General features: G+C 44.2%; 2 protein-coding genes across 2 annotated transcripts; one reads left to right on the forward strand and one right to left on the reverse strand.

Moving 5' to 3' along the window:
* The first annotated feature begins 3,130 nt into the window (after positions 1–3,130).
* On the forward strand, positions 3,131–9,004 carry UPK1B (uroplakin 1B). Its single transcript, XM_054385449.1, has 7 exons — positions 3,131–3,199; positions 3,692–3,892; positions 5,398–5,472; positions 6,219–6,329; positions 6,623–6,802; positions 8,191–8,274; positions 8,954–9,004. Exons 1-7 carry the CDS (start codon positions 3,131–3,133, stop codon positions 9,002–9,004), a joined length of 771 nt encoding a protein of 256 aa, XP_054241424.1.
* Positions 9,005–21,899: 12,895 nt separating this feature from the next.
* ARHGAP31 (Rho GTPase activating protein 31) lies at positions 21,900–88,193 on the reverse strand. Its single transcript, XM_054381519.1, has 12 exons — positions 88,094–88,193; positions 45,036–45,138; positions 43,569–43,713; positions 36,457–36,539; positions 35,725–35,832; positions 33,940–34,085; positions 32,320–32,518; positions 30,509–30,633; positions 28,053–28,112; positions 26,104–26,730; positions 25,459–25,772; positions 21,900–24,561 (listed from the first exon to the last, which is right to left on the reverse strand). The coding sequence occupies exons 1-12, from the start codon at positions 88,191–88,193 to the stop codon at positions 22,096–22,098; spliced, it is 4,476 nt and encodes a 1,491-aa protein (XP_054237494.1). The 3' UTR covers positions 21,900–22,095.
* Between the last annotated feature and the right edge of the window lie 55,986 nt (positions 88,194–144,179).

The raw sequence follows: 144,179 nt of genomic DNA on the forward strand, positions 1-144,179 counted from the left end.
TGAGGGATGTATGGTTTTGTGGCACAATGGGAGCAACAGATACCTTTCCAAAGCTGTTTGGAGCATGGAGTAAAGTCTGTGGTAGTGATAATTGCATACTTTGGACCTAGAGAGGTTATGGCTAAATTTCAGTGTAGACAGGATGTGCTGAGGAATGCCAGGCCCATGCAAGTTCAAGGATGAAATCCCAGAATCCCACCTTCTGTTGTGGAGATTTTGGATAATGGTTGCAACTGAAGCTGGTTTCCTTATGGATTTTCCAGAAGCACCAGGAAACAGTATCTGGCTTCTAAAACTAATCTTGACCAGCCTGCAAAGAAGGCTTTCCTACCTCCAGACAGATTTGTGCCTACAGGCAGGAGGTACCTGTCTTTCTGGGGTTGGGAGAACTGCCTACCCATCACACCCACGGGTGATTGTGAGTCATATCTGCATGCAGCTTGCCTCAGGCAAGTCAGCCAAGGTTTAACTCTGTAGACATGTACCTGTGCCAAGTGCTGTGCAAGGTGCTCCTGCTTAACCCAGCTTACCTTCGGGGGTGAGGAATGGGCAAAAGGGGGAAAGCTTCAGATCTCCTACGGCTTCTTCTCTGGGCTGTGTTGGAGGGTCATCTCTCCAGCTGCTGAAATGTTTTTACAGCCTTGGAGCAACTCACCAGTGTCTCATTCATGATGCTAATATTAGAACCTCTACAACAGAGAAAGGGCCAAACAAGGGGTGAATGAAGCGAGCACTGAGAAACTGACTCCATCGGTGCTGCTCGTTTGGAGGCAGAGGGACGGTTTGTACTAATATGGCAACGTTGTTACACTATTCATCTCTAGGCTTACAGTAGGGCTTTTCCTTGTCTCTTCTCTTTCCTGGTCTCTCCACCTGCCATTCCCACTCTGCAAGCCCATTGGTCTTAGGTAAGGTACTGGCCTTAGGTTGCCTAGCAGCTTGCTAGACTCCAGCTGGTATCTGTGTGGTGGTGACTGTCCAGCTTTCCTCTCAGCTACAGTAGCTTAGGAGATGGGCTTGCCCCAGAAGAAGAGGATTGATTTCTTGGGCTGACATGCCTACAATAATACCTGCTCAAGGAGAGGCAAGAGACAGACAGATACTACCTGCCAGGAGGGAGAAGAGCCAGATTGTGAGGAGACAAGCAGAAGCTGGATGGACAACTTATATACAAGTTGTGAGTGCTGTTATGTTTCAGGGAGGTCTGTAGATGAGAAAGGGAGGGGAAAAGAGGTTCCTGTGATGTTAAGGAAAGGGTTGTGACTGTCAATGATGCTTGGTATGGTCTATCTCGTTAGCTGCATGGCACACTCAGCCCTGCTACCTACATGGCAGACCTGCTTTTCCGTGTAGTAGCCAGAGTTCACGTGCCTGCATTTGATCACAGGAGCTTTCCTTGCTTTTTCAACTGCTCTCTGAATTCTGATGTCTCTTAGCCAGCAAGAATTAAAGCCTTTTCTTAGATCTCTGGAGGCAGCGGTCTCTACAGCTTTCAGATGGCTAACGGACCAGTGGCTGTCTCAAGTTTGTCAGGCTTTGTAGTGTTGTATTGCAGACCATATGTGGTCAAACATTGCTCAGACACAGATCTGATCTGCAAGGCAGTTTTATGTGGCCACTGGGCTCGTTGGCTGATCAACAAGTTTTGTTGGAATAGAGCTTCACATTGACCTCACGAGCTGACCATTTCCAAGTACAGGGCCTTACAGCTTCAGGTATGTTGGGCTGGCCTCCAGCCACCTGGATGAGACTAAAAATTACTTCCTACATTGAAAATAATGGCCATCATCACTCACACTGTCCTAGGAAATTGCTTATGGGCTGTGCTGCTGGTGTAACAGTGAAACCAGTGAAGATCTTTCCATGTTTAACTCTCAAATTACTGCAGAAAGGGTGGCAGGAAATTCTGGGTTTCCCTCTGTCACTGTTGGAAGTCCTGACTATCCTAAAAGTGCAGCTGCTGAGGAGGCAATGTTAAAGGTGGCAAAGTTAAAGAGGTCCCACAATGATCTGTTCCTCAAGAATCTCCCCTTCACTGACAGCTGGACCCGCTCTCATTTTCCAGCAGCTTCTTTGAAGAATCCCAGAGTTACTAATCCCATCAAGAGAAGGCACTAGTACAGGTACTCTGGCAGAAGAGGGGTGTTCAAGCTGTTGTTCCTGTTGTCTGTTTGAGATGGGCATCCTTCAGCCATTCTTTACTGGCTTGTATTTTCTCAACCACCCAGTAAAGGCAGCTGTCTTGGGGTGGGGGATTTTTCCCTCCCAATGCACAGACATGCTTCATCCCTTTGAAAGCAAGTTTCCGTTGATGCTGGGATTGTTTCTCTAAGAGGTCTCACACCTCTGGCTAGTGCCTTTATGCTGTTCCTTCTGGAAGGGCATGAATTTGATGCAGGGTGCCTAGTCCCAGCCTGCAGGATACAACGCTCTCAGGAATTTGGTGGGAATGCTACTTGGCCTGACTCCCATGAGCCAGCTGCAGCCTGAGCTGCTCCCTCTCTCCCTGCCTCCCTCAGACCTGACCAGGAACTGGGGGCCCAGCTTCAGTTCCCAGAATGGGTGGGGGATGGCACTACCCTTAGCAAGGTGCTGCTAGGCCACATGCTGTAGATATATGCATAGGATACAGCTAAAGCATCATGGTTACCAGTATGGCAGTGCTGACCAAAATGAAATAGCCAGTAGGGGGGATAGGACACCCTATGGTAAAGCTGGCTGCTTTGGAAGAGGAATGAGGTGAGAGTGCTGAACTTGTTCCCTGCCCATCTGGGTGTAGCTGGGTGTTTCTAGACAGATGGAAATACAACATCATGAGCTAAGGTTTGCATGGGTGCTGTTGTGGTGATGAAAATCCTATCCAAAAGAGAGCTGGAGACATTAACTGCCCTCAGAGTGGTCCAAATCTTCTGTAGCTCAAGTATCAGGGAGAGATCAAGTTACTAGGTTCACACCTGGGCAAGTTTCTCCTCTGAAACTACTATGAAGCAAGGGGTACAAGGTGTACAGACAGGCAGGGAGGTCCTGTCTATTCTCCTCCTGAGGGATAAAGTCTGTTGAGTGAGGCTTATTTTACTGGTCTAACTGAAGACTGTCTTTTTTTTTTCACAGGTTGCATGAAGAATTAAAGATGGCAAAAAGTGATGATGGCATACACATCTTGCAGGGTCTATTAGTCTTTGGAAATGTGGTCATTGGGGTAAGTGAAGTGGGATAAGTATGGGTGGAGGTTTCTTTCCAGCATGACACTTCTTAAAACAGCAGTTTCTAGTCATGAGATCCCTCTCCACGTGTGAAGTCGATATATAAATAGACCATTAAAGGAGAGCTGTGCTAGCTGATCAGTTGGGTGGGGAGGGGACAGCAAACAGCAGCAGGGGCTGATCCAAAAGACCAACATGAATTCTAGGGGAAGAGCCCTTGCTGCTGACCAACATTTTTTCAGCCACCTACCTCTGTATAGTGATGGGAAAGGTTCTGCTAGTTCTTTCAAGTCTAAGCTGGATGAGCTTTACTTTCAATTCTTCTTTGAAGACACAGTACAAGAGATTGTAGAGTTGGGCAGAGGAGATGAGTATCTCCTGTTTGTCAGGAAGTTGAACAAAAGGAAAGAGGTCTCTGTCTTTCTCTTTTTCTGTCATTTCTTTGAGGAAGCTTGACCTAATGGATTTCCCAAACTTGCACTTCTCAGATGTGTGGCATTGCCCTGACAGCAGAGTGCATCTTCTTTGTGTCCAATCCCCATGGTCTCTACCCTCTCCTGGAAGCCACAGAAAACAAAGACATCTATGCTGCAGCCTGGATTGGCATCTTTGTTGGTTTTGCACTCTTTGCTCTGTCTATCCTTGGTATCATAGGAGTCATTAAGGCCAACAGGACCTTGCTGCTGGTGGTAAGTTTGCCTACCTATTGCTGTCAAACTTAAAATATGATGCTTTATTTTCACTGTTTTCCTTGATAATCATCCACTGATAAAACCAGCTTTTATTAGTGATAAGAAACCAAATGCTCTTGATCATGCCTGTGGTCTCCCAAAAGGTGACTCCTGTGAAGACATATGCATGATATGTTCCTGAGTCAGACTCAGGGAATTAATGGCCATAGCCACAAAGGAGGGTTAAGTTGACTAGCCTGACCCTGACCTTGCCCTGAAGCAATGCAGAAGCACTTATGCAATCAGATGCATCTGGGATGAGGGTTAGATTCTTGTTTCTCCCCACCCCTTACTGCCTTTCAGCTGTCATGTACTATTCAGTTTAGAAGCTGATAAGTGGTGACTCTGTAGGAGGTATTAGTAGGTGTTAGGATAGCAAATATGGGTGCAATTGAGAACATTAGACATCAGCAGGCAGGCAGAAATTACAGGGGTGGGGACAGACAGCTTTGGATAAACCAAGAACAATGTTAAGATGTGACCAAATCTCTGTACAATCTTATTTACTCCTTTAGGTTGGCAGTGGCAAAACATAATTGGTGCTTGTGTTAAGGAAGGGTAGAGCAAAAAACTGGAAGCATCTTTCTCTTGGATTAATGTGGGATGGCAGTGTCTCTGTTTTAAACAAGAGACACGTGGAGATTTGAACTCTTGCGCCAGGGAATTTGTCGGCAAACAGCTGAGGGAAGAGAATTCCCTTAACTCTGAATTTTGGTGTCTTGGCTGAAAAACAGGGCAATGGTATAGAGGATAAGAAAGGCTACAAGGGCAGAAGCTGGGGTAAGGAAACAAATATCCTGAATCCAAGAAGAACATTATAAAATGTGGAACAAGAAATAGAGACACAAGATCTCTGAAGAAAATATGGGAAAAGTTAAAGTGACTGTGGTGAGAAGGGAAGAAAAACAGTGAAATAGACTATGAGAGGGCACCCTCAGGATCTGTTTTCCTGAAGGAAATTTGCTTACAAGGTAGAGGTGCAGAGGAAATCTGAAGATGCAAAAGCAGGAGGATCTGAATGACACCCTAAATTCCACATTCTGTTTCCCAAAAGTATACACTTTCCTGCTTGGAGTGAACAGCTTCTTGCTGAAAAGCTTACAGCTGGCAAGTGGAAGGAGGAGACACAGCACAAGCATATGCTGCCAATGAGATGCAACAACAACCAAAAAAAGGCAAATGCTATTCTAAGACATGGCAGGCAAAGTATTTTCTATAGAGCTAGAGTGGTATTACTGTCATGGTGTTCTGATGAAATCTTATCTGTGAGATGGAGAACAATTCCAGTCATACACCTTCAAGAAAGGAGATTGCAAACTGAAACAAGCACAGGGAAAGGCTACCTGAATGGGGCATGGAAAGCACTGAGACTAGGATAGCCTTCAAAGGATTTCAGGCTCAATCTTGAAAAAAAGTGTTTAACTGTTTCTCCAAGAGCTAACTCTACTGTCCATCTCCCACAGTATATTATTTTGATGCTGATCACTTATGCATTTGAAATGGCTTCCTGCATCACAGCAGCAACTCACCGAGACTTTGTGAGTATTTCTTTCCTCAAGTATTCTTCCAATCATGATGTGAAACACTGCAGTTCTAGGGCACAGTGGTCCTGTTGAGTATAGTAAGTGACCTGTGTGGTGGTACCCGTGTAAACTCAAAAGGACTACTGCAGAGTTAGAATAAGGCCTCATATGAAAGGTCTCCAATGACATTATTTTAATCAAGGAAATAACTTTTTTCCTTTTTGACACAGTTTTGTTATTTGTAACATTTTTAAGTGCTTACAAACTTGTTGTGGATGAAATACCAGTAGGGGTTAGCTAAACTGTCAACACACACAGAAGACAAATATTCAACATTGCCCCAGACAGTGCTTCTAGTGAGGGAAAGATTTTGTGGGTTATTGGAGATACTGGTAGGGAAGGAAATGACTTGTGGTGATTTAGTTCCAAGTAACACATCCAGTGTAACCTATAGCTACTGCACGTCACCTGTGATCCAACATCTGGCAGAGCCCTGCTTAAGAGCTGTGCTCTAGATTTCCTTGAGCACACCATTCAAAGATGGTTTTGCTGCTTTTGCTCCTCACAACCTGCTCTTTATCCTCCTGGGTGTAAAACTGGGGGAGAAGTGGCATTCCTGTTCACCAAAAGGACACTAAAATAAGCAAACAGACCTACCCCAAATAACCCTCTATTTGCTTCACATGGCCACTTATTTACATACTTTCTGCATTCTTCTCTCTGTTTTTGGTTGTTTTTTTTTTTGTTTGTTTTTTCTGTAGCTCACTCCAAATTTCTTCCTGAAGCAAATGCTGGAGCGGTATGAGAAGTCAGGGACAGACAATAACAATGATGAAAGGGTTACAGAAACATGGAATAACCTCATGCTTCAGGTAATAACACAGAAAACTCTCACTAATTGCTAAATGCTCTGCAGCCCTGGAATTTCAAGTCCCCCTTCGGGATGCTCAGTAATGTAGAGGACGGTATCTGCCTTGATCCTTAAAGTCATGCTACGCTCCCTGTTTTGCTTGTTTATCAGATGGTAAACTGTCAAAGGCAAGCACTTCAAAAAATCTCTCCCATAAATCTGTGGTTAAAGCCTAACTAGCCATGTGGAGGGTCTAGCTGTGTGGGGGGCTGTGACCTGACCCCATAAAGACCATTCCCTTCTCCTCTCCCACAGAAGAAGTGCTGTGGGGTGTACGGCCCCTTTGACTGGCAGAACTACACGTCTGCCTTCCGCACCAAGCACAACGACGCCGACTTCCCTTGGCCACGCAATTGCTGTGTCATGAATGCCCAAGGGGCTCCTCTCAACCTTGATGGCTGCAAACTTGGAGTCTCTGGCTACTATAACAACAATGTAAGATCCTCTTCGCTTTAATTAATATTTGTTGGTCAACAGCACCTTGTTGGAAGGGAAGAAAATAATGAATAGCTTTCCTCCTCCAGTGTAAGCTGTAGGTGTTCAAAAGATTTCTGGAGGAGAAACAAAGCCTGGTAGGATCCTGACCATTTAGCCTGGAAAAGAGAAGACAGAGGGGATCTTATAAATGCATATAAATATCTAAAGGGTGGAGGTGATGAGGATGGGGCTGGGCTCTTTTCACTTGTGTGCAGTGAAAGGACAAGATGCAGTGGGTGCAAACTAGAACACAGGAGATTTCACTTGAACTTAAGGATTAACTTCTTTACTTTGAGGGTGCTGGAGAACTGTATCAGGCTGCCCAGAGAGGTTGTGGAGTCTCCTTCTCTGGAGACTTTCAGAACCCATCTGAGTGTGTTCCCGTGCAGCCTGATCTAGGTAAACCTGCAATTCTTCTTTCATTAAACTTCCTCTCCTTGTGATTTTGCACGCTTTCTTTGAGAGCATGGCTGGTTGTCATATCCTTGGCCATCAGCGACTAAGAGCACGGTAAAGAGGATGATTTGTGGGACTGCAGATAAGATCATGAGCAATATCCAGAAGAGAGGGACTTTGAAGGTGGCAGAGCAATGGAAAAGACTGCCCAGAAGTGTTGCAGTGTCTCGTTCTCTGGAGACTTTGAAAACCTGCCTGGATGTGTTTCTGTGTGATTTACTCTAGGTCAGCCTGCTCTGTGAGGGCTGTTGAACTAGATGATCTTCCAAGGTCCCTTCCAACCCCTACCATTCTATGATTCTGTAATAAAGACTCTCATAGTCAAGAGATAACTGTTTAGAAAACTCTCCCAATGCCACCAGAAAGAAATGACTTCTCCAACATGTAGATGGACAGTAGTTAAATCAAACTTAACCCAAACATAAGGGCATGCAATATGAGTGAGCAAGTCAACAGTACACCTCCTCAAGGTAGAACTTCTCAGTAGACTAACTTGGCCTGTTTAAACAAATTGCTGGGTCGTGAGCATTAACTTCTGCACAAACAGGCATTTGTAGAAGGTGTTCAAGTTTCCAAATTTACCTGTAGCTTTTTGATTCTGAAGGTCAACTCTATGTTGGTTATGTTTGGTTATATATGTAGAGTTTGCAAGTGGATGGCACAGGAAGTTGTCCTAGAAGTGTCTGAGATGGGTCTACTTTGTATTTGGAGATAGAAACAGGTAGGCTCTCTGTTAGTTTTCAGTAAGCCATGTAGCCCTGGCTTGTTTTTTTGAGACACTGTGAGCTGCCCAAACAGCAGACCCTCAGTCTCTCTTAGAGGTGGATGAGCTTGTCACCCTGCGGTACAAGCTCAGAGCTGGTGTTGATTCATTCATGTTTGTCTTACAGGGTTGTTATGACGCTATTTCTGGGCCAATGAATGCTCATGCCTGGGGTGTTGCCTGGTTTGGTTTTGCCATCCTCTGCTGGACTGTGAGTATTTAGTATTTGCCTTTATTTCTTCTTCTCTTATCTTGCTATTCCACACCCAGCTGGGAGGGGATGGAAGAAAGGAGTGACACATTTAAAATGTCTGTAGGTTATTGCTATTCATTCATCACCAATCTGCCTACAGCCAGTTCCACTAACAGGGCTACAAGGTCCCCCTCATTCTAGCTGCCACAGGGAAGGAACTAGGTGTCCTTCCTGCCTGCTGTGGCTTGCTGCCATCTCAGCAATACAACAGAATACACACAGCTTGCAGACACTTCTTTTACTTTATATATAACACACACACATATATGTATATATATATATTTTTGAGGGGTATTGGATCATCTACATAGTAATCATGACAGATAATTCAGTTTCTAGTGTGAAGACTTTGCATGAGTGTTTTAAGCACTCAGGGTTCAGCAGCTTTGTGACAGATAATCCTCAGTGAGCAGAGTGTTCCTGTCAAATAGTTAGGGCTGCACATATCTCACATATCTTCTCTCTTCACTGTGAAGCTTCTGTGCAGATAGAAAGCTTTAAGCTTTCTTTGCTTGAACGGACTTTGCTTATCAAGAACTTCTGTTGCTCTATCCTACTAGTGGGACTAAATGTGGCTGGGGGAGAGATGGGGAGAAAAAGTGAAGAGCAGAGAAACTTAGTAGTCTTGTTGTTTCAGTTCTGTGTCCTCCTTGGTACCATGTTCTACTGGAGCAGAATTGATTACTGAAGGCCCAGCATCCTTGGCGCTGTCCTGAAGCACCATGTGAAACTGCATCTGTTCATCTCATGCTCCATCCTTCTTGTACCATGCAGGATTTGAAGCTTTCCCACTACCTCTCCCATACATATTTTTGCCTTTCTAAAAACTTGGCACACAGAGATGGTGACTCCAGAAAAGAATCTTCTTGTTCTTTCTTTGCCCCTTGTTCTGCAGCCTTAGTGCCTCTTGGCTGAGGCACAATCCTTCTTTTGCTGTGCAAGAAGTCCTCTGAGCATAAAATAAGATGTGGTTGGACTTGATGATCTCAAAGGTCTCTTCCAGCCTCCTCAGTTCTGTGATCCAACGTGGTCTGATTTGTTCTGCGGTGACATCAGAAAGGAAAATGTCCATATATGCTTGTTCCAGAAAAATCTCTCTATAAAACTAGGTTGAATGTAAATCTCAATGCTAAAGACTCTGGCAAGGGCTGTGTGAGCAAAATATAACCTCCTGTGACCACTAATGACAGATGCTGTAAGAGAGAACTGCAGACCTCTCTAATACCCTTTATCATTCAGCTTCTGTTCCTAGTCTCTGTCACTCCCTGCCTTAGAATAAGGCAGATTCTCTAAGAGTTTGTGTCAGCAGTAAAGATATGTCACAGATAAAAAGTCTGTTGCTAGTCAAGCCAAATGACAGGTCACCTCACTCCTCAGCAATGTGCTGCCTGTATTCAAGCCTACCTCCTGTCACTGATGAAACCACTGCATGTGCTCCTACCTTCAGAAGTGCCAGTCCAGAAAAAGCTTCACTTGCTACCCAGTGACTCCTTCAAGAAGCTGTTACATACTTCACACAAGATTTCACACATCTGTGGGCTAGAATATGTGCAGAATACAAGGGGTTCTGTACTGTAGTTGGCTTTGAGAAAGTGGCTGTCCCATGCCCCTAGATTACCATACCTCTTGCTTCAGTTATATGCATGTATATGGTCATGTCCCCTGTGTAATTCCCCTTCCACATCCCTGGATCACATAGAACAAAAGGCAAACAACGGCAATGAGTAACTCTTGAAGGAAAATGCAAGCACAGAGTTAATTGAACCAAATCCAGTCCTTGTATCAGTAGCTACAGTTCTCACCCAGTTCAATAGGGGCTGTTTACTTTGGCACAGCCTGAGCTGGTGTCCTTCCTAGTGAACGCTTTAGTTACATGTGTCATGTGAAATATGCTCCTGTATAGAGCATTTTAAAGTGAAGCCTCTTCCTAAGGTGTACTGGTTCAGGCCCTGACACTTGCCAGCTACCCTGATTCTTTGTTTTTGTATATTCACCAAAATATTAATTAAAAAGTAACGGAAATGATTTTTTTTTCTTGTTCCTTTTTTTTTTTTTTTTTTTTTTTTTTTTTTTGTGGGGAAGTGCAGTGCTACAGAAACTCTCTAGCTGAATAGTCCCTTGTTGAGTTCTAGGGGACAGAAAGAGGCAGGCTTAAGGGTGAATACCTTGAGGAAGAAATAGATCCCTGCAACATTGAAGAGGTTTTCTCTACGAGTGTGCCTTCAGAAAGGAAAATCCCCATGGAACAGCCACTCTGCTGGTTCAGTGGGAGGGTGACTGTCTTGGAAACCCTGGAGTCAGCTATTTCTTAAGGAAATTATTCTTCAGCAGGGTTTTTTTGAGACTCAAGGTAGGTATAGAACATGCAGGCCATATATGCCCATGGTCTGGGTTTGCTTTTGAAATGGGGGTGATTCTGGGGCAGGGGAAGCTGTGTGTACATTGCTGAAAGCTACAATAATACCTACATCTGAAGTAATCTACAGAGGATCCCTGCCTGCTGAAGTTAGGCAGCAACGGCCAAGACTGGGTTGTCTGCTGCTTGCCATGAACTGCAAATCCCTGCCAATGGCAACTGCAGAGAAGAGAGAAATGGGGGAGGAAAGACAGTGCAGGCACACAGGTTCTGTCCTTTCTTGGCCAAAGCCTTCCAATAACTCTTCAGTCATGGAATCCTTCATACTGCACTCCTACATGAATGGCTCTTGCTCGAATTCTTCCTGACACTCAGGTAAATCTGCAAATGGCTGAAACAACTGGCTATGGGACTTTGTAGGGACTAGCAAGGCCTTCTCTTTATGGATGTGGCTGGAGATATAGCCTGGAGAAAACTTTAGGAGTACAGAAACAGGTGATTTAAAATATTACTTTCTTCCTTGGGACTTTTTGCTTCAGATCCCAGTCTGAAGGTCTCTTCCTTGCTGCTACATCTAAATGTGATATCATTATAGTACTGTGCTCAATATAGAGAAAATGCTGCAGGATTTTGAGGAGAAATGGAACTGAGTCTACTTTGAATAGAGTACTGCAGTATTAACTGCTCCAACCTGTTGAAACTGATACCACTGACCTATTGCATAAGTGGCAGCTTAAGCCAATTAAGTTTGGTTTCTTCAAATTTGGTTTCTGCTTCTTAATCTTTGCCTTCACATTGCACTGTATGATTCATGTTTTAAAAAAATAAAAGCTGTGATGAACAAAAGATCCAGGAAATGGTGGATCTGTACAGAAGTTCTACGCATGCCACATTGCAACCAGAAAGAGACAGCTAAATCTACCTGAACTGAGGAAGAAGACAAATACTGGACTGATAGCAGAATCATGCTGAGCAGGCCAATGGAAAATCCTGCACAGCTTTTTCTGGTTTTTCAGCTTCTGAAGGCTGATTCCAATCCCTGCAAGTTCCTTACCTGCGATGCCAGGAGAGCGTGAGGAAGGGATGGAGTCTGTAACAGGAATGGTGGTGAACTGGTTTACACGTGAAGAGATCCTGGTCATTCTTAACTGTTTAGATTGCTGCCTAATGGTATGGATGTATGTGGTCTTCAGACAATACACATACATACATGAAAACTGCTGGACTAAGATATCATCAAGAAAAACAATTCTCCAGAGGGAAGCTGTGTGGTTTGTTTGCAGATTTGCTCTGTGTATTTGTCTCTGTAGATGTGAATATTCACAGCTCCCTCCTAGCAAAAAAAAAAAAAAGGAGTGTGTTTCAGTTCTCCCATGGACTTGTCCACTGTATTTTTAGATTATTAATTTATTGTAATATTCCCAACTCTGAGAAATTAGAAACTCACTGAGAAACATTCTTTATTCATGCTTGACAGAGCAGCATGGCCTCCAAGCCAGTAAGAAGCCCAAATCCTCATCTGCCCCCCTCCCATGCACACGCAGATGTAACCTGATGCCTTTCACAGTGTTGAATGTTTGCGGCTGGCAGTACTGAAGGTCTCTGTTCTTTCGGGCAGTGGGGCAATGTGGGATTGCCTTTGTATATTTTATGCCTTGCCCATATTTTTCCAACAGACCTTCCTGCCCCTTCCTCCATTCCCTTCACTTCTTTTGCATGAGTCTTTTTTTTGCACAGGCTCTCCAGGACACATTTCTTCTTACCTTGCTGGTTCATATACAACATACAATGTCTGTGCTTGCATCTGGCTACTCACCTCACTGCAAAAATCAGCAGCCAGGCTATTAGAGGCATTCAGTATCCTCTGACTCAGATGATTTATTCATCAATCCTGCTCACTGTCCTTGCATCCTTGTCTTTCACATTCCTCACAACAGGGACTTGTGCCAAGCAAATGTTTATTAGAGCCAAGTATGTCCTAAAACTAGCTCATAAATGAAGACTCCTTATCCCATCCCTTGGCAGCCTTGCCCTCTTTGGCAACTGGGGAAAGCCTCTGCAACGTGTGGTATGCTGGGAACCTCCTGCAAGAACTCTTCCTGTAATCTCAGGCATCTGTCTTCAGGAGATCCCACTGTGCAGGGATGACTGCTGAGGGTTCATCCTCAACAGCAAAAAAAAAAAAAAGTGAGGGTGTTTCTGACTGTGCCAGCTTGCATGTGAGGTGAAATTCCAGCATAGACAAGGTCATCTGCAGTTCTTGCACACTCACTGCTTGAGATAAACTCTTGGAGAGACCTAAGTGATGAGCAGTGAGCTGCTCTCGCTACTCAGAGACTGTGAGTGAATGCAGGACTGAAAACCTTCCCTCTGTATTTTTTCCAAGGCAACACTCACCTTTAGCAGGGTACTCTGTCTGGCACAAAGGCTGGAGAAGATAAACTCAAGCCACTTCAAATAATCCCTGAAGATAATCAAACTACCCTTTTTTACATCTCTCTTCTGCCTTCACTATCTGATTCTCCATGTTTAAAGCAAATTATCTATCAATAAAAAAAAGTTAATGAAGCAATTTATGAGTACCTTTTTTTTCTTTTTTGATCCTAACTTCTTCCTGAGTCTTAGAAAGGAGGAAGGAAAGAAGTAGCTACCTGACATTTTTGAGCCAGGTTCAGCTCTATGTTATGGCTGGGTTAGGGTTTGTTTTTTTGAGGGGTATTTTGCTTTTTCCTTTTTGAGTTTTACTTGTCTGGAAACTTTCCCTGTTTAATAATCATCATGTGTGTTATTGTCCTTTCTCCAGCTTTGGTTGTTCCCATGTTTCTGTTTTTTTGTGGTTCATTCCTAAGCAGCTACTAAGTTTTCTTTGAAGTAATTTCCTCTCACTGAATTCAGCTATTTCCTGGTCTTTTCAGCTAATGGATTTAAATGATAGAGAGATATCTGTTCCCTGGAACAGATGTACTATGGAAGACAACAGGTTCAGTGTTAAGATGTATCTGGAACTAAAGTACATCACATTATTCCTATGAATTTTCAAGGTTTGCAGAAGATATTTCATCTAACACTCCAGTTTGCAAATGAGATGTGAGAAAATATCTATCCTTTTTTATTATGGAGTGAACCAAGCATTCTCTTTTTAACCCTCATGCTCTAGCTAACTTTTGGGGGCATCAAGATGTGGCTAGGTCTGAGCTTTGCAGCTCCCATTCATTTATGATCATAGAGTCATAGAATGGGCCAGGTTGGAAGGGAACTCCAAAGGTCATCTAGTCCAACCTCCCTGCAGTCAGCAGGGACAACCCCAACTAGACCAGGCTGCCCATGGCCTCATTGAGTCTTACCTTGAATATCTCCAGGGAAGGGGCTTCAATCACCTCCCTGGGCAACCTGTTCCAGTGTTCCACCACCCTCATAGTGAAGAACTTCTTCCTTAGCTCTGAAACTGTTCATTCTTTACCTTTGTGGTGAGACATCTTCTTTGAAAAGTTTATCCTGCTCAGACAGAAAATTAATTCTGCCCTCCTCCATCTTAACCATGATGATTCTGTTCTTCTTCTTGTTGTTGCTTTGTGCCACCTTGGCCTAAACCTCTCCCACTGAGCTAAATTTACAGTCATAGAACTGCTTCAGTTGGAAAAGACCTCCAAGGTCACTGAGTCCTACTGTCAACACCACCATGACCGTTAAACCATGTCCCAAAGTGCCATGTCTACATGTTTTTGAACACCTCCATGGATGGTGACTCCACCAGCTCCCTGGGCAGCCTATTCCAATGCTTGACTATGTACAATTCCTTCCATGCACTGCCTGCTTTCCTTTTTATGCCAGTTGACCTTCAGCTCCATCCAGTGGGATACCAGGTAGACATCTCCCACAGCTGCTGGACTCCTGTGTTGCAAGAAGGATGCATGAGACATTGATATTAAATGCTCTTTGGCACTGGTTTAGATTGTTTCCTGATTAACAACCAATTTGGGGACTTGCTTAACCCTAGTTTTAGGTAAGCTGAAAGTATCCAAGCTGTTATAGCTGGTGCTTCCAATACAACATATACAGATGTTTGTCCTGAGTCAGACTTTCAAACCCATCATAGGGATAGGAAAGCAGACAAAAGGAACTAGCTGAAATTGTGTCCAAGCACTTCCACATGTTTATGCACCCTGGTTTAGGGCACAGAGATGAGTAGAGCATAATTATTTTTTCAGTGTGCCTTTTGCTTAATTTTCACAGCCACGGGAATGCTGGGGGAGCAGTTTGTGATTCTTCTCTTGTCTTATGGCCAAATCATTGCTAGACTCTGTGGCACAAAGAATAGAAAAATACCATTTCTCAAGCACCACTAATAATCAGCTATGGCTAACAACAATTACAGAGGTCAGCAGACATGGTTTTCTCTCCCACTTTGTGTGCCAGTTGCCATGGTAAGCAGGAAGCACAACCCAGGCATTTTCCTAAAGGGAAACTGAAGTCATGAAGGAGGTAGGGAAGAGAGTCAAGCATTGAATTCAGCTGCTGAGTAGTGAAAAAATGTGTTTTATTTAACCTAATGATTCATCTGTTTTTTCTGGGTAGAACAAAGAAAAGGCTGAACTGCAGGTATGCTCACTGAGGCTTCCTAAGAACCCCTCACATTTTTCACTCTACCCAAGGTAGAGTAATGGACAGCTACTAATAATATTCACTTCCGTGCTACTGCTCAGAGATTGGATCAATGAGGGCACTGCAAGCACCCAGAGAACCAGGAACACCTCTAGGGACATGACTCCATCACTTCCCCAGGCAGCCTGTTTCAATGCCTCACAACTCCTTCAGCAAAGAAATTTCCCCTAATATCTAATCTAAACCTCCCTTGGTGCAACATTAGGCCATTTCCCCTCATTCTATCACTCAATACTAGGAAGAGGAGACCGACCCCCTCCTCACTACAACCTCCTTTCAGGGAGTTGTAGAGAGCAGTGAGGTGTCTCCTCAGTTTCCTCTTCTCCAGGCTGAACAATCCCAGTTCCCTCAGCCACTCTTCACAAGACCTGTTCTCCAGACCCCTCCTCAGCTTTGTTTCTCTTCTCTGGATATCTTTCAGAACATCAATATCTTGTAGTGAAGGGTCCAAAACAGAACCCAGGACTGAAGGTGGGTTCTCAGCAGAGCTGAGTACAGGGATAAGATCACTTCCCTACGACTGCTGGTCATACTATTCCTGATACAGGACAGGATTCTGTTAGCCCCCTTGGCCACCTGAGCACACTGCCATCCTCAGATGGCTGTTGACCAGCACCCCAACGTCCTTTTCTGCTGGGCACCTTTCCAGGTACTCTGCCTCAAGCCTGGAGCATTCATGGGGTTGTTTTGACCCAAGTGCAGGCCCCAGCACTTGGCCTTGTTGACTATTGTACAACTGACCTCAACCCATCAATCTAGCTCGTAGAGTTCCCTCCTGCCTTTCTACCTTCAAGATTTGGTATCTTCTGTAAATTTATTGAAGGTGCACTCAATCCCTTCATTCTATCTTGGCTTGCTCTATACAATCACTGGGATAAAAGTATTTCTATATTCTGCTGTGTGTTTCTCGTCATTACCACAGACAAGGCAAAATTTGGCAGATGTGCTAAATGGGAGGACACGGTTGTGCATCACTTAAACTTTATCCTGGAAGAAATAAAAATGGTAAGACAAAAGATTAATTTTATCCTCAAAAATGAGAAAACATTTTAGATAATAGTAATTCTGCAAAGGTTCCCAAACCCTCACTTAATTTTCAGAGCTGCAGAGCAGCTGCAGAATCATAACCTCCAATATGAAAAGTGTGTGATCAGACCCTAATTCTTATTCCCATAGTCAAAACCCAGATAAACATAGCTTAGTGCCCTGGCCACTCACACAGCAACAAAAGAAGGGTTCAAACTTCATATCAGAGGAAGACAAACGCATTTGCACTGCACTTACAAACCAAATCCAGGAAAAAGAAACATTCCAAAGCATCACTATGGCACAGGTCTGTTTTTATAAAAACTCCAGTTTAATCTCATGGCCAAGACCTGGCAAAATGTCACTTTTTTTTTTTTCTGTTGGATTTTTTTCCTTTTTTTTTTTTTTTTTTAAGTAATGAGGCACATAAGTAATAAGGCAAGTCCACACAGAAAACAAAGCTTAACAAAAATAAAATCCAGGACAAATAATCATAACCTGCAGCCAGCGGGATGGGGACAGTCCTTTTCACAGTGTTTGACTTCCAGCCCTTCCCTTAACCTGGCAGCAAATAGTATTTCAAGGGGACCAGTGCCTACAAGAAGAAGTTCTACGATCCGGACTGCTGCACGGAGCCCTCAGGAAGCACTTGCCTCTGCTATCCTTCCTTTCTAGGGCTACTGAAGTCCTGCTCCATCTTCGGTTGAATTCAGTGGCAAAGATTCCTATTCCTTCTTGGAGCAGAATTAGTTATCGCAAAGCTTTTACATTGATTATGAACAAGCAAAAAGTAAATCAAATCAGGATCAGGTACAGCTTCTCCCCCACATCTAGATTTACTTTAGATGTGGAGAGAAGCAAAAGGAACAGCTGCAAAACTTGGGCATGCTTGAAAGGTAATATATACTCAGTAGATTTTTTTTGCATTTTCAAGGATTAGGGAGAAGCTTGTGTTTTGAAGCTAAATCAGTCCTTGCTCTCTGGTCTTCCCCGATCTCATCCCTCCTCTCCCGGGACATGATCCAGCTCAGGAAAGCAGATTCAGACCTTCTGCCCACCGGAGATTAGCCAGAACTCATTAGCTTCTCTTCTATGGGCAAAAAGCCAGTTGATCTTACACCCTTGGTGCTACAAAAGTTGCAGCAGAAAACTGTTCTATGCATCAGCCAAAGTCACACAGATGTGCAGGATTCTGTTTCAGCAATTCCTTAATTTTAATTACATTTCCTTTTTAATATATTTATATAGAATATTCTTATATATATAAATTTAACACAATATTCACCACTACAGGTATTTCAAAATTCATAAAGAAAGAAAAAAGACTTTGATTGCACGACTTGGACTCTGGATAAGGGAAAATGTTGCAGGGCTTTATGGATGCTCTCTAATTCAGACTTTGATTCCTTTTAAGCTCTAAAGGTGAATAAAGAAACTCTTCAGTATTCCTGAAGGGATAGTAATAGGATGGACAGCTCAGATGAAATGTGGTTTACAAGGCAAAATACAATCCTCATTTCTATTTACTCTTCTGCTAAGAACGCAGCTCCACATAAGCTAACATTATCCATGTCCTTCCTTTCCAACAGGGGATTCCCATTTTTGCCAGCCTAGCCATTTTGCTCTGAGTTGCACTTAAGAGGAGCTGCACAACCTCCCTGAACACATTGGGAGTGTAAGTGGCGTTCCAACACTTGTCTCCCATTTTTAAAAGTCCGCATGCAACATGTTGGTGATGTCATATCACGACTGAGACTGGGGTCATTGGCAAATCTGGAAATGGCTTTTACACTCTTTGCAGTTTCAGACAGATTGAAATGTACTGCAGGATCCCTGAAATGATCCCTGAAATGATCACTGCAGAGCTGCAGCTGATGTCACAATCTGTTTGGGAAGGTCTTTTCTGTAACACCAGACTTAGCTCTCCTGTACACAGGTCTACAGATTCTGTGCTGGATTCATCACCTGTAAATCTGATCTGTCACTCTCCACAGCGCTTCACAGAAAAAGACAAACCCAAAACAAGCAAATGCCCCAAAATCCTTTCTTAAAATCTCTGGTCTTGCAGAGTTGGGCTGGAAGGCAGGAGTTTATTATTCACAATGGAACATTGCAAAGCCCTGAACTTCAGAGGAGCTTCCAGTCTCAGGTTCAGCCCCCTACTGAAGTATGTCAGAGGACAACCTAAGGACCCTGAAGCAAGGATGACGTCAGGTCTGATCCTGAATGAGACCTCATAGAGGGCTTAATAAAGGTTGGTCTCAGGAAACTCCAATCACACAGCACCTTTCAATGGTAGATGGTTTCTGTCCTCTGACTCTTTCCAGCTATCAGTCTCTGGTCCTTGAAGTTGACTGCAACTATCAGTATCGACACAGATCCATCATCGAGCATTACAAACTGCAGAAGTCTGAGCTGGGAATCACTGCACCTGTACAATGGTCTCTTTGCAACTAAGCAAGTTCTCTCAGCTCTGCTGGATCTGGGACTTTATCTCAGTGCTCTTGATACAAGCCCATGGAACTGTGGTGATGCGTTTGCATTAAGCCTGTTTGGCTAGGCTCTTGGAAGTTTGATACACCAGCTGAAGGCTAGAGATTAAACTGTAGGTAGAGGTGAGATCAAGCTACAGAATACAGATGTCGTTACAACATCTCTGCATCATTGAACTCCAGGATCTGTTTCCAAATTCTGACATACCCTTAAAAGTACAGTCTGAATGCATATTTCAGTTGAAGCTGATTTTTAATATTAAGTAAAGATTTCTAATAATTTTGTATTGCAGGAGTGTTACCACTTATGCCAAAAGCATTATTGTTTACTGGAACGCTTTTAAGAGTTGTGACAGTGTATTATATACAAATTGCCAGACCTCATTTCTTCTTTGTAGATCAGTTTATATGAGAATAAGAAGAGAAAACAAAAAAGAAAAAAAAAAAGGAAAAAACAAAAGAAAAGGTTTTAAGGTGCCAAGGTTTCATCACATTTACTTTTTCTTTCAACACATTTTCCCATGAGTTTGCTGGCTCCTTTCCAGATGCCCTGGCAGAGAAAACTTCTAGGAACTGAGAGAATATAAATCCCTGTCCAAATTAAACTATTTTGTCAATGCTAAAAAAATCTGGGCATCATTTTCACAACTTTTTCTTTCTCTAAAGCCTTACCACAGTCCCCCACATCACACCTTCCCAAGTCATTTGCCATTGACCTAGCTGTGGTGGTTAAAAGCTTTCCCATGAGGCAGTAAAAAAAGGCTTTTTGGTGCCATGTAAGTGCAGCGCAGATCTGTGCTAATGATGAGGAGCATAGAGGATGGGAAATGCCCTAGTTTTAATGGGAGGATGATGACACAATTGTCACAAAGCAGCGTTTTCTGGACCTGCTGTCCATGGCTTGCCTAGGTAAAGCATAGGCTGACAGCTGTGAGAGAACATGGACCCCATCAAGAACTCCAGGCTCTTGTCTGGTTCTCCCTCAACGAAGCTGACAGCACAGACTGGGCTGTCTGCTCTGTTCCCTCTCAGTGAGGAAGGAGTATAGTGAGGATGATCAAAGACTGCAACTGGTGACTTGGAAAATCCTTCTTGTTTTACCCCACTCCCTTTGGATGTGGTAGGAGAAAATTCTGAAATATGCTGAAGATGCCTCCCTTGCATCTTGTGTGTCCAGAACTTCTCAAATGAACTGTGTCATCTTTCCACTTTGGCAATCAAAGAGTGCAGAGAAAGCACCATATGGGCTCTGGGCTCTGCAGCCACAATGACAGTAATGAAGTGGCACATACAGCACAGACCAGAGGATCATGGGTTGGGTTTGCTAACAATCTGAAAATGACAGTTCTTCAAAACAAAACAAAACAAAACAAAGCAAAAACAATTAAACATACGTCCATTGAGAAATTCTGACTGATGCTTAGTGGCTATCACACTTCCTACAAGATGTTACTTGCTTGAATTATGGACCATAATACCCATCTGCAGGCCTACACGCTCAGACATCTCCATCAATGATGGCCCCTGCAAGCACCATTAAAGGGACAACCTCAGTGCAGGGAGCAACACCTGTGCTCCTGTCTCCTCTAGTTCCTCCTCACTAGTGATACCTAACAGTGACTGGGCAACAACATGGGCTGTACCTGACTTTGCAATTGCATGTGGTCATAGAACAGGCAATTGATGAGTTGGTGCTGAATGTAGAGTTAGAAGCTTTCAAAAAGAAGCTTTGGGTCTATTTCTGTAGCAGATGGTGCTTATATGAACTTATATTTTAACAGCCCCTCACACATAAACACAGAATTTCAGAATGGTAGGGGTTGGGAGGTCGTCTAGTTCAACACCCCTGGTAGAGCAAGATAGCCTAGAGTAAATCACACAAGAACATGTCCAGGTGGGTTTTTAATGCCTTCAGAGATGGAGACTCCACATCATCTCTGGGCAGCCTGTTCTACTGCTCTGCCACCCTCCAAGTCCCCCTCTCCAGATATTGTTCATGATCTGTTCTGCAGTCCCACTATCACCCTCATTACCATACTCTTAATCAATTGGAAAGCAATGAGGGCCAAGAAGATGACAACCAGCCATGTTCTCAAAAAAAAATATAAAATCACAAGGAGAGGAAGTTTAAAAGAAGCAGCACCTGGGGATATGCCACATAGTGGCAATGAAAGACCAAGGGTCAAAGATATGTCAGTCAGGGTGCAAGAGAGCAATAGCCTAAGGACATGCAGATCAGAAGATTCTCTTGCTTTTCTCTGTTGTTGGTAGCATGGAACACAGCTTGAGATAGTTGCAGAGGTGTCATCTGGCGTTAACCAATGGTGAAAAGAGTTGATACTGGCCCTTGTTATGCACACATCTTTGCTTTCATTGATACTGGCCTAAGAAGTCTCTACCACTGGACAGCCAGCTGCACACTCATTCTACAGCCACACAGATCTTTTCTGCCCCAGGAAGGTGTGGCTGAGCACAACAAAACTCATGTGCAGGACTTGGAAGATTAGAAGAACAACTAGGTGTTTCCTGCCCAGTGACTTTTGTTCCAGCTCCTGCACATGCTGGAAAGAGCATATCTTCGACGCAAGGACAAGAGCTGGAGGCAGCAACTTCAGGTCTTATGTTTGTTACTGGAACATCCTTGAATGCCTCACACCTTGTGTGACTTGCTCATGCCAGAATTATCTTCCTCTTCAGGTATCCCCAGCCTCCTGCACTCTTTATTTACACTGCCTAAATCAGAAAATTGAGATGGATATGTGTGGTCCTTCACTGGTGGCTGGGAGGCAATGGAAGGAGATCCCAAACATCTGGACTTACCTCCATAAGCAGACATTGTGCCCCTGCACCTTGGGCTGCAACGCTTTGAAATAGTGTTTCCTCCCAGACCTATTATCTATTTATACCCAGATTTATTTTTCCTTTTTTTTTCCATAGGGAAGATGAGACTTTCACAGGGCTTGTTAACAGTAAACATGAAAAAAATGCAAGTTCCCTGGGACTGGCTTACAAAAAAAAAGGACAAAAAAAAAAAAAAAAGGCAGACAGTGAGGGAGTAAGCAGGGGTGAGAAAGGGAAGGGAAAGCAAAACAAAGAGACTGTGACCCTCCATAACAAAATGCTTTGCAGGAAACTGAAAGGATTTGGGTCCATCTTGCATAAAACAATAGCAAAATGGCAACAGAGTTGGTCTTGAACACTCCCATGCCATCGACCACAGAAAAGGAGTAAAAGGAGCAGTTGCTATTCGATCTGCCTCCCACTTCGTCCATCCAGAATCACAGAGCGCCTCTGAGGCTGGTAAAAGCAGCTGGTAGAAGTCTCCAGTCTCTGACCATTCTTGGGAATGGTCATTTTGTTCCGCAGCGTCACTCCCTCGGGCGTTGTCCGCGAAGTCTCAGACAGATCCCCACAAATGGAACTTGAAGAGGTGGTCTGAGTGGGGCTTCTTATGGGTGATAGCATCACCCTAGAGTCTGCGGAAGAGGAGGGGTGGTCTATAATGGGGAAAGGGGGACTGAAGAGAATCAGACTCTGGGGCCTCCCAGGCCTAGATCTATAGGAAGGCTTGGAGAACCCGGATGGCCTCTCCATCTTTGAGGACTGTGGGTTATCTCCAGCTGTCTCCCCCTCAGAGGTGCGTTTTCGGCGCAGAACTGGGGCATCCAGAGCAGGGTAATGACTGGTCTGAGAAGGCTCCAGTGGAGAGCCAAGGCTGCTGTGCCAAGGACAGACTGAGTCCTTCTGAGCTGGGTCACTGTTTTCTTTCTCTGCCTTGGTTTTCTTCTCTGTCAGCGGGCTCTTGGGGGTCTCCAGGTGACTCCATGCCACCCGCTGTGTCTGCCTGATAGCCTGCTTGGCTTCTGCTTCCTTCTTCTCCACTGATGGAGTGACATTCTGAGCCTGCAGAGGCTGGGGGATCTGGGTGTACTGAATCTTGGGTGGTATCACAGGCACTGCTCTAGCCTGGCACATCTTGATCATAAAGGAGGTCCTAACTGCTGACACACTGACAGGGGCAGAGTTACGACGACCAGTGGTGGCATGGGCCACTGCCAGATAGTCCAAGTCTAGATCCATGTGGGCATTGAAATGGGACCCCCAGGGAACGCCTCTGTGGGCAGCAGGGCAGGCAGTGGGCAGGGATGGGACAGAATCACTGCATTTTACTTCTTTCTGTCCGTACAGGAGGTTCCCAGGGGCAGAGGGCTTAGACAGACTATCAAATGTGAAGAAATCTGGAGCTGGAAGGAGTGAATCCAAGTTGAGGGACGACGGCCTAGTCTTCAGCTTGCGAGGTGTTTCTTCACTTTTATTGCTCGGCTCTGACTCAGTGGCAGAGCACAATGCTTTGGTAACAGTCTCTCCTCCCAGGGCAGTGTCCTGAGATATGGATAACTCCTCCTTGGTATTCTTTGACTGTGAAAAACTTCCTGGACTATTTTTGTACTGTAAAGACAGCTCAGGCTTTGAGCTCCAAGGGTTTTCTTCACTCACATCTGCTTTCTTTTCCTCTGGCTCTGAAAGAGGAATTCTGGAGGGTTTTTCTTTCTCAGCTGGTGCTTCCTCTCTGCTGAGGGGGTACCTCAGCTCCTCAGGTTTCAAAAGTTCTTCTGGAGGATATGTGTCATTCTCATCTTGCTTAGATTTGCACAGACTAGAGGGGGAAATGGGTTGTGTTTTGGGCAGCTCACAAGTCACAGGCAGAATGTCACTGCATGGCTGCTGCTGGTCAGCAGCATCTATGAAAGACAAAGGGATAGTCCATAGACTCATCACTGTGTCTTTACTGTCCAGGGAGAGGCTGCGACTGAAGCGTGGTCTAAGAGAAAGCGAGGTCTCTGCTCTCTGGCTCTGTGGCTGAAACCCCTGTATTATCTTCTCCTGAATGTCCTTAAAGGTGGGGGAGTGGAGTGGACTCGTAACCCACTGGTGATCCTCCCAGGGCTCCACAAGTTCTAAGCTCTGCACATTATCTGTCCATGTATCCTCATCATCCTGGTCACCAGCATCATGGGTTCTGATAACAGCATTGCCCTCCTTCAGCTCCTGGATTCCAGCTCCACTCAGTGCCTTGGAGGAGAATGTATCCCTTTCATCATCACCCATTATCTCAGGCTTTTCCCTCTGAGTTTGGACTCTGGAAAGGCCATCTTTTTCCTGAATCTGGCAAGTCCTATCTCTTTCTCTCCCTGAATCTGGGCATGCTTCTTTGGAACAAGGAAATTCATCGCTTGGGGCGACATCATTAGATTGTGATTGACTATGAAGCTTCCAGTCCAGGGGAGGAGTGAGACATTCACTCCTGCTGTTCACCACTGGGTGGTGGTTCTTTGGTGCAGCTGTACCACTCAGAAGAGGACCTGGTCTGGGTAGGGCTGAAGCACAGCCCTGCTGTGCAACCACATCAGACTGACAGTTATGGAGGCTGTCCTGTCTTTCCATGCTGGTGACACCAAATGAAGGCACCTGAGTTGTTATCTGTGGTGTTTTGCTCACAGATTTCTGCTCCAATAATGCTGGACTCTGCCCTGGGCCAGAAGATGAACTACCTGTTTGTACTGAAGAAGAGGATTCAGAAATTAGGCCCATCCTAGGGACAGCTGTTGGCAAGAGTGAGATCTCTTCTTCAGGTTCTATGATTTTCAGTTCCTGCTGTATCTCTGGCCATAATGGTTCTAGAAGGGCATTTGCAGGGTCCTCCTCAGTCTGAAAAACAGAAGTAATGACCTATGACCTAGCAGCTCACAACATACCAGTAAAACTCTTTTAATTGTCCCCAAGCACCCCTTTTAATATATACAGGCTTCTGGATGCACACACTCATGGGTGCGTGCATAGTGACTGCTACAAGTGCAAGGAAGGAAATACATCTGTTAAAAAGTGTGTTTATGGAGAAGTTCTGAGGTGCAGCCAAAATGAGGTCTGGACAGATGTACTGAAAGAGTGAGGTGAATGAGTAGCTGGAATGCCTCTGCCTGTTTCTCTGCTGTTCCCATTCAGGCTTGCTTGGCCTCACCAGAGGATCTACATTCCCAAAATTGCACATGAACCGGGATGAATAATCTGTCACGGAGCTATGCCAAGAGGCTTTAAATAGCTGCCCAGAGATGAGTATTGCTGTAAGAAACTTGGTGGAAAAGCTCCACTAGAGATACAGAGGAGGCAAAAATAATAATAATTAAAAAAAAAATAGTTTGTAGAGAATGGAAGAAAAAAAGAAAAAAAAAAAAAAAGACTGTTCAGGCTGTCCAGGACAAAGGGGACAGCAAAAGTAGAAGGGGAACTCAGAGACTATGGGTCAAAATGCTCAGACAGCTGAACAGTATCACATCTGGAGAGTCTGAGCAGACACATACTGACGGCAGTTGTACAGTTACATGCAAGGAAGACTGAAATAGGACAGTAGGTAGTTGTGTAAAGATAAAGCACCAGAAGGTCGTGTAGACAGAAGTGAAATCGGTACACGGCCATCTCTTGGCCCTGCTTAGCTTAGGTCACGGGCTGAGTTTTTATGACTATGGACACACAATGAAGCTTTAAACAACCTCCCATTCACCACCACAACATTGACCCCCTTCTTTTATCTCATGCCTTCTTCCTTACCACATCTCCTAAGCGTGACCCTTCTTCTGTCTTAGCTGGCTCAGTCTCCTGCTGGCCACAGCCAGCTCCTGAGGAGATATCTTTCATCTTGAGCTGTCCTTGCTCTGCCTTGTTTGCAGGGAGTGGACCTGTATGAGCATCTGAGGCTGATGTTTTTTCCAAGACAGGACTCTGTTCTGAGGCTTGCTGAGGGCTGCCAGAGTTGCTTGTGGAGCTGCTTTGCCCATTTAAAGTCTCCTGATTTTCTGCTGCTGGCTGTGGACTTTCTAAGGATTCAGGTTTCTTGGCTGACACCAGCTCCTCAGGGTGAGAGCCTGGATCAGAAACACAAATGAGCGGTGTAACAACTTGTCACTGAAAATGTGCTCTGACACCAAGCAGTGCTGTTTCAACCCAATGCCAACTAACAAAGTTAAAGAGCTCCCTTTGGGCACCACAGGAGGTTGCTGGGCGACCACCCACCTCCCCAGTCTCATTACTGCAACAAGCACCAACCTGACCTGCTACTGTCAACACCCACCCTGCTATAGCTTAGCCTCCTTCCTGCTGCAAGAGCAGGCTGGAGCAACCTCCACAGCACTGAGCTGCAGGACACCTTCAGTAGCCTGACAAAAGTTCCACACCCACTCCTTAACACACTTTTACCTCTGGGTGTTGCTGCTGGCAGGGTGGGCCCTGGTTGTCTTTCCTTCCGCTCTGGCACCTGCTCTGTCCTAGTGTGAGTCCCTGCTTCCAGGGCAGAGGGGCTCGTGCTCTCAGCCACCAGAGAAGACAGCTCCTCCAGGCTGGAAAGGGAAAGCTTCTCCTTGGCTGGCACACGGCAGGGCGTGCTGTTGGTGCTGATGACTGCAGATACCCGCAGGGGAACAGAGACAGCGAAAGGCTCTGAGATGTTCAGGGCTTTCCTCTGGTGACGAGGGGAAGCCTCTAAGGGAAAGAGACTGCTTGGGAAGCCTGATTTGGCAGCTGTTTCAGAGGTGTAGAACATGCGACCCCCTTTGGGGGAAGTCTGCTCATTTTCAGTATCCCCTGCTGCCCGGAAAACCTTCAGCTGCTCAGGGGGTGACTTTGCCTGCAGTGTCCGGGGAAGACCTTTCTCCCCAGTCAGCTCTGAGCTTCCTTTGGCCCCCATGGCAGATCCTTCCCGCTCCCACTCATTCTCCTTGCTGAGGTCATATGAGCTTCCTGTGCCTCCTGTCCGTATCTTCATCACAGGAACGAAAAAGCCTCCAGTAGTCACTGTCCTTTTGAATCTGCTCTTTTCATCCTCCCCTAGAGATGGGAAAATAGGAGGAAGTCAGTGGGAGGTAAAGCATTAGCAAGTAACCTACCACTGTGAGCAGCCCTCTCCAGTCCCTTCAGGAATGAGTCCTGCCCTGATGAACACCTACGTTTCCCCAGAGAGATAGGGACAGCAGACACTGAAGATCTTCCCAGCTTTAGCCCCGGGGCCTGCTTCAAACTGGGCAGGCAGGCCTGGATAGGATGCTGTGCATTGGAAATCACCTGAGACTTTTTATTAGAGGTCCCTCAATTAGATGCAACCAAGTCTCAGGCATTGCCCACAAAGATCATAGCTCCAGGCTTTATTTGCCTGTCACTTATGATAGGAATTTTGTGCCCTGAATAACCAAGAATGAAACCAAAGTGATCCCACTGCTGATAAAGATGCAGATAGGCACAGAGGTAACTGTCAGGTGCATACACCATAGACTCCATGATCAGCATGAGCCAGCAATGTGTGCTTGCAGGCCACCCTATCCTAGGCTGCATCAAGGGTAGTGTGACCAGCAGGATGAGGGGGGTGACTCTCCCCATCTACCCTGCTCTAGTGGGATCCCAACTGGAGTATTGTGTCCAGTCCTGATGCCCCCAGCATAGGAGGGACATCAGACTCCTGGAGTGGGTCCAGAGGAGGCCATGAAGATGATCTGAAGGCTGGGGCACCTCCCTTATGGGGGTAGACTGAGAGAGCCGGGGCTGTTCAGCTGGGAGAAGAGAAGGCTCCAATGAGACCTAATAGTGGCCTTCCAGAAAGCCAGGATGGACTTTTTACAAGAGCTTGTAGTGATAGGACAAGAGGGAATGGATTGAAGCTTGAGGAGGGCAGATTTAGACCAGGTATCAGGAACACAGTCTTTACAGTAAGGGTAATGAGACACTGGAACAGGTTGCTCAAGGAAGTTGTGGATGACCTCTCCCTGGAGGTGTTCAAGGCTAGGCTGGATGACACCTTGAGCAACCTGGTCTAGTGGAGGGTGTCCCTGCCCATGGCTGGGGTGTTGGGACTAGATGATCTTTTAAGGTCCCTTCCAACTCCACTATTCTATGAATCTATGAATCTTAAAGGTCTTTTTCAACTGAAATGATTCTATGAGTCTATAAAAGACACAGAAAAGAGTAAAAAACAAATATACATGCCAATAAAGATGGGGGCACATGTCAGCAGCTGTAGCATAAGAGTATGAAGATACACAGCATGGTGAGATAAACAAAGAAACACCACCAAGTGCATTCATGTAAACATGAGGGCAAGCTGAGAATGCAGAGGTGCAATCCTGCACCCTTACTGTATCAGGCTACTGATGTCTCACCTTCCACTGGCAGGGAACACAGCGAGTCCATGCTCTTTGCAGGCCGAATAGTTGCTTTCTCTGTGGAAAATGAGTTTCAGAAGGAGACTTCAGATTTGCAGGTTTCAGCCCATAAAGACCAAATGCTACAGCTAGACCAGCACACCAGGCAGACATCGAAGTTATTTTCTATTTCCAAGCATTCCCCGCCCCCCGGCCCTGTATCCACACCACGTGCCTTATTACCCACAACACTTGTCCACACAGCTGGGGGATCTGCTAGTGCTAACAACAGCTTTGCACCTGCTGGACATGTGGAGAGCTATACTTAACCCGACCAGTCAACACCATCTCCACTGTGAAGCAGTTAAGCATCCCCAGAGCTATTATGTGCCACCGCCCTCCCCAATCAAGTCGTACTATTGGCTGTGGGGACTTTTTAACTAAATTGACATAAACACCTTCTCACCCTCCTGACAGCAAATGTTAAGTTATTTTTGTGTTGCACTCCCAGGGTCTTTTGCTGGCATGAACATACCTTGCCTCCAGCAAGGCATCAGGAAATTTATGAGGGCAGTAAGCAACCTATTTTCCCAGTCATCCTTACTGGACTTGATTGTCCAGAAGCAAGTTACTCTTTGTCACCACTCTACATGCCTGCTCTTGTGAGGTTTTGGAAGTATGTAGTTGTTGCCGACTGCTCTGAAAAGGGGAGATGGGGGGAATGTAGCTAGCCAGGAGGCCAAGTTATTCTCTGTCAGTCCAAAAAAGGGTCTGTGGAGCTCTGGAAAATGTCTGGGAGCATAGTTTGCTGTTTACAGTGTTGCACAAAGTAGGCAAGGCAGAATGCAAGCAAGCTTGTTGGCTGTCATATAATTAAGGCTTCTGGTACTGACTTTCACATGGGCATAGGAGTAATTCCAGCTATTTGTGGCATTTATATGGAGTCCTGGCTACCTTTTACATTCATATGGCATGATGTTTTGAGTACTGTCCCTGCTTACCCAGAGGAACAGAATTCAAGCTGTGAAGCTTGCATTTTATTTGACTTGCAGACTCGGGTGCATGGACACACAGTGTAAAAGTATGTACTGAGTTTCAACAGCAAGTTCATCTGTTTCCTCACATTAGGCTGTAAGCAGAGAGCAGATGAAAATACAGAGCAGCATTAAAGTGCTGCTTCTCCAAAACACTGCCTCAGTGCCTAAATCTCTGCACACAGTTGTGCATTTCTGCTGGTGAAAATGTACAGCTTCCTGTCACTCAGCACTGGGTTTGGAACAAGGCTTGCTCCCCATGATCACTGGGCTCCAGGCATTCCTGGGCATCCTTGAGACAGCACTACTTCTGGACAGAGTATTCCTTATCAAATTGAGCAGGTGATCCCATGATCAAAATACGATGGAGAGCTATTATGAGGTCCTCCATGGGCATCATATGTAAGGCCATCTGTAAACACAAAACACTGGCGAAGGCAGGGGTCCAAAAAGAGCTAGATCAAGTATTTGGCTTCACTTCTGATCCAAATACAGCTTCTCTTATATGTGGTGGTAGGTAATTTTGCCAGTGTTAACTGTTTTGGTTTAAGTTTTGCAGTGTTTGGTAGTGTTCCTTCAAACACCAGCTCCTGGAGTCACAAGATTATCTTAAAAAAAATCTACCTTAATCTCCTTTTTTAAAAAGGATTTGGAGAAATGGAGATTTGGAGATTTGATTTGGAGATGTTGAGAAAATCTAGGCCATATAAACCTGAGATACTTCTTTATGAAATCAGGCAAAAAAGGAAAATGCTTTCTTTTAAAAATTGTGATTACTTTTAAGTCACGTTCATAACTTTTAAAATTTGAGTCATCATTTCTGAATGCTGGGAACTCACACTGCCAATGTGATTTTCTAGGAAGCAGAATGTTTAGGAGATTGGCGCTCAGGGGAGGATAGAATTTGGAATTACAGCCAGGAGAAAAGACAACTTTTCTCTCATAAAATCTGCAAAATAAATCACTTTCCTCAATCTATTGAGAGCTTGAAGCCATAGGAACTCTTGGCACCTTGTTTTTCACAAAGACACTGAAACAGTTGGCTCTTTAGTGGAAGGACAGGCTGGAAGGACAGCCATTCATCCAGTGCCATGTAAGGAACATTGGGAGCCAGAGGCTGGCTGGGCTGGAAGAGTGGGCTAACTCAAACCTGCATAGCATTTCCTAGTCACCAAGCTTGACAGCTGGGCAATGGGAGCCTGTTTATCACATACCAAAATGGAGTATTTACTGTAACTGTCTGGCATATCCTCCTGAAACAGTGCTTCTCACATCATATGAAAATGAGATGTGCAGGAAATCAGGCAACAAACACAAGCTCATTAGACTAGCTGAAATCTAATGGTATGAGTGCCATGTAGATACAAGTTGTCCCATGCTGTCAATATTGCAGTAGAAAGCTGCAGAGAGAAATACTTTAACTGAAGAGTGTGTTCTTACCAGAGAGCTTCTGTGCCCTTACGAAGACGCTCCCATTTCGACTCAGCTTAGACTTTGATTCTGAGCCAGAACGGCCCAAGTTAAATATTGACTTCCATTTCTTGGACTTGGTAGATAATTTTCTCCTGGAAGGAAAAAGGGCTGAGGAGGGTAGCAAACCCCGAAGACTTGTCTTCTCAATATCCCACAAAAGCCTCTGAGCCCTCTCCCCTCAACACTGTCCCTCTTTTCTCACATCTTTCAGTTCTAAGGCATGCAAGGCACAGCTGCACAACCAACTCTCCCTTTTCTGTAAGCGACTGATCTATACTGCAGATTTAACCACGTCATGGATGGAAAGACACCCAAGCCAACCCTTCAGAGAGTTGGCTCTGGCATCACGCCACAGCAAAGGTGATTGACAGAGCAATCAACCATGCTTCTCTCCAGAAAGGAGAGGTTTCCATGGCTAGAACTACCTTGCAATAGACTGAAGGAAAATTGCCCTTTTAACAGGTTTCTAATGACAGAATGCAAGATAAATTCCAGAGAACAGAGAGAACTATTTCTTGGTGCACAAAGCTGTCCTTTAAAGTTCACATGCCTTTTAGTTTTTGTGAATTTTAAAAAAATCAAAGGACCCCTTATACAAACTAGCTATTAATGTTTCTCAGGCCAACATTACTTTAATCATAGGTGCTGTATGATCATATGCAAGTATAATATACTAATCAAAATGGAGAAGGCAAAAGGGAATTAAAGCAATTTCTCACAACTGTCAGAGCAAGTGGGATGCCATTTCCCTCTGTCCCTTTGGAAATCCTAACTTTAAACAAAAAGAAGCTACTAATCCTGAAGCCAGTCTTCTTCTATGCATATTACTGCATGAAATTGTGTTTCAGTTCCTGCACATACCCATTCTGACTCATGCTTCAAACTCCCCTTTACCAAAGCAAGAACCCTCTTATCTCCCTGTCTTGTGTTCCATAATGGGCTTTCTACCTCTGCAGTTCTGCTTTTCCTTCTGATCAGTACTCAGAAGAGCACAAGCCAGTCCTACAAAGAGGATTGTTCTCTTCAGGTGAGAAATAACCCTCATGTCTTGTCCTTTTGCCAGTATTCTGTTAGATGGCTCATTTTATCTTGAATTTATCAAGTGCAGAAAAATGTCTTTGCTCTGGTGCTTCATGGGTCAGTAGATTAATGATCCTCCTGCTATAATCTCTCAAAACCAGAGAGCAGAGTGGCCATATATTAAAAGATAGATAGACCAATAGATAAATACTTATGCTGGGCAGCAGTGCCAACAACTGCAGCAACCTCAGCTGAAATTGGACTCTTTCTCCTCACATAGGCATAGGTGGCACTATGTAAACACCTTTCCATGCTAGAAGTGAACATTCACCTCACTGCTTGACTATGAGTACAGAGGAACATGGATGACGATGAAGTGGAGCAGGTCATGGATCAGCCACCAGCCTGTGGAACTCGTAGAAGAGCTTTGTCCACACCTGCTCCATCCTCAACCCATGTTTAACCAAATCCTAATCTGACACAAAGATGTAAAGGAAATTAATTCCTCCTGCAGGAAATCTGTCAGGTTCTGTCCCAGTTGAGGGATGAGAACTGGTGGAACTGTGAACCCAGCAACTGCGATGCTCCTCAGAAGCAGCTGTGCCTCTTTTGAGAAGGGCATAGAAATTTCTCTTGGCGGTGGCTATAGATTCAGGCTGCAGGTGTGGGGTTATCATGCTAACAAAAGTCTCATTTCCAATTATGCTGGGGAACTTCCACCTTTTTGTTTCCACTTTTACACTCCTCTGGGCACTTACTTGCTGTCAGGGAGGTCAACAACTGTGTGGAAGAGGGACCCAGTTACAGGGACAATTTCAGGCAAGCTGTTCTCTCTCCTCTCCTTCCGAGCAGGGTGGGAGGCAGACAGGCTCCGTGCCTGAGCTTCTTCCAGGCTCACCAACTTCATTGGCAGGGAGGCTGAGGGGAGGGTCAGACTTTTTGCAACCAATGTGCTCTCTGAAAAGCAAGAAAATACATTCCAGCCTGGGGTGAGGAGAGATGAAGGCAAGAGCATTATGTCTTCATTTGAGTGAAACATCTCCTGCAGAGGGGGGAAAGGAGTGGCACGTGCAGGGAGAGAGGCTTTTTGTCAGATAAGTCTTTCATCTCCCCAGCAACCTTAGCCATTTCAGAGCAATCTCAGCAGGGGCCACGCTGAGCAGTCAAAGGCTGCATTGCACAGACTTGCTGCCTCTGGAGTACAGGCTCTGGTGTGAAAGAGGCATCCCCCAAACCCACCAAAACTCACACACTCCCCTTTCTCCTTCATTCTTCCCTCCCTCCCTTCCCACCTTCCCAGATTTTGGAGCAGTTGAGTCCCTGATCCAAAACAGGTGCCCAGTTCTTTCTGTTACTGCCACATTTTCGCTTTTTCTTGGTTCAGGAAAAGTAACTTCTTACAAATAGCATTACTTTAGAATCATAGAATCATTTCAGTTGGAAAAGACCTTTAAGATCATCAAGTCCAAACAGTATCTAATTCTACCATGTCCCTCAGCACCACATCTCTGCCTCTTTGAGATACCTTCAGGGATAGGGATTCAACCACCTCCCTAGGGAGCCTGTTCCAGTGTTTGAGAACCCTTTCAGTGAAGAATTTTCTTCTAATATCCAACCTAAACCTTCTCTGGTGCAACCTGAGGCCATATTCTCTTGTCCTATCACTTATTATTAAAGAGAAGAGACCAACACCCATGTTAAGAGTGCACAGGATGAGCTGACATAGGTCTGCAAAGCATAAAGGTGGTTGCTCCCTCACTTCCAAAGGCATTATGAGTTTTCCCAGCATGCAAAACAGAAACATCCATATTTTTGAAATTATGTGAGATGATTGTGGTTCCAAGATCTCTCACTGCTCAGTCTTAAAAGTTTTTGACCACAAACATGTCACTAAATAACAAAGTCAGCATCTCAGAAAACTGTTGATATCCCAGGAAAAAACAAACAAACAAACAAACAAACAAACAAAAAAAAAAAAAAAAAAAAAAAACCAGAAGAAGTAAAGGAAAAAAGAAAATCTCTTTTACAAAATGTCCCCAGGTACAAGACATCAGATTTTAGAACACAAGCTTAAGTTTTACTGTGGGAGTGTGGCCTCTGACTTGACATGGCTGCAAGGCAGGTATCATCAGTATGAAAAATTGTAACTGGGGAAGCCTGAGAAAAGAATGGAAGCTGTGGCTGATGGTCTTAGAGAGAAAGCTTAGGCCAGGACTGAGAAGGAATCATGTGGTCTTTCTTTTGTGGAAAGGGTTAAGCAAGGTGAGATAATGAAAAACATGAGCTTGAAACATGCTTGAAATATTAGTTGAAGGGGACAGAGTCAGAGGTGGAGTACATGGCATGTGACAGGTGGGGTGGTTCAGGGAGGTTGTTACCAATGTTCTCTGCAGAGCTGTCTTTTCTGTTGTTGGTGAAGATCTGATCCACATGATTCAGGATGAACTCAATCACCAACTGCTGCACTCGCACCTCCAGGAAAGCTGCATCCCCATTGCAGCCAACTGCCTCAATCTCCTTTGACCTGCATGAGGAAAGAGTTATGCTAGTAGTCAGCATTGCCACACACAGCCTCCAGGAAGGACAGACCAGATTTCTTCTTGCAAGACTTTGAACAGGAATGTTTTCCCCACTCTTGCTGCACCACCACTTGCTCTCATTCTCTCACAGGCCCTCCTCCCCTCTGTCACCTCTGTAATTTTCTTTCCTGTTTGTGCTATTTTCTCTGTTTAGTTTTCATGTTCTTCAGCAACAGACAATCTTTGGCTCTCAAGTTCCATTCTTCTTCTTCTTTACTCCTCTTTTAGTTGGCCTTTACTCCTCTTGAAAGCTGGCCTTTAAAGACAACACAGGAGCCTTAAAATGCCACTTCCAGATCCGTACTCAAAGCTTCAATCATCTCTCAGTGAAATCCCTTAGAACTCTGCTCAGGTGTTCCTTACTCCAATGTTTTCAGTGCTTTGCAATGTACCCCAGTAATGTCTCCTCTGACCCCCAGCACTTCTACATTCTCACTCTTGCTCTCAGCAAAGAAACATTCCTTATCTTGACATGCCAAAGTGTTGCTGAAGAAGTTATCTCTAGGCAATGCATCCTTTGTAAAGTTAATGACTGGTGTGTTAGATAATAGCTTGGGGCATTGCCAAGAGGATAACCCTGTAAGGAGACTGCAGTTTCATTGCCTGCTGCTTTCTTCTCTTCCCTGAGACTTTGAAAAACAAATGTGAAAGGAAACAGATTTTAGGTATTTTTCTGCAAGGACAGATGCTACAATGAAAACGTCTCTGTAGTAAAGGTCCACTTTGTGATATTCAATAGCGTTAACATTAGCAGGCTCTCCCTACTTTTAAAAGGTGATTTTAAAAGGTGAGATAATTCTCTAAGGAATGCTCTTCAGGCCTGTACTTCGCTAGCCAATGTCCCTCCCTCCTGAGCTATGCCAGTCCACAGCTCCCCGCATCAGCTCAGCCTTCGACCCTGTCCTGTCCTGGACTCTCTCTGCTTAGTTCATTCCTCTCAATATGTAGGTATGGGATGGATGAGGAAGGGCATTTCAACACAACACAAAATAGTTGGTTTTTTTCCCCCCCAGATGCTATTTTTTTCTTGTTCTGCTTTGCTCCACAACATACCACACAAACCTCCATCTTCATCCCATCTGGACCTCTTCCCAGCAGAGTGCCAGGCACAGCAAATGTGACAAATTAGCTGGTGGTTATCTTAAGACCACCAAGTTCATCCCACTTTTGCTCCAGCCTGTAGTATGCTCCAGTCCTGTTGCTCTACCTCGCAAGCCTTGCTGTCTCTCACCACCCCATTGCAGAAGCCCTGATGCTACTAGAAATGTCATTTCTGTTCCACAGTGATGAGCTAATTCCTCATTTTTAAATCCATGTGCTCAACTCACAAACAACAGCTTCTTTTTTTATAAGAAACACACAAAACCACAAGCTTCCTTGAATGCTGTCAGTAAAACCTCAGATTATTCAACCTCAGTGAATTTTTTTCTCCTTTCAAAAACTATTTGCTCTGTTTCCTTCAGTTCTTCTGCTTTTCCCTGTCTTTGCAGTTCCCTCAGGGGATGGGTCTGCAGGCTCAGGTGCTGGCACCCCTCGTGGATCTCAACATGGTGCTCCATATGAAAGGACTTTCTGCTACTGTACCTGAGGAGATTGGGAGCCCACACCAAGGCCAGGTTTCTTGTGTGCATGTTGGTCATGTTGCTGAAGGAGGCCAGGTGAGTCAGGTGCTTGATCAGGTATTCCAGTGTTCTGCAGTGGTTTTGCATGAAGAAAGAAAAATGTGTGAAGTGATGGATACCTGCCCACCCAGACAGCAAGGCTCAGATCCAACCCTGGCCCCAGGAGTTGTCCCTTCCTCAAGGAAGGCAGTGTCTGCAGTGGCAGAACAGGCCCCATAGGAGAAAGGATTTACCACACCAGCATTTACATGGGATGGCAGTGAACACCTGAACAACTGTGTTCTAGGGTGGCCAAGAATGGGGTGAGAACCAAACAATCCTTAGCATGATGAGTGTGAAGAAGATGACAGATGGATGGGTGGGAGTGAGATGCTGCAAAAGCTGAGCATTTAGCTCCTGCTCAAGCATCTCCAGCAGATTAACTTCTCCTCACCTCATTCAGGACACTGGCCAAGGCTGCCACAGGGGTAGTGCCCAGGGAAGGATGCTGCTAGACTGTGGCTTGTTCAACCTCCAGTAAAGGTTTGTTCAATGATATTGAAATGCCAGATAAACTGCTGTCAGATTTGGCAATGGTGAGACAGCTTTTGGGAACTGACTTCTGGAAATTAACTCCAGCATTGTTTCAGGCAATATTCCCTTATGTTAAGAGTCACCACCCTGTTCCTCAGCACTTTGGTGGACATGTTCTCACCTATAATGTGATGGTGGGAGCTCCTGGATGACATTTTGAATTCGTGCCAACTGTTCATCCTCAGGGAAGCGTGATACTGCTTCCTGTGGAGAGATAAGGAGAGTTCATCCTGGCAATGGACTCAGGCAAAAAGGAGGAGGGATAAGGAAAGTCATACAAGACACCTTGTCTCAGAGGGAATGCTCTCTTGTTACCTCACACAGCTATTGGTAGAAGTTGCTTTGTGTCCCTAGTGCAGCATAGATTTGCTGTGCTTTTATCTCATGTCTCAACACATCCTTCCTACAAATCTCCAGTTGGGATTTTTCTTCTTTTTCCCTCTTTTATCTTGGGCAGTGATGAGTGAAATACAAACAGATGGAAAGAGAGAAGTGAAAATAATGGAAAATAAGAAAAATAGATACTCTTCCTCCATGAAATTGCATGTCCTGGTTTCAGCTGGGATAGAGTTAATTTTGCTCCTAATAGCTGGTACAGTGTTGTGTTTTGGATGTAGTGTGAGAATAGCATTGATAACACACTGATGTTTTAGTTGTTGCTAAGTAGCACTTAGCCTAAGTTAAGGACCTTTCAGTTTCCCATGCTCTGCAGCAAGCAGGTACACAAGAAGTTTGGAGGAAGCATGGCCAGGACAGCTGACCCAAACTAGCCAAAGGGATATTCCATACCATACAACATCATGGTCAGCATGTAAACTGGAGGGAGTTGACTGCTTAAGCATCAGTCATCAGGGGGTGAGCAACTGCATTGTGCATCACTTGTCTTTTCTTGTGGTTTATGTATAATATTTTATCTTCATTTTCATTACATTATTATTATGATTATTACTATTATTATTATTGTTGTTTGCTTGTTTGTTTCAGTCATTAAACTGTTTTTATCTTAACCCACAAGATTTACTTTTTTTTTTTTTTCAATTTTCAATTCTCCTCCCCATCCCATTGGGAGAGGGGAGGAGGGTATAAGTGGTTGCTGGTGCTTAGTGGTGGCTGGGGTTAAACCAACAACACTGCATCAAAAACAGACCAGGCCTTTCCAGCCCTATGTCATGAAAAGAGCTTGGATGTACAATATTTTGCCTGTTATATGTTTCTTTGAATTTGTATCTTTCTGGCATGAGAAGGCTTAGCAAAATCACTGCCCAAGGAGATTAATTACTTGGGGTTAGAGTAGGTTAAAAAGAATCAAGGTTATGCATCTTGGTCTTGATGAGGTCTTTCTGGGCCAAGAGCTTAGAGAGCCACGATACACTTTTGTCTGCATTCCTAGGAGTTTGCTGCATTGGTATTCATCAATTCAGCTACTCCCTTTGTGCTGAGGGAGGACAAACCACCATCAAGTTGTGGCAGTTTAGGCTGGATGCCCCCTGCCACTGCTACATGAGATACACCTCTGGTGTTCTGGGTGCCCACCCAGAGGGGTGGACACAGGAAATGGCGTATTTCTACCCATAAATCCTGCGCCCTATAAGGCCATCTGCAGAGTCATTCTCTTCCTCTTTCTTCCCTCTGCTCCCATGGGAGATGTCCTCTCTTATCGGGTAATGCCGGGGGAGTATCCTCAAGGCCTCTTAGGCCTGTCTAGGCCTAATGCCAGGAGGAGAATGGAGGGGGGGCAGTCTCAGACCTGGCCAGCCTGAGACTTGCCTAGCAGTAGGAGGGGGGGGAAGGAAGAGCCCTGAGGGATTGGGTAGACCCTCAGGTGAGAGGAAGGAAGGACTGGGAAGCTTTTGGGAATTCTGTGAGGAGGTTCTGTATGCTTTAGGATGTTCTTTTCCACTATGCTTTGTAGTTTGTAGTTTTCTGTAGCTTCACCAATTCGTTTTTCCATTTAAACTTTTTCCATCACTCTCCAATCCATTTGCGTGTGTCATTCTTTTGTCCCTTTCGGGGCAAGAGATGTTCTGGCTGGCCTCAAACCAGCACACAAGTTCAAACAATGCATGACTGTCTGGGAACCTCCTGTCTACCCTACTGCCACTGGAGTTTGGATTGAGTTCAAAGACAGATGCTGGGACACACATTGCCAGCAGAAGTTTTGCATGTGGACAGACGTCACTGTCTGTACTGCGAGGGAAAGAAAGGAAAAGAAGGAAATAGCCCATCCCAAACCACCCATGACTTAAACATTATGAACCTGAAATTACCAGCCACAACTACAGAAGGATCTTCTTGTGGCAATCACTACAACATCCACACTGCTGATGCTGCAGTCTCTTTTCTGGACCTTTTTTCAGCAGACCACTGCTCATGTGCAACCACCAGTAAACCAAACATTGCCAGTTTCAAGGCCAGAGATGAATACAAATCATGCTTTATTCCCTAACACTGGGAATTGAGATATATGCCCTCTAGTCTGAACTTCTCACTGGTTTGATGGCGAGGAAAAACAAGTGAGGTCAGTAGTTTGGTGCATCTATGAGGTGCTTTGCTCAAATTAGAGGTAGGTTAACTCCTTCTAGTGTTTTTTAAATTTTTCAGCCCAGAAATCCTAACTGTAAGAACTCCTGTAATCTACACACAAGATTTCAAGTTGAAAGGGCTTGTCCAAAGAGGGATATGGAGGGAAATGCAAACTTTAATGTGCTGCATCTAAACTCAGATTGTACATGATATTTTCTCCCCACAGTACTGATTTGAGTTCCCATATTTAACTTGCGTGTCTCAAAGATCTAATGCTTATACAACAAGTAAATACCAGCTTCTCTGAGGTCATGACCCATTCAAACATCAAAGCCACATTTCTGACCCATACATGTTGTGCCTTTCAAATCTGAGGCCTCTTCTAAAACTCAAGATTACAACAGCAGAATAGAGAATTCAAAGAACAACCAATAACTCCATTTATTACTGTTAATCCAGACAACTCCATTATTATCTGTTAATCATGGCATGAATTTATGTCATTCTCCTGGTTTCAGCTGGGATAGAGTTAATTTTGTTCCTAGTAGCTGGTACAGTGCTGTGTTTTGGATTTAGAATAGCATTGATAACACACTGATGTTTTAGTTGTTGCTAAGCAGCGCTTAGCCTAAGTTAAGGACTTTCCAGTTTCCCATGCTCTGCAGCAAGCAGGTGCACAAGAAGCTAGGAGGGAGTATGGACAGGACAGCTGATCCATACTAGCCAAAGGGATATTCCATACCATAGAATGCCAGGTATATAAACTGGAAGGGCTGGCCAGCAGGGACAGATCACTGCTCATGCACTGGTCAGCAGGTGGTGAGCAACTGCATTTGAATCACTTGTCTTTTCTTGGGTTTTATTTCACTCTTCTTTTCTTTACAATAATTATTATAGTATATAATTGTTGTTATTGCTGATTTTATTTTTTTTTTATTTTATTTTAATCATTAAACTGTTCTTACCTCACAAGTTTTACTTTTTTTTGTGTGTTTTCAATTCTCCTCCTCATTCCACTGGGAGGAGGAAGGCATGACCAAGTGGCTGCGTGGTGCCCACTTGCTGGCTGAGGTTAAGCAACAACAGTCATCAACGTTTTTACTACATTGGTGATTCTGGGAATGCACAACTCATTAGCCCTGGTGAACAAGTGGAATAAGCCCTGGTTAACAAGTCCAAAGAGAAGGTCTCCTAGAGCTGATTTGCTTTGAGGGAGGACTCAGTCTCTCTATGCCCAGGCTAAAACAAGCCAAGCAGAGTTAACTATCCTTTGAAACAAGCATCCATCACTCAAATAAGATGGCAAGCTGGAGAGTGTGAGAGGGGACAATTTTTGCAAACATTGATAGCCACTGAGGTCATGACTGGGATGTCACACCCATGACCTTGACACAGCGATGACCAAAAGGCCAACCCCTCTCCATTCACAAGGAATTTGACTTTCTTTATCCACAAATGTCTGAATCACGCTGGTGACTCAAAGCAGAGATTATCCCATCTCAGAGACAGCTCTGACTGAGTCAGGCTGGGATTAGTATGCATCCTTTACTCCTACCAGCATTCTTCTGCCTAGGCACAGCTGCTACCATTCTCTGTTCAGACACTCCACACATACACACACGTCTAGAGGTTTTTCTGCTGCTTGGGGAATTGATCTTTTTTCTTTCTTTCCTCCTGGTGTCTGACTGTGCTTCCTGTCAGCTGGGTTACCCATTATAAATCCCTACTGAGTAGATTTACATGAACAACAGATTTTGTGCCTGAGCAGACAAACTAAAGAGTTGGAGATTAAAAAAAAAAAAAAGAAAGAAAGAAAGAAAGAAAGAAAGAAAGAAAGAAAGAAAGAAAGAAAGAAAGAAAGAAAGAAAGAAAGAAAGAAAGAAAGAAAGAAAGAAAGAAAGAAAGAAAGAAAGAAAGAAAGAAAGAAAGAAAGAAAGAAAGAAATCCCTTTTAGGACAATCCAAAGTGATAACATTTTGGAAAGCTGGCACAAGATTTTAAAACACAATTGTTCAAGGATGACCAAAGTATCACACCCAACCAAAAGTGAGAGAAGCTATCATCCTAACTTGGGGCTGTTTAACCCTTTTTTGAATGATATTTTATTTAAGAGTTAGATGTGTTGATTCAATGTTGAAACATATCCTTTAGAAAGTATTTGTAAAAGAAACATTTAAACAGTTATAGAAATGTGTTCCCTTTTGCTTTTGAATTAAACTATTTACCAAATATATCTACTGAAAATCTGCAAGTCATCATCCCAAAACTGCACTTTTCAGCAAACATTCTTTCCTAAAAAAAAGTTTCCATCTTCATGTTTCCTTTGCAGCATTTTTCTTTCATAAATCAGTAGCAATTGCCAAAAAGACATCAACCAAATAGCTTCAACAAGAATAAGATTCATCAGTTACTGTGAATGGTTGAATAATACCCTGTATTTTCAAGATCTCATTCATCCTGACTGCGTCTAACTTAGAGATCCTATCCTATATCCTCGGGATCCCTATATCCCGAGGATACAGGGCAATTTTTCAAATCTCCTCATAATTTTGAATGAAGTTTTAACTATACATCACCTTGAAACATAGATCAATCTTTCTAAAGTTTGGCATTGAAAGAACAAGACACCTATCTCTATTGCATCTTGGCTGGGCAGCACAGTGAAACAATTCCCACCTCATGTTTCCCAGCTCAGATATAGCCCTTAACAGCATATTGCTGCTTGGCTGGTCCTGTTTGGCTTTCACAGAATCACAGAATGGTAGGGGTTGGGAGAGACCTCTGAAGATCATTGAGTCCAACCCCCTGCCAGAGAAGGATCACATAAAACAGTTCACACAGGAACGCACTCAGGTGGACCTTAAAAATCTCCAGAGATGGAGACTCCACTCCCTCTCTTGGGCAGCCTGTTCCAGTGCTCTGCCACCTTCAAAGCACAGAAATTCCTTCTCATGTTTAGATGGAACTTTCTGTGTTCAAGTTGATGCCCATTACTTCTTGTCCTGTCTGTTCCCCTGTACTGGGGACCACTGAGAAGTGTCCAGCCCCATCTTCCTGACACCTACTCCGTATATATCGTAAGAGTTAGTAAGATCCTCCGTTGGTGGTGCTTAGGAGATCCCTTCCAACCCCTAACATCCTATGATCCTGTGATTATCCTCCTCTTTTCTAAGCTGAACAGACCCAGCTCTCTCAGCTTCTCCTCATATGAGAGATGTTACAGCCTCCTAATCATCTTAGTGGCCCTGCACTGGACTCTCTCCAGTAGTTCTTTTTCCTTCTTGAGTTGGGATACCCAGATTGGACACAGTACTCCAGGTGAGGCCTCACCAGCAGAGAGTAGAGGGAGATGAGAACTTCCCTCCACCTACTGCTTACACTCCTCTACAACAAAGATGTTTCCTTGTAACATGCAACAGGGAGTCATCGGAGAGTATTTTTTTCTGGTGTAGACCCCGTGGATGTCTGTCAGTGCCTCCTGTGCCATAGCAGTGCATTTGGAAGTACTTGATTCAGGCTAGCAGCAATGCAAACAGTAACATCTGACGTGAGAGCTGCTTGCCACTTCCCCTTTCATTTGGATCTGATTTTGCAAAACTTCTTCTCTGCAACGTCTGACATTTTTGGCAATGTCTGTCTCCACCTCTCAGCAAATAGGAAAGAGTAGGATGACAGAAATTCCTAACAAAGAACGGATGTTTCTAACACTGAGAAAACAATCCTTCTAGTTCTCCCACCCCAGCTGTTTTAAGAAGTTGGTGAATTCTTTTAGCTGGAAATTCACACCTCCAGCACATCAGATTCCAGCCAGAATGACTGCATTTAAATGTGTTGGTGTCATAAACAACTGAAAGTGGATTTAGAATGGTAAGAAGCAGGCAACCCTATCAACAAGCATAGCATGCTGTGCCCTCTTCTAATAAAGTATTCTCTGCCATCAAAATTAGCCAACTCTCTTAAAAATTCAGGCTTGGTGGTCTTATTTTTCTGTTCCCCTGCAGTCTGCTCCTAGGCTCCAGCTGTATCTATGTACAATCTATGGTTGTTTTGCAGAATCTAGTAACTTCTCTTTGAATTACAACCTCTATAAACAAGGTTGGAGTTTTCTGTTTGGCCAGCTGCCACTTTCCTCTGCCATTTGTATTTATGACATCATCATGATGGACCTGATATGCCATAGCTGACATAACCTTGTCATATGTGCTCTGACAAACTGCATGAAAAATGGCTACACATGCAGAAAGGTTGGTGCTTTACATGTAGGCTGAACAATCAATTTGTGCATGTGTCACGGACTGTCACAGGGACAGGGAGGAGGAAACTGTACCCTTATGATTATGATCACAAGCCCCAGGTTACTCTTGGTGATGGACAGTAATGAGGAAAAGAAAGAGAATTAGTAATTCTGGGAGGAGGTGAACAGTGAGGAGAAAGAGCAACAGTAGGGAAACAATGGGGTGTGAAAATTACCAAGATAACAGGGAGGAAACAGCAGAGAAACTGAGAGAAATAAACACAAAATAGGGGAAAGAAACAAAGACAGTGAAAGAGAGCCAGCACAAGATGAGAAGGGAAGAGCGCTGGGAAATGTTTATACAGATAGATGCACCAGAAGCCAGGACTTTGGAGTGAATCCCAAACAGCTGTCATGGAGGAACCTGCAACACGTTCACACTGCTGGAGAGGAATGAGAACAGCAAAGGGTCTCACCGTGAATTTCTTGTAGAGCTCATAGGTGAGGAGAGGGTTGGGCAGTTCCCTGAAGTAGAGCTTGCAAAGTGACCCCACACAGTGGATGTCCTGCAGGTAAACTTCCCTTGTCAGATCTGGGCATTGGTCAGACACAAACTCTTGTCTGAAACAACATTGAAACATAACAATGTAGGTGAATAATAGCTGTAGCATCCCAGTGGTCCACCCTAAATACTCTTTTACAGCTAGAAGAATAAACAAACTTTAAAGTAGAGATCTCTCAGTAGCCAGGCCCAGTTTGTCTTCAAGGTTTCAACTAGTCATAGAATTGAGTCATAGAATTGTTAGGGTTGGAAGGGACCTCAAGGATCATCTAGTTCCAACTCCCCTGCCAGGGGCAGGGACACATCACACTAGATCAGATTGCTCAGAGCCCTATCCAGCCTGGCCTTAAATACCTCCAGGGATGGGGCTTCCACCACCTCCTTGGGCAACCTCTTCCAGTGTCTCACCACCCTCATGGTGAAGAACTTCTTCCTAACATCCAATCTGAATCTACCCACTTCTAGTTTTGCTCCATTCCCCCTAGTCCTATCATTACCTGACATTCTAAAAAGTCCCTCTCCAGCTTTCTTGTAGGCCCCCTTAAGATACTGGAAGGCCACAATAAGGTCTCCTCAGCACCTTCTCTTCACCGGACTGAACAGCCCCAATTCTCTCAGTCCTTCTTCATAGGAGAGGTGCTCCAGCCCCCTGATCATCCTTATGGCCCTTCTCTGGATACATTCCAGCACCTCCAGAATCTTCTTGTAATAGGGGCTCCAGAACTGGATGTGATACTCCAGGTGGGAGCTCACCAGAGTGGAGTCATTGGTTTCCCTAACGTAGTACCATGAGTAGACTCCAAATTGTTATAAAAAGATCGCTTTGTCTTGAAGTGAGAGAGAACAACTCAGCATTTGTGCTGAGACCCCCCAGGCCTTTCCTATTTATAGATGTAGAGGGAGATAACTTTTTCTTTGCCATGGACTAACCCCTGAATTACACAGAATCACAGAATTGTCACAGTTGGATGGGACCTTAAAGATCATCTAGTTCCAACCCCACTGCCGTGGGCAGGGACACCTTCCACTAGATCAGGTTGCTCAGAGCCACACCCAGCCTGGCCTTAAAAACACTCAGGAATGGTGTTTCCACCACCTCCCTGATCAACCTGTTTCAGTGTCTCTCCATCCTTAAGGTGAAGAACCTCTTCCTGACGTCTAATCTAAATCTACCCTTCTCTAGATTGGATCCATTCCCCCGGTCCTATCACTAGAATGTACACTGAAATGTTACATTTCCCTGTTACCAGCTTCAGAGATACTTATCTTCCGAATCAGCCTAGAGATCTGCTGGCCCTAGTCTATGCTTGAGGGACTCACAGATAATAGGTACCAAGCCATCTGACCAAAACCCTCTGGTACTCAGCCAGGTTGCCCTTACCTCAGCTTTTGTATGTTGGATGTCACTCCTGAGAGCCGGTAGATCCCATCCACAATGCCATGAGTCTCAATGAACTCTGCACAGCTCTTCAACACGTAGGGGACTAGGAGAGGAAAACAAGCCAAGATGCCTAATGAATACACACCAAGAACTTCTACAAGTCATCACAGAGGAGACACAACAGAAGAGCCTTTCTGCAGATGCAGGGCAGGGCACAGTCATGGGAGAAATACAGGGAAAACTGAAAAATAAACCTCCCAGAAAGTGGCCACAGCCAATTTATAAAGTGAAGATATGCTATGGTTGTGCCACACCACACACATTGACATATGACGATGACCAGCCCTGAGGTCACAGGAACGTGGTAGGAAGGAAGGTTTCTCTCTCTCCCTTTTTCTTTCCAGAAAAAGAAAAAAAAGGGGGAAAAAAAGAGCAATTTGATTCTAATTGAAAGCATGAGGTAAAACATGCGGTCCCTGGAACCTTCCCCCTCCTCAAGAGAGAGCTCCAGCCTCGCTGGATTGTGCCAAGAAGGTCTGATTGGCTTGGACGAAAATCAGAGGAGCATTTGCACTTCCATATAAGCTTACATACCCACAGTTTAGTGCTCAAAAACTCCCACAGAGTGGGTACAAACTTCAAATATTGACTAGACCTGCACACTGACAAAATCTGACATAGGCTTCAAAAGAACTCCATCAACGTAACCAGACAAAGGCTTTGCCAGCCTTAAAGCTGAGAGAAGCCGGAGGCACAATGTTTACATCCCAATGTGGACCCAAAGCACATGTTTATTTTTTTCCCCCATTATATAGGTATAGCAAACCTTCATGCTCTTGGTCAGAGCAAGCCTCCCTGTCCCCAGTACTATAACAACCCTGGTTATAACAATAACAGTAAGAGAGCCCTTCCTTATTAGGTGCTAGAAACTTCTGTATACTTAACGCAGTGCTCCACACAGCATAAGCATGAAAAAATGGTAAATGAAGAAGTTAAAGTTCCCCACTGCAGTGCTGACTCTGCTGCACTGCACTTTTGGAAAGCTGTGTGGAAGAAAACAGGCTAAGCCATACATTTGACTGGAAAGCCATTTATAGCAGTTACTGCATCTTTACAACACCACAGAGATAATGGCTCTGGATGGACCTTTCCTGAGTTCTTCTGCTCAAAGTTCAGGACTATAATGACTTATTAACTTATGCTTCATCAGGCAGCTCTGAGGACAGCCTGAACAAAGAACTGCTGGTACATTATTGTATTACTTATGGATGTCACTGAGGCCAGAGCCAACTAATAGGCAGACTTGCCCCTGTCAGGCAGCCCAGGCCACAGGCTCTGGTGGGGAGGGCTTCCAAGATGGTGCCCACCTCAGTGACACACTATTATTGAGCCCAGACAATCAGGAAAGTGCTACCCTTCTGCCTCCTGACTCTTACTGAAGGAGGTATATAAGTCCTTCTCGTGTGTCCCTTGTCTTCTCTTTTGGCCAACCCAAATGTAGGATTACACGAAGTGCCAGTGATATCTTGGAAGCCTGGATGACCCAAACAGACTAATTCACCTCAGTTAAAGCAGCTTCTCCAAACCAAAAGGGAAAATCTGACATTTTTTGATCAGCTACTCATAATGCTGTTACACTAGTCATGCTCTTGTTACACTCAAAGCCCTTGGGCTGATTTTTAAGCCTCTCAGGCTGTTGGGCTAAGACTAACAGTGGAAATTCTGGCAGGGGCACTAGCCTACTGCAACAATGTTCATGGGAAATCGTGAAATCACCAAAAGAACAGTTGAAGTCTACAGAGTCAAAGCTTCATCCACAGCAGTTGTAGAGCTATATGATTCTCTCCTCAAGGACTCTCAGAAAGATCATAAGAAGCATTCTTTGCAGTCCCTACAGGACCTACTTTCTAGGTCGAAGACTAGATGATGGGAAAGGAGACAGAGCAAAGGAAAAGTATGAAATTTCTGAAAGGCTGAGAGAGTTGGGGATGTTTAGCTTGGAGGAGACTGAAGGGGGATCTCATTAATGCTTATCAATATCTAAAGGGTGAGCGTCAGAAAAATGGAAACAGCCTCTTCTCAGTGGTGCCCAGTGCAGGTCAAGGGGCGCTGGACACAAATTGGAATACAGGAGTTTCCATGTAAAGATAAGGCAAAAACTCTTCACTTTGAGGGTTCTGGAATACTGAAACAGGCTGCCCAGACTGGCTGAAGAGTTTCTATCTCTGGAGACATTCCAAACCCATCTGGCTGTGTTCCTGTGTGATTTAGCCCAGGTGATCCTGTTCTAGCATAGGTTGGACTAGATGATCTCCAGATGTCACTTCCAATCCCTATAATTTTGTGATGATGATCAAGGGACTGGGGCACATGTCTTATGAAGAAAGGCTGAGAGTTTTTTAGTCTGGAGAGGAGAAGACTGAAAGGGGATCTAATAAATGCATATAAATATGAGGGCTGGGTGTCAAGAAGAAAGGGACAGCCTCTTCTCACTTGTGCCCTGTAATAGGACAAGGGGCAATGGATGTAAACCACAGCACAGGAAGTTCCACCTCAATGTGAGGAAGAACTTCTTTACTGTAACGGTGACAGAGCACTGGAACAGGCTCCCCAGAGAGGTTGTGGAACCTCCTGTGGAGACGAAACAAGACCCATCTGGATGTGTTCCTGTGTGACCTGTGCTAGATTCTGTGGTCCTGCTCTGGCAGGGAGTGGGGTTGGACTTGAAGACCTCCAGAGGTACCTTCCAACCCCTAACATCCTGTGATCCTGTGATTCTGTGCAATATTTAAAAAAAAAAAAAACAAAAAAAGCCTAAGTGATATATCAGGAAAGAGGATCTTTGTGATTATCTGGAGCTGCAGTAGGGAACTCAGATCATATGATGATGAGCATGCTAGAAATTAAAAAAAAAATAGAAAGGCAAGTGACTCCTGGCCTCATCATTTCTGGTTGGTCAGCTGCAGCATCTTTGAGGCAGCAGCTATACATACATGGCATACTACATTTCTTTCTTGCTAGGGCTCTCTGGGAATCAATCTAATGTAAACAGCAAAAATGAAAGCTAGGCAGATCCATGTTCACTTCAGATCTATTTGTAGGGGAGAATGGGTGTGCCACTCCATGCTATCTGGAAAAAGAAGAATTAATTGAACAGAAAAGATTGATCAGGACAGCCACGTGACAATGTCTGTTTAAAAATTATACAGTCTTTCACATAAATAAGTTCCATATGATGGTGCCTAGCTACAAGAAAAATGGGGTCCATGCCTACAGCACCCATTAGTAAACAATTTTTAAACCTTAGTGTTAAGAATAAATATACCAACTAAAAATTTATATACTGATGTTTGTCGTGAATAATTTACCTTCTGAAAGTAAGACTCACTAAATCAGACTAATTTTTTTTGCTGATTTTTAAGTTGCCTTTGGATAAATTAGTTCAAGAGGCCTCAGGCAGGTAAGTAAACATCTGCCCTAGGCAAATCAGAGAAGGCTAGATCCACCTGCTGAGGACTGGAAAGTAAAAAAGGGCCTTGAGGGGCATAATGTGTAGCAAATGTATAAAATTCAACTCTTTCATAAAATTGAGTGAAGGGTCCACAGTGGGGCACCCCATAGACTGCAGATATAGCTCTACCAGTATGCCTTACTCCAGCCCGGTAATCTTCCCTGCTTTTCCAGCCCAGGGCTTCTCACATCTCTCTGCCAGTGCCCTTGGCTCTTATGAAGACAAACAGCCATACCAGTTCCTTGGCTCTTACGAAGGCAAACATCCACTTACCCCAAAATGTCTGGCAGTTTTGTGATGTCAGAAAAGAATCCCACATAGGACACACCTCACTTGCAACCAAAAATTGCAGACTTTGACCTCAGGTGCTTGGAGGTGAAGGGACTGCAGCAAGGCAGCAAGGCACTTTCTGCAGTGCAAGCCCCTAAATGCAGTGCTTGTGTGAAATCGGAGCACAGTAAATGTTTTCTTTGAGTAGAACCTGCAGCTCTGAAATTCCTAAGCAGTTCTGATCTCCAAAGTCTTTTGGGCATTTGGGGGAGTGAGGTTAGACCATTAGAGAACAGCTTCCTCCCACTTCCAGGTGTTTCTGAGGTGGTTTGATTATTTCAGATGTGTCTACTAATGAACCAAAGCAAAGGTTGTGATCCGTCAAGTGAGAGGAGATGCAAACTCTGGCATGTCCTTTACAAACAGAATCACATAGAACCACAGAATGGTAGGGGTTGGAAGGGACCTCTGAAGGATCAGCTGGTCCAACCCCCCTGCTAAAGCAGAATCAGCTAGAATAAGTCACATAGGAACATGTCCAGGTCAAACATGGGAATGCTCCTTGCCAAAGACAGTATAGGCATCATAGATCCCTTCAGGATCACCTAGAGTTACATCAGGAGTCTATCAGCATTACAGGGCACATGTAAATCACAGAGCTGGCTATCTTCTGAAGGAAGATCAGATGTGGGTGGGGATTTGTAGCAGGGCCTGTGTGTGTGCGTGCAGGCATAGAAGGGAGGGGAGGGGGGTGTCCAATCTTGACACTTCTATAATTAAAACTGTGCTGGAGGCTTAGAAGTTGGAAGAGGCAGCTGGTGTCACACAGACCCTGCTTGTTCTGCCAGACAGCCAAACTGTCCTCGTTTAAAACTACAATAGAAACCAGATGGAGGAGGAGAAGAGAGCATGGAGCAAAGCATCAGTCAGAAGGGAAATTGAGTTATAAACATACTGCACACAAAAGACAATACTCCTCTTTCCCCAGACAAAAATAAACCAGAAGGGCAGTCACAGTAACTCATTCCACTCTCACTGGGTATCGCCTCCAAGATCAGTGTACATACAGAGTCACCTCCACAAGGGCCTTTCCTATGACCACAGCTTGTGCCATCTCCTCCACATGTGTGCTACATCGAGGTATCATGCCTTCCTCCCAGGCTCATCCCTCTGGGTACCAATACCAGTAATAGTCATTGACCCTGTTGCCTCATAGGGATAGGGTTGGGAGGTTTCTGATTTCTCCTGTCCCTGTCCAGCCACAGCACTACCACTCACCAAACCTCCCTGCCAGCAAGCAAGGTGCTCACTCTTCACCTGCCTGACAAAGGCTTCATCTGGCACAAGGCTGAGCATTTTGGATCAGAGCTTGGGAAACCTTTAAGCAGGTATCTAACTAAATCATGAGCAGTCCAAGTATGAGGAGACATTAGAAAGAGAAGGAGTTATCTCATCTAGTGACTGCTGGGAGGATGACTTCCTGGCCTTCCACCAAAATCAGCAAAGAGCAAGAAAGAGCCTGGTCCAGCAGGAAATGTTATCAATGACCTGTAGCCTCAGTGTCACCTTCTAGAATAAACTCTTAGTCTCCCAGGGCTACAGAAGGACCTTAGTGAGGAGACTGCTAAGTCAGCCACCCTAACCAGTCAGTGTGAATGCTGTCCAGTAAAGCTGTGCTTAACTGTAGCTAACCTGGACTGGGTCATATGCTCACGGTACATTGTACCGAACTTGGACTGAATAGCAGCAGGCTTTGTTTTTCTCTTTATTCTTCTGTTGTTCTCTTAGAAAGGTTCTTGCAAGGATAAAAATCAGCCAAAGCTACTCAGATCCTCCTTAGTGGTTGGTTTGTGCCACATGGAGGAGGTTTCTTATCCTCGCTAATTTTAATTTAATTTTAGTTCAAGTAATGAGTGGATAAAAGCAGACCTCTCATTTTACCTGGAACACCAACTTTTTGATGTTTAATGTGCAGGAAATAGTAAGGGTTGGGTTTTTTGGGGTTTGTGTTGGGTTTGTTTCTATTCTAATTTCTCTCAAAAATTAAGCCTGTGTCATTTTTATTCCTCTATTTTGTTTTTGTTAAGTATTATTTGCTTCCTATCATGCTATGTCAATGGCATAACAATAAAGGTCAAAATAGTTTCTTGTTTCAATTTAAATGACTAAACTAAGAAATAGTGTCTCCTAAAAAATAAGCATTTCAGTCTGTACTAAGAGTTGTTGTTTTGCACAAAGAAAAATAACAAGCCAGTACCCATTTTAGAACATATTAATATATTAACTTAGCCTCTTAATCACAGGAAAGGAGAAGCATTGACTTGAAAGACAATATCTCTGATGTGAAATGTTTCTGCATTTCCTGGTGCTTCCTACTTCAAATCACGAGCTTTACTGCTGATTGCTGATTCACTAGATTTCTTTCTTTTTTTTTTTCTTTTTTTTTACTTTTCTGCTTTTTGCTGAGCTTGTCTGATTTTCACTATGTGTAAGATTGGCTAAGAAACAGATTCCAAAGAAGATCAAATGGTGCTCTCTTCCCTGCAGCTCACCCAGGCCCTGGCCCATCACAGCAGTCACAATTCCAGCTTGCATCCCAATGTGTAGCTCTAACCCACGGTAGCTATGGATAATTCCTGCCTTACCCCTAGGTAACATCTCCTTTGCCTTCTACCTCTCCTTTTCCAGGGATAGAAGGGACCACAGCATCTGAAATCACTTCAGAGGATCTCACCTGCTCAGTGATGAATTTGTCAGAACTGAAAGAGAATTTGTCCTGCCCAAACATAAATGCTATAAGGACAAATAGAGGGCTTCAGTCTCCAGCATGTCTACGCACACTTTTCACCAGCAAGAAGTTCATTTTACAGAAGAAGCAAAAATAAACCATGTCACCATCAAATTCCAGTGTTGTGTTTGGCTGCTAGCACTGAGCTACCATAACCCCCCCACCCCACCCCCAGGCAAACACACATCCCTGTGTTTCAATAACATGAGATAGCTGATACCACACAGGCTTAAAACTAAATCACCCTGTTAGACCCCTCCTTGCCTCCTCCCCCTTGGCTGCCATAAACATAGTTATAAAAAGACAAACAGCTGGTGCCAAGGTGATCCTGCCTGTGTGGACAGCAAAACTGAATCCCCATCTAAGTCACATGCTTCCATGTTTTTTGGGTTGTTGGGGTTTTTTTTGCCCCTCTTTTTCTGTGGGAAATATCTCTGCACGGTCACAATGGTTAGCAGAACAGTGCTGTGCCCTGTGACGAAAGCATCATCTTGAACACAGTTGTACTGCTGGTGGGCAAAGATGTAGGAAAAATAGATCTCAAATGTGCCAGATGCTGTGAGCCACCACCCTTCATGGCCTGGGTGGGAAGTGGAAGCACTGTTCACAACGTGGCTTTCTGTTTTCAAGCAAATGCATTTCAACACAGCCTGCAAGCCTGGATTGAATGAAGTCAATGGCACCACTAACAAAGTGGGGTTTTTTCCCATTGATATTAAACCAAGCTTACATAACATATACGAACACAGAGAATCACAGAATGGTAGGGGTTGGAAGAGACATCTGGAAATCATTTAGTCCTACCTCCCTGACAGAGTAGATTCACCTAGAGCAGGTTACTGAGGAAGGTGATCAAGGCATGTTTTGAATGCCTCCAGAGAAGGAGACTCCACTTTCTCCCTGGGCAGCCTGGTCCAGTGATCCAGCACCCTCAAAGGAAAGAAGTGTTTCCTTATGTTCAAATGGAATGTCCTATGTCCAGTTTTGTGCCCATTATCTTTTGTCCTGTCACTGGGCCCCACTGAAAAAAACACCTGATTTCCCAGAGCAATCTGACAACTCTGATGTTTCAGGCAGAAATGAAACCTGTGTCAGGTCTGGCCAGCTCATTAACAACACACATCAAAGAAAGCCTCAGAGAAAGCCCTGAACAAGCAGACATCGAATGCTGACTCTAAAGCCTGAAGGTCACCATGCCCCTCTGAAACGTGACTAGTACCTTGACATAGCTGGCAAATTCTGTCACACAGGCACTTTTGAAAAGAGGTTGCGCTAAATACTAGAACAGTTTTGTTAGGAAAACATCCTGCTGTGGGTTTCCTGGGGAGGGGAAAAAAAAGAAAAAAAAGGCCAGATAACCGAACAGGATATCTCCATTCCTAACTTTATGACTTTGTGGTACCTCCACCTCAGAAAATAGCAGCTTAGGTTCTGCAGGGCAGCACAATGAGCTGTGCACATACTCACATAGCTATTTGAACCTTAACAAATCCCAACCACAGCAGATTAGGGAGGGTGTTGTACAGCATTTTATTCACCACAACAGAAGCAATTGGGGCAATTAATTCTGGAGCAGCTGGACAATTTACGCTATCTCAGAAAAGGGACTCAGGAGATTCCCCTTCTGCCAAACAGACACGTCTCTTTTTCTACCAGCAGTCACTGATATTGGCTTCAGGTATGTAATAGAATCATAGAGTCATAGAATCACTTTGGTTGGAAAAGACCCTTAAGATCACCAAGTCCAACCATTATCTAACTCTTTCAAGTCCGGTGCTAAATTATGTTCCTCAGCACCGCATCTGTGTCTTCTAAACAACTCCAGAGATGGCAATTCAACCACCTCCCTAGGGAGCCTGTTCCAGTGTTTGAGAACCCTTTCAGTGAAGAAGTTTCTCCTAATAGCCAACCTAAACCTTCCCTGGTGCAACTTGAGGCCATTTCCTCTTGTCCCATCACTTGTTACTAGGGAGAACAGATCGACCCCTACATCACTACAAAATCCTTTCAGGTAGAAAGCAAAAGCATCAGAATAGTTTAGAATCTGCATATCATGAACTGGTCTCCATCTCAGTAAATGCCCAGACACTATGAGGATGAGCAGACTTTGAGACACGAATCTTGCCATTAACCTTTTTTCTGCTGATACATACTAAAACCATCGCCAAATTCAAAGGCTGCATCAACACTGATGGAGCACAGGAATGAGCTGGGCAGAGCTCAAGGGAGATTGGAGAAGTAGCCTGCAAGGGAAGGGTGCAGATAAAAGTTGTGTGTTGTGATGGATAACCAGTGATGTAGGCTCCATTTAAAGTCTCTTGCACTTTCATCCAGAGCAATAAACAAGCCTAGGGACTGCACCTGTCACACTGCATTGTTTTCCTTCCTCTCTTCTTAAGCATGAACAGCAATGTAAGCCATCCTAACATAGTTAACTGCTGGCAACAAGGAAAGAAATATATATGGATTTCATAATTTTTTTTCTTCCTCTCAATACATTTTGGCCTGTATATTTTCATTTTCAAGGGCTTCAGAAGCAAGCTAGAAAAAAAACCAGCAGAACCTCCATCTTTTACCCGACCCTGCTAGCTGATGCAGACTTGCTCAGTTTCTTATGGTCCCAAAAATTACTCTACATGTGACTTTTAAAACATCTCATTTGACACACAGAAGCTCTTACAGATGATTCTTAGGATCCCAGAATCTAGAGAAAGGCAATTCAAAGGGAATCAACACATACACCCTACCTGGCTGTCAGTGTTAGTTTGCTCATTATTCCTTTCCAACTTGGACTTCTGTCTGCCAAGCAATAGAGATTTCAGGGTTTTCTTTATAAGGACGCCTTTTGGGACTGTTAGAAAGAAATTCTGGGTGCTTAGATCTTGACATGCATGTGAAAAATGCCAGCTACTGGTTAAACACTTTTGAAGTCCTTTGTATTGTGCCTTTCGTAAACACCACCTCTATACAGTGAACTCTATAGCAATCTCTATAGGATAAAGAGTATGTTTGTAGCCTCTATGCTGTTCTGTCATGCTGTTTCACTGTTAGACAGATCCTCAGTCCACTTTCATGGTGATGGCACAGTGGAAACAAAGCAACTAATTCCCAAAAGCCCATGGGAGCTGCAGGGAAAATGATGCTGCTGTTATCCTGCTGCTGAAGACAGAGAGTGAAGCAAAGAGGTGGGCAGTGTCTCATAAACTAAGGTGCTGCAGTAAAGTGGGCTAACTTGTAGTTCTTTCTGTTGTTCTTTCCCTGGAAATGTCTGTTCTGTCTTTCAACATGCAAGGATAGGCTGGAGTTCTGCTATCACTACTGGTTCTCCTTCCATGCTTGCTGCACCCCAAATCATTTACAAGGGCCTATGATAGCTGTTCCCAGGCTTTAAGTGCACATCCAACTGTGCCAGCTAATGCAGAATGACAGTGGCCATGATCTCAGGTGTGTGAAAGTGAGAGCAGGGACCAATCACCCCACTAGATCCAAGGTTAATGTTTGGTAGCAAGGAATGAAGTAACTGAGAAGCTGGGCCAAGCTCTCAAATGGATGAAAAATTGCATGGCTGGATCTCACAGAACATATTTATACCTTTTCTCTCATTTTTGTTTTGTCCTCTGTCACACTGATGTACTGATACAGGCTGACAGTAGATTATGCAGCAATGCTCTTTCACTCAGGCCTCTCACTGATCTTGCCTTTAGGGCTTTCCCAGTGAAGACTGGATACAGCAATTTCCAGAGGCTATTCCAATTGGGCTGGTTTATGGATAGTCAACAACTCCAGGCAAAGAGCAGGGAAAATTGTTGAGGATTATTATATATCAGAGAGAGACAGACGAGGAGCCTAAATACAAACCCATAAAGTCTGCAAATGAGAAGTGAAAGGCAAATGAAAACAGACTTTTGAGAAAAAGTAAATAAGGCTTCATGATGTCAATCTGATTGAAAACAAACATGTGAAGGCACTAGCAATAATCAGTCATTATAGTTTGAAGCCAAACAGTACAAAATCCATTTCGTCTTTGCTCAGTTGCTGAGCATATATTTAGACTGAGTGTTTTCATTGCAAGCCTATTTGGGTCTGACCCAAAGAACCACACTCATACAAAAAATCCCATTGAATTCAGCAGTATTTTCCACCAGGGGAAAAAAAAATCTGCTTGTCCTGCTCTTTATTATTTTTTACCATGGCATGCAAACACTAGCAAATGAGGTATATTTTTGCCAGCTTTATAGGAGTGTAACATGGTTCAACCCAGAGTGGAGAATTAAGACTACTCCTGGCAGTAGAAGGTCACCTAGAAATGGTCCTCCCATCCCTGCTCAGAGGAGACTGAAAAAAGGTCAGTCTTTATTTGAAGAGGATTAAGCTGTGGGTGACTTGAATTGCTGATGTTTGTCTAATGGAAAGGAAGTGCTGCTCTACCCATCCTAGGGAATGCCCAGGGAACACAGTTGCTACAGCAGGGAGAAAATTGTGCCAGAATCAGCACCTGGTCAAACACACCTAACTCTATGCATAATACTCATTCTTAAACAAAAATAGCTATTAAACACTGGAATAGAGTCCCCAAGGAGGTGGTTGAATCGCAGTCCCTGGAGGTGTTAAAAAGATACAGAGATCTTGTGCTAAGGGAAATGGTCTAGCACCAGATTTGGTAGAGTTAGATAATCGTGGGACTCAATGATCTTAAAGGCCTTTTCCAATCAAAACAATGTTATGATTCTATAAATAAATATCTCTATGTATCAACATATACATATGTGTACATCCATATCCATGTATTTTTATATATGCAACTGTATCAATTTCTGTATGCAGATATGTATATGAGAGAGGTTTCATGTGCATTACGTCAAAATTCTTCTCAGAGAAATAGCTTTTCTAATAAGGTGCCATTCAAAGCCTAATACCTAAAGGTGGTATTTGCAGAGTCAAAAGCTGCAAAAGTCTTGCTAGGCTGATGTCATAGATCTGCAGGATGCATTCCTGCATGTTGGTGCTCTTGCTTGTGGATGTTTGCTCAGCCAGCCAAAGAATCAGCTATTTCCACAGACATCTTCCAAGCTCTCCTGTCCCAGGCAAAGTCTGCTTAGCTTGTGCATTGCCCTCAATGTTGCTACTGTGCTGAAAGCCTTTCTGGGTGAAGTGCTTACTCTCAGCCAAGAAAAGCTGTTGGTTTATGGAAGGATTCCTCAAGCATGCAGGGGTTTCTACATCATCAAGTCCAAAACAAGTCTTAGTGATTGGTTTCACTCAGTAGCTTAGTTAAGAAGGGTAGCCAATGGATATGGGTCATTTTGGCGACACCTTTTCATCTCCAAAGGCTGCAGTATGCTAAAGTCCACGAGCCAGCAGTTTGCCCAGGTGGCTGAGAGGGCCAGCAGCATTCTGGCTGATATCAGGCACAGTGTGGCCAGCAGGACCAGGGAAGTGCTTGTGCCTCTGTATTCAGCATTTGTGAGGCGATACCTTGAGTACTGAGTTCAGTTTTGGGGCCCTCGCTACAAGAAAGACATTAAGGTGCTGGAGCAGGTTCAAAGAAGGGCAACAAAGCTGGTGAAGGGTCTGCAGAGCAAGTCTGCCAAGGAGCAGCTGAGGGAACTGGGATTGTTTAGTCTGGAGAAGAGGAGACTGAGAGGAGAACTTCTCACTCTCTTACAACTCCCTGAATAGAGGTTGTAGTGAGGTGGGGATCAGTCTCTTCTCCCTAGTATCAGGTGATAGTATGAGAAGAAATGGCCTCAAGTTGCACCAGAAGAGGTTTAGGTTGGATATAGGGAAAACATTCCTTGCTGAAAGGGTGGTCAGGCATTGGAACAGGCTGAAGGTTTTGGAGTCACTGACCCTGGAAAGGTTCAAAAAATGTGTAGGCATGGTATTTTGGGACCTTGGCATGGTGCTGTTGGGTTGACAGTTAGACTCGATGACCTTTTTCAACCAAATCAACTCTATTCTCTGATTCTATAGTGTACCTTACAGTCTGGGGCTGGAGCACCTCCTCTGTGGGGACAGGCTGACAGAGTTGGGGCTGTTCAGCTTGGACAAAAAAAGGCTCCAGGGAGACTTTATAATGGCTTTCCAGAAGGGGGCCTACAAAAAGCCAGGAAGGGACTTTTTACAAGGGATTGTGGTGATAGGACGAGAGGGAAGGGATTGAAGCTTGAGGAGGGTAGATTTAGGCTGGATATTAGGAAGAAATTCTTTTACACTAAGGGTGGTGAGACACTGAAACAGGTTGTCCAGGAAGGTTGTTGATGGCCCCTCCCTAGAGATGTTCAAGACCATGTTGGATGAGGCCTTGAGCAATCTGATCTAGTGGAAGGTGTCTTTGCCTGTGGCCACGGGGGTGAAACTAGATGATCTTTAAGGTCCTTTCCAATCCAAACCATTCTATGAATCTATGACTTGATCACAGGGATCATATTTTCTTTTCCATGCACCCAGGAGGATAAAAAGCTATAAAAGAAGCCTCTGAGCAGCCTGGCTCAGACATCTGGATGTTGTGTTGCACCTTCAGGGCTTCTTTCAGAGACAGCAGGGAGTATGGCACTGCTCCATCTGCCAGCCTTATGGCAGATCAGCTCTTCACATATGTTGCAAGAGGGCAGCTCGCTCACTCTCCAAAAGCTACAAGGACAACAGAGGTTGCAGAACAGCATTTGCAGATGATTTGACACAGCATACCAACCCTCTAGAGTCTGACACTGAGCTGGGATTATTTAGAAGAAAATATTTCTCAACATGCAGTTTGCTTCTACCTCCACTGCACCACAGGATGTTGGCACACAACTACCAAGATGCACCCAGAGCACACTGTGTGGTTTCTCCAAGGCTGACCTGTGAGGACTGCACCTCTGCAGCTGAATGCCAGAGGCAAAGGGTATTGGAAACCATTAGTTCTGTCAGAAGGTCAGTGGTTGTGGCAGTTTAGGCTGGGTACCTCCTGCTACTGTCAGATAAGCTACACCTCCAGTGTCCCAAGTGTCCAATCCAATAAGATGGACACAGAAAACAGCGTATTTCTACCCATAAATCCTGCCCCCTATCAATCCATCTGCAAAGTCATTCTCTTTCTCTTTCTTCCCTCTCTGCTCCCGTGGGAGATGCTCTCTATTGGGTAAGGGTGGGGGAGTATCTCAAGGCCTCTTAGGCTTGTCTAGGCCTAATGCCAGGAGGAGAAAGGAATTGTTGGGAGGCCTTTGGGTGTTGTGTAAGGGGTTCTGTACTCTTTGGGATATCTCTGCCACTGTGCTTTGCAGTTTCACCAATTGCTTTTCCATTTAACTTTCCATCACTCTCTAATCCGTTTGTGTGAGTGTCATTCTTTTGTCCCCCTCAGGGCAAGAGAGGATCTCTCTGGCCTCAAACCAGCACAGTGGTGAAAGGAGATACAATGTTTTTTACAAGCTCTAAAAACCAAGAAGAAAGAAGGCTAAACAAAATATGACAGCATGGTGGTATCTTCTTGTTCCCCAAACAGGTTTGTATCCTCTCACCTAGTAGGTTTAACTCAGGAGAGACAATACAACACAATCTATACAATACTCTTCTCTGTATTCCCAAGATCCTTCTGCCCTGAGTGGGAGACGATATTCCTATGACTTTTCTTCCCTAGAGTTCCACATGGGATGCAAGCCTCTACTTCCTTTCATCTCTCAGTAAATACACATGCCAGAGTTATCAAGCTGAGGGTCATTCTCAGTGCAAACAATGGGGGGGGGTGGGGGAGGGGAAGCAATATCCAGCTGTTCCTAAAGGAGTAACTCCAATTAATTCACCACTGTACTCCTCGGTTTCCAAGCCCCACAATGAATTCCTCATATATTCCATATTTTGCTCTTTATTTTGTTTTCCATTTGGCAAAGGACAGGCTCTGAACAAATGTGAAGAAAAACAACCTTTTTTATTTTCACCCCTTTTTTTTTTTTTGTCCTTTTCTTTTTTTTCACCATGCTATCTCTGCTCCAAGTCAGACCAGGTAGTGCTTATCATTTCCTCTGCACAGCAAACACCAGCGTGCACGCGTTTCCTGCCAGCAAGTCCTACACCACAGGCTGACATTGTTTTCAAGGCCCCTCTCACTTGAAGGCAGGAGCAGCTCTACCACACAGCGCTTCCTGTTGATGTCAGGCCCCTTTTCCTCCCAAAGCAAATGGGCTTCCTGCCGGCATCTGTGTCCTTTTCCATGAGGACTAGCAGGAGCCATTTTCCTCCACAGCAGCCAGGAGGAAAATGAATAATTAAATAACAATAATAAAAAAGTTGTGAAGGCTAGGATATAATGGGGAGGAGCAGGAGTGGATAGGGTTTTTTTTTCTTAGCAGTGTTGAAGAACATCTGGGGCCTCTCTCAGAGAGGAGGAGAGAGACGAGATAAGAGGTCAAAACAATAAGAGCTATGTCTCAGTGATGATGGCATTTGCAAGTGCCAGAGAAATCACTTATTAGCAGAGAACATCAGAGACTAATTACAGCTGCCGATTTCCCACTGCTAAGGAATGTAAGCTCACAAAAGAAAAGCTACAGCCACGGCCCTGTACTCCAGCAGCGCCGTCATAAGCTGTGGGAGATGCCAAGACCTTTACACCAGGCCACTGCCTGAATTTTTATTCTTTTAAATGGAGGAATCTCTACTGCTGCCAGCACTATTTCATCAAGAGTGGAGAAACTGGACAACGATTGCAGAACACAGCTTATGACAAGATGAAGAGCTTCAACTCCACAGACTAGCACTGCATGAGCCACCACATCAAGCAGAGAAGGGAAAACCTAACCAGACAACATTTCGAACCTCCTCATAGCCCATGGCATCCAAGGTTTGCATTTGTCCCATTAGAGACCCTGATGGGTTTACCCACTGCCACCAGGAAGTTACCAGCTTGCTGCACAGTGTAAGAAATACTCTGAGAACCCATGGTTATAGGCTCCATCCTGGTTAGGACACACAACATGACACAGTGCAAGGAGCACAGCCAGACATGGCAGCAGTGCTGTCTGCCCTCTGCAGTGTCTCAGCCACATGGTCCCCATAATGTCCCACACAGGCAGAGGAGCTGGCCTGCATTAGGACATGTTCCCCTTCAAGCAGTGGTTTCCTGTGACTGGAGAGATAAAGTCCCCCTGTATTTTCCATACCACACCTAAAACTATGGCCAAACAGATGAGGTGGGGAGGGGATTTACTGAAAGTTCCCTAGCAACAACTGGAACAGAACCTACCCCTTAGAGTCTCAGCTACTTCTCCTAATGGTCCTCTTGGATGAGTATCATGCATATTTCCATAAAATCCATTGTTGTAATGTGATTGTCTCCTGTTCCTATCTGTTGCCTGGTCACCCTCCTGTGTCATTATAGGAGTCGAACAAAGGGTTACACTTCCAATTTCTGGCTGCAAATTGCCACAGAGGCTCGCAAAATTACTCCAGCTTTATGCAACTGTAGCCAGCAGCAGATGTGGCCCCAGGTCTGGCAGAGCTGGTGGAGTTACAAGAGAGTGAACTGTGGCTTAGTTTTCCTCACAGGAGGAAATTCTTACTCAAGGTGCAATTACAAAATCTCGACGGCTGGTGTAAGATGCAAAGGAAAAAAAAAAGCCCACCTACATTCTCACACCAGAAGTTGGCCAGGACTGCTGAAATTGGCAGTGCTGACGTTCAGGCAAGCGTTCCCAGCCACAGAAGATGCCTCTCGCATGGCAAAACTCAGCTGGAGCTATGCCACTGCTTGCACACAACAGCAGGACGGGGCGGATCAGGAGAGGACACCTCCTTGTGCTTTTTAGGGAGCTCCAACCTACATGGTTCCAGTGGCTTTTCTGGGAAGTGCCTAGCAGCCAGCAGCACCAACTAAATGCTGTGAGCTCTTTATTGGATGGTATCTCATTTCCAAAGCTGCTCTGGGAGCAAAACTGCACTTTAATGAGGGAGTCCACAAGAGAAACAAGCTTCACCAAGCTCACGTTTTCCTCCCTCTCTTTTAGCAGGGTTTGCTATTCGTGAATGAATTACCTCAATCCCTCTTAAGCAATGTACTGACCAGGAAAAGGGAGTGGGGATTATTAACGGAAAAATCCTTGAATCTTTCAGCCCTGTGAGCATGGCTACAGTTACAAGGAAAACAGAATACCATGCTGAATATGGGGAGGAGAAAGAGAAAAGAGGCAGAACCTCTAATGATCTACAAGGCATTGACTCACAAGGAAGGACAAAGTGATGGTGGTAAATAGGCATGGCTGGCCAAAATTACCAGGAGACCCACAGAATCTTTGCATCTGAAGGGACCTTTAAAGATCATCTAATTCAACCCCCACCCCACCTGACCCCACACTGCCCCAGGAACATCTGGGGTGACCAGGAACATCTGCAGTGGAGAGTTTAAAATTTAATTTATATTTGATAAACAAATGCACACAATAGCGGCCTACAGAGGGTACAAATACTACCAAGGGAAAGGGCTTGCTCTGGGGGAACGAGGTAGTAGCAAAGAAAGACTGAATGAAATTATGAGAGGAAATTTAGGTTGGGGTTCATAAAGAAGAGTATGGCCAGTGAGTCAAGGGATGTTGCCCCCCTCACTGCCCTAGTGGGATGACATCTGGAGCATTGTGTCCAATTTTGGTCTCCCCAGTTCAAGAGGGGTAGGCATATACTAGAGAATTCCCACAGAGGCTTACAAGAATGATGAAGGGACTGGAGCTTCTGTCTTATGAGGAAAGGCTGAGAGACCTGGAGCTCTTTAGTCTGGAGAAGAGAAGACCAAGAGCAGATCTTATTAATGTTTGCAAATATCTGAAGGATGGGTGTCAAGAAGTAGGGGCCAGTCACTTTCAGTGGTGTCCTGTGATAGGACAAGGGGCAATGGATACAAACTAGAACACAGGAAGTTCCACCTCAACATGAGTAAAAATCTCACTGTACGGTTGATGGAGCACTGACCATGGCTGCCCAGAGAGGTAATCTACTCAAGACCAGTTTGGATGCTTTCTTGTGTGGCCTGCTTTACGTAATCATTCTTTGGGCGCAGGGCTGGACCTTCAGAGATCCGTTTCAATCCCTGCCAGTCTGTGATTCTGTGACTCTTAATGGTAGTAAAAACTTCCTAAGAGTGAGGCTTACTATCGTGTAGAATTGCCTTCTCAAAGGAAGGGGTGGGAGCCACACTGCCTGCTTACTCAAAATTAGGCAGGACATCACTCTGAAGGGAATTGTCCTACACAGGCTGTTGTGACAGAAACAAAGCAATCTTGCTGGCCTTCCCATGTTGTTATCAGACAATGCCTTTTAAGCCACAGTGAGACCCCCTGAAAGAGCTCGCTGTGTTAATTATAAAGGAAAGCATATAGTGCCAGCACTTGCTACAACAAAGGACAACCACAACCAGCATCTGGAATTTAAATTGGATGCTAAAGCATGCAGGAAGAAAGGCCACTTGAAAATCTTCCAGAAAAAATGATTTACCAGTGGGAAAGTGTGCATTTCACAGAATTAAAATGTTTCACCGGAACACAGGGATTCAGTTCTATTTATTAACCAAAGGCACAGTCAAAGATATTGTTTCTAGAAGGAGAAATACATTCACTTCCACATCATTACTTTCAATGTAATATAATATTTTGGAGAATTTTTATTTAGGGGAAGCTTCTACTTTTTTATTCCCGTTCCAAATGAAAGGAAGTCTTGCAGCAGGGAAAAATGGAGAACAGTGCAAAACAGGAACTGGCTCTAATGGGTATCAAGTGATATCCTCAGTGACTGGCTAGTGTTTGCTCCTCTCTATGCATTTCTGAGGACAGCAGTACTGTTCCTTGCAAGCTGAAGCCTAAAATATTTTGTGTGTTTCTCATCAATGAACAAGAGAAAAAGGAGGAGAGTGTCCCTAGGGTTTGCTTTTTAACGGCAAAACTCCAAACCCTCATTTGAAATCTTGCTTGTATCTTACATTCCCCATTGTGAGGATAAAACCAAAGCACAGTCTGACAGAATGTGTTTTGCTTGGGTCAGCAAAAATCTAACCCCTTGGCAAGAAGTCATGAATTAGCAGGGTAAGTATCATTCTCATCCCATAGGTGCAAAAAAAATGAGAAACAGAAATGAGTTGGCAGCCTGAGGTCAATGAGTTCCACTAACAATGAGTTAGTGGAAGAGCTAAGGTTAGAGCCCACAGCTTTGACCCCCACTCTGTAACTAAACCACATGGCCAGTTTTCTTGTGTCTGAACTCTTGGTAAATAGAAGTTTCCCTCCAAAAGTTCAGAAGTTGGCAAAGCACACAGATTATAACTGGCTTATCAGGGCCACTGACCCATAAAACTGAGTTGAAAATCTCACACAAACGTCTTTTTCTAGGAGAGGCTCAATTATTCCCAAGCTTCTACCAAACCTGAAAGACCCTCTCAATCCAAACACCCAGCAAAAAACTAGACACATGGAGTGAAACCTCAGGAAATTTGAGTCAGAGATGGGAAACCTGATTCTTGGAGCATCTTTTTGGATTGGTTGTCCTGAAAGCTAGCCTTGTACCAAAAGACCAAACTTCAGTAGCCTTGTGCCTGGGAATGTTTGGGATTGAATTCACACTCTGTGGCTTGGTCTCACTTCTAAATCTTTTTTTTTTTAATTTTTTTTTTTCTTGTGGAATGGTTCTCTCATAACTAAGTACCACAATAATGGCAAGAAGCTACCCAGAGGCCATCTGGGGAGAAACTGCATTACTTCTGAGCATTTCAGGGAAGTATGGTTGGTGGGGGGTGGGAAAGGAGGCCTGAATTCACTGGAAAAGATATCCTGCCTGTTTCCAAATCAGTTATACAAAATTTCTTACATTCCCTGTCTCCTGACTTCTTCCATCTCTTCAATTATTCACTGGTTTCCTTTACCTTTCATTTTTATTTCACAGGGCACTTGCTTTTCAGCATAATTTTCTTCCCATGGAGACCAAACTCAAGCCCCACCTTTGGGATCTGGACTGAGGTTTAAAATCCCTACCTGCCAAAAAGGCTCTTGGATCTGACATTTACTATTCAGGTCCATATCTTCCAACTGCAGTTCTACACTGGATCAAAGACTTTTATTCCTAGCTCTTGTTCCCAGCTTTTGCTCCCTTCTCTGTTCCCTTGAAATGTCAGCAAACATGATGGCTTTGTTGATGCCATCAGGGTGGTCTGGCTGCTTCCCACACTGGGCATGCAGATTGGGTAGCCGTGGAGCAGTTAGCAGTTCACTGGGTGTCTCTTCTAGGATGTTGTTCCTCAACACCAAGGCTATGCAGCAACACTGCCATGAAATCAACAGAAAACAAATCCACCTCCAGCTGCCCTGACTTGCCCAGGGACATGCAAGCTGTTTGTTCCAAACCAGCAGCTGCCAATGTTGCCAGGAGGACAGGAAATCATGCTGGGAGCTCAGGGCTCTCCTCAGATACTGGAATGGATATCCACCCCTTCAGATGTTCTCCATTCTCTGCTCTGAAGACTCAAAATACAAGTATTACCACTGCTTTCTGAGCCAACAGACTACAGGGCTGACAGAGCTCACAGTCCTTGTGGCCTTTCTAAATCTCTGCTGATTTCTAACTGCCAGTGATTTCACTCAATAGTAAGTCAGGGGACACAGACATGTCCTAACCCAGACACCTCCTGTCACTCCCTAGGTGTCCTGGGGCTGCTCTGAGATGACCTGGAACCTCCTGGATACTTCCTTGGTCAGTGCTGGCTGCTCTGCTGGCCATCCTAATCCATGCTGTTTCCTGCAAGACTATAGGAGAGCCTTTAGAAAGTACAAACAAAACAGTGAGCTACCCCATCACAGGGTGGTTCACAGGAGGGATGGAGGAAAAGATAGGCTATGAGTCAACTGCCAACCACAGGTCATATTTCTCTACCCAATCACAGGAACCATTTTTAGCCTGCACTGCCCAGCAGTGTTGTCTTAGCATCACTCCTCTGCCCACCTGAAGTGTTCAAACCAAGGGGGATCCTCAGGGCTCGCAGGACATTTGTCCTGCTCTCTCTGTTTTGTCTGCCAATATGCTGCAAAATATTGGTCATGGCCTCTGAGCTGTTCTTCAATAATGTGTTTGGATTCAGCCTGAAGAGCTTGAGTGGCACTGCCCTACTGCACTTCCCTGGTAACCATCATACTAATGATGTGATCGTATTTAGGAATGAGCTGAGCTTCTTCCTGCTCTCTGCTCTGCACTTCTCAGGTTCAGTCAATCTTACCACAATACTTTTTCTCACTGTTTATTATTAGTTCATTTTCTCCAGTTGCAGCATAAAAGCGTCCTGGCCAAAGAGGAATTTTTCAGCATATCTCAAAAATATCATCTTTGCCTGCAGCTTGGCTTCATTTAAGAGAGGTCATTCTGTGGTCAAGCACTCTTTAAACAGACAATGCCTTGTCTCCAGGTCTCCAGAACTTCCTATCCAAGCACTCTCATCAAAGCTTTCAACTTGAGTGCTCTTCTGATACATATCCCAACCTCAGCAATAATTTGTCAACAATGTCCTTCAAGAGATTTAGACCAACACAATCTGCTTCACTCAAAGTTGATGCTACCCCCACTTCTGATGCCAACTGCAGTACACTACAGTGGGGCTACCTGCTGTTGACAACTACACCTAAAATCTGATTCTTGTTTTTTCACTCTTAGAATAGAACTTTCCTCATAAGACAGAAGCTCCAGTCCCTTTATCATTCTTGTAAGCCTCTATTGGAATTCTCTAGTATATGCCTACACCTCTTGAACTGGGGAGACCAAAATTGGACACAATGCTCCAGATGTCATCCCACTAGGGCAGTGAGGGGGGCAACATCCCTTGACTCGCTGGCCATACTCTTCTTTATGAACCCCAACCTAAATTTCCTCTCATAATTTCATTCAGTCTTTCTTTGCTACTACCCCTTGTTCCCCCAGAGCAAGCCCTTTCCCTTGGTAGTATTTGTACCCTCTGTAGGCCGCTATTGTATGCATTTGTTTATCAAATATAAATTAAATTTTAAACTCTCCACTGCAGATGTTCCTGGTCACCCCAGATGTTCCTGGGGCAGTGTGGGGTCAGGCAGGGTGGGGGTTGGATTAGACCTTTGAGGTTCTCAAGCCCAACTGCTTGCATAGAACTCACAATTTCTCCACTAATGCTAAACCACTAATCACTACACCATGTCCCTAAGCACCACATCCACACAACTTTTAAATACCTCCAGGGGTGATGACTCTACCACATCTCTAGGCAAGCCTGTCTCAGCCCCTGATAGTCCTTTCTGTGAAGAAATTTTTCCTAATATCCAACCTGATCTGCACCTGACATAACTCAAGGTTGTCACCTCTCAACACTGGGTATGCTCTGGTGCATTTGTTGGACATCCCTGAAGCTAATTCATGGCTCTCTCTGGAAGTAACAGTGAAAGTGTAGCTCTTGCAGAGGCGCTTTGTCACAGGGGAAGTTTGCAAGAGCCCACGTCACACAGACATGGCTTTTGTCCTGCTGTTTTGCCATCCTGAATTGTAAGCCCCTTTTACAACTGAGAATGTTTGCTGTATATGTGGGTTTTAAGTACTTCCACACCAGCTGGCTGCAGCATCCCAGATCTGTACTAATGTCACTGAGGTCAGAAGATGGATTGATGCCATGCAGCCTGTGGTTCTGGAGGAGCTTAATGGTAAAAGGCAGTATGCTGAAATGGAGGCGAGGTGTCAGAATGTTGGAAGGTGCTGGAAAAATGAGGGATCCCTTTCTCTGTCACATGAGAACCCCTTGTGCTTCTTGTGTCTCACTGTGAGAGACCCTCTGTGCTGGAGCACTTTAATGGACACTTGGGATGCCGAGAGCCACATGCTAGGGAAAGCCTGAGGTACTGTGCTTCCTAACCAGATCCCTCAGCTTATACAGCCCTGCTCCATCCAACTTTGCCACACAGCCCTGCATGTTCCCTCCTACTCCCACCTGAGCAGAGTAGGAAAGGGCTGCAGGAAGACACATCAAAATGAATGCATGATGTCATGGAATACAGGTCAATGGTCTGGAACCCTGGGCACAGACAGTTCCATGTAGAGTTACAGCCTGGTTTCACATGTGGCATTAGGGCCATCCCAGGTCTTAGGATCGCTCTGGGTATAGAATGGAGTCAGTTGTATGAATCCCACACATAAATCACTACCTTTGATCTGAATTGTTGGGCATAATGGTATTATTTAGCAACATAGCATGGTTCACAGTCCCTTTGCTTTTACAGTATGCAGGCAGATATTTGAGTGGAAGATACCTCGTTGGACTTGGGCTGGGAGGGGAGTTGGCAAAGCAGGTGGGAGTCACAGTTGGGTGTACATCAGCAAGATTATCCTGCTCAGAAGAAGTAAACTAAATGTTGCAGAAGACAGTGGCATTCCCAGGGAATCTACTTTTGAATCTGGCTTGCCTGACCACAACCTGAGACTCCTTTATAAAATGCATCAGGAAGGCAGCATTGGCCAACAAAGCACAACAGCTAATGATGAAATCCAAAGAACATCCATTATGTGCTCAGCTAGTGACATTTTAAAGCCTGTAATTTTTTGCATCTGTAGTCTGCTGGCCTGTAATATTTACTTTCCCTTCCCTTGAAGCCAAGCTAGAGACAGACTCAGATGAAACCCTGCAGCTGAACACCCTGGATTTTAGGGAAATTGAACTCAGGCATCTGTACTTCAAACTCAGCCTCAGTCAGAGCATTCTGAGAAGAACCAGTTGAAAAATGGTTCAGTTCAGTTCAATTCAGTTGGCTGGGGGAAGTGGGGTTGTTTATTCTGGTGAAGAGGAGCCTGAAGGGAGACCTTCTTGCTCTCTACAACTACCTGAAAGTGAGGAGGTGTTGGTCTCAAGCTACACCAGGGGAGTTTTAGGTTGGATATTAGAAGAAACTTTTCTCAAACACTGAAATAGGCTCCCAGGGAGGTGATTGAATCCCCATCCAGGTGGAGGTGTTTAGAAGGTGCAGAGGTGTGATGCTAAGACACATTTGGTAAAGTTAGATAATGATTGGACTCAATGATCTTAAAGGTTTTTTTCCAATCAAATTGATTCTGTACCTGCAAAATGAGGTAGGCTCCGAACAGGAATCTGCATCTCCCATGTTGGGCAGGAGGCTGCAGAGGTGAGTGCCACACCTTCTGAGTGTAATTCAGGCAGGCTCTGAGATATGCAAAACTGAGGGGTCACTTAAATCACCTTTGCAGACCCATAGACCTTTGCAGACAGCAGACACAAGGTCTTCTTATTTCAGGCTTTGTTGGGGAAATTTCTTAACTTCAGTTTGGTAGCATTTGGATAACCTTAGTCCTCTTTTACACAACAGCCTGGGCACTCCTGACAGGAATCTTTACAGAGGGTTTGGTGGGGAAAAAAAAGAATTGGAAAAGTATGAATTGCTAAAGCAAAGGCAAAAACCATTGTGCACACACAAATTTAGAAGCAGCAACAGCAAAACGCTTTGCAGGAGAACAGCAGTGATTTTCATTATTGCCTCATATGAGTTCAGAATGTTGCAAAGTTAAATAAAACAATTATAAACTAGGTGTTTAAAAATACTTAATGTTTCACAGTCTCCTTTCAGATGAATCAGGTATCCAAACATCTGGGGACTGCAAAATCCATCAGGAAATACAGACAGATGTGATACATCAAGACAGGAAGGTTCAGGGCTACCATAGTAGAGACAAGGAACAGCAGGAGATTCCCGCAGCTTCTTTTTTGGTAAGAAATGTTAGTGCTATATGGATGTCTACACTAAACAAAAAGAGGAAGAAAAAGAGATGGCTAAAAAAAGAGTTTGCAAGTCTCCTGCTGTTCTGTGTCTTTCTCACTTTGCTCTGATCTCTCTGTACAAGTCACTGGCTGGCAGGATGACTGCTTCCTGATTCATGATTTCATATTTAATTCTTTCTGTATAAAAGGAATTTAAAGGAAATTATTACAAATGGTTTGGCCACACTGCATCAAGTCATTGGAAACTATTTCATTACCCTTGACATAGACTTTTTTCCCCTCCTTTTTTTTTCTCCTTTAGAAGAAAAGTTAGATGTTTTCCTAAACTCTTTCCAGACTTGAGCTATTCACAGATTGTGTATGGAAGGCAAACACAGCCCAGGCCTGGAAGAAAGAAGCTCTCAGACTGTACACCCCAGTAGCTTGGAGCATTGCAGGCAGTGTCCTCAGCATCTCCCTTCAGAGAACTGCTGCTGCATGAAAATGATTTGAGTGTAGCAATCCTGTGCTCATCCCACAGGCACTTCATGAAAGAGGCAACTGTTCCATGTTGGGAATTCAGACAAACCTCGGGCCAGCAGTGGCTCCTGGAGGCACCCTGATTAAAGCCCCATTGTTTTGGCCACACCAGCAGCCCAGACTAAATTTTTTCCTGAAGAAGCCCCCATCTGTCCAGTGGTTCTGGAAGAGGCAAACAAGTAAATACAGTTGTTACTGAGAATAATAAAGACTTGGGGAAGTAATAAAAGAGGAAGCAACAACAAAAAGGATCCTGTACTGCACAACATTTCTTCAAAGGCAAATGCCAAGGAGTTGGGTTTCTTTTGTCTTTCTGAATCCTGGATCTTGCTGTACTAAGGGCTTTGAGACACTAACAAACACATTGCAAACACAAGAAGGGGTGTTGCAGGAAAAGGGCGTTGAGATCATGCTTAATCAAACTTCCTTACATTTTGATAGCTACAGTACTGCTGTTTAAGTCAATCATCTCTTTGCCTTTGCAGTTCTCAGCAGCCAACACAGCTGAGCCACACACTTCAAGCCAAGACCTGTATCCTGATGTTAGTACATGCTTAATGGGTTTCAAAGAAAAAAAAAAAAGCCAGGCTGATTTCATCTCCTTGCACAGATCTGTCTCAAAGGTGGTGCATGATCTTATTCAGGAACTTATTAGAGACTGTAACATCAGAAATGTTTTGATTCATATTACAGGCTTCCAAAGCTGAGCATGCCGTCAGCAGACAATGACGCTGAGGACATCTAAACATTAAGTATTGAAATCTTATGCAAGTGAGACAAAGCTGTTCTTGCTTGCACCCACAGGCTCTGGAACTGATCAGAGAATGAAGATCATTTTCATATCAGTTAGACAGCAAAGGGGGAGTGAAAAAAATGCAGTTAGCTGATGGAAAAATGCATCACCTCCAGTGCAGTAACTCAATGGTATTTCCTTGCACTTTCCAAAACCAAGCTTGTTTCAAGGGCTGAATGGTACCAGAAATAAGTTTCAGGTAAAAATCTGGGAGTTCTGGATAGCAAGAGTTGTTAGCACTGCACATATCTTCCTTTACTTTCCACTATTGTTGATGAACACTGCTCCTGTCCCTACCCTGTCCTGCTCCATCCATACTACCAAAGCTGCCAACATCTTTCATTTTGCTTCCTCTTATAACCTTCTTCCTTCTGCCATTCATTGGCAGTCTCTAGTTATTCCAGTTTTGCTCTCAGGCTAGTTTTTACAACCTTCCCCTCCTTCATTTCAAGTATGCTGGAATTTCCACACATGCTTTCTCCACTCCACATTTGCCCTTATTCCCATTCCCTATTCTTTCCTTCTACTTTCCTTTTTCATTTCTTTGCAACATTTCTTTCCTCCCAAGTCTTTCATTAGCTGCATTATCATTACCTTCTATCAATAAACTAAGGCTAGGCTTGGTCCCAAAACCAAGAATCAACTGAAATTGCTGCTTGTGGCTTGTAAAGGGCAGTCCTTTCCACAAGACAGTAATGATCCATGTCACTCGGTTCATTCCTGGAGAAAAGGAAGCTCAGGGAATATCTTTTTACTCTCTACAGATCCTTGAAAAGAGATTGGAGCAAGGTGGATGTCAGTCTTTTCTCCCAAGGACCAAGCAATAGGACAAGAATAAAAGGCCCCAAGTTGTACCAGAGGAGGCTTAGGTTGTACAATAAGGAACAATCTCTTCCTCAAAACGGTTGGCAAGCCCTGAAACAGATTGCCCAGGGCAGTGTTGGAGTCACCACCCCTGAATGGGTTTGAAAAGCCATGTAGATGTGGTACTGAGGGAAATGTTAATGGCTGGACTCAATGATCTTAAAGGTCTTTTCCATGCAAAATGACTCTGTGACTCTGTGATGGTGTGTAAAGAGCAAGCTGTGTTATTGCATATCCACTCTTCTGAGGCAGAGACTATAAAGTGAAGACTGCAGTTGTAGCTCTTTTTTTTTCTTTTTTTTCTTTTTTTTTTTTTTTTTGCAAGACTAGCAGAACTAAAGAGCATCTCAGCCAAATTCCAGTTTAGGGTAATCTCTTCTGCTATTTCAGATAGATGCTACATTGTTTTTCCATTTCCTAGATCCAGAGGTTAGGTGATAAATGGCCATCAAGTTCTCTTCAAAGCTAAAATGTCATGTACTAGAGCAGAGGCCTCACTAACTCAGGGGGAAGCTCTAGCGACCTTCCTCTCCAGGAACCCTGCTGTTCCTCATACCTCCCTTGGAGGCTCTTGGCATGATGCCTGCAAGCTGGGCCAACACCATCCTTTTCTGCTCTCACTGTCATCCAGTGTGGCACTCCCCACAGCTGCAAGAGCCCACTTTTCAGTACTGAGTGATAAAAACAGCTGAGACCCTCCACATTTAGTAATAATAAAAAAAAAATACAATGAACTGGAGAACTTTGTATCGAAAAGAATATGATACCATCATCATTTAACCACTGAAGGAAATTAGATATCCAAAAAGGAGTAGCCACTGGTACAACTCCCACCACCTTCTTTGCTCCATGCAAACTCCAATCTGAGCAGCTAAGCCTTCCTTCATGTACAAACAGTGCAATATAAAGAGATAGCCAAAACAGACACAACAACCCCATATACTGTTACAGGTTTGGGGCAGAGTGACTGGAAATCTGCTCAGTAGAGAAGGACTTGGAGGTATTTATTGATGACTGGCTGAATATGAGCCAGCAGTGGGCTCACATGGCCAAGAAGGCCAATGGCATCCTGGTTTGTATCAGGAATAGTATGGCCAGCAAGTCTAGGGATGTGACTGTCCCCCTCTACACTGGTGAGGCCTCACCTTGAATACTGTGTTCAGTTTGGGCCCCTCACTACAAGAAGGACATTGAGGTGCTGGAACATGTCCAAAGAAGAGCAACTAAGCTGGTGAAGGGCCTTGAATACAAGTTTTATGAGGAACAGCTGAGAGAATAGGGGTTGTTTAGTCTTCAAAAGAGGAGGCTGAAGGAAGACCTCACTGCTATCTACAACTACCTCAAGGAGGTTGGAGTGAGGTGGGGGCTGGTCTCTTCTCACATGCCACAATTAACAGGACAAGAGGGAACAGCCTCAAGTTGTGCCAGGGGAGGTTCAGGCTGGACATTAGGGAAAATTTCTTCACAGAAAAGGTTTTCTTCACAGAACAGGCTGCCCAGGGGTGTGGTAGAGTCACCATCCCTGGAGGTATTTAAAAGATGTGTGGTTGTGGTGCTTAGGGGTATGGTGGAGCCGTAGTGGCTTAGCAGTAGTGGTGGGATTGTGAGCTCTAGGCAGTCAGTTGGAATTGATGATCTCAAAGGTCTCTTCCAAACTCCACAGTTCCATGATTCTATGATTCTAAGTCATGCTTTTAAGCTGCTTACATCTCCACCAGGTCACCAAACCAGATGCAGGAAGAGGGAAGCCAAGCTGAGGGTACAGAATCTCATTTTACACTTGATCATCCACGTTCCCATTTAGCCACCGGCGCTGCCTCAGAGTGGACAGCACTGTCTAGGACATGCGTGGAGCTCCTCCTAGTATTTCAGACAACTGTGCTGCTGGTAGCTCATCAAAGCACTCAGCCAAAAATGCTGACACTTGTCAAATACCCCAGGCAGCGTTACTGGTCCAGTCAAGTGATTTCCAGGAGCCATCTGGCCAGGGACACAGAGCCCATGTGCCAAGGGCTGGCCTCTTGCTCTCTGGGCCAGGATAATTGGACATTGTTCAGCCTCTGAATTGCTGCTCTGTCAGTCTGTGGACTTGTCTTGTAGGGACTAGCTAATTAACATGTAAACTGCCAAGGAAAGGAGAGGGTCAATGAGGGCCCTCATCCCTTTCTCTCTGCCATAATAAACCAATTTATGTGAATCCGCAACACCCCAAATAGGAAGAATGGGTGGGAAAGAGGAGAGAAAAAGAGAAGCCCCTTTGAACACTTCTCATTCAAATTTTAACATGGGAATCCTCATTAAACATGAAAGAGAGGATTTTCCTGCCAAATGCAGGTTTTCATGTGCAGTCAGTTCCCTGGAAACTTGCAGGTAGTCCTGGAGCCATCTGGATATTTCAGACACACACAGTGCCATTCTTGCTGCCTTCGCTCCCTTATCTCACACCAGCCGAGGTCCCAGTTTGCACCACCACAGCCCTACCAAAGAGCTGAAAGCATGGCAAAGACAGGACTGCAGTAAATGTACCAACCTCCACATGAGGTAAAGCAAGTAGCATTACTGCTATCAGCCTATTTTCAAAGAGGCAGAATTAGGGAAAGTTATAGAAATAAGGCACTCTGCAAGGCAAAATATCTTTCCTTAAATCCAAGAACTGATGTCAGGTACACCTGTACCATCCCCTGAATCACCATGATACAAAATATTTTCATATTCCATTCTGTCACAAGGGAGAAACACATTTTTCTGATTCTTCTCATTCTGCTGAAGAAAACACACGTCTCATTCTCCTTTTTCTACCAATACTCACTTAAGTTCGCTTCATAGGTATATAATAGAATCATAGAATGATTTCACTTGGAAAAGACCTCTCAAATCATCAGGTCCAACCATTATCTAACTCTACCAAGGCTGGTGCTAAACCATGCCCCTCAGCACCACATCTATGCAACTTTTTAACACCTCAGGGACGGGGATTCAACCACTTCCCTGGGGAGCCTGTTCCAGAGAAAAGCTTTGCTATCACCCTTTGTCCATGCACTAAATCCTTCCACCATCCTGCAGTGAGTTTAAATTTGTAGTAAGGGATGCATGAAAAATCCAAAGTAGGGAACCATTGTTAGGGCCGGGATAAGCCTCCAAAGCCCATAGGATCCAGAGCTGTATTTCATGTCTGTCTTCAATGCCCAAGAGCTAACATCATTAATTTAATGAGTGCCTTACATCCTGAAATATTTCACAAATGGCAAAAACAAGACTCACTCCACCCACCTCTAGGCTGGGAGGTGGCAGCTGTTGAGCTGGGCAGAGCAACACTACGTGACAGTTTAGGACACTGAGTGAAAAGAAAGAAAAAAAAGAACAAACAACAAATCATGGCTCCAGCTGAAATAGCTTCTGAAAAGGCAAAGACGAAGCACAGCATGTACAAGTGTGGAAAAGTCCTTGTCCCCTTGAAACAAAATATTAACCAGAGCTTTTTTTTAAAGAATTGGAGCCCTTGATTTTTACCCTGTGCCCAAACGGCAACCTCTCCCTAAATGATGTCAAGGCTGCAACTTGACTGAATTGGTACTACCCTTGCCATCTTCTGAATCACCCACCCCATTCCTGCAGGAGAATTTTTTGGGCAACTCCCATGAAAGCATTAAATAGACATAAACATGCTTAGGGTGCAATTGCTTCAAACATGGCTTAAGGCTGAACAGCAGCATGCTTATTGAGCTGCCATGTTTAGGAGTCTAAGTAGTATCCAGTCAATCTTCTCAAATCTCATTACTGCAGCGGAGTGACAGATGGGTGTTTTAGCAGGATAGAAATGAGGACTAATTAGGACTCTTAGTCCTTCTTTATATTTACTACGTTGGTCTCTTCCCCGCTTCTGGAGTACATTTGCAATTGGTGCCAGGCAGCTGCCTCCATAGCCATGCTCTGCCTGCCACCCTGAGGGCAGGGGGTAGTGGTCACCTGCATCTGGCTGATCTAGAGATGGGGCTGCAGGAAGATGTCATTCTTTATACAGGTTCTTTCAAGTCCAGAGAGAGATCCCAGATTGAAGCTATTGGGGTCTGGAACAGAATTTCCTGACTTAGACCCCATTTGTGACTTTACACAGCAAACCTTGGGCACCAGTATGTGACCAGTGCTTGCTATTGAACCTGAAAGGAAGAATAATGGACTCAACAGATCAAATCCAGCTCTTCTCATTTACCACTCCTAAGCCTGCCTTAGGAGCAGTCACTTGATGTATTGACTTTGGCAACGTGTGCACGCTGCCATCCTGGCAATAAAGTTAAGAAATTATGGTGGGGGGAGAGGGCAGTGAAAGCACAACCCCTCCCCAGCTACGTAAGGGGACTGCAAACAGTTGAGAGAAAGGAGAAGCACCCTAGCCCCCTCTGTAACCCTGAGCTCTTTCCTCAGGCCAAACCCCAGGCTCATTTTAGAGATTCCAGGACATTTGTTCTAACTTTTTTTTCCCCTTTTTTCTGCATTCCTCTACCTTGTTGTAGTTCTGGTTTCCAGCTGGGACTGGAGGGGAGAGAACAGGATTATAGAAAGAAGTCTGTTGCTCTATTTTTCTGGTTTGATTAGAAGCAGAAGTTGCAATAAATCTCACATGAGAGTTTGTTCTTACTTAGGCTCTCATGTATCTGAAATCACCTGACCAGAACAAGGGTAAGGAAAAAGGAATACCAAATGGTGTGCACTGGGAGTATAAGAAAGAGCAATTTGGTGAAGCTGTTCCCCGATCTGATTTTGCATAAGGAAAGAAAGAAGTTCAGTCCCACTGAGAATTTATTTCACATAAATCACAGCTTAGACACATGGGATCCAGAAGGAGGCTCACCCTGCCTGATCACAATTCTGAACCTCCTGAGGTATGACTGCCGTCACTACTGACAGCACTATAATGATAGTTGAACACAAAAAAAACCCCAAGCACTAATTGCAAATGGAGCAAAGGGGTTTCCACATGCTGGTTGGCCCTGTTGTGCTGTCAAGCTGCCTGTTTGCAACAAGACTGACAATCACATTTACTACTGTGTTGGAAATCACAGAATACTAACAGTACAGAGGATGTCTACAACAATGATGTTGAGCTCCTGGAGCAGGTCAAGATGGGGGCAACAAAGCTTGTGAAGGGTCTGGAGAACAGGTCCTGTGAAGACGGGCTGAGGGAACTGGGGTTGTTTAGTCTGGAGAAAAGGAGGCTAAGGGGAAACCTCCTTCTCTGTAGCTTTCTGAATGGAGGTTGGAGCAAGGTGGGTGTTGGTCTCTTCTCCCTAGTATTAAGTGATAGGACCTGAGGAAATGGCTGAAGTTGCATCAAGGTAGGCTTAGGCTGGATATTAGGAGAAACTTCTTCACTGAAAGGGGTCTCAAACACTGACAAGAGCTCCCCACAAAGGTGGTTGAATCCTTATCCCTGGAGGTATTTAAAAGATGTGGTGCTGAGCACCAGACTTGGTAATTAGATAATGGTAGGACTGAAACGTAAAGGCCTTTTCCAACTGAAACAATCCTACTATTCTATAAAAATATCCCAGTTGAAATACTCAGATCCAGATAAACAACTCTCTCCCTTTTCTCTCAGTGTTCTGGGTTTGCCAAATCAGCATTTTTGGTGAACGAGTGAATCTAGATGGTGCAATCAGGCACAGAGCTGGCCTAGATTCTCAGCCTTGCAGCCCATATGTAGAGAGAAATTGCAAGCATGTCAGCACCTCTCAGGAAAAAGAAAAATAAAGGCAGTATCTATGCTGCAGCATTTGGTGAAAAACAGCAGTGATATCATTTAAATGAAGTTTGTATTGGAGACTCTGACTTGATCTGTGGTCTAATACTCTTTAAGAAACAAGTTGCACAACTTATTTAAGAGCAGTAATGTTTCCTGTCCCTATTTTAAAGATGCAGGTGTATCTTCTCCAACCATTTCAACATGTAACAGTATTTAATGGCACTAAAATCCAAAATGCACACATACTCCAAGACAGAAGAGAGCAAAGAAAGGGCATGAGATGTAAAGAAAACTTTGCATTTAGTTTGGGAGTTAGCTTTTGTTCTCTCTTTAGCTGTTGTGTGCTTTACAGAACTAAGCAAAGCCTCCTGTTCCAGATGATAAATCTTCAAGCTGCTCCCAGCCCCAGAGAGCACAGGAGATAATAGCATTTCCAAAGGCATTTAGTTAGCTGAGCCATGAGTGTAGAAGAGGGCAGAGAGAGGAGCTGGAGATAAATGGCTATGAACCTAGGTCAGCTGCCCAGGGCATATTTCTGAGAGCTGCAGCCACAGCTGAGAATCCTGCACAGGGATGTTTCCCCCGCCCTTGCCCTGGTTCCTGTGCTGGAGAAGGACATGTAATGAAGCCACTGCTAAAAAAAAAACAGTCTAGCACACTGTAGTTCAGCACAGAGTGTCTTTGAGGGGGTTGTCTAAACACCACCTGAGAAAGGAGTGCTGCTTCACAGAATTATTTGTAGGCTTTCTAGTAAGCCAGGGCTCTGCATATCTCTCATAAGAATGCTCTGCACAGCATACCAGTGTATTATATAAAGCATACATTAATTCATTTGAGCTGGCCAGCAGCAAGATTGCAGAAACCATTAAAGAACAGGGGCTCTTTATAAAAAGACAATTAATTTTCAGCATTAACCAGGACAGAAAGGATTCTTCACACTGTCCTAATTATATGTTAATTATTGGCTGAAATTGCCAGCCTAGGCTAGAAGACCAAGGCAAACTTCTGATAGAAACTGTATAAATTACCAGAAACCTCAGAAAAATTAGGAAGAGCATTCACAGCAGGTCGAGGGAGGCGATCCTTTCCCTCTGCTCAGCACTGGTGAACACAAACTTGGAGTCCTGTGGCCAGCTCTGGGCCCCTCAGTACCAGAAAAACTTACTGGATCAAACCCAGCTCAGGGCCACAAAGGTCATTAAGGGACTGGAGCATCTCCATGTGAGGATAACCTGTAATTGCTCAGCCTGGATAAGAGAAGGATCAGGAGGGATCTTATCATTGTGAATGAACACCTAATAGGACAGAAGGAAAGGGAGCCAGCCTCTTCTCAGTGGTGCCTGCTGACAGGACAAGAGGCACAAATTTAGAATCATGAGATTACATCTGAACAGTGTTTTTTTTACTGTTACAGTAGTCAAAGGCTGGATCAAGTTGCTCACAGAGATTATGGAGTCTCTGTCTGTGGAGCTATTCAGAACTCAGCTGGACACAGTGCTGGACCATTGGCTCAAGCAGGGTTTGGTCCAGATAATCTCAAGAAGTTCCTACTCATCCCAGTAATTCTGAGATTCTGTAACACTTTCTACTGCTGTTAAGGTAATTTTTCCTCTATGGACCTTAAATCACCAAAGTCAAAGTGGCCATCCACCCAACCCATCATTGCTTGGAACTCGGGCTCTCACACATGGTATCAGCTGCTGGCACCAGGGTGGAGGAAGGATCGTCTGAGCCTGGGGCAGGCTGCTGCTTCCAAATGGGAGGACAACCCCTGAGGTAGAGGAACTGAAGGCAAGTGCAAAAATTATGGATTTTGCTCTATCCCTTTTGGTGCACTGTTAAGTCAAAAAGATGCCACTCCCAGGCTGAAAAGGGGAGATCTAATCTATCTGCAGAGTCATGTTCAAGACAGGAGGGTGAGATGGAAGAGGACCTGCTTATATGGTGTGTGCCAAAAGACTTGTAGAGACTGAACTCTTTGCCCTCACACAAAATGATAGCATTGGTCTGGCACTTGAACACGAGTGACATTTAGTACTGGTGTCTATAACTTCGTTATATGCAAGGGTCTAAACATCTGACAAGAAGCTAGCTCTTAAGCCCATGCTAAGTACTTTCATATCTGCAATCACACCAGAAAGTCTGCTTGTGGTTTCAGATAAATATTGAAAACAGAGGCCTACATTATTGAATTATGAAAGTTACTAATACAGTCAGCACAGTCGCCCCACGTTATTTCATTTAACACTAAATTCAATTTGTGTTACACTGTTCTCTGTCTGCGTCCATTGTAAACACGCTGCAGGCATAGGGGCTTTGTTGTTGGCGATGCAAAACATATTCACTGAACTTATCAGCAGAGAAGCTGAAGGCTCTGGCAGAGGAACAAAGGACAGCTGGGACTTGAGGATCTGCAAATGTATGGAAAACAGACACTAGTAGGCAACTATGAACAATAGTTGCCCTTAAAACAGCCAGCAGTGGAGACAGTTATGACCTAGCAAGGTGTCTGTAGGTTTCCCTTTAAAACTCTAAGTGAGCCTGGTACCTTGCTGGTGGTTCAGGACTGGTGGCAGATGCTGGTAGCACTCCATCCTTTAATTACCCTCTCTTCATATTTCACACTCAGGAAATCTGCATCCAGCGCAGACCAGAAATCCAGCCCAAGCCATGATGTGGGCAGTCAGTCTGACAGCCACTCCACCCCAGGCCCTTCAGAGCAGGACTGGGTGTACCATTACCAACAGGCTGTTTTCATTTCCCCTATTACCATTAAAGGAGAAACACTGGAACGTAAACCTTTGGCACAACCCTGACTGCCAGCAAATGTTGCTGCTGTAGAACTGTATCATATACACAAATCCCAGCTTATAGATTCAAGCTTTCTAGTATTTTGTGTTACAAGATCTCCAAAATAGTACCAGGCCTACACCAATACTTTGGATCCAAGCACTGCAGGCAGTTGAGGATCTCCTACACTACTCTTTCACCATGTCTGCATCAGCCTATGTTGTATATCCACCCTGTGTGATGCAGCATCTCATCCACCACAATTATTCCCTTGAACCTTTGATAGCTGTGATACCACAATCAGTAAAGTCTCTAGTCCTTGGTTTCTCAAGTTCAGATGAAATCAGCTATTACCAACAAAAAGAAAACACTTGCTAAATCAAAATACATCTTCTAATCTACAATCTGCAAGCAAGCCATGTGATTCATGCTGTTCACAGAGGGTGAGGGAGAAAGCAGGATCAAAGTGGGGCTCGGTGCGTGCAAAAGACACGTGTGCCTCCTGCAGTGCTTGGTAAGGGAAATGTACAGCAGAAGGTAGCATGGAAAAGCTCTCTGCTAGCAATGGGAAGTCAGTACTGAACAAGGAGCTGAGCTCAAAGCATGACTGTTTAACTGCAGTAACATTGTGCCACAGAAAAAAAAAAAAATCCAGCTCCCAGGAACCAGAAACATATTGAGGAAATAACAAAAACATCACCCAGAACAAGGAGGAACAGCCGAGTAACAGAATCAGACAGATGGCTTCTGCCCCTGTTGTTCCCAGAGCCTTTTTGCTCTCACTTTGTTGCCATAGAGGCTCATATCTGGGACTCCTAATGTGATGCTCTGCTTGTAAGAGCAGGTGGAGAAAACGCAACCTTTATTAATAATAATTTCCCCCACACTATCTCTCTTGGCAGCAGACTTTCTCACTCCCTTGTCCTCTGGACATGCCTTTGCAGACTCTGAAAGGCCAAGGAGCTGTTTACCCACAGCTCCTCCATCTGCTAATGCATGAACTTAGCCCTCAACACCTCTCTGTCACAGCTCTCCTCCACTATACAATAATACAGTGCCCCCAGACTTCAGAGTCCAGCTGTCTGGTTTACTCCTGTCACAAAGATGAGAAGATGCAGCCTTAAGTACTCACAGGCTCTGTGATCACAGCCAGCAATAGACCCCACAGAGAACAGGTCATGGGGCTTCTGAGTGTATCAGCAGTGTGAAAACAGAGCAGAGTGTAGCAGTACAACAGTCAAAGACAAAAAAAAAAGAAAAAAAAAAGAAGACCAATGCATTTGAAGCCAGCTCAAGAGGCTGTTCTCATCCCACTCTCCTGCTAGCCCCTGCCACTTCCTTCCTTGAAGGAAGACTAGTGTTTGCAAAGCCTTAGAGTGAGGCAGGTAAGGGAAGAGATAGGGTTTGAAAGCAATTTGGCCACGGAAAGAGAAAAAGGATTCGTTTTAGCTTGATCAGATCTTGAGACAGAAATCCCCAGTTTCTAATTTTGAGAGTGGGACAATGGCAGCTCTTCATTCTTCTGCAGCAGATTAAATGATCATTTGGCATTTTCATTTTTCCTAGGGGACTTTGAAAAAAAAAAATAAAGGCCTCATCTTTTTCCTCCCTATTGCCATTAATGATCTGTCAGCAGTTTTCCCAGGACTTTATTGCATGCATCACTAACCAAAAGAACCTACCCAAAAGTATGGGCACTCATTCACTTCAAAATATCAACACAGGAAAAGCAGCTTAGAAAAAAACACCACCAAAATGGATGCAAATGCATCTTTGAGTGATGCACACTTACATATGCTATTGACCTGCATTCACCCTCATGCACATCCCTGCATGCTCTTATCCCACAATACATGCAGATGCATATGCAAGTGTGAGGATGGAATGCCACATGACCCAGAAAGTTGCTTCACATCTGGGTAGCAGGTTTCACAGTTGGCTCTAAGCTGTTCTTGAAGCAGCCTACTTTCTTCCTGAGTGACAGGTGTCCTCATCCATCTGCGTAGAGACAAGGTAGTTTCACAGGATCACAGGATGTTAGGGGTGGAAGGGACCTCCAAAGATCATCAAGTCTGACCCCCTTGCCAGAGCAGGACCATAGAAGCTAGCACAGGTCACAGAGGAACACATCCAGATGGATCTTGAAAGTCTCCAGAGAAGGAGACTCCACAACCTCTCTAGGCTGCCTGTTCTCTAGGCAGTGCTCTGTGACTCTCACAGTGAAGATGTTCCTCCTCATGCTGAGGTGGAACCTCCTGTGATGTAGTGTAAATCCATTACCCCTTGTCCCATCACAGGGTGCAATTGAGAAGAGCCTGTCCCCTCCCTCTTGACACCCAGTCCTCACATAGTTATAAACATTTATTAAATCCCCTCTCAGTCTTCTCTTCTCCAGACTAACCACCCCAGGGTTCTCAGCCTCTCCTCATAGGGCACATGCTCCAGTTCCTCTATCAGTCCTCCACTGGACTCTCTCCAGCAGGTCCTTCTCCCTCGTGAACTGGGGAGCCCAAAACTGGACTCAATATTCCAAGTGGGGCCTCACAGGGCAGAGTAGAGGGGGAGAAGAACCTCCCTTGACCTGCTGGACACACTCCTCTTAGCGTACTCCAGGATCCCATTGACCTTCTTGGCCACAAGGGCACATTGCTGACCCATGCAGAACTTGCTGTCCACTAGGACTCCCAGGTTCTTCTCCACAGGGCTGCTCTCCAGCAGATCACCTCCTAACCTGTACTGGTGCAGTTTATTATTCCTTCCCAGGTGCAGGACTCTGCACTTACCCTTGTTGAACCTCATTAGTTTCCTCTCTGCCCAGCTCTCCCCTTGTCCAAGTCTCACTGAATGGTCACACAGTTTCATAATGAACCACATGGCATCAGGCAGAAGATAACACGCTAAGGGGTTTTACCAAAACAGCTAGAGTATCCAAGGCAAACTTTCCTTTGTACAAAGCATATTACCATTGGATTATTGTTACTGTTTTTCCTCAGAAATGCTTGCCTATCCCACAGTGAAGTCTGGACCCACTGCAGCTCTCAAAAGTGGTTAAGATCTTGCTTGGAAAGACAGTGTAAGCTGGAGCTACCAAACTTTTGTGAGATCTCCAACACTAAATTGAAAAGTTCCTTAGTCTTTCATTTAAATGAAGGTGTGACAAGGCAGAAGCAGTCCTTGCACAGCCACGTGGCAGATAAGAATATCATAGGGACTACCCATATTGTTGCCTTCTTCCCCATACTACGTTCCAGGGCATTGTAAGGGTTTCCTCACCCATCTCCCTGTTCTAGATTTGCAGACAACGGTTCCCTTTCCTTCCCTGGTCCCAGGGATTGCTGCTGGCCGAACCTGCTCTCTATCACAACAAGAAGTAGCCACAAATAGAGAGCAGAAAGGAGCTGATGGTTTCAAAGCTCCTCAAATGAAGCAGTCCTTTTCCTACAGCAAGCAACAAAGCCAGTAAGAAATGTTAGACAAAGAGATGGAAAGTGCTTTGGGTGCTACATGATCAGGATGAGAGCCATTGAGGGGGAGTGTGGGAGGGGGTTAAGGGGAAAAGCTGAGCTCATTGCATCCCAACCAGACAACATCAGGCAGGAAACAGATGTACAAGAAACCGCAGAGGGGTACAGTAACAGTAGAATTAACTCTTCAGCAAATAGGGAAAGCTTGGACACACAGATCTGGCCTGCACCCTGAGAACAAAGTGTCTAATATGAGGTTTGGCTTTTTGCAGTCCTGATAGCTTCTCCCATCCCAACATCTAGACATCATCATAATAAAACCTGAAGGAGGTGATTCAGCTTTTCTCCAAAACCTGCCTGGCTCTAAGTGAATGAAGTAAAGGTTGGACTTAATAGCAGTTCCTTAATAGCAGTTCTAGTTCCTAAAGACTAGATTAGCTTTTACCAGCACTATCAATTTTTGTAAAAGCTGTGCATATTTCTGTTTTAAAAAGCAGAAAATGTGTGTACCTAAAACCACGTTCTGGATCTCCCACAGTTAGAAGTATGGGGAATATTGAACTCTACTTTGAGTTAGCTCCTCCCACTTTATCAGCTTTGACTTTTTCAGCTCCTTCTGTGATATAACCAGAAGCAAGACTACTCTTTATGACTGTTTTCTTCAGCAGTCCAGACTGTCCTACCCCAACTAAGGTTTGTGAACAACCTTGCAGCTTGTCTTCTCTGCTCACCCATCTATCTCTGGAAAATTATACTGTTGTTAGTACAGGAACTGGGTGACCGATGTGCAGCTCCCAATGACTTCAGAGGAGGCACCATACACTTTTCTTCTCCAGAAACCAGGCTAGTTATCAAAGACCAGGCTAATATCTCTTAGATCTGTTGAACCCATACAACACTTTATATAAAGTTTGACATAGGAGAATGTTTTAGTAGAGGACATTATCACTACCTTCCTCCTGCATGGGTGCCCAAAGCCTGACAGTGCTTTCTAGTGAAGTTCTGACACCCCAGAAGACTGTTTGCCTTCATATATGGATTCAGTGCTAGCAGTCACAGAAAAGGGACTATGTGAAATCAGACAAATTTTAGCCACTGTTATTGCCAGCCATCGTTATTTTAAGTCTTATGTGAGCCTTTCTTCAATTCCACTACTATTAAAGTAGTTGAGAATTTTAGTGGGAAGGAAGAAAATCTGTTTTTTCTCCAATCTTCTAGCCCTCTTGCCAGGAAAAAGACTTGAAAATGTAATTCATATGCACACTGAAGTTTCATAAAACAGAAAGCAGAAAAAGAACCCAGCATTGATTTTTTTTTTTTAATCTCATGTTTTCTGTGGCCTGAGTCATGATTTTAAATGCTTGGGAGCACTGATAGCAGTCTGTCCCCACAAGGAGCACAACCAGTCTCCATGTAGAGGCTGCCAGCAAGAAAAGGCTGAGTAGGATCAAATGTGGCAATGACAGGAACCGACTTGAAATACGGTAAATTCAACACATCTGAGCTTTGAACCAGACACCAGACATCTGTCCTTCACCACTGACCTGGGTCAGATCTGAAGAATCAATTTAGGGCTAAAGGCTTTGTATCACATTTTTGCTTTCCTGAGCTATCCCACTGTAAATGCTAAAGTCTTTCCATCTACATTGCTCTTGAATACTTTGTAGTTTCACCACAGCTTTTATTGTATTATCATAGAGCTCTTTATAACAGAGTCTTAGATGCATCTGTTTGGTAAGAAAGAGAGACCTTTTCACCCACTGAAATAAAGCCATCTCTGAAGCAGACCATAGCAAGTTATTCAACAGTTAAACAACAGGAGAGGAAATGCTGATACCTTAAGCAGAATATATTTCTCTGCACTGGAATTTGGCAACAACACAGAGACTAAGGCCCTTGCAGAAAGTACAAGCTGCTCTTCAGCAACCACATGCATGCAGGAACTCAAGCTTCGCATCTTGCCCACAAAGCATCAGACAAGTAATACAGCACCCCCTAACTGTAATGGTCATGTACTGATCCAGAGGGAAAAAAAGCCAAACTGAACTGTCTACACAAGCCTTGGCATCCTTACTGCTCCCTTTGCCATCCCCAGAAGAAGCAAAGCAGCTCTCCGTTTTCCTTTGCCTGTGTGAATGTGCTGGACCAGTCACACGAAGCAGAGCTGCAGAATGGTGCAAAGCAGACCTGAGCATGAAAGCACAATTAGTCTGACGTGTCTCCTGCCTACAGTCCTACAGACTCCTCTTCTTTTGCAGTTAACCCCTCTGGGTGCATTTTTAAACCTGCTTTCACTAAGGTCCACAACAAAATGTTTTCTGGACAGCAGCCAAAATGCTCTTGGCCTCTTTGTCACTCCCACACACCAAGAACAGTCTTACATCTTTGTTGCTTCCAACTAGGGAGCAACTAGAGCCTGCATTGCAACAATTAAACACTTAGTACTGTCTAAAGCAGATAGAAACTTACTATTTCATGCCTCCACCAAAGCCCCTGCTTCCAGGGGCATTGGATTGTCACTGGAAATACTTCTGAGAAGGACAATTCAACTATCCCCAAATCAACCATCTCTCATACCACAGATGTTCTTCTAATTTCACTTCATAGTTACAGATTGTGATGTCCTGGTGGTATCTGAACTTTCATTTCTCCTCAAGATGTCACTTTGGTATAGTTGGTCACATTCCTGTTGATCCTGAGAGCCCTACCAGCAGTGTAATGAATATCTCTAATATGCTCATTTCTTCTCCCCCCTCTCCTGGTGAGTTGAATTGTACCAATCTAACCTACACCCTTCCCAATAAACCCATAACAATTGAGTCTTTCATTTCTGTATCCCACGGCACTGGGCAACGGGATGTGCTATTCAGCAAATAGCAGTCCTGCATAAAGGGAAAGGAACTCCACATTTCTCCCCCACGGCTCCTCAGCATGGAGAGATAAGTAGGTTGGAGCTGTGAACCATCCCACAAATGAGACTTGAGACAATGTCTGTCTTTATTTTGACCCCCCCAAAAAATATTTTTAAAGAAAAGACTACGGGAATTTTGGTTATGAATTTTGCTGTTCTGGTCTAATTTAACTGAGAGCAGCTATGTTTCTCCCTCTAAAAATCCCCTTGCTGCTAAAGCTGAACGTACTGCCAGTGCCTGCCTTCCCTGGGTTGTTTTTCAGTGTTCCTGTAAACAGCTGTAAATTGTTCCTCCACCACAGCAGCTCATGTTACCGCTGGAAGGAATTTATCTAGCCGTACCTCACACTGGCAAAGTGGTGTCAGTTCATGAAGTCTGTTATTTTGCTATTTCAATTCAATTGCTGTTAAGGGCTATATAAGTTAAAAGATACAGTAATTGTTATGGACGACTTGCAATCAAATGGGATGACTGCTTTGCTCCCATCCCTAACTAAATGCATGTACATAACATTTAGTCTTAGTGATATATGTACTGGCCTCCTCTCCATGCAACAGAAAGGGCTGCGGTTATGTAGTCCATCCCTCTGCCAGTGCAGTTGCACACTGGACTTCATCAGCCACGCTCATCAGCAAAAGAAAGACCTGATTGTACAGCCTTCCCTGTACAAAGCTGATGCTGCTAGAAGATTTTTTTTCCCCTCAGAGTAGCCTGACAGTGGTAAAAATTATTTAATTCAAACTGGAACATAATGGTAAACCTGGAACATAGTGCTAACATCAGGGATGGTAACATGCATGCGTTCATTTGTCCTCTTGCTAAATGGCAGGTCTTTCTGTATGCCAAATTCGCAACTGATCCTCTCACCATTCAACCCTCCTTAAGAAAAAACATTCTGCCCCTTCTCTCAGCAAGGATTGACCATTTCAAGCTCAGGACTTTATGATCTTTCTGGAGTTACATCTTATCTGTGATACCACATTCTCATCCAATACCTGGGAGCATGGAGGTCAGGAGGAGGAGGAAGGCAGAAAAAGATAACAGTCAGGGTAGTGAAAATATTAGCTCAGCTGCCCTCTACACCTCACACCCATCCCTCCCCACCCCCCCCCCCCCCCCCCCCCCCCCCCCCGCAATCTCTGTCCTGTCTCCATCCAGCAGTGAAAGGACAATATGGGAACTGTACTGGAATCCAGGAGGGGCAGATGGGATGTTCCCTGTTCCTCCCTACATCCTTGCAACACTCTAATCTTGTGGACTTTGGAAAGATTTTGAAGTCTGTGAACAAGCAAAGCTAAGTGAACCTAACTCCGTAAAAGCTTTCTACTCCCTTCCATGGCTAGGCAGATGGGAGAGGGCATCACAATATACAGCTGGCCACCTCTGCCCACACTTACGCAGCCCAAGAGCCCTCATATGGTCTTTTCCCCACACACAGTGCTACTCATGCAAGGGTCATGCAGACACATCACCAACGCAATCTTCCGATCATTCATTCATTGTGGGTAACCAGGCAGTGACTCCACTTCCCGGGGATAAACCAGCTCCAGGGTTGTCTATCCCTCATCCTTGGGAAAGCTCCAGTTTGCAGTCCCAATGGTAAGAAAAAAGGGGACGCGCGCTCTGCTCCTCCACAGCCAGAGTGAGAATAAAGAGGCATTTACCATCCTGCCCAGAGCTCTCCAGATACTCCGTCAGATCACAGCCAAATGCACTTGCAGCTCCCTTCCTCTTGAGTTTCTGTTTGGCTCCCTTGTTCTTCATGAGGTTGGTCCCAAAGGAGGTTTGCCCCTCTCCTGCCTTGCCCCCCACCCCCCGGGCTCACGCAGGGTGACAAAAATCTCACTCTTCTCAGACCACCGCCCGTGTCCCCCTCCCGGGGAGCAACATCAGGGGTCCTGTACAGCGTCCAGCCAGAGAAGTAAACATTAATCCCCACCAGATGTTGGGCTGCTCCTGTGGCAGAAGAAAATCAAGGCGATAGGAGGCTCCCCAGCCAGCAGCAGCAGTGATCATAGCCCGAGCCCGGAAGGGTTCTCATCAGAGGGAAGTGGGTGGTGGACGAGTGCCCGCATCAGAGATGGCAGTTTGGGGACAGGCAATGGTCTGGGGATGCCTTTCCCTCAGCACGATCCCAGGACCCTCCACAGCGACCTTCTGGGTTTCATCAGCCGTACTGTCACCGCTTCCAGCAGAATGTATCCCAGTCTGGTTGTCCTTCTCTTCACTTTCAGAGGAGATTGGAAGTTCAAATGGACTAATGAAAAGGGACTGGGGAAGAGTCTGCACAAGGCTTCTCTTTGGCTCCCCCTCCTTCCCCTCCTCCTGCTTTCGGACAGTTAGAGGAATGAGAAACCAGCTTCCTGTCCTGACTCCGGCTCGCTCGCTCGCTCCTTTCCCCTGTTTTACAAATCCTGGGATTATCCAGCTCAAAAAAATGCTGAAAGGAAGTTAGCTGAAGAGGGGGGCGGAGGACAGCTTTTGGCAGTAAAGTGCATATGTGTGTGTGCGTGTGTGTGTGTGTGTGTGCGGGAGGCTGAGGGAAGGCAGGCAGACGAGTTGTGAAACTGGGATGGGGGGGAAGAAGAGGGAAAGCCTGTCCTGACAGTCAACAGATAACGGACTGCCTGAGAGGAAATCACTGCGAGCTGAGCCACAGCCTGGTGTGGTCAGAAGCTTCCTGCGCTGCCAACACTGAGCTCTGAAAAGGCCTGAAGAAGGGCCAGTGAGGAGAGAGACCAGGAGCTGCTCCAGTAAATCTCTGCTTATGTTCATTGTGTCTTTTGTCACAAGGTTCCTTTTTGCCCTTGAGCAGGACTCTGTCACTTCAGGATTTGCTGCCTTCTACAGAGACATAGGCTGGAGCTATCAAAGTGCAAGAAGGGGGCAGAAAGTTGGAAAAGAAAAAGGAGGGGGGAGGACTGAAACCTTCAGCTCCCTCCTTCCCAGCAAACAGAAACAGATGCCATCCAGGCATCTAAGTTCACATACTTTTGAGTTAGGTACCAAGAAAGGCTCCTCTTGATCCATAAGAGGGTTTTAGCAATAAGGAACAGAAATCACCCAGTAGCAGCAAGAATTGAAATGGGACAGGTCTGCCTTTGGGCCTTGAGTCTTGCTCCCTTTCCCCTCTAATACCTTTCTAGTCTAACTTTCACTACACTATGAGTACCTCTGCTCATATGAGCAGTTGCTTGCACTTACTCCACATTTTTTATCCCAGAAATTCAGGTCTCTTTATAGGGCTGGTTATGCTGGTGGGCCACAAGTTTCACATAGGGAGGCAAAAGGTTTCACTGCCCCCTCTTGTTCCATCCCATCTGTGTGGGTCTGAGTGAAAAATAAACAAATGAAAGCCAGGAAATTGCAGCTTTTCACTTAAAATCATACCAAAGACAAGGAGAGCAGTTATATTTTGGAGGAAAACTGGTGAGAAAACATGGCAAAAGACTGCCTTAGCTCACCTGTCTCCTCAACCCTGGGCTCCACATCCTCACATGGCAGTGAAACCCTGTCTTGTTCCACATACCTCTGCAAACTCCTCATCTCATCCCCCTGTGCTCAGCACTGATGAGGCCACACGTTAAGTATTGTGTTCAGTTCTGGGCCCTTCACTACGAGAGGGACATGGAGGCTCTGGAGCGTGTTCAGAGAAGGGCAACAAGGCCTGGAGTACATGACCTACGAGGAGTGTCTAAAGGAGCTGGGGTTGTTCATTCTGAAGAAGAAGAGGCTGAGGGGAGACCTCATCACTTTCTACAACTACCTGAAGGGAGGCTGGAGCAAGGAGGTGACCAGTCTCCTCTGTTTGGTGTCAAGCAACAGGACTAGAGGAAATGGTTCAAGCTGCACCAGGGGAGGTTCACGCTGCTAGGATATATTTCTTCACAAGAGAGGGTTATCAAACACTGAAATGGTTTGCCCAGGGCAGTGGTGGAGTCACTGTCCCTGGAGGTGTTTAAGCAGCGTGTGGACCTGGTGCTTAGAGGCACAGTTCAGTGTCAGTTCTTCAGTGCTGGGTCGAAGGTTAGACTGGATGATCTTTGAGGTCTTTTCCAATCAGATGTTTTCTGTGATTCTGTGGCCTTTTTTCCCCCTCAGAAGGTTCAATGCTATTACTTCATGTACAAGAAAAAAGCACCAAGATCCCTAGTGAAGGACCTTGAGAAATTATAATTCCTATTGTGCAGTTTATCATAGTAATTATCATCATTATCCCCATTTTACAGCTTGCTGACTGGTGGGTTGAGGAAAAATGATTTGCAGAAGAGTGTTCAAGAGGCTTGCTGGCTCCCAGCCTTCTGCTCCTGCTTTCAGGTTTAGGGGCAAAACAGAGCTCTTACCACCAGACCAATGTTCTTCTCGGGGACCTTTGGTGCTCGAGAAATATTTAACTTCCTTAAATTTATTCTGAGCTTCTCACAGCATCTTGATGTCATGTCAGCGTATGGGATTTTTCTCTGTACCAGCATGCTGTTAATCACACGCTCCAGTGTCTTCTGCCTGCCTGCTTGCTAAGGGACAGACTTCAAACTGGTCAGACAAACTGGATGCTCAGATCTGAATCTCTCACCAGGCCATCTTCCCACTGCCTGTGCATCTGGCTGCCCTTTGTAGGAAGAGAAAGACCTCTCCTTGTCCCCTTGGGTGGAGGTGCATTTTGCACACACCAGTCCTCTCCTGTGGGTCTGAACCCCGGCACTGAACCAGCAGGGATCAGCTTCAAGGTGGCAAGTACCACACCATTTTATTCCAAGTTTTCAAATCCTCTCTGCAAACACCTCCCTCCCCCCATGAACCAAACAGCATGTTCAAACTCCCTGTGCTGGTCTCCCCCATCACCCTATGTCAGATGGCCTCAGTAGCAGGATCTGTGTCCACAGCCCTCGCCTGTCCCCTCTGCCTGGTAACCCACTGTACCATACTCCTGCCTTCACTTCCATACTCTCCCTCATCTTAGATTCGGTTTCCCTGCTCCTCTCTTGCAAGCCCAAACAGAATGTCTTCAAAAGAGGATGGCTTCATTAAAAAAAAAATTAATTCCACAAACTGTGGCTTCCTCATGTCATCAGTGAAGGAGCTATCACCCCAGGGACCAGTGGGGAGCACCCTGGCATGGCCACCATGCAGCACATGCCCTCTCCCTCCTGTACAATTCCATGATCCAAGGGGCCTTGATGGCATCACCCTTTGGTGTTTCTACAGGTCAGTAGGTGTTTTCAGCTGAAAACTCTGTTTCTTGGAGTCAGCTCTGTGGCAGCTCCCTTCATCCTTTGAGGCAGAAGGCATCTGTGGGAGCTATGATGGTGGGTCCTGCTGGCCAACAAACACTGTGGAAATTGAGAGCTGCCTGGGGGCTGGGCTGTGCTGCCCTGACCCCAGCCAGGCTATGGGTGAGTGATGCCTGTGGGTCAGGCTTCAGGACCAACATCAGCCATTGCTACTAGGGTGTGTAGTAGGGGGACAGGGAGAGACTGCCATGCCCGTGCCAAGAGAAAACAGTCTGAAGCACAAGTGAAGAAAAGAGGATCTAGAAACGAGAGGATTCTCACTTTACTCTTAGAGGCGCTTCCAACTGTTGCACTCTGCTGTCCTGCCACCCCATGCCAGATATCTCATGGAGGGAAGAGGGAGATGGAGAAAGAAAATGTTGTGGCAGGCAGGGTGAGTGAGGCATGTGTTGTGAACAGTGAAAAAGGTACAAGGAGATCCAGGAGAGCTCTTGCCAGGCAGGCTGGGCTATGGGGGTGGCTTTCTCTGTTGCCAGGACAAGGTTCAGTGAGAGGACAGAGAGGAGGTCACTGAAGGATTGCCTGCAGAGCTCAGGGAGAGGAGAAGGAGGTCAGACAAGGTGAGTGGGAACCAAACAAGGGAGGCTTTACAAACAAAGCGTTTGGTATCAAAGCCTGAAATCGGTGCTGAGCCAGGGGATTTTTCTGAGGAAAAGGGGCAATGTTCTCCTCCACAGAGTAAAATATAAGCCTGGATTTGTTCAGTCAGGGAGGCAAGGCAGGTCTGTGCAATAGTTAGAGTGAGCAGCAAGGCTAAGCAGTAAGCCAAGCAGTAAGCTTCCCTTCTGGAAAAGTTTTCACAGATGAGAATAACCAATGCCAAGGAGGAAAAGAGCCCAGGCCAGAAGTATGGAAAGCAAAAAGACAATTCAAAGCTGAAAGAGCTGGAAAATAAGGGGGAATTTCTCTCCCTCCTAAAATATAAAATAGAAGAAGGGGGGAAAAGTGAGTCTGCAGATAAGAGCAACACCAAGCCAAGTTAGAAATCTCTCAGAAGCAATATCTCTGTAGAGATTACTTCCTAGTCCCATGCTGCAGTACAAACAGCATGATGGCCAGCTGCCTCACATCACCACAGCTAAAATCAGGAAGTCCAGGCCCTTACTTACTTTAATTCTTTCTCTTTGATCCTGTAAAAATAGGTCAGTATTTGAAGTTAGTCACAAAGGCCTCCCTGTCAGAGAGGGTTGCAGGTTCATGCAGGAAGGTGGGGCATATTTCCATCCTGCTTCATTGCCGATCAGCGATGCCTCACCCTCTGGCTTGAGAGTGCATGTGGCAAGCCAGAGTTTGTGTGTGAATGAACGTAGGACAGATAATGACTTCTCTCCCTCTCACAGACAAGGTATTGGTGACCCCAGAAGCAGTCAGAGAGCCTGAGGAACAGCTTTGGCTATTAGGTCTAAATACTTCTTCCACTTTTAAAAGCCAGGAGCTGTGGTGGAGGCATCACACAGACTATTTCTGGGCATCCATCTCTCCCCTCCCCGCTGCATTTCCTTCACTGTGTTTGAGCTCTTTCCTATCCGTGCCTTTAAAATCTCCACCAATCTCCCAGGCGCCACTCAGCACAAAGGAGCAGGGGGTGGGGAGTGGAAGACCTGGGGAGGAGGGGGATCTGAACCCCTAAAAATAGCCCTGCCAAGTACGACTGTTTTCCTGACACAGACAGTTCATTGTTAGGCCCTGACACGCCAGTTCACCCGCCCTCCCACCCCTCCGACATACTCTCTTTCCTCTCCTGCCCCTCTCCGGCCCAGTTTCCTGCCTACTCCCATCACAGTGGCCAAAGTTGGAGTGTATTGTGAAGTCTAAAGCCTGGCGTGGAGGCTTTTGTTTCTCTGAGTGCTTGTTGGATGGCAGACTATGGGGCTACTCTTCAGCTTCCCTTTTCACAGGGCACCCACCTATCTTGGTTCCTAATTTCACCCATTCTCTGTTTCTCTCACTGCTCACCTCCCTTTGAGCCTTCCAGAGGCCTCTCTTGCCCCACACCTTATAATAACAGAATCACCAAATTGTTTCCATTGGAAAAAACTTTTAAGACCATTGAGTCCAACCATTACCTAACTACCAAATCTGGTGCTAATGTCATGATTATTTAGCTACTCCACAGGCAACAGCACTTCAGCTACAAATGAAAGAGGCACCTCACACTCACACACTACTGAGCCTCCTGCACACCCACGACACAATGGTGTAACCAAGAGCTACAACAGACCTATGCTCAGAAGGCTCTGCTTATGAGCCTGTGTGATGATGTGATGTCATCACAGGGACATCCTATCAGGCAACCAAAAGAGAAAAAAAAATCATAGAATCATTAAGGTTGGAAAAACCTCTAAGATCAACAAATGGAACATCCCTTGTACCAGGAAGGTACTTTTTCCCCCACTTTGCTGGTGAGGGCATGGAGCAGGAATCTATGGCTGAAGGGCCAGCTGTAGTCACTGACATAATAAGAGGAGACATATAGTCCTGCCAATTCCACCTCCTTGAATATCATCCCAGATGCAGCATGAAGCCTGAAGTACATAAGTAGCCTAATATAGCGTGATACTCTGTTATTAACTGTGTACATCAGAACTACAAAATATGCATCTACATTTTTGGCCAGCCTGCCTTCTCCCACTATTCATAGTACCTTCAGAAGTGTCTTGAATACATAAAAACAGATCAGGAACATATCTCCTTTCTCTGTCTTAGAGCACAATGTTGTCTGAACAGTGATGGTTACTCTTGTGCTTGTGCATCTATCACAAAGAAATTCTAATTCTTGACTAGTGACTCCAACTGTTCTTTATTAAAACAACATAAAGATCATTATAGAAAGGCTTTATGTCTACCAGTGTAAAACTCCATCAATAGTGCAATAATATACAATACTGTTATAAAACAAGCATTCAGAGAAAAAACTCTATCAGACAAGCCACATAACTAGCAAAAGCTTCTTTCATCTCAGAGGCATGTTCTGAGCCTTCTCCAAGTATCTTACCAATCAGAGGACCCATCTGGTGAGGCAAGAAGGCCGCAAACCCCACACTATGGACCCATTCCAAACACATACAGACCTTTTCAAGAGCATCCTGCCAGTAGCTTTTAGGATAATATGGAGGAGGCAGCTGGCAACCCTGTGCTGAGTATAAGCAAGACAGCACGTCACGGAGAGGTGATTTCCTCAATGCATTACTTCACTGCAAACAGCAACAATGAGGATCCTCATCAATGGTTTTGACTCCTTTTTGCCACCTGATCAAGTAACCAGAGTGACCTACAAAAATGAAACAACTTGCGTAAACCTACTTTGTGACTCTATAGCCTAATCAACAACACTCATGCACTTGGGAAATGCCTTAACCATAAGCCCATTGCTTCTTATGTCTTGCCAGCCTGTGAACACGTGCAGTAATCAGGTTCTCAAGCACAGACAGGATCTCTAGGAGATGAGGAGACTTAACAGGGAAAGAATATCCTGAGGAGATCTATCACTTCATACACTCATTGCTCAGTCAGCATGTAGCTATACAAACTCAACCCAAAGGACAGTAGAAAATTTTCAGTATCTGTTCATCTACATTTGCACTCCATGGTTTTGTAGGAGCTTCCCTTGCCCTTTATCTAATGAACACTGTTCATACAGAAATGAGAAATCTATTGAGCCAGAGGTCTCTAACACCAAAACAGACACTATTTAGTCTCTCCTGCTTTCAATTTTGCCAAACAGCATTGCCAGTATACTATAGAGGATCCCACATGTATAATATCTGATTAGCCATCACTACTTGGAGGACACTGACACCAACATCCACTTCACTGCCTGTATTTCCACCTTCAGATATTCCTTTCTTATTATCCATTTTGCTAATCACGTTGCCATGGGAGAAAAAAGTTGTCTACATAAAAGCAGCAGTCCGTTACACTTACATTATTTTAATAGTGATGCCAGGCTAAGGACTGAGAAAGGATCTGTATTATAAGGACTAAGATAGAAGGGAGGAAAGAAATTAGTTCAGGTGTTCACTTGAACAATAATTTATCTTGATCACTTTCTGTAGAAGACAAGTGCTGCTTTGTAGTAATCTTATTTGAAAAAAAAATTAGCTCACAGGATGCTCACTATTTTAGGGATAAAAGTTAGCCTGTTATGTGCTATTTTTAGAAGTCCTGCTTTCTTTTATTCCGGGTTCTTCTTTTATTCTGGGGTCTCCTCTTGATCACTTCTGAGAATTATCTTTTCTATGAGATAGTTACGTCTTGCTTTAGCACAGACTTTCAAGTAAGACTCCTTTTATTGTATCTGAGCATCTAGCACCACAAGGAAGAATTCCTATGAATATTTGCAAGCTGATGATGGTCTCCATCTAGGACAGACCGCTACTTCATGCCTTCTCTCCTGTCTCTAGCAAAGCAAAACATGATTTGGTGGCAGGAAGGGGAAAGAGAGGAAATGTAAGTTTGCAAAAGCCATATGTCTGCCTTGCAAACTCCTCTACAAAGAGGGCTGTCAGCTGTGATAGGTAGTGTTTGCAACTGTGACAGGCAAGGCCAGGTGTTCTTGCAAGTGGCAGGCTCTGGCATATTTGTTTCTCGTTTCTACTGGCTGAGCTAAGTCCCTGTAGGGAAAGCACTGGTGGGTCTGCACAAATGATTTCCTATTGTCTTCTCTGCAAGGCTGATCATATCCTCTCTCCCTTCTAAGTTTTCTCTTCCTGCCTTACACCACATCCCTCTTCACAGTCAGGCATGTGCCTAGGTTAAGTGGAAAAACAACTTGCCTTTCTACTGTGCTCTCAAATGCTGAAGGTACAGAACAGGGAAATCAGCTATGTGGGAAGATTCCTTCCACCTGAGATCTGAGTTCCCCCTCTCACAGGATATATAATGTTAAAGCTCTCTGTATAATCCCTCAGGAAACCCCCCATTTCTCCTTTAACCTTTCCACACCAGCACCCTAGCTGTTCTAGCAGGAGATGTTTTCTGTGAGGATGTTCCAGGCTGTGCAGGCTTTTAAAAAATTCTATGGCACACTTGCTTTCTCTTTTCCCCTGCTTCCAGAAACATAGTCAGCCCCGCAGTGCTGTCAGCAACATTGTTTAGCTTGAGTCCTACTGAGTCTCAACACCTCCTGGCAAAGGTGGCACAAAGTTATCTTCTTTCCATCACAGGCCAGAAGGGCTTGGCTTGCCTTCACTCTGACACCTCGTTGTCTAAAGCTGTAGTTCAGATTATTTCTTGACTCATGCTGAAGTTATATTGGGTGTGAATTACAGCAGAAAGTAATCATAAAGCTGGAGCCAGTAATATTCTCTCTGTGCTTTGCAATTACTTGGGCATCTTGACAGGCTGCTTTCAACTTCTATGGCTAGTGGAGCATTGTTGTAGCTGGGTAGTGAGATTGGGACAACAGGGGAGCCCTCTCCTGTGTAACTGCCATAGCTCCAGCAGAATTGGTGCTTCTGCTGTAACCTAGCAGAGGGGCTTTGTTATCTTTAGCGTAAGCTTTGGATAAGAAGCCTGGCTCCCTGATGTTGCCCTGCTATATTTAGACTCTCTTCTGGTGTGCCCACCCAGTGCTGTTCCCCTTGTTTGTTTCCTACCAGACAATGAGACCTGAAAGAATTACTTGGAAAGGGGCCAATGCTCTTGCAAACAAAACTGTCAGGCAGCCAAGCTTTTGCAACAGCCCTTTGTAACATACTGTACTGGGAAATGGGAAGTAATTGTCTCTCCTGCTTCAACTTCCAGCTTCAACCTCCAGCATGGGGTGTTTTTTCCCCTGTGCTAAGAGCTCCATGGTATAGGCCAGTCCCAGGGAATGATCCTGGAGGTGTCAGAAGGCATGGATGGAATGCCAAGGGGCAACAAATCAGGGTGGCAAAAAGCAGTGTAAAATCTGCTCTCTGTTCTCCCTCACCTCTAATCCTGTATTCCTGCCAGAGTGTGTTTCAGCAGCAGGTTGTTCCTGAAAAGCCTTTTCTATCTGCCCTGATTGTAGTAGAAGCTGCTCATGTACATATAGGGTTACAGGTGCAGTCATGCCCTTCTTTACTTACCCCATGTTTCTTTTTTGTGGTTTTGTGGTGCTTGGCTGCCATTTTCTGCAAGCTTGGCAGTGTAGGAGGGCCAGCCCTACTGGTGAGCAGAAAAAGAACCACGTTAAGATTACTGTTGCTTGTTTAAAACAAACGGAGCCAAAGGAAAAAAACAAAGGAGAAGGAAAAAAATAAATCCAGACAGGGAGAAGAGAGAGAAGAGAGATTTCTTTAAGGCAGAGGGGCCTGCCTGATTCACAGTAACCTCCATGATGAGAGCTTGGAAATTACAGATTTGTGTCCAAACCAGATTTTGTTCCATCACCTTCAGTTCCAACTTTGCTGCTTCTTTTGGCCTCCTGAGCCAAATCCTCTATAGCCAGAAAAAGACATGTGTATCCCTGTGGGAGATTCCAGGAACATCCTTAAGCTGAATCTGTTTAGGGTTTTTCCTTCAGGCCCATAAGCGTTAGAGAGGTCAGAACCTGCAAAAAAAAAAACAACAAAACAAAAAACCCAACAACCCAAACAACACACATACCACCATCTCCAGCAAGGGAAGAAAAGTGCTGAGTACCAGAATCAGAGCAAAATTTAGGGCAAGAGAAAGATCATCTGAAAAGGGATTTGCCCAAACCATGCAGGCATCTGCTGGAGCTGCCTGAGAAGAAGGGTGTAAATTCCCTGTGAGGAGTAAGAGTAGCCCATGTGCCACTCCACTGACCACCACACACCCACTGTTCTCTGGCAAATTTAAGAGGTGCTGGGATGAATCTAGTGGTCTGAGTTACAGTTACATAGCATCGTCTTTGTAACAACAAGTATTTGCAACTTGAAAATGGAGCCAGCTTTTAAGGATGGCTTTAGGAGAAAGCATACTGCCAGTGGTGTTCCCCAGGGATCAGTACCAGGTCCAGTTTTGTTCAATATCTTTATCAGCGATCGGGATGAGGGGATTGAGAGTACCCTCAGCAAGTTCACTGATGATACAAAACTGGGGGGGTTGGCTGACACCTGTCAGGCTGTGCAGCCATCCAACACGACCTGGACAGGCTGGAGAGCTGGGTGCAGGCAAACCTCATGAAGCTCAACAAGTGCAGGGTCCTGCATCTGGGGAGGAATAACAACAGGCACCAGTACAGGTTAGGGGCTGCCCTGCTGGAAAGCTGCTCCACAAAGAAAGACTTTGGAGTGCTGGCAGACAGCAAGTTCTCCATGGAACAACAATGTGCCCCTGTGGCCAAGAGAGCCAATGGAATCCTGGGGTGCGTCAACAAAAGTGTGTCCAGCAGGTCTAGGAAGGTTCTTCTCCCCCTGGTGAGACCACAGCTGGAATATTGTGTCCAGTTTTGGGCTCCCCAGTTCAAGAAACACAGAGAACTGCTGGAGAGAATCCCATGGAGAGCCACAAGGATGATTAGGGGACTTGAGCATCTCTGCTATGAAGAGAGACTGAGAGCCCTGGGGCTGTTTAGTCTTGAGAAGAGAAGACTGAGAGGGGATCTGATCAATGTCTATAAATATCTGAGGGGTGGGTGTCAGTGGAGGGGGCTCATCTCTTTTCATTGGTGTGCAATAATAAGACAAGGAACAAGGGATTCAAGCTTGAACATAAAAGATTTCACCTCAACATGAGGAGAAACTTCTTTACAGTGAGGGTGACAAAGCACTGGAACAGGCTTCCCAGAGAGGTTGTGGAGTTTCTTTCTCTGGAGACTTTCAAAACCCACCTGGGTGCATTGCTGTGCGACTACCCTTAGGTGATACTGCTTTGGCAGGGTGGGTTGGACTCAATGATCTCTTGAGGTCCCTTCCAACCTCTAATGTACTGTGGCACTGTGAAAAAAATGAAGCTGGGTTTGAGAAAAGTAAGATAAGATTTTGATGTCATGGGCACACAGCATCAACCAACAGGCACTGTAGGACATCAGTCTTAGGCAAAAAGTGTGCAGCTGAGTGGGGAGTACAGGGTGCAGTACAAGCATTACAAGCAGCCAAACCAGGATAAAAACAGAAATTAATGCAGCAAGGGAAGGTTGCATTTCATGGAATCATGGTAACATTTTGGTTGGATCATGGAGTTCAACCATCAGACAGACCCCTAGCAGACAGTGTCTACATAATACAATAAGAAGGACCCTGTACTGTTGCACTCAAACATTTCAATAAATGAAACATCACAAAACCCCCTGAAATAGTCCAATGGAGATGGCCTTTTCATAGGAACTTAGGCAGTTTCACATGCATCAATTTTTCTGATTTATAATATTACTGTCATACATAGCAACTATGCAAGTTCCAGCTCCTGGGGTGAGGGGATTTCTTGTAAGAATCTTAGCTTTCAGTATAAACCAGTACCAAAAAAGCTACATCCTTCATTAGTGTAGAAGGACATTTTAAAGATGCAAACCCTAAAAGCTTGGAAAATTTTGGATGGTGGCCTAAAAAACAAAGGCTTGTCTCTATAGCAGCTCCTGATTTGGTGCACACAAGCTGGCCAAGAAATCTGGGATCCTCTTGGTTCATGTTGCAGTAATAAAAGGGTTATTTCGTACTTGCTGTTTATTGCAGAACACAGATCCACTGTGCTCACTAACTAAAGAGCATTTGTGGAGCCTTAACGGTCAACAGGAAATTATATTCTCATTTTGCCAAATCACTTTATCAAAATGCCATTATGAAAAGACTGTTCCTCTATTTTAGTGGTTGCTTAGGAGATGGGAGAGAGATTGGCCTTGCAGCCACTTCCCTCTTCTGACTCTCCCTCAGATAGCACTGCAGCCCCTTACCTAAAAGAAAGCCACTGGGCAACTGACTAAATACCCAAGTAGATTTGACATTTGAGCTCCTTTTCTGACCTGTTATGGCAGCAAGGCCAGGTGGAGGAAGTCCTGAACTCCAGCTGAAGAGGAAACAAAAAAGCTTACCAGCAGGAAGGATCAGGGGAAGAAGGTGTATTAATGGCACTAAGAAGCTCAGGGATGGCAAGGAAATAGGTGCTGAGGTACTGCTTAATCTCTGAGGAATGAGTGGCAAAAAAGTGCATCTGTTTTGGAAGGAGCCTCTTGCAGAGACTTTTGTTTAAACATGAAAGGGATTAGGAGGACTGCTGAGGGAGAAATAGTAGTTGCCTTTTTTATTACTGTTATTTATTTATTTTATTACTGTTATTTAACATTTAAAAGAAACACACTTTCCTTTCAGAAAGTGAAGCTATTTGAAAAATGAATCTGTATTACAAGCTGATCTCACACCACCTAAGTAAGGCAAGTCACCAGTACAAAGTCTGAGAAGTTTCCTGAAGTATAAAAGCTCCTTTCCCTACAATTTGCAGCCTTTTCTGGAAGAAATTTATTCACTATTATTTTTTTTATTATTATTCAATAACTGATCTTCTGATCAGCACTAAAAAGTTCATTGCAAGTTGGAAAACCAAGGAAGACTAAATTTTCTTTTTTGATCTTGGTATAAACAAGGTTTGAAAGGGTAAGATCTGTTAGTTCTAAAAACTTGTAAGGTTGTCCAAAAAGAAAAAATTCAATTCACTACCTGTGATAATAAGTCCTTTCCTTGCTTAGTCAGGTTTGATCAACTTGTATATCCTGCAGAGCTACTTTGTAGCTTCATTATCTAATAAAAAGCAGAATTAAAATTCTGGCTTTCTGCATCTTAATTTAATTCCAGTTCTTCTCCAAAAAAATAGTTTGAGACAACTCAAAGTAAAAAAAAAAAAAATTAATTATCATGTAAATAAGCAAAGGCATTCACTATTTTCTAACATAACTAAATGCAAATTATGGATCTGAATAAATGTGAGCAATTAGATTGTTCTATTTACATGTGCAGAGAGCCCAGGCTTGCAAAAAGTTACCAAATTTAGTGGAAGGGCTATATTTAGTTTTGAATCAGGATGTTTTAATTACCAGCTAACAGGAAGCAACCTTTTTAGTTTAGTTTTGTTTTCTGTTAATTTCTATGAGGTTTTGAAAATAACTACAAATGTGAAGCATAATTAAAATAGATTGCTCCAATCATATTTTGCTTCTTGCTATCTGATATTTTTAAATCACACCATCTTATCACACACCAGTCCTGTGGAAACTTTACAAATTATTTTCTAAGATATCCCAATTCATGGCAAATCACAGTTGTCTCCCTATTGAACTATCTGGGCTACCAAAAACCAGTCATGAGCTGGATCATTTCCTCCTTTTCAAGTTAACTTTTGCAAAACGTAATATAGTGTTTGCTGGGCTCTTTATGGCCAGAGCAGAAGTGGGTAGCAGCGGAGACCCCCAATACTTACTATGTGCTTAGCAGCCTCCAAACAGAAGAAGAAAACCAAACCTAACCAAATAAAAATAATACAAACCCACAGAAACCTCACCTTTTTTGTTCACTAGAGTCTAACACTACCTACTGCTTACTACAGACATGTGAAACCACAGTCACTCAATACCTGAGGGTTATAAAATTCTTTTTAGCTTGCTGCCTAAGCTTTGAAGTGCCACTGCTCTTGCGTCAGGGGTAGTTAGGCGCCACATTTCCAGAAGACCTTGGAGACCCTGTCACCCCTATCAGTCCTCTTACTCTGCCCTTTCCTGGTGCAGTGCTTCCTGTACTTCAGCTTTTCATGCCGTCCTCGGGTTCCCGGAGCCCATTTGTAGGCGGCAGAACAATAGCAACTGCTGAAAATATGAAATGGGAGAAAAGAAAACATCGTGGTAAAAGGCTTGCACGCTGGGAGTAGGATATAAAAATAAGAAGTGACAGCTCTGGGGCCCCTGGATCTATGGGTTGCGGGTAAAAAACTGCTTCTATTTTTCTTCTAGAGTCTTACCTCTCGTTCTCTTTCTGCAAAATGCCAATAAGGACACAAATCCTCTTTGTCGTTGTTCCTAGGAAGTACATTCCTCCTATGTCAATAGTAGCAAGCCTTCAAGCTGTAACATATTCTGGATCCTTCTTCCTCCTTTTACTTGGCTCCTAGACCTCAGTGAATAATTTTGCAATGAATTGTTTATTCAACAAATTTTGCTTCTTTTCCATTTTTGGAGTATCCCAAAGCAGATTGCAATTTCCTCAGGTTTTTTATCATATGTTATCTGGCAAGTTTTTTGCAGTTTCTTCCTCTCATCCATGGACTGTGAAATTTGAGGGAGTCATTTGGCTAAGTCATGTTTCAGGCATATGAACCACTTGTGATGGGTGAGATGGCACAGCTCAAAAAAACCCAAGATGCCAATGTTTGACTGCAAAAAGATCATCATTACTTTAAGTTTCTATTAACTTTTACACCTGTATCTGCCACTTGAGGAAAGTGAACATGAAAGAAACCTGCTGAAGGGAGAATGTAAATGTAAATATATGTCTGTCCTGGTTTTGCTGGGAGAAAATCTTAGTCCAGCTAAGGACTGCAGGCCATTAACAATTCTGAGTCAGCCAAGGCAGCTGACTAGAGCTGGCTACAGGTGTATCCCAGACCATGAGCATCACACTCAGTACCAAAGGGAAGTCTGCTGAGAAGAAAGAGCCTCTTGCTAGAGACTCCTGTGTGGGGTCCTCTTCACTCCTTTCCTGCTCTTCAGAACTTTCCTGGGTATTGTGACTGCAGCATTTTTGCTGTGTGGAGTATAATTTTGTCTGTCTTGTGCTGCCATTGGTGCCAGTTTGGCTGTTTCATTCCATCTGGTTGTATTTAAACCTCTGGGTCATCTTTTCCTGGTTCTCCTTCTCTTCCGGGGAGGGGTCATTGGGTGATAGAATAACTCCTAGAGTTTAGCCCCAGATATGGGCAAAGTGTAGACAATGTCACTGAAGTGGAATAACTTTTTCATTGGATTCAGAATAGGATATAGCCTCAGATATAAAATTCAGAGAGAAAGGATGACTGACAAATTATATTGTCAAGCTGCCAACAGCTGCTTCATTTCATTGCTATCCTGGGGCACCATAACATTTTCCATGTTCCTAGCCCTTGCCAATTTGTTGTTCAGTTGCAGGACATAACTCTGAAGGCAAATAGAGCAGGTAGTCACACAGGAAAAAAAAAAAAAAAAAAAACACAAAAACAAGCAAACCATTCTTACTATAAAAATCATGTGGATTACCATAGTCAGAAAATCCCATGAAAGGGTGTCCCAAGCACTGGCACAGTATGAAGGAGGGCCCTTGAAAAGAGGTGCTTGTCTTGGCTGATCTCCTGGGTTGTGTCCTGGCCACACCTTGCTGTAATGAGAGGGTTGGTGGAAAGCACAGGTTTGCTGCAGGCTTCTGTTATCCCTGAACTCCTTCGTTTACCTTTCCAGTGGGGGAAGAAGGCAGGGAATGGAGAGGAACAGTGACAGTTTCTTTGAACAGGCACTGTGTGAGAACTTTGGGGGGAAAATAGAGAAGAAAACAAGGGAACTCCACCCTTTTACCACAGAAACGTCTCAACCACATCCCAAAGCCTGACTAGCTACAGCGTCCTTCCTCACATTGAGAAGCAGGCCAGAAAGGGAGCCAGAAGAAGTGGGATGTAGAGGGACCTAGAGATATTTTTAAACATTCTAGAGGTTTGGTTGCATAGTTTTGGCCTGGTTTTGTTGGCACTGGGCCCTTTCTTCCCTGGCTTGCTGAAGAGGCCTTCCTAGAGTGTCAAAATGAAATTTTCTCCCTGACAAGATAGCTCTGAGGGTGAGTAACCAGACCAGAAGTTTTTCTAGCTCCGCTTATTCTGCTGCTTCTTTGGTTAAGGAGATCCTCCTCCCAGACCTGCTCTTCTGTGCACAAAAGCAGGACTGCCCAAGAGGATGTGCTGTGGGTCTTCAGATAATGTCACAGGTCTGACTGAAGAATTTCTGGCCAAAGTAATCTTTCCTTCCCACAGAGCTCTTTGGCTGTCAGCCACAGCCAGAGCCTCTGTTCTCTGTGTAGGAGGGAGATTGTCATCATACCACGTTTGACAGACCCTCTTGTCCTTACAGACCTGTGCCTCAGGACATCTTACCAGCTGGCTAGTCATGGGAGAGGACCACAGGAGGAAGGAACCCAAGAGGTGACATAAGCCGTGACTAAGTGTTTGCACACTAAGGGCATGTGGAGGATGGACAAGGAATGGATTGTGGCTGTATGCCATGAGGGAGCTTGGGTGAAAGGTGTAAGGCACCATTGCTTACCATTGCACCCAAATATGAGGGTCAAAACAAGGTGATGAAATCCTCCCAATTAGGCTCTGCATCTGGTGTTCCCATGATCCACTAGGAGATGATGAGGAGCTGTTGGCAGGAGGGACAGAGACACTTCCCCATGCAAGGGAGGGCTGAGCCAATCTAACCCCTTGTCATGCTGTGGTGATGTGGTATGTTGTGGTGATGTGGGACATCCTGTGACACAAATTGTGACAAAGCCAAGAGAAGAAAAGCCTTGGTGTGTTTATTTTTGGCAGAAACAGGAAGGAGGCTGTTGAGGCTAAAAAGAGCCCCAGGGTGTTCTTTCAGAAGGCTACACCTACGAAACTCTGTTTTCCTACACATGGTACAGGCAAGATTTCATTCTTTACATAGTAGCTTCCATGGAAGAGGCACTTAGTTAAATGGCAATTTCTTCACCTTCTGCTGAGAAGCAACCCTATGTGGGTGGTAACAGAGCTGTCATTTAACCACGAAGGTGATGAAAAGAAGCACGCATCTGAGAAATCAAACACATGGAAGGCAGTGAGTTCAAACTTGGCCAGAGTAACAGTGCTATAGACCTTTCCTGAGGAAGGAAATACAGGCCTTATAATAAGCAACCTTCAGCAGGGGCTTCAGCTGAACTCTGGTTCAGCTCTTCTGAAAAGGAGCACCTCCACTGCTTCCAAACTAAGACACTAGAAAGAATCAGCTGCTCTTGTGCAGGGGGATCCTTGATCCAAAATGCTGATCGTGACTTCTGTGCTTCTCATGCAAGTGCTGCTAGAGCTGCAGTTCTAAGCTAAAGGCTCATCAGCTTTTTCTCTTAGTGATTTTTTGTTTTAAAGCAACTGAAAGTGGCCAAGAGGGAAACAAAGAAATAATATAGCCTCTGTTGCTGATAACTTTTTCCTCTATGGACCTATATTAATTGCTTCTTGCATTAGTGGTGTGAGTAGGTATATTTAATTTTTGAACAAAATCACAGTTAGGAGCTGTGAGTAACACCTGAGCCTGCCTCTCTGGGCAAAATATCCCTTTAGAAATCCTTGTATCTCTACTAGCTGAAACTAGTAGACTTGTTGATCATTTCCTCTGAGGAGAAATTTAAATCTACCCTAACGCTGCTGGCGACATGGTCGCAGCAGCAACAGCATTTTAGGGGCTTTCACACTTGAGGCTGGAGGCGTTTGTGGGATCTGTGACTCAGTTTGACATCTAGTGGTAACGTGTGGAATAAGCCCAGAGCTCACACCAGAAAGCGCAAGGGTCACAGGATTTGGCTGATCCATCCATCAAGTACACACCGGTGTGCTTCATGTACAGCCACACAGCTGGCTATTATGAATCTTTTCATCCTGCAATGACTTTTAATTATGGGAGAAAACAGCTAAGTGGTAAGACCAGGTCAAATTTTATCCATGAAAACAACATCTTTTAAGTAAGATCTGTGTTTCGAACTCTCCGCTTATGATCTCTCAGATCATTAAGCATTAAGCTTCCACCATGGTAATGAAGCAATAGCAGGAGGGTTTTAACCCAAGTAAAGCAAGAGGAGATGCCCAAATAGTTAATTTTGAAGTTTGATGAGAGGCTCAGTTTAAAGAATTTGGAGATATTTTAGCTTCAGTCTTGATTGGTACAATTTATGACAGCAACCAGTCTTGTGCAGTTGATCTGCTAGGAACTGATTAATGAATGCAGAGAGAGAGCTGTCTTTATTAAAAGAAAAGGTAGGGAAGAGCAAAATAATTCAAGTGGTGTGAGCAGCAGCCCAATCTAACACTTCTGGAGGGTTACAAAGAGATTGAAATCTTCCATATTTTTGTACTTCTCCGCAGTCCCAACAATTGGAATGGGAAAGTATCATTATCCCTTCAGAAACATTATTTTAGCTCAACCCACACTCAAAAATCTCCTAGGGAAATCACACGCTCCAATTTCTAGCTCTAAGAATGTCCAATTTCTAGCTCTAAAAACTTTAGCTTGGACTGCAAGGATGAGCAGCCCTTCTGAACTTGCAAGATCTGCCTCTTACCACTAAAATCAACCTGTGGTGATAGACACTGGTCAGGCAGTTGTTCCATCTGCCTGGAAACATTAGATTAATGATGCAAACAAGGACTAGTAACATTTTAGCAGAGATTAATTTGGTCCACTGTGTAGAGCTGTCAAAAGGAAAAGAATAAATGTTAATTAGAAAATATATTAAGAGTTTTGGAGTGTTTAAGGCAATTATTTTCTTCCTACTTACTTTTAGAGAGAGAAAATAAAAAATAATGATCAAACCAGAACAGTAATTTTGGGTTGATGAAATCACATTCCCTGTCCTCTGGATGTAGCAGTGCAGAGGGACTCCATTCCCTCTCCAAGAAGTAAACTGGTTTTCTGTGTGCATTAGGGCAGGGAGTAGTGCCTGGTCTGTGTGGTATCATTACATGAACCTTGTGTGCTACAGTGCAAACCATATTTAAAGTCTACTGTCTGGTACAGTAAAATATTTACTCCCTCGGGAGCAATTTCTCAGTCTCTGGAGTGCAGTTTTAACTCCCCCCAGGATGTAGCTCAGCTGGTGACCTGAAAATTGCCTTTTCCTGGCAGAAACAAACCTAAGATTTGTGAGTGTCCAACAGATACATATGAGGATGCTCAACTGAAAAGGTCAGAAGCTTTAGCCTGCTTCATTGGCCTGCCTGCTTGGAAGTATTCCTCTGTTTAGTGACTCAGGCAAAGGGCCTGGCTGGCTAAAAAGGAAGGATGGGTTGTTTTCCCTGGTAGATGGATGGGAACCAGGTTTCTTCTCTAAGTCTGTCTCTAGGTGGAAGAGGGGAAAGAAGGAAGAAGCATCAGTGAACACTGGTTTGTGGTAAGGGAAATCTGCTGTTTTCCCTGTTTTTGCTCTGTCCCATGGCCTATTCACACACTGTTAACAGCCACAAAGTCTGACAGTATCTCAGTCAACGCTTCAGACTGTTCACAACCCTGTTACACACTTCACAGCTGCTTGCTTCCTCAGGCCATCAAACAAGCTAGTGTGGTTTCTCTAATGATATCTTTATTTCTGAGGAGAGATATATGGAGCATCCTCTCCCAGCTCAGAGCAGAGAAAATCTGCACAAGCAATTCCTTTAAAGCCTTGTATTTCACTCTCTTCTCTTATTATTTGGTTTGTATCTTTCTTTGTTTCTTTCTCTTTGCCTTTCTTTCTTTCTTTTTCTTTCTTTCCCTTTCCCTTTCCCTTTCCCTTCCTTCCTTCCTTCCTTCCTTCCTTCCTTCCTTCCTTCCTTCCTTCCTTCCTTCCTTCCTTCCTTCCTTCCTTCCTTCCTTCCTTCCTTCCTTCCTTCCTTCCTTCCTTCCCTTCCTTCCTTCCCTCCCTCCTTCCTTCCTTCCTTCCTCCCTCCCTCCCTCCATTTCTCCTTCCCTCCCTCCCTCCCTCCCTTCCTTCCCTCCCTTCCTTCCCTCCTTCCTTCCTTCCTTCCTTCCTTCCTTCCTTCCTTCCTTCCTTCCTTCCTTCCTTCCTTCCTTCCTTCCTTCCTTCCTTCCTTCCTTCCTTTCTTCCTTCCTCCATTCCTTCCTTCCTTCCTTTCTTCCTTCCTTTCCTTTTTTTTTTATTTTTTAAACTTAGCTACAGTGAAGAGCTTCTCAGGGCAGGAACTATGACTGTCTATCTGCTAGGAGGGTGCCATAAACATTTGTGGACAGAAGACAATGTAGCACTGCTGTAGTAGATGTGGGGCTGAAGGACATGGTTTGGTGGTCTGGCAGTGATGGGTTAACATTTGGACCTGATGGCCTTAAAGGTCTCTTGTAACCAAATCAACTCTATGATTCTCTACAGAAGGAGGAAAAAATCCAGCAGTAACAGTGGAGCCAGGACAAAAGAACCAGTAAACTGGCCAAAAGCCCTAGCATTTTCTAGCTGGTGAGGATCCTGAAAGAACATTTTGTCATAGACATGATTATAGATATATAATGTGATAGAAGGTTTAAAGGTAAAATATCAGATAAGAACAGTGAAATGTTACTCATAATCAGGATATTACTATCAAGATAAAAATGTATAGGGTTCTTTTGGGGGTGAAAAACAAAAAAGTGACCATTACTTCATATAAACTCTTGGAGCTTTCTCCTACATATCCCAGCCTGTTTTGCTGCATTTCCACCTCTGAGCCTGGGGACAGCCAGTGATATCCCCACTGTGAACTACTGCACAGGAGTACAAATCACAGAATCAATAAGGTTGGAAAAGACCTCAAGGATCATCGAAGTCCAACCTGTCACCCAAGACCTCATGACTACTAAACCATGGCACCAAGTGCCACGTCCAATCCCCTCTTGAACACCTCCAGGGATGGTGACTCCATCACCTCCCTGGGCAGCACATTCCAACGTCTAACAGCTCTCTCCATGTGGAACTTTCTCCTCACCTGGAGCCTAAACTTTCCCTGTTTAAGCATTATTTAGGAAGTGCAACACTCTATGCACAACTTATTCTTGACAAGTTTCCATGGATAAGTAACACTTCAATATTTTTGGAGAGTTGCAACTCAGATGAACCTACAAAAGCCTGCATAGAAGAAAGTTGTAAAGGTTTGTCCTTCACAAAATAATCACCACGTCTTCGGTCTTTCAGCATATACCAAGAAGACAAGAACATTTTGTTGTTATCCTGATATTGACAACCAGTGCTGCTCTTGCTTTGTAGGGTATTTTTCCCTTAAATATCTGTTTCATTGTGCTGTCACAGCACATTGCATTAAAACAAAGTGACAAGGAAAGATTTTGGGTGAAATGTGTAAAATATTGGTGGGGCTGTATGCTGCTGTGCCCAAGGTAAGAGTTGTCCTGGTCTTGGCCTTCAAAACAATAGGAAAAAGTAGGATTTTTATCTCTGTTTATAGAAGTTCTCCTGAGAAGTTGAAATCCTGAATAATCAGGTGAGTGCTGGCTTCTACTGTTCAAAGTGGGCATCCTGGTACTGCTGTTTCATACTGCAAGTCTCTTAGCCTTAAGGACACGCTGTATTGCCTGCACAGTACCAGCTCTCTATGCTCTCATTCCTCCACTGACCTCTTACATCCTAAAACTCACAATAAAACATGGATTGCAGTGTATCAGCTGCTCTGATGTCTTTTGCAGGCACAACAGGGCAGGGGGGATTGCAATCCATTTTTTGATATAGTTCCTATTTATCAGTAATGTCCCCTCAGTGTATAGCTGCGCTGGCTTCCTTTTTACTGCTGCAGCTTCCAGCATCCCCCTCAGCAATCCCAGCAAGAAACCCATCATAGAATTATTTTGGTTGGAAAAGACTTTCAAGATCATTGAGTCCAACCTTTACCTAACTCTGTCAGGTCTGGTGCTAAACCAAATTCCTCAGCACCCCATCTCTGCATGTTTGAAACACCTCCAGGGACCGGGATTCAATCACCTCCCTGGGGAGCCTATTCTGGTGTTTGAGACTCCTTTCAGCAAGGAATTTCCTCTAATAGGCAATCTAAATGTCTCCTGGTGCAATTTGAGGCCATTTCCTCTTGTCTTGCCACTTGTTACTAGGGAAAAGAGACCAACACCCACTTCTCTCCAACCTCCTTTCAGGGAGTTGTAGAGAGAGTGAAGGTCTCCCCTCAGCCTCCTTTTCTCCAGCCTAAACAACCCCTGTTCCCTCAATGGTTCCTTGTAAGACTTGTTTTACAGACCCTTCACCAGCTTTGTTGCCTTTCTCTGGACCCTCTCCAGCACCAAAATGTCTTTCTTGTAGTGAGGGCCTCAAAAGTGAACACAGTAGGTGTAGGCTCACCACAATTCAAAAATGAACCAAACGGCAGGTTAAACCTCCCCATGTGTTTCTGAGCAACAGTTTCCTTCACAACCCTGACCTTGGATGATTACTCGTTCTTTGCAGCGGCACAGTGCACAGGCAAAGCCCACACTGAGGTACTGGAAGAGCAAAACTTCCCATGCCCTCTGGCAGGTGCTCACCTCTCACAGAGGCATTCACAGAGGAAGTGCCACTACTGTGCTGGTAGGGACCTTTACCTGCCATGTGCCCAGCAGTCCGTCTACTAAGGTCGCATCTCACCTCATCTTTAAACAACTAAACTGCAGCAGCTCCAGGGCTGGAGCTTAAAATATTTTTCTCCAACAGATTTTTCAAAGGAGCTGTCAAGGAAGGACTCCTCTCCTCCAGCTGTGCAATGCCTGTGTCAGAGCTTGTAATCTACAGTATCTCTTTTTATGATCGACCAAGAGAAACAGGCACTTGAAGGGCACAGTTCATTTCTTTTTGCTGACTATAACGGGAGTCCACAGTGATGAGCCTAGATGCAAACGTCTGCATTCAATCAAGCTGAGGAAGATGAATTCCATCCTGATGCCCAAAATTTTTGGAGACTGTAAACATTTAACCCCATTGCTTAATATGCAGACATCAGTCCATTTTTTTGATATTTTTTTGCTTTTCAGGCTTGGAAACATTTCTCTCTTTTTCTGGCAAGCTCAGTCTCTCCTTCCTTACACGCTTTAAAAACAAAAACAAAACTAACAACGTAATCTTGGCATCATCTCAGACTAAAATGGGGGGTGCTAGTTAATTGCCTAACAAAATTGATGGATTAATTTTTCATCTATCTATTTATAAAACTGTTTTAACGCTGTGGAAATGCCATGTTGCTGTCAATAATTAATGAAGCAACATCTGGTAGGCGCAAAGATGGATCACTGTCCCACGAACCAAGGTACACTCTGTTAACTTGAACACTATTTTTAGGTGAGTGCAGCTCATTACAAGCCTTCACAGAACAGTTCTGCTGAAAGAACAGCCCTTGCCTTTGACAGCTTTTATTGTTGTTCTTGCTGTGGCTAGAATAAAATAGTAGCCCAACACTTTGTTTTCATCAGGATTATTATAGCTGTTCTTTCCTCCCGCTCTATTCTGCTCAGTTTCTGGAGCCACCCCAGCAACTGGGATACCTGGTCTCCTGCCAATGTTCTACCAAGCATCTGTCCTGTGTGCCTTTCCAGTATGCTCCCCAAGAGATAACTTCTGTGAGTATGTGATAGTAATGAGAGGCATGTAGCTTCATTTGATAAGTCCAGAGAAACGTGTTGTGCATTTGGGTTCCAACCGATCCCTCGTTTTCAAGGCTGCAGGAAGTAAATCCATCGTGTTTTATACGATGCCACACTCCAGCTGCTGCAGATTTGGGAATTGTTAATGAATGCTGCTCACAGCGTTATCTGCTTGTGGCCTTATGGCTCCACAGGGAGAAACTTCCATCCTGAAGTATCCTATGCATCTTTCTGCTGCACTTGCAGCGACACTGGAAAACAACCATCACTGGGCTGCATGCAAAGCAAAATGTCTTCAGTAGCCACTGCACTGAGGATGTTATTTATTTACTTACTTACAAAAGCTACTTGGGCAAATTTTTGTTTCCTTTTCCTTTGTAGAGCAGAGTTTAAAGGTCTTGACTCCTTATGACATGTGGACAGCATTCTGCTCAGCATGCTAATACATGAAATGAATCCTTTCTGGTGGCATATTCAAACTTGGAAACTCTCTGATTCCCTTCTCAAGGCTCAGAAAACTTTGGAACAAATGTTAATTTCTTTTCCATGTATTCCAGAACCAAAATGCTATCCCCTGTGTGTGGTTAATATGAGGCTCTATCATATTAATTGTAGGATAATTAAAACAGATGGGCTAAAAGGGACTTCAGGTATTAATTTTACTCATTTCCTGACCAAAAGAGAATTACCTATATCTGGGTCATTTCTGGCACATATTTGTCTACGTTTACCATGACGGAAACTCATCCATCCCAGACAATCTTCTCCAGTGTGTCTGTAGCCTTATTCATAAAACTTTTAACATCCACCTTGAATTCTTCTTGATGCAGTTCATTAAATGTCCTTTCTCCAGCACAGATTTAAAAAAAAAAAAAATTATTCGCATACTTTTTGTAGTGGCCTTTTACATGTGGAAGACTGTACATCACATCCTCCTCCTCAACCAATGTCACCTTCTCTAGATTAAGTTAGCCCAATAATTTCTGCCTTTTCTCACAGCTCTTTTTTTCTTGACCACTAACCTTTGTTTGCACCCCCATCCTAGACTCTGCCCAGCTGATCCACAAACCTTTTGAAGTGTGATACCTGTTGTCAAGCTGGGTTTGTATAGATATCAGTGCTGAGCAACTACTACCCAAGTCTTAGCAGCAGTTTAGCCATAATTCTTAGTATGGTCTTACACATATTCACAACAGTGTGACACTGATAATTCACAGACTTATTTTGATCTGGTGGAGACCCTTCCTACCCACCCTTGTCTGAAGTCCCTCTATGTAAGTCTGTTACATAGATGACAACAAACAGTTGCTTTTGAGGATCTAAGGGACTAGCTTTTCTTTGATTGTTGCTAACTTTTTCTCTGGGAGAGATGAAAAATCCCCTATGGCTCCCAGATATGCCTTAGAAGAGCATTCTCCAGCATTCTGAAAATTACTGCACCAATTTGCATAACTGTTCAAAAATAGGCTTCTTCATGTGAGGTCCTTTTAACCCCTACATGAAGCTTCCATCCTTTTTCAGCTGGCACCAGCTCGGTCTTGCCCCTCCCTGGCAGCAGGAGGCAGTTCCCTTCAGCAGTGGGCAGGTCAGGAAGGGTCTGGCTTGAGATGCAGCATCCCACGAGTATGAAAGAGAGTTTTGTTGCTGCTGGAAGGGTGGAATCAGCATAGTTTAGAGGAAGAGCAGTTATGAGAGCCCTTTGTTGGAAAACCAATGGCACAGTTAGGGTATTCTCTCCTTGCTTCATCGTACAGTGGAGAGCTGCAACGGTCCCTTTAACATTTTGCTGCAGCTTCAAGGAGTTTTGAGCCTTGTTCCAAGGGCTTCAGAGCAGGCCAACAAAAACAGGCAGGGATGATTAAACTCCAGACCAGCTGAGGTGAGCTTGACACAACTGCTGATGCTGGGTCAGCCCATGCTTGTCTTCCATCCAGAGGATTTTCCCTTTGACAGAGAAGGGTTCTGCCTCCAGTCACACAGCTTGCTAGGCCAAAACAGTGAGACTGAACTCAGAGGAAAACTTTTCAATGGCCATGGGGAGGCAGATAACATCCAAAGGGGCTGCTCCACCATTTTGGTGCCTGTTAGTGTGCATACATGGCTGGAGGTGAGCACTCAAGGGAAGGTCTGTAGCAAACATTGGCTTGATGGTTGTGTGAGGTGGATGTGGCAATGCTCTGCACAAACCAATATGTGGATTATTACCAATCTTCACACTATCATGGCACCACCAAGAGCTTCCTACCTGCCTGCAGCCCCTTTCCCCTCTTGTTGCTCAGCCAAGTTCCTTGTCCTTCATGCTCCCTGCTTAACTGAGAAGAAAACAGCCTTGCGGCAAGGCCAAGGACAATGCAGAATTGTCAGCATCCACTGCTGGTGTCAGGGTCAGGCCAGCTGGCAGACAAGGAATCATTTGAGCTCAACTCTTTGGCAAGCTAAATGACCCATGCTGGGATCGATCACGCACACACGCCTGTAGATATTCATTAAGGGCTGGATGCACTGCTCCCAAAGGATGGTGCTTCACACAAGGGGCATCCCTGCCTCAGCCTCTGTAGCTAAAGAGCTGAGCTGGGGGGATGACCTGACCTCTATGGAGAGACTTCCAAGAAAGGTAATACTTACTATGTCTCAAAAAAAAATATTTTTTTTTCTTGACAGAAAATCTCTAACTCTTTTAAAATGAAGCTGGTTGCTGATCTAATTCCAAATGCTCTCTGCTTGACTTGAAAGTGATTTCAGCAAGGCTTTGATCTATACCCAAAAGCCACTGGGAATAGCACCAACTGCTCAAACAGGCCAAAGCCAAAAAAGAAAAGGATCCCTTCACTAAAAAACAAAAAGCATCCTGCTTCCTACTCCTCCACCAGATCTACCCTGCACCCAGACAAATTCACAGGCTCTTGGGATTGCTTCTGTTCAAAACCAGCAATACCCTCTGGAAGGTCATGTGCTGTTGGGAATGTTTCCCTTCTCATTCTCGATCACAGTATCCAGCCTTCTAATTACAGCTGGCTAGATTATTTTTACAAATAAATTATCCAACTAATTCAACCCTTTATCCAGCTCATGAATCATTAGCAAACAGACTTTGCTTTTTGTTGCTCTTGCTAATTATTTCATGAATGGTTCATGCAAATAAACTTCTGTCAGTGGGAGGCATCTGCAGCTTGCTCCTCTCTCCTGTTCAGGCCATGTAAGTGGCTCCCTTGCTGCTGCACTGTGCTTCACTGCTCTTGAACTGCATGTCACAATGCTTTTAATTACAAGATTTCTCCTTCCTCATGCAGAAAATACCCCTGCCACAGCTGTGTCCCAAACGCTACGTGCCAGGCAGAACCCCATTCACGCCAGCCCTCATGAATAAGAAACAAAAGAGAGTGGAGGAGGAGTGGAAATGAGCAGCTGTGCAGAATCTGAATAAATATTCACTGATTCCCTTTGCTGCCACATCTGCTGCCTGAGACTCCTTCTCCTGAGCAACTAACACATGAAGTGTGTGCAGGGAGTGTTAGGAGACAGTGATATGCCACATTTTTCCAGCGGCTGGCTCACAGACTTGTTAGTCCTAACAATGTTTCCAGACAGAAATAAAGACCCTTCTAATTATTATAATCCCTGTTGCTGCCTCATCTTCACACCTTATGCTTTAGGCTCCACCAATCCCATCTTGCATGGGAATGCAGCTTGGCATATCCAAAGAAGCCAGAGGAACAGCATAAAGTTTTCAGGCAAGAGCAGCTCTGTTCATCTAAAGTATCTTCTCCTGAAAAATGATCAGAGAGATGTGTTCTAAGATGTAGTAAAATAGCTGATGATACATCTCACGTTTTCATGTATACTTTGGAAAGAAATGCCTTCCTGATGGTGATCCACCTAGGCCTTGACACATGGCAACTGGCCTCTGTGGCTGTTTTCACCTAACCATTTCCTCTCCCCTTGTCCTTGATTTCTCCCTTTGTTCTATGTTGTCCCTATGACTGTTTTGCTCAGTAATGTGTATCCTTTGTGCCTGTGTGTAACTGCCTGTAGCCAAACACACAAAGATGCTTTTTACAGAAGGAAGGAAGGAAGGAAGGAAGGAAGGAAGGAAGGAAGGAAGGAAGGAAGGAAGGAAGGAAGGAAGGAAGGAAGGAAGGAAGGAAGGAAGGAAGGAAGGAAGGAAGGAAGGAAGGAAGGAAGGAAGGAAGGAAGGAAGGAAGGAAGGAAGGAAGGAAGGAAGGAAGGAAGGAAGGAAGGAAGGAAGGAAGGAAGGAAGGAAGGAAGGAAGGAAGGAAGGAAGGAAGGAAGGAAGGAAGGAAGGAAGGAAGGAAGGAAGGAAGGAAGGAAGGAAGGAAGGAAGGAAGGAAGGAAGGAAGGAAGGAAGGAAGGAAGGAAAGGAGGGAGGGAGGGAGAGAAATAATTGATTCACACAAGATGCTATGAGCCATCACTCTGTAATTCTGTGTTCACGTTCTCTGTTTAATGATGCTCCCTTTTATTTACAACCTTTTATAAAAACCTGGACTTACCTGGCCCCTCCATTCCCGCATCCTCTGCCCTTTATCCCAGAGCAGAGCTTAGGAAAGTTTCTGGGCTATGTTGCCCATGCACATGTGCTCAGCTCTGTAGAAAGGCTTGTTTGGCTCTCTGGAGGGACTCTGGGTTTGGCCTATCACCTTGCCTTGCCTGGGGCTATCCTGTCTCTGCCTGTCACTATGGGACTGCCTGGTTGGCGAGGATACCACCTGTGCTGCAAGTCACTCCTGTTTACCCTCTTGCTTTCTCTTATATTATCCTCCTGGTTGATTTATGCCATGAACAGCATACACCACAGGGTTGTCACTTACTTTCTGTGTTGCACCAGGAGTTCACAGACCCAAAAAGATACAGAAATCTACATATACACCAAAATGTATAGACTTTACTAGACTGGAGGTGAAGCCTCTGAGTTCAAAATGATACAACTGTCTCAAATCTCTTTCACTCAAAAGTAACCACAAGTGGCTACCATCTAATAACAGCCATCTCTTGTAAATGATCCTGTCCTTCTGCTCTTGAGAAACTGTCCAGATCACAAATCTGCCACCATAGTTGTCTCCCTTATACCCAGTCTCATCAGAAAGGGTTCGTCAGGCAATCACCCAGTAAGATGGTGGAGTCACTGTGCTTGGAGGTGTTCAAAAATGCATAGACATTGCACTCTGGGACGTGGTTTAGTGGTGGGTTTGGGTTGACAGTTAGACTTGATGATCTTAGAGGTCTTTTCCTCTTCAATGATTCTATGAAAAGTTGCTGAAGCCTGTCCTACATTTGGAGTCATCTCTTCAGTGGAAGATAGGAGATTTCAGTCTCAGCAGTTGTCAGGCTGACATCTTTCAGCAACAATAAACTTGACAAAGGGAGTGAAGGGCACTATTACAGACAATTAACCTGATTTCAGACTATATATAGCCCCTATATGCATTGCAACCATTCACAGAGTGATTACTGCCGTGGTGTGGGGATTTTTATTGCACAGTAGCCCTAAGCTGGAGGTGGGAGAGTATCTTGCAAAAGCAATGTAGAAGCTTGCTGTGCCGAGTTCATCAGTCCATAAAAAGCCGTCACAGGCAGCAATCTGTTTTAAGAGGCTGCTTGGCTCTTTTTACTTCCAGAGGGTTTCATTTATTATTGTGGTCAGAGTGAGCTGCTAATATGATCATCAAAGGCTTGCTTTTTCATTCTTTTCTTTTTTTCCCCTGGACAAAACCTGAGTTTTCAAAGGAACAGATGCTCATGAGAAATGTTTGTACCCTTACAGATTTTAATTAATAATAATAATAATAATAGTAATAATTTTTTTTAAAAGCTCTTGATTCAGCTCCAATTTTTATGCTTGTTTGGGCTGAGGAAGGAGTATTAAAACAAACAAACATTTTTGTATCAGGACTTAAGTAGGATGAAAAGAAAGATGGTCCACATGAAACAGAAATTACGATTTAGTTTTCATTCCTAGATGAAACAAAGTTAGGGGTGGGAGGAACTTTGAAAAAAAAATAAAAGTTGTATGTTTGTGGGGGGATATCATGTGGGAAACAGTCACCATATTTTGCTAGTCCTGATGAAAAGTAAATGTGTTTGGGTAAAGAGAGGGAAGTTTATACTTACTGTTCATCAATTTTAGTCCAACTTCTGGCTGTGCATTTTACAGCCACAGACTCCCTGTTGATAGTCTTTTTTTCTAAACCTCTGGTTTTGTTGAACATGGAATGCTTTTAAAGTGCACATTGCAAGGAGTGAAACTAATAGCAAGATTGCAGTCAGCTAAGAAAACCTGCCAGGCTATCAAGATGTTCTGTCATCAAAGTACTGATTTGGGACCCTGGCAACAGGATTTGTCAGATAGCTCTGACTGTGCTGGAGGCTCTTAAATAAAGTAGATTACATTTCTTAAAAAAAAAAAAAAAAAAAAGATCATATGGTAATTTAATTCAGGTTGAAAGGGACCTCAGGAGGTCATCTTCAAGTCCCCTGCTCAAAGCAGGGTCAACTATGAGATCAGACCAAGTGGCTCAGGACTTTTGTTCAGTCTAATCTTGAAAACATCCAAGGATGGAGACCACACTTGACCCATCAAACTATGACCTGAGCCATATCATCCTGAACCATATCGCCTATTTTATGCATCTGTTTATCTACTCCTCTTCCCACCACAGCAATACATCTGAACATAGCAGGAGAATGGGATGACAAAAGAGCTGTTCAGACAGGAACAGTCTCTAGCAGATAACTACCCTGCTGACTGACTACCACTTCCCTGCTGTCTCACTGCAGGATTTGTTGCATTCACTGCTAAATATTCAGGTTCTTTGGTGACAAACATGAACAAGATCAAGTAACAGACCATAAGTAACAGTTCTCCATCTCACTTTAGAATGTAACATGTCTAGCAAACTCATAGAAGGGAAGGGCAATATTCCTCTGAAATCCGAACATCTCCCTCTCCTCATTCACAGCAGCAACATCTTAGAATACTCAGCGCACTTGGGTTTGAGTCATTTAATTTTGAATAAGAATTTGGTCTCTGAGATGAGGAACAGCAACTAGACTGTTAGAAGGGAATGGCCCAGAGAGATGACCACTGGAGGATCCACCTGCCAGAAGGGAAGGAGCTGCCTAAACCAGAGCATCACCCCAGAGCCATGGTGGGCTGGCCAAGGCAGAGGGTGGTTGGACAATAGTTACAACTCACTAAGATGCTGTTTAACCCACAGATATTTGCACAGGATGCTAACCTCTGTAGCCATTACTTTTTTAGGTCCATGTCTGCTAATTACCTGTTGACAGGTAGGCTGACATCAAATAAGTGCTGTGCAAAATTGAGACACGCTGTTCTTAATCCCAAAGATGCACTCAATATTAGAGATTCATATTTCATACTTGCAAGTCCATTAGAATAGCTCAGTGCTTGTTACAAGCACCCAAGGAAGATCTTTTTGTATAAGAGACCTGTCTAGCATATGTGGTGCCAAAAGTGAATGATAAAGCTCTGCAAATTCCTAATGCTGCTTTCTGCAGTGACAGAATCACAGAATCACAGAATATATTTGGTTGGAAGAGACCTTCAAGATCATCCAGTCCAACGTTTGACCAAGCACTGAAGGGTCAACACTAAACCATGTTCCGAAGTGCCAAGTCCACAGGCTGCTTAAACACCAGGGATGATGACTCCACCACTGCCCTGGGCAGACCATTCCAATGCTTGATAACCCTCTCAGGGAAGAAATATTTCCTAACATCCAGCCTAAACCTCCCCTGGTGAATCTTGTATCCATTTCCTCTAGTCCTGTCACTTGCCACAAAGGAGAAGAGGTTGGCCTTCTCCTTGTTCCAACCTCCCTTCAGGTCATGGCTATAATGTCTGTAGTGGAGGCTGGGGTTCCTCTCTAGGACTGGATTGATTCCCCACCAATTCCATTGACTTCAGGTAGCTTTCAATAGCCAAGTAAAGTAAATTGGATGTGTCACTATTCACACAGCTGCCCATTTTTATTAGAACTAACTCCTAAACCAACTAGTGGACCTTGCAGTCTGACTACACTCTGAGAAACTGTAGTATTGGACATTGGAGAAGACACTAGATGGAAAGGTGAATGCAATGTCATCTTACTGCCTATTTCATTAGGCACTCTGTGAGACTGGGCTTCTGGTCAGTGTGGGTGATCCTTGTTGCCTAGAAGACAGTGATAATGATGACAGTTATATTTTTCATTTATTTCTTATCAGTTGGCTCTAGCAGACATCTTCAGCACATAGTGTGATAGTCTTTTATCTACACTGGCATATGCCAAGATAGATAGAGCCTGAGTGCCCATACATCTGGAAGCTTCATCCTTAAGTCCTTACAGGAGCAGAAAAAACGTCGAGTCAGCAGGAAAGCTGCCAGTACTCAGTCCAAAGCTGCCTGTGAGGGTATCTGCACTGTTGCTTTAGGGACACAAGGACCCTGATCCCCCCAACTCCACCTTTTAGGGATCCAGGAGGTGGTGGAGAAGAGCATACCAAGAGGTGGTCAGAAAGAATGGGTGACTCTTGACTTCCTGAAAGTTCCTGATTTGTATTTTTGACAGAATTCAGGGTGGTTTCTCTCTCCCTTAAAATTATTAGGGGTGGGGGGGGGGGGGGCATAACAAAGCATTTATTCTGCTAATGTGTTTTGTTCCAAGGGATGGTATCAATCACAATAGGGGTGATCTTTAAAGACAGAAATTTCAAAACAAAGACTTTGGGGGAAAAAAAAAAAAGCCAAGCTTCTGATAGCTAATCTGAGTGCCTTTGTACATATTCTGGGCCTCATTTCAGGAATTCAGTTCTGGTACATACCTTTATGCTATCATACTTATAATACATTATGTTACGGATGACCTATATATTTTATATGGAAAAAGAATCCTTTGTTAAAACAGTTGCAGATGCCTACTGCTAAAATCCATCTACAGAAATGGTTGCTGGGAAAGTGAAGTCGGTTATCATCCCCCTCTTTAACAAATCTCAGCCCAATAAAAGCTTTTCACATTTTCAGCTAACCAAATCCCACCTTTATAAATAAGAGACAGGTACTTTGAAAATCTGCAGTAACACAATAAATGCCAATTTTCTTGAAAGTCACACTGAAAGTCAAAAGTTCACCTCTCTGAAAAGCCAAGATGTATGTATCTGCAGCACAGAGGGTGTCAGATGTGTTACTTTCCCAGGGGAAGGAAGAAATTGTGCTTGAGATTTTTCATTTTAGTGCATTTGAGAGACATTTCTATCCATTTACTCCTCTAGCATCGGTAGCAAGAAAGTGTGCATGGAAGAGATTACTGAAAACATAAAGCCATTCAATAAATCAATAGCCTGCTTTCACCTGGAATATTATGCTCAGTCCTAGACTCTAACCATCAAGCAGTTGCAGCAGAAATGGAAGAATTTCACAGATGGGTGATATGAATGGTTATCTGCTTGGGATGCTGCTGTTAAATAAAGATTGAGAAGGATGTGAACCTTTAGTTTAAAGAGGAGACAAATAAGCATAGCTAGGTTAGGGGAACATAAAACAGCAAACAGAATAGGAAAAGTAGAGGTAGCACTTCTTGTGACTCTTTCCATTAAGACAAACACTGTGAAAATTCCCAGCCTGCATAATTTTTGTAAGTGATTTATTACATATTATTATATTATTATAGCTACTGTTTAAGCCAGCATCATTTAAAAATTTATGGACAGACTTAAGACAAGAAGCACCCACTCAGCATTCAGACTCACCATCCTGCAGGACAATTGCAGTACAAACCACCACAGAACGAAAATTCTGCAATCCAAACATAAGTTTCAATTATATTTCTATCAACACTGCAGAGGTCCTGTACCCTTCTCCTTACCCTTGTCTATTTGTTTTCAACTAGCATTGCAATGAAGAGCAAGTTTTCAATAACCTGTTCATAAGGGACAGCTGATTTAGGTCCTGTAACATTTAGTGCTCAGTGAAGTAATTCCTTTGAACACATCAGCGTTCAGCAGCTGAACTTTCTCTGCCCCTGTGGCAGGTTTTGCCTCTCTGTTTAGATGCTTCAAAGGTTTTCATCATCTTTGGTCTCTTATTATGCAGGTCCAAGGGAGAGAATTGTCAAGCCACAGTTTATAATAAGCATTTTAGCAGCTTATTTGTTAGCACAGACCAGATTAGATCATCTTGGAGAAGAGTTTTATTCCTGTGTTCCTAAATAGTTGCACATCTGGCCGCAGAATTTTCCACCTAATTAGGAAAAGGCATCCGATATGAAAGCCTGCAGCATTTTGCCCTATTGCATGCTAAAATTCTGGTCATACCTCTGGTTCCCCCTGTTATAGGTCGAACATCTGACCCATAGGACAGTTATTCATTTTAACTATTATTTGCTATTTCTTTCATTCACAGAGAACAATATCTCATTCCCTCAGCTGTCCTGATGAAATACAGAGAGCCACTAGTGATGGACCAAAGTATAGCTAGATGGTGAGCAAAGTGGTGGAATTTGTGAGACTTAGTTGAAAATGCAAATTTGTCCTATTATCTCTGAGCCTGGTAGAATAAATTCTGACACTTCAGTCCTGAAGGCATGGAGTACGTTTGCACAGGGAGGCTTGGGTTGTAAATCATGCTTTGCTCAGAGCTTAGGCAGTATGAACTGTGGTGCCCGTGTCCTGAGGTGCCCACGTCCTGAGGCGCCTCTCTGCAAGAGGCACTCATTAAGCACCACCAAAGCATATTTCAATGCGATGCCATGGGTTTTTTTCTGTTTATAGTCTACACTGGGTCGTCAGGGCCTCAGGACTCAGAGGCCTGAAACTTAACAGCCACCTGACACCTTATCCTCATCGGCCCAGGGTCTCACTCCAGAACCCCCTGCCACCATCTGAGACCTCTAAGCTTTTATGGCAAGTATGCTTCTCTTCAGCCGCACTACTGTTAAATCTTTCTGCCTTTAGCACTGCTGACAATCCAACCATGATTAATATTGTTCAGACAGAACTGAGCTCCTTTTCCATTTTATCATACAGGCAGCAGTATGAAAGTCTGAGGAAACATCTGACGTGCCCCTTCCTCTGATGTATTCTCTTTGAAATGTTCAACTCAGCTGAGAGGTGACCGAACATCGAGTGAATGATCTGCATTGGAGCAGGCACCTGAGCTTTTCCTCAGCCCAGAGTGACACAAAGTGCTGGTACTTAGTGACTTAATGCCCACAATGTGTTGAATACAACAGGGAAAGAGATGAATCACAGGCAGGCAGAGAAAGTGATTGCAAACTGAGGCAAATAAATTAGGTACATATCCTGACTGATGTTCAAATGGCCACAGAAAGTATGGCTTGCAACAAGCTGGACAACAATATCCCAGGTGGTTTTGCACATTGACTCTGTTGTGAACAAACACTGGAATCGGATTGTAGTCTAATTGGCACTTTACACACTGTTTTCCAGATAAACTGTTTGTTGCTCTCTCAGGTGTTTACTGTTTGCCTCCTTCTGCTGTATAAGAGCAAGGTCAGGCATATGAGGAAATAAGATCTCTGTTTGGTGTGGCATTTACTGATAAAAGAGCCAGAGATTGTGGCTGAGAGTCTAACGATAAGTATGGACCAAGAGCAAGTTTCTGATAAAGGTATGGGTTGTGCCACGGAGATTTGTTTTTCCTTCCTTCATTTTGTTCCCTGTTAGACATTGCTGGAGAAACACAAAGCAGTGTAACCAATGAATCTTTCCCTTAGAGAGGAAGTGGGCTGTGCAGATGCTTGTCTTGCTCCAGGAAGAACCAAAACTGTCTCTCTGCCTGCAGACTGCTCCAGGAGAAACTGCTCTGGGTTTGGAAACCACTTGACAGTTGAGTCAGCTTCTTTTTCCTGGTGATCCCAAGGATTCAAAACTGATGAGTAAGATCACAACATCTGTGGGATTGTCTCTTTATACAAATGAGACATTTTTCAAGGGACAGCAATGTGCCCTGGTAGCCAGGAAGGTCAGTAATGCACTCAGGTGCATTAAGAAGAGTGTATCCAGCAGGTCGACGGAGATTCTCCTCCCTCTCTACTCAGCCCTAGTTAGACTACATCCGGAATATTGTGTCTAGTTCTGGGTTCCCCTGTTCAAGAGGGACAGGGAACTACTGAAGAGGGTTTAATGGAGGGCTACAAGGATGATTAAGGGACAGGAGCATTTCTCTTATGAGGAAAGACTGAGAGACTTTTAGTCTGGAGAAGGAAAGGCTGAGAGAGGACCTTATCATTATCTACAAATATCTGATGGATGGGTGTCAGTAGGATAAAGCCAGTTCCTTTTCAGTGATACCCAATGATAGGACCAGGGGCAATGGATGTAAACTCAACTAAAGGAAATTCCATCTCAACATGAGAAAAAAACTTTTTACTGTGAGGATAATGGAGCACTGGAACAGGCTGCCCAGAGAGTTTGTGGAGTCTCCTTCTCTAGAGGTGTTCAAAACCTGCCTGAACACATTCCTGTGTGACCTGCCCTAAGTGGTCCTGCTTTGCTGGGGGTTTGGACTAGATGATTTCTGAAGGTCCCTTCCTACCCCTAGCTTTCTATAGTTCTATGATTCTACAATTATAGGGCAATTTTAACCTGTGTTATCACTCTACCTCTAAGTGTATGACTATCAGTATTGCAAGACCTCCTGTCTCAAATGCCATCAAATAGTATTTGATATCCTCAGCTGCAAAGATATTTTTTCCTATCCCTCTGTCCCCTGCTCAGCAAATGGTCCTTCTAACCCATGCCCCTGGGAGGCTGCAGTGGAGACATCCTGTTATGAGGGAGAGTTGCTCATCTGCTTGGAAGCTCCTGCTTGCATGACTCAAAATCCTCTGAAAACCCTTGGGAAGATGGAGAGATGCCACTGATCCCAGACAACCATCTATATATGTGACATGGCCAGCACCATTGGCCCAATTTCAATGAACTCTGTGATATTTAACTAGAGGGAGATAAACTCAGGCAAGACAGATATTTAGCATAAAGGGGAATATTCTGACTTGCTTGCTAACTAAGGCACTCCCTGCCCTCCAGGGCAGTTGCATAGATTCAGCCGTGTCCTCAACTCTGTATTTCATTATCTTTGGATCAAAGTGCAAGAGGTACATTTTCCACTAACTCCCCACAAAACTTCCTGCAGCTGTAAATATGAGAAACAAGGACATTTTTGCCTTCCTTTGTTTAGCATGTCTTAACATTAAACATCATATCATGATAAAGACTGTGGTAGTTTTAAGCTATGCCTTTAAAATTTTTCACAGATCTTGAACAGAAAGTAGTAGAGTGTAAATAAATCACTATTGGCTGTAAAAAGGAAAATAATGATAGCTCTGAACAATCCCATTGGAAGAGATAAAGAACTTAAACTAGCTTGCAAAACAATCTCTCTCACTTCCTCAGGCTGGGGAACACTAATTGGCTTCTGCTTGATCTTGGCTGCATTGTTTTGGCTAAGTCTAACAAAATATATCTCTGCCCCTTTCTCTTGTCCCTTTTGTGTACAAGGGGGTAAGGTGGGGCAGGGAGGGAGAAGCTATTAGCTTCCCCTGATCCTTGGCCAGGGGGGGATTCTTGTGCTGTTTATTAATTGCAAATTCCTGTAAATATTGTAAATCCTGTGTATTTGTCCATATTCATTGCATTTCGTTGTAGATTGTAGTTTTGCTTCCAGCTGAGTTAGTATGGCAAATTTAATGTTGGGGGGGGGGAGGAGGATGAATTTTCAACCCACCAAAAAGACAGATCACCTTGACAGATGCCAAGTCCCAACGCATTCTTCTTGTAGGCAGAAGAAGAAGCCATGTCTGAAGCTCGCCTCTAGCACTGGTCTGAAACAAGGATGCTGATACAATCCTGATACCAGATCACATACTCCACATCCCGAGAGTCAAGCCACAGAGTGTAGAAACGGAAACCCAACATCAAATCCATCTCATCACAGATTAATTGCACCTATGTGGCAGCATATACAGGAAGAAATATTTCGGCTGCTCGTGTTGCAGTGCAAAGAGACTCAGTAACAAGCAAAAGAAATTAGAAATTCTCACTGATATAACTGGCATTGCTGAAACCTGGTGGGACAATTCGCATGACCAGAATGTTAAAGATCCATGCATTTAATCAGTTTAGGAATAAATGAGCAGATAAAAAAAAATAGAGGTGGCAGTCTACATTAAAGACATCATTACTTGATATACAGTTATTGATAATCCAGAACCAAAGGATGTTGAATGCATATGGATTAATGTGTTACCTAATAAAGCCCAGGAGGTACGCTGGTACAAGGATGTTCCAGACTGCTAAATCAAACCAGAAAATAAGGTGAGTTATTCTTTAAGCACCCCTCTTTTCTTCATACCTACTGCAGAAGGGAAAAAATGAAAGCCCTGTTTTAAGGAGCTTTGATTGGAAGGATATATGCTGGAGCTGAAAGAGTTTAAAGGTTTCTAAAATTACAGATTATAATGACTGTGAGATGATTACATTCAATGTGGGCAAACAGAGGGCAGTTGCAAGGAGCTGATTTCTCAACAGTCAAAGAAAAATACAAGCAAAATTGATAGGGAAAAAATGAGGCATGAAAGATGAATGAAAATTGGCAGGTCTCACAGAAGAGTTTGTTAGAAATAAAAGTATGGCTTTGCAATCAACGAAAGGCTTGCTTTGGCTGAGACCTCATCATCCTTATTCATCCTTTGCATCCTTATTCAGCTGCAAAGTCAAAGCAGCAATCAGAAACTGGAAAGACATGCACAATAAATAGGTTATACTGTATCAAGAAATAGATGGTAGTCAATATAAAATATAAGTCATGAATATAGAAAATTGATTAAAAAAACTAAAGAGAAGTTGAAAACAAGTGACTGGTAGAGCTAAGGACTATCAGGAGAAATTTAAGTGTGTTAGGAACTAAATAAATTCTATCCATTTTATGGGTTCATGAGTAATGGAGGTAATATTTTTTTTGTAATACATTGGGAAAAGAGAGACTGACTTAATTACTACTTCTGGTCTGTATTAGAAAACACAAAGCAAATGTAATAACAGGATGAAGAAGAACTTGGCGGTCCATTAGTGTATGAAGACATTAAACATCATCTGCTAAGATGAGATATTTTGATGTTTCCAGATCTGAATGACTTGTAAGCAAGAGACCTAAAACTTTCTCTGTGTTGCCTGTTGATTAGAGACAGTCTTCTACAGTAAACATATCTTCTCATGGAGGGAAAATCTCATAAGGCTGGGAGAACACTAAGGCTGGGAGAACACTAAAGCTGTGTTAATATAGCAAAAGGTGCAAGCAGTTTGTTCCAAGCAACAGTAGGTCAGATACCCAGATGTCAGCTGCTGACAAAGCAACGAGCAGGAATATAATTAATGCCAATCAACATGTTCTTATGTGAAAGGGAACATGCCAAACCTATTGAGATTTTCTTGGATTTACAAGAAGATAAACCACACACATTCCTGTTCACTCAGTAGCACATTTTATTCTCATTTAAAAATAGACCTGTGATGATTTTACAAAATCCACAAAGCACATCATAAATGGATTAAGAATAAACAGCTGTGATCTTCTAAAAAGAGTTCTCAGGAAGAATAGCTTTTCAAATGGGGTCAGTCTTGTTTCATATCTTTATCAAGGATCTGGACAAGAGGATTGAGTGTACCCTCAGTAAGTTTGCAGATGACACTAAGCTGGAGGGAGTGATGATCTGCTTGAAAGTAGAAAGGCTCTGCGGAGGGACCTGGACAAGCTGGATCAGTGGGCTGAGGCCAGCTGTATGAGCTTCAACAAGACAAAGTGCTGCACTTGGATTACAATAACTTGTGCAACGCTAGAGACTCAGGCCAGAGTGGCCAGAGAAAGACCTGGGGGTGTTAATCAACAGGCTCAACACGAACCAGCATGTGCCCAGATGGCCAAGAAGGCCAACAATATCCTGGTATGTATGAGGAATAGTGTGACAAGCAGGACCAAGGTAATGGTTGTGCCCCTGTACCCAGCACTAGTGAGGCCACACCTTGAATACTGGCTTGAGTTTTGGGGCCCTCACTACAAGAAAGACACTGAGGTGCTAGAGTGGGTCTAGAGAAGGCAATGAAGCTAGTGAAGGGTCTGGAGAACAGGTCTTGTGAGGAGTGGCTGAGGGAACTGGGGTTATTTCGTCTGGAAAAGAGAAGGTTGAGAGGAGACCTTCTCATTCTCTACAACTCCCTAAAAGGAGGTGGTAGTGAGGTGGAAGTCAATCTCTTCTCCCAAGTAACGAGTGATAGGATGAGTGCAAATAGCCTCAGGTTGCACTAGGGGAGGTTTAGGTTCGATGTTAGGATAATTATTTTTACTCATAAAGTGGTCCAGCATTTGAACAAGCTGCCTAGGGAAGTGGTGGAGTCACCATCCCTCGAGGCGTTCAAATGATGTGTAGACGTGGTCCTTCAGGACATGGTTTAGTGGGCATGGTGGTGTTGGATTGACAGCTGGACTTGATGATCTTAGAGGTCTTTCCCTACCTTAATGATTCTATAATTCTATTATACTTTACAATTCTACAACATTTCACACAGTTCCACAATCAGAACTGAGCCCGATGCCTAATGGTCTGGAAGTAAATAAAAACCCCCAGCTAGTAAAGTTTATAGAGACATAAAGCTTGGCAGAGTAGTAAATACAAGGGAAAAAAAGGCAGCCAAGGACCTTGAAATGTATTCAGTAGCAAGTAGGTACTTAAAGACAAAATGCATTTTGACATGGTTCAAGGCAAAGCTAAGAGGGAAAGGTGGAAGCCATTCCTACCAAAAGTGCTTAAATCCATGTCATAGGATCATAGAAAGATAGGGCTGGAAGGGACCTCTGGAGATCACAATCACAGAATCAATAAGGTTGGAAAAGACCTCAAGGATCATCAAAGTCCAACCTGTCACCCAAGACCTCATGACTACTAAACCATGTCACCAAGTGCCACGTCCAATCCCCTCTTGAACACCTCCAGGGATGGTGACTCCACCACCTCCCTGGGCAGCCCATTCCAACGTCTAACAATGATCAATGAGTTCAACACCGCTGCCAAATTAGGACCACCTAGAGCAGGTCACACAGGAACCCATCCAGGCAGGTCTTGATAGTCTCCAGAGAAGGAGACTCCACAACCTCTCTGGGCAGCCTGTTCCAGTTCTCTGGCATCCTCAAAGGAAAAAAATATTTCTCCTGTTGAGGTGGAACTTCCTATGTTCCAGTTTGCATCCATTGCCCCTCATTCTATCACAGGGGAGCACTGAAAAGAGACTGGCCCCTTCTTGACACCAACTTTCAGATATTTGTAAACATTAATAGGATTCCCTTTCAGCCTTCTCTTCTCCAGACGAAAGAGCTCCAGGTCTCTCAGCCTTTTCTCTACCTCTTTCCAGTACTTCCCTGTCCCTCTTGAACTGGGAAGCCCAGAACTGGACACAATACCCCAGATGTTTCACAATAGTGGAGTAGAAGGGGAAGAGAACCTCCCTTTATCTGCTAGACACACTCTTCTTAATGAAGCCCAGGATGCCATAGGCCTTCTCGGCCACGAGGGCACATTGCTGTCCCATGGATAACTTATTGTTCACCAGGACTCCAAGGTGCTTCTCCATGGAGCTGCTTTCCAGCAGCTCTATGAAGAAGAGAATCATCAACCAGGTAAGTGATGGTCATTCTGTACCATTATGTGATTCAGGGCACTTATAGGTGTCTTGAATGCAGAAGAAAAAAGAAAAAAATCTGACTCTTCTGGCATAAAGAGGCTATTTTTTCTCTCTTTAACAGAGCCTAAGTCTAGAACAATACATTCTGGTTCTGATGTCCATCCCTTAAAGGATACTAAAGAATCAAAGAGAAAAGAAAATAGCCACTAAAACATTTAGAGGGCTGGAGAAAGTGCCTTACAATGGGAATCTCAGTGTTTGGTTTGGTTAGCTTATCGAAAAGGAAACTGGGAAGTGACTTGATTGCAATGTACAAGTACCTTCATGGGGAGAAAATGACAGCTATTACAGGGGTCTCTAATATAGCAGAAAGAAATAAAGTGGGAGTCACTGACTGGAAGATGAAGCTGGACAGATCTGTGCTGGAGTGAAAGCATGAATTTCAAGAGGGAGGGTGGTTAACCAGGAAACAGCCACTGACATCCCATCCCCTGCTGTCCTTAAATCAAGACTAAGTACTCATCTGGAAAAAGAAAAGGAATTAAAAAAAAAAAAAAGGAGAGAGAGAACATTTTCATCAAAACCAAGCTTTTCCTGTCATTACAGTGGCAACAGAATATGAAAAGCCTGGGGTGCACAAAAGGTCAGCCTGTTTGATCAAACTGTGATTCCTTTTAGCCTGCAACTCGGCAGGCCCAGGAACTGCATTTACATTCACTTGCTCAAATGAACCATGCTGTCCACCTCCAAGAAATAAAGTGAGGAACTGCTCCTGTCACCTGCAAACATGTTATTTGCCTCTACTGACTGTCCATCATGGAAGCAGATGAGTTGCTTAGAGAATCAAAACCATCATTGTGCTGCTCTTTCATCTCTCCCTTTTTGTTGATTTTTAAAGTTTTGAGTGGCAACCTGAAAAGATCAGCAAAGCATGAGCACAAGTTCAACTGTGGTGTAGCACTGTTAAATTAATTTCTCTCATTGGGAAGGTTGTCTTTAACCAAGACCCTTTGATATTACCTGGTAATATTCTGTTGAGCTGTTGAGCAGCAGGGACAACACAGAACCAGCTAAAGGCAGTTGCAGAGGCATGGAAGATCATAGACTCATAGAATTGCTTAGGCTGGAAAAGACTTTTAAGATTGTTGAGTCCAACCGTTAACCCAACACCATCAAGTCCACCAAAAAACCACGTCTCCCAGCACCACAGATCTTTAATTCCCAGCACAAAACAGCACTGCAGTTCAGAATAATACTTCCAAAAGCATTTGGGGCTGGTTTAACCATTGAGTCAGACTGACTGCATAGCATGTACTGCAGGAAGGGTAAGAACTGTGCAGATTTAGGGGGATCTCCACCACTGACAAACCATGTACTAGTGCCCAGTAGCCAGAGAACACTGGACCTCACCTCCTGGTTGAAGTATGAACATGTCTGTGCTGGTTCTCTGCTTGTTAGCCCAGAGGACGACTCCTGCAGGCCAAGCTGACTAACTTCTATCTGCAACCTGAGCAAAGGCAAAAGAGTAGAAAAAAGCCAAAGGGAAAAAACCCTGAACTCCATCTCACACCTAATTATTAATCATTTTGCAGTTTCCCAGCATTTCCAGTGTAATGTCTTGGTCCCCTAAGGAGTATCCTTTAGTTTTATGAATAAGAAGCAAGCTTTTCCCTTTCTCTCTCCTTTGCCACATTTTTTCCACCCTTTTGCCACATTTTGTTTTGTTTTCTCATTCTTCTGCCTCTCCATCATCATACACCTTCACCCTTTACTCCAATCCTTCTTTCCTCAGCTCCTGCTTTCCAGTTCCTGTTCCCTAGATCTCTTTTTCCTCCATTTCTTCTGCTCCATACTATTTTCTCTTATATTCCCTCTCTCACATCTCTACAGCAGAAGTGCTCTGACACAGAAAAACTGATCTGTTCCTGTTAGAATAACACAGCTGCAGCCTCAGCCTATTTAATGAAAGCCTTGAGTATATGGCAAGAGCAGCTCATGAGTCCCTGAGGTGGAGGTAAAATTTTGTATTAATATTTTATGTCTTATTTAGGATGCTAAATCAGACGCATGAAATCTCCTGGGAAGAGTTGAAGGCAGAGTTCTGTTAAAATGATATAGTACTAAGCCAGACTGCTGGACCACCCCCTCTTGTCTTCCAGCCAGACCTCTCTGAGCTGTCCTGGTTTTTGATCATAGAATCATCTAGGTTGGAAAAGACCTCTAAGACCAAGTCCAGCCATAAACCTAACACTACTAAGTCCACCACTAAAACTCTGTCCCTCAGCACCACATCTGCACATCTCTTAAACACCTCCAGATGGAGTATAACCTGCTGTCAATCTGAGAACCAGGGGAATAGAATTTTTGAAGCCCCTATATTGCTTAGGTTAAAATTCCTTGCAACTGTGTTGTCCTCCAACTTTTGTCTTATTTCTCTCTCTAGTGGAGTAACTAACCCCAAATGCTGAGTCAGATCCCTTCTGACATACCTTAGATCACAGAAGATGATTGTGCAGTTTTTAGTCTCTCTTACACATATACACAGGGGTTTCACCCCCTCTCTGCATCCAAAAAATATCATAGAATCATAGAATCATTTTGTTTGGAAAAGACCTTTCAGATAATTGAGTTCAACTGTTCTCTAACTCTACTATGTCTGGTGCTAAACTATGTGCTCAGCACCACATCTCTGTGTCTTTTAAACACCTCCAGGAATGGGGATTCAACCTGCTTCCTGGGCAGCCTTTTCCACTCTTAGAGAACCCTTTCAGTGAAGAAGTTTCTTCTAATATCTAAACTAAACCTCCCCTGGTGTGACTTGAGGAGACATTTCCTCTCATCCTAAAATGGGAATATGTGGGAATTAAAAAAAAAACCTGTCACATACTGCCTCAATGCATATAGCCAAAGCAATGTGGCTTCTGTTCCCAACTTTCATCTCAAAGCATCATCCAATTAATGCTTTTACATTCCCTCATATCCCCCCAAAACACATATGTTCACCCTTGCCTTGTCTCCAGAGCAACCTCATTCTTCCAGATCTGCTCCTACAGCTCCTTCTCTGCCCTTTCTGAAACCTGCATCTCAAAGTGGCATTAGCAATAGCCTCTTTCCATTGCAAAGCATAAAGGAGAGGTAGCTCTGGGGATGTTTTGTTCTCATTGCATTTTGCTGTTCTTGGAAGGGTATGAAGGAAGGTGAATACATTCTCTATTTGTCTCTTTTCTACCCCTACCTCGAAAAATATCTTCTTCTTTCCTGAGAGAAGATGATTGTGTAAGGAAGAGGGGGCAGAGACAGGACCTGCCTCTCACTGGAGCCCTCATTGCCTTTTCTGCTCCAGAAGGCAGGCAAAACTGAGGAAGGTTAGTCCTTCATGTCACAGGCATGGCTTGTGTTCAGACAGGTATTGATGCTGCAGGACTTGTAGTCATACAGGAATTACAGGGCTTGGGAATAAATTATTTCTTTGGCCTGGAATTTTGAGCTTAGAAAGTCAGAGCTGTAAGAAGCTACGACCTTTGTGTACCACTTCTTGAAGCTATCTGTCCCATCTACCTTACTCCCAAGAAGCCTTAGCACAAAGGTTGTGTGCCTACTGCCCTTCATCCAGGCGCTTTCCAGAAACACCACACCTGACAGGGCTCCTTCTTGAGGATGCAGTATCTCAGCTCAAGAGCTGCCTCAGCAAAAATGGGGCAGCAGGAGAAGGGAGGTGACCTGCTCCACAAACACCCATAAGGCCAATGACAGGAGTAGCAAGAAAACAAACAAATAAACCAACCCCACACTTGTTTTTCCTTCTGGGCTTGGGCAGACTGACAGGCACAACGAAACACGTGGGTGTCTCTTGGCAGGTGTGAATCGTTCAGGCAAGCTACAGCACACATATTTAGTTGTTTTAAACTATCTTCATACACCAGACCTTGCTGCCCCTTATGCAGATTTATTGCCACAATATTTCCTTGAAAGATTAATGTCACCTAGACCTGTCTGCTTTGGGCATTTGCATCAAGAATGCCAGCCTGGTTAGTCGACATTTCCTCCATAGTCATTTCTTTCCTGAATCATTTAGGAGAAGATCAATGCAAGGAAGGGGAAATTCTGGCATCATTCAGGTGAAGCAGTGTCCTATTAGTAAAATGACTGACTCTCCATGGCCCCTCTCTGCTAATACCCTAACTCAGATGAGCAGAGAAATCCTACCCAGGGCCTGAGGGTGGGTTTGAGGAGAAGATATAGACAGAAGTTCCCACATTAAACTCTGAGGCTGATTCTGTGTGACCCTTGTGGGCAAACAACCTCCCTTTGCTGAACTTCTCTTCCTGCCTGTGAGTTAGGGCTGAAGGCAGTGACGCAGCTAGGTGCAACACAGGGGCAGGGGACTCTACAATTACTACTGTGAGTAAAAAAAAAAAAAAAAATCATTCTTGATGTTAAGCAATCAGGCCTGCATTTGTGTGTAAGTGTTTGGCAGAGTCTGGTGTTAGATCTGTCTTCACACAATCAGAGGATTTATTAATTTATTTATTTTTCCCCTGAGCAATGGATATCAGCTTTATCTCAAGAATAAATCAGAAAAATTTCCTTCTAGAAGCAGCACAAATATTTCCCCACCCCAGAACGAGCACTTCCTTCTCTCTTTCTTTCAGGGCTGGCTACACAGGAGCCAGTGGAGCAATTAGCTTTCTGTTATCAGGCAGCCTGCCAGCATGCTTAACCTACCAGTTTCTCAGCAGGACTATTACACTTTTGGGGAAGGAAAAAAACCGCTGACACCATGGACAGGCAGCCCTATCTCCCTCGCTCTGCACAGTTGCTCCCTGTATGCACAGATTACACCCTCCCGACGATTAACCATTTTTTTTCCCATGGCTGCTTGTTTTGGACTGTGAAATCGAGTGGCATCTTGCTATATGCACATCCTTCTCTGTCTGTGCATTTAAGGATGCTGGAGGATGCTGGACTTTCATTACAGCAAGCACAGACCTGAAGGCTCTGCAGAACTGTGTTACTGACAGCCAGCCTTTCTCCAGCACTGTACCATGGCCCCCCAAGGGCACATTTCCTTCCTTATATAAAACACACTGTTCTTCGTGTCATCCTCTTGGCTACTGCTCTCAGTCCTATTTTGGTCATATATATTTGTGCTATAAATGGTCTCCTAAAATCAGAGCTTATCAACATTGGCTCCAGGCTCAGGGCTTCTTTTACTGCATCAAAGGTGCACTGACATTCTTTCATCTAATTTACTTCTTTTTGGCTTTTCTTCAGCAAATTGGTCAGAAGGACATAGGAATAAGCAAAAATTTAAAAATAGATCACTGATAACAACCTTCTACCCTTACAATTGCTTTTTGAAGCTAGGAATTCAGCACTTCCTCTGCAGTCCAGCTTTAAATTTTTTGCAAATCCAGCTTTGATTTTCCCAGTGCCCATCAGATACTTTAAGTGTTGGCTCTCTGTATGGTTAGCAGGAAAGGTAAAGAAGGCTGACAGTCATCTCCCCTTTGACTATTTAATTTCTGAACTAATTTCACTGGGGTTAAACTTTCCTTCAATCAGTTCCTTAAGAAATCATGTCCTCTACCTAGGCTGCTATATGCTCCACTTTGGGTTGTACAAACAGATCCATGACATGCTGGAAGGCCATCGGTGGCCCCCAGAGTCCAGAGAGCAGTTCGGTGGCCCCCAGAGTCCAGAGAGCAGTTTGGCCTTTTAGAGGTAGGCAAAGCAGGTTTGCTTTTGCAACCCTGCCCCAGGGCAATATTTCTTACACATCAGCATTACTATTATGGTAATGTATCTGTCTGGCAGATCTGGCTGATCTAGGTGAAGCAGAGGGTAAGTGGTGCTTCAAAGCAAGAAACTAGCTCTTGGGAAGCACCAAGTGTTATGATGAGACAGAAAAGACATGATTTTGTTAGCTGTAGGCACCAATAACTGTGCTGCTTCCTTTCTTCACCCATGGGTTGAAGGACTGTTTGTGGGCAGAAGCATGTCTTGTGATGTCATGCATTGCCCTGCATTGGTCTGCCTTTGCCTACATGCAAACACTTTGCCAAATTTGTTAAGGCTGTGAGCACTTCCCACCATCTGTCCCTTTGTTTGCGTTCTCCCTGTGGCTGTGTGCATCCACCAACAAAAATTTAAAAGGGGAGGGTCTTTTTTTCCCCACCTTTGAAGTACAGTTCACAGTTTCCTGGGATTTCATCCAGGCCAGAGTCATAATAAATCAACTTCAAAGATTCTCCTCAGACTGCTACATTCCATCTTTCCCTGCTCAGCCCAAACACCGCTTGTCATTTTGCTAGTAGTCTATCTTCAGCTGCAGGTAGTAACAACAAAGGTCTCCTCACTACCAGACTGATTCATTTTGTTGGCCATCCTGCCTAGCTGCTTTTGTCTGAGACCTCCCCCTCCAAGCTTCTCTCTCTTATCTCTAAACTGTGGTGGAAGTGTTTGGGGTTTAGCACTGAACAGAGGTCCAGGGGGACTTCAGCTGTCAGCCATTCAGTATGTCAAGTGGAGAAAGTATTGCTGAATCCTCTGCAACCTCCCACTGAGCAACCAAACTATAGAACAAAATTCACCTGAGCTCCACTCACCTGCTTGTATATACATTCTTAGGGCCTGATGTATTTACTAATTCACCCAACCAGTGATGCTCAAAAGACATTCAAATAGCTTTTCTTGGAGGAGGAAAAGCTTGGAAGTAGTCCTCTACTCCATCAGAGTTTCTCAGCCTACTCAGAAATGTTTAACCAAGAGCTCTTTCTTCTTCAGCGCTGTGTAACGGAGCTTCCTCTGGCCATCAGGTCATGTTATCACAGATAATCAGAGTGTATCAATTTCACACAAAGCTCAGCCAGACAAGCAAGACAAGACAGCCTCCAATGCACCATGGGTCTCTCACTCACATCACACATCATTTTGCTTTCAGCAAGACCACCCTGTCACAGCATATATTGTATAGTACCTGTCTTGCAGAGCAGCAGTGAAAATCAGGTTACGACTGTAGAATGCTTTATTTCTAAGGCCTGTTTACTCTTTTAATATTTATTCTGAATCCAAACATCTGTTTCTGTGGTTGTTTCAGGGTTTTTTCACCATCTTGCCTCAGAAAACATTTCCTTCTGCTCACCTGATAATACCTGATAAAAGTAACACCTGATAAAAGGGGGGTTTGAGAACGCTGCAAGGGGGGAACCAGAGTGCCAAAATATGATGATGACAAGGTAAGGAAACACAGTCAGGAACCAACATGGAGTGCAAAAGGTTTCTTGATCAAAAGGAGGTCATAAGGAGGAACAGGGTGAACCTGCATGCAGCTTTATCTCTGTCTTTCAAACTTCAGCAAGCAAGGAAGGATCATGTGTAATCACAGAGATGTGGTGGGATATTGCCACTGGAGCCATGGTCATGGGTAAGTTTCATGCTGCTTATGAAGGACAGGCAGGAAAGAAGAGGACAGGAATTTCAGTCCTAGGTCCTGGAGATCCTTGACTGCACAGAGCTGCAATGAAAGGTCAGTCTCTGAATCATGGTCAGCAGAGAAAAAAAAAACGTGAGGATGTTGTATTTGGGTTCCATCACTGTGGGAGTTTCAGGCTGTGCCTGGAAAATTTTCCACAGATCTTGATCAGAAAATGGTAGAATGTAAATAAATTGCCATTGGATGCAAAAGGAAAATAATGATAAGGTCTAAATAACCCCATTGGACAGATATCTAACATAAAGGTAGTTTTGTACACTAATTCTCTCTTTTTTGCTTCCTCTGCTCTGGTTGGTGCTTCTGCTGGCTTTGCTGACCTTGGCTGTGTTCTTTGTTGTGGTTAAGTACTAACAGCCTACTCTCTGCTCTTCTCTCTTGTACCTTGTATGGGGGAAAAGGAACAGGGAGGGGGAAGCTAATGGTAACCCCCTGTTTTTTTCCAGGGGAGTTCTTCTGTTGTTTATAAATTGTAAATATGTGTAAATATTGTACATTTTGTACATATTTGTTGCATTCCATATTTCTAGATTGTAGTTGTGCTTGTAAATGCAGCTTCATTTGCTTTCAGTTGAGCTGGTCTGGCAATTTTATGTTGGGGGGTAATTTCAACCCACCACAGTCACAGACCACCTAACCAAGAGGATGGAATAAATGAGGCTTACTAAAAATAGCCAACAGAAATCTCTTTGCTGCAGGACATGATCCTCACAGGGGATGTCAACCGTACAGACACCTGCTGGGAGGGCAACAGGAAACCCCACGAATTTCCTAGGAAGCAGAAAAATATTACAATAACAGAACAAGGCTCATCTTCCTGCTCACAAAGAGAGAAAACATGGCAGTGGATATGACCACAGAGAGTAGTTTGGACCACAGTAACCATACAATAATTGAGTTTAAGACCTAGAGGATGGACAGGAAGTTAAACAGTAGTTAATACCCTGGATTTTCACAAAGCAAACTTTGCCTTTTTTTAAGAGAATTTTCTAGGCAGAGTCACTTGAGAAGCTGCCATGAGAGGTTAAGATACCCAGAAGGGCTGACTGATTCTTAAAGCAAAATGATTGAGAGCTTAGAAACCAGCAGTCTTATTGAGCAGGAAGACAGGGCATTTCAGCATAAGGCCCATTTGGATAAGCAAGGAACTTCTCGATGAATTAAAATGCAAAACGAGAGCATACAGGCAGTGGAGACAAGTATAGACATCAAAGGAGGAGCAGAGAACCATTTCTTGGATCCTTGGGGATGAAATAATGAAGACCAAAGCAAACAAGGAACAGAGAGAGAGAGAGAGAGATTGGAAACCTCAGCAAGAAATGTCCAGATGGGATTCATTTTAAAAAGTCAAGGCTAAAATATTGCTAGCACATACTCAGCAAATAGAAGATATGTGAAATGTTTCTGGTAAGAGCATAGGTCCTAGGGAGAGGAAGCATCAACTAAACAGAAGGTTTTAATATAAAAACTTGATGAAAGTGGTCCTTGTTGCTTTAGGCACCTAACAAAGATGGGGGGAAATCTGACTCTGGCAGGAGTTTACATCAGCTGCGTACTTGTAGCACTTCTGGCAATTTTTCCAGATAGAGATCAGAGAAAAATGATGAGACCAGTCAGAGAGCTAAAAGGTCAAATGTACAGCAAGTATTACAGAAGTTAAATCTATATATGTGAGATAACAGATGACCAAAAGCAAACACAGCGATTCATCAATAGCTAAAGGGCAAGGCTGCTAAGGAGACAGGGAGACAAACTGGCACAAGTAGAAGGAAAAGAGGCTATTTCCAACTCAGTGTCAGGAAAGTTACGTGGCTAAAGTTGCACTGAGTCATGAAAAAGTTTCCTGTGAGCAGAGATAGAAAATTTCTCTACTTCATTTCACTTGTATGGTAGCCTCTGTGCTGGGTAACACATAGTGATCTGTGCCAGTGAGTGTGAGGTTTTGGAGTCAGGACATGAGAGGGGCAAGGAAAAAAATACACTAGGTCCTAAGAAAATGACAGTGCCACTACATTTGTTTCTGCCACCACATATGCTCTTCTACCTTCACCTGAACCAAAACATCCACTAGGGATTGCTGCATGAGCATAACCCTTATTTTCTTATCTCATTGTAATAGAAATGACTTGATCTCTACCTAGTATGACACAGCACAGCAAGAAACATCTCCTATACACTCATTTTCTCTCTTCAGGCAAGTGTGTTAGTCAAGCCTCTCAGTTCCTTTGCAGGGAAGTCCCACTCAGTCAGATGAAAGAGACATAAACAGGCTTTAGATTTAGAAGGTGTTTGAAAGGAGTAGGAGAAGCGTGCTAAATGTCTGAGAGAAGTGATTCCTTCCTCACTGGGGACCACTTGAGGAGGAAAAATCAAAGTGAGGCCATATAGAGATAGACCACAGGAGCAGATACCTGCTCACACCCAGACATCTGCATCATGGTTCCCCAATCCTGCCCCTTTTCCTGCTACATACACTCCCTTTCTAAGGGGCTCCTTGCTAACTTGCTGCATCCTCTCTCCCGGCTCTTCCATTGCATTTGACTGTAGGTTTAACACATGCCTCAGAGAGAAGTGGCATCTTTCGGTAATTGCAATCTGGTCAAGTGGAAAGCTGCGCTGTCCGTGCAGACGCCACAAAGCAGGTGATCCCCCATCTCCCCCGGCCAGCTCACACCTCGCCGTGCCCGGGCTGAGCACTGAGCTGCCGAGAGAGGAATCCCTCACTCGCTCCCTGACAGCTGCTGAGCCCTTAGAGAGAAGAGCACTTGGTAATGATGTGCATGCTTTGCTCTGTCAACATGAAGATTTGTCCCCCTGCTGCCCTCCCCAGCCTCGCCCTGAGGCTGGATTTCAGCCAGCAGAAGCCCTTTAGAAAATGGAAATGGATGCGTCTTTCACAGTCATTAGTGTGGATTGTGCTAATGGGATGTCATGATAAATACTGACAGTTAGCTGAGGGCAGTAGCGTTCCCTGTGAGACTCCAAATGAGAGGGCAGCAGATGCTACAACAAGCTTCAAGTGTGCCTATGGAGGGGGAGGATGCAGTGGGAAGGCAGAGGCGAGCTGGCTGGCAGGTGGGCTGGTGATGGGGTAACAGAGCTTGCTGCTTCAAGGTCACCAAGCCTGAGAGCAGTCCTGGTGCCAGCAATGCTGCAGACTGAGAGTAAGGGAATAAAGCCCTGCAGTGGGTAGGGAGTTTGCATATTAGAAAAGTGAGGTGCTACTGAAACCTTAGGAGGGTCCCACATCACAAAAGGTGTTAGCCACAAAGATGATGAGGGAGCTGGTGCATCTCTCTTATGAGGAGAGGCTGAGAGGCCTAAGACACTTTAGCCTGGAAAAGAGCAGATTGAGAAGGGATCTTATCAATGCTTATCAGTATCTAAAGGGTGAGGTGGTGAAGATTTGGCTGGGCTCTTTCCAGTGGTGGTCAGTGATAGAACAAGGGGCAGTAGGTACAAACTAGAACACAGAAGGTTTCACTTGTACTTAAGGAAAAACTTTACTTGAGCAGAGCAGTAGACCAGGCTGTCCAGAGAAGTTGTGGCGTCTCCTTCTCTGGAGACTTTTAAAACCTGCCTGGACACGTTTTTGTGCAACCTGCTGTAGATGAACCTGCTTTAGCAGGGGGCTTGGACTAGATGATCTCCAGAGGTCCCTTTCAACCCCTACCATTCTGTGATTCTGTGAGAGGTGTGGGGAGCTCAGGAAGGGCAGGACAGAGAGCTGCAAGTCAGGATAGGCAGAGGCAGGATCATATAAGTGCTACTTCTAGCAAGGGTAATTAGAGGGAAGATCTGAGATGCTGATGTTTGGGGGAAAGGATTACTTGACTTGCATTATCATTTGAGCTCGCATGCACAGGAAAAAATGAGCTTAGAGCTTTGGTACCTCAGGGAACTGGCCAGCATAACTATAGTTAGATAATTATACCATTAAATCTATGCTAATACTACTAAGGCTGGTCATGAATTTTTTAACAAACCAGTGTTTCTTTGGAAAATACCAACTGATTTTATCAGAGATGAAACTTTTCTCAAGGACAGGCACATTGCAACTTTAAAAAAAAATTAAAAAAATAATAAAAAGAGACACACTAGGAGTCAGAGCACGCACTTCTTATACTGAAGTGTTTTCAGGGCATTTCTCTCTAAGTAGGATTTCCAAGTAAATGGAATTCACCCATGAATCAGGCAATCAAGGAACCTCAAGTTGTGGATCCTCTACCCAGACACTGATCAGCAGGTTGCTAAGGAGCTCTTCCTGACCCCTTTGATTATTTTCCCTGAAAAATCTCAAAAGAATCCAATTTTTATTCGAGTGCAAATTAGAAAACAATTTTTGTATCCTGAAGTTTGGTAAGGCAGGAAAAACTAGTTCATTCTCTGTGCTTAGTATAAGCCACCCTCAGGGAAACACTGTTCTAGAATAAAATCATTTTCTTACTTTGGAGTAATTACTCTTATTCCAGAATAGATTAGGCACATGAGGGAGTTAAAATAACATAGCTAGAGCAATAACTGTTATTCTATTACCATACTACTCAGCTTCCAAGTACATTCAAGTCTTAAAGGATGCAAAAGTGCATGTGTAATCTGCTTCCTTATTGAGGGTGTTAGCTCTCACACACACACAGAATCACACGCAGAATGGCAGAGGGATCTCTGGAATCGCCTAGTCCTACCCTAGGACTAAAGCAGGATCACCTTAGGTCGATGTTGCATAGTGATGTCTTATTGACAACATTAGTTTTGCCTGGCAAAATTAGACCTGTAAAGACAGGTGGAGGATGAAGCATGACTTGCTTGAGGAGTTAACATTGACTTTACTTTTCAAGCAGCACTAGAGTGCAGTACTGCTGTGCACACATGTCGATGTATGGGCACACCTGTATGCACATATACATGGAGCCTTTATACACTCATGCTTATTTCCTGTCCTTGGCCTGATCCTTGGCTGATTCTGAGATGGGCAGTACAGAAATTAGGAGGCCTTTCATCACAGGTAAGACTGAAATAAGGAGGGGATATGAGGTGCGTATGGTGTCAGCACATTACATTACATGCACCTATCATTTTTCTCCCAACATTTCTCACTAGAAGTAGCTCTGAAGACATCAGAATAATGACTATTGGCAGGATTTGTGTGGGTGAGGTGCCGGGAGCCAAATGAGCCCAAAGTCTGGGTTGCCATTTGAATCTCCCACGCAGAGTGGCCTCTTCAGCACTGAGATGAGGTCAACAGATGGAGGAGGATGGAAAGGAAGGGAATTCCATATCAGTGTTCATGAGCTCATCCCATTTCTTTGCACAGAGAGTATTTCTACATCTTCCAAGACATGTGAAAATGCCTCTTGTTCTTAAAGGCAACTCATCAGCATGAGCATAACCCATGCAGAGGATTGTCCAGGGGTCTGACGGCTTTTTGAGTCCCCCTATGGCATTGTCACATTACGTTGTCCAAGCATCACCTTGTGATGCTCTATTTCAAGCTGGAAAGAGAGTTTCATGTTGCAAAAATTACTTAACTGGCCATGCATTACAAGCACTCAAAAATGACAGCTTAAAGGTTGAGAGGCCTCTAACAAAAGCCTAGCACATTGATCTTCCCATTTGCTAGGGTGGCACAATATACCAATCAGCAGTAGTCCTTTGTTCTTCTAGAGACCCTTAACTCTGCAGCCTAATGTCCTATGCAAGTCCTGGCTTTTCCCATGGACACATACTTCATCAATATTGATTGGCATGGAAACAGCATTCGGCTCCTTTTCTTTTTTTTCTAGCCATGCCACTCAGCACAGCTGTAATCACCTTGTCCTGAGCAGTGCTCAAGAGGTTTCCAGAAAGAAAGTGAGAAACGTTAAATGCAATGAATCAGTAATGTCCAAACTATTCCCCAAGCAGAAACCTAAGCAGGAGTACATTGGAGTGGTGGACACTGTCTGTGTTGAGGGGGAGGTTAAAGGCATCAAGGAAACCATGCTGCAAAGCAAACTGCACACCACATACTTCTCTGCCTTGATAATTTCTGCTCTCTTATCAGTGGATTCAGACTTGCCACAAGGGAAGACTCTGACCAGACTCAGCTACCTGGATGAGGAAGACTTGTGTCAGTAGTTGACATAGTCAGGTGTAACCATATGCACAAGAAAACTGAATGAACAAGTATCTAAGTGCATATCAACAAAGACCAGCATCCATCTTTATGTGTGTCCTCAACCCACAGCCCGAAGCAGATTCTGTTCTAGTAGAAGGTGATCAAAAGCTTCTGTTGCATTTATGAGAGCTCTTTGCATGCTCATGCTCATTCTGCACCTAACTTGCAGAATCCACAGGGATCCATGGCTGCCTCTTATTTAAAGACCAAAATACACAATCAGAGCTGATATCCAGGTCAGGACATTCCCAAATCAAGAGAAATGCCCTCTCTGACCTACAAGTATAGGTCTCTCATACAGGACTTGGCCAGGCTCTTTTCAGTGGTGCCCAGTAATAGGACAAGGTGCAACGGGCACAAATTAGAAGACAGGAGGTTTGAGTTAAACACAAGGCAAACTTTCTTTCCTATAAAGCTGCTGGAGTACTGGACCAGGCTGCTCAGAGAGGTTGTGAAATTTCCTTCTCTGGAGACTTTCGAACGCCTGAACACATATTCCTGTATGATTTACTCTAGATGATCCTGCTTTGGCAGGGGTGTTAGACTAGATGATCTCCAGAAGTCCCTTCCAAACCCTACCATTCTGTGATTCTGTGATTCCGTGACTTTACAGCTGCAAATCCAGCAAACTGTTGGCGTGCTCAAACTCACATCCAAGCACTAACCCAGAGAGTCAGTGGGGACCAAGCACAGACAAGCCATGTTCAGCCACTAAATATTGCAGAGATGCAGCACTGCATATTGCAGAGGGCTGCAGTGCCCAGGCATTTGCCTCCTTCCCTGCCTGGATGTATGGACTCTGCCCCCATGTGTCTGTGCCAGGAGCAGAGCCAGCCTTGGG

The sequence above is a fragment of the Indicator indicator genome, chromosome 1, assembly GCF_027791375.1.
Source record: "Indicator indicator isolate 239-I01 chromosome 1, UM_Iind_1.1, whole genome shotgun sequence".
Taxonomy (NCBI): Eukaryota; Metazoa; Chordata; class Aves; order Piciformes; family Indicatoridae; genus Indicator; species Indicator indicator.

What these genes read in the sequence shown, in the direction of transcription:
- UPK1B (XM_054385449.1), top strand. Translation starts at nt 3,131, where the DNA reads ATGGCAAAAAGTGATGATGGCATACACATCTTGCAGGGTCTATTAGTC. An exon ending in TTGGAAATGTGGTCATTGGG is followed by an intron (nt 3,200 to 3,691) that starts GTAAGTGAAGTG and finishes TGCACTTCTCAG; the next exon opens with ATGTGTGGCATTGCCCTGAC. An exon ending in ACAGGACCTTGCTGCTGGTG is followed by an intron (nt 3,893 to 5,397) that starts GTAAGTTTGCCT and finishes CATCTCCCACAG; the next exon opens with TATATTATTTTGATGCTGAT.
- ARHGAP31 (XM_054381519.1), bottom strand. Translation starts at nt 88,193, where the DNA reads ATGAAGAACAAGGGAGCCAAACAGAAACTCAAGAGGAAGGGAGCTGCA. An exon ending in TGGGCTCCCAATCTCCTCAG is followed by an intron (nt 34,086 to 35,724) that starts GTACAGTAGCAG and finishes TTCCTCATGCAG; the next exon opens with GTCAAAGGAGATTGAGGCAG. An exon ending in GCCAGCAGCAACACCCAGAG is followed by an intron (nt 25,773 to 26,103) that starts GTAAAAGTGTGT and finishes TTTCTGATCCAG; the next exon opens with GCTCTCACCCTGAGGAGCTG.